The 144,179-nt window shown below is 43.5% G+C and overlaps 1 protein-coding gene and 1 pseudogene across 1 annotated transcript; both read right to left on the bottom strand.

Annotated features, from left to right (window-relative positions):
• Nucleotides 1–31,200: 31,200 nt before the first annotated feature.
• Nucleotides 31,201–96,294, bottom strand: Barx2 (BARX homeobox 2). The gene is made up of 4 exons (XM_075967956.1): nucleotides 95,686–96,294; nucleotides 44,491–44,794; nucleotides 39,526–39,610; nucleotides 31,201–32,221 (listed from the first exon to the last, which is right to left on the bottom strand). The coding sequence occupies exons 1-4, from the start codon at nucleotides 95,870–95,872 to the stop codon at nucleotides 31,952–31,954; spliced, it is 846 nt and encodes a 281-aa protein (XP_075824071.1). The 5' UTR covers nucleotides 95,873–96,294; the 3' UTR covers nucleotides 31,201–31,951.
• Nucleotides 96,295–128,742: 32,448 nt separating this feature from the next.
• Nucleotides 128,743–143,913, bottom strand: LOC142846806 (interferon-induced transmembrane protein 2-like; annotated as a pseudogene).
• Nucleotides 143,914–144,179: the final 266 nt, after the last annotated feature.

Below are 144,179 nucleotides of genomic sequence, written 5' to 3'. Positions count from 1 at the left end.
TTTCCTATTTCTCTTTGTCTCATCTCCTCTTCTTTTTCTTTCTTAACTATAATTTTCCATAAATTTTATAAGCCTTAAAATTAATGGAACCAAATGAACCTAAATGAATTCCAAAAGGATTCAAATAGATGAGCAAAATAATAAAATAAATACAATTTGTGAAATAAAAATTAAATAAAAATAGAAATACTGAAAACAAATCAAATTTTAGAAATGGGGCTGGTAAGAGAGATGGCTCAGGGAGGAAGAATGCTTATGTGGAACCCTGACAGCCCGAGTTTGATCCTTAGACTCTAAATAGTAGAAAGAGCAAACTCCTGACAGCCACACAAACAGTATGGCACATACACATGCACATACATACAGGCACACACACACACATGCATGTGCACACACATACACACAAATGCTTGTGCACACACATATGCATACACATATGTGCATATACACACATATACAAAGGATTTTTCATCCTAAAGTCATCAACAATGTAATCAATAGGATCATAAAAAGCCTTGCAAATCTAGAAAGAGAGAGGACCACTCTCTCAGCAGATGTTTAGAACACCAAATGCACAGACAACAACCACCCACATTACACTGTAATTAGAGAACAAAGAAAAGTACTGAAAGCTAAAAGTGATAAGCGCCAAGTCACATTTAAAGGAAACCCATCAGAATTACAGCATATTTCCCAAATCCTAAATGCCAGGACAGCATGAAATGTCATGATTCAAGTACTAAGAGACAGTAATTGACTGACTTGTGCTACTCACCCGGCAAAGCTATTAATATAACTGAGGAGAAAGAAGGACTCTTCTAACAGAAATCAATTGAAAGAACCTGTGACCACTGGACTACTGAATATAGCTGAAGGAAGGCTTCAGACAGGAGAGAAAGATAAAGACACACATGATGCCAAACCAAATGAAGATACAAAAATAATAATAATAAAAATTATAGGCCAAGCTCCCAAATAAACACAGACACAAAAATTCTCAAACACTTGGAAACCAAATTTAAGAACATAGAAAAAAGGACTACTTACCATAATAAAATTGGCTTTGTCTTTATTCCATAGATGCAGGGGTGGTTCAATGGGCGAATTACATGATGTACCACACCACATGAATGGACTCAGTTAAGAAATCCCATTTTTGTCTCAATAAACAGAAAAGGGTTTGGAAAAAAATCTAACATCATGATAAAAAGTCCTCAAGAAACATAACATAAGGACTATATATCAATATGACAAAGGACACATATAACAAAAGAATAACCAATATTATACTAAGTGGATGAAAACTCAAAGTATTTCCACTAAAGTTGAAAGTAAGACAAAGGTGTTCATTTTCTCCATTCATACTGCATTGCCTTGTCCCAGCCTTAACATGTGGGGAGCTGTTTAGTCTAACTGCAGATTGATATGCCATGTTCTGTTGATACTCATGGGAGACCTGCCCTCTCCTGGATAGAAATGGAAGAGGAGGGGACTGGGAGTGGGGGAGTGAGAGAAGAGGGTGGTGGGGAGGTTGAGGCTGAGGTATAAAATAAAGACGAAAAAAAAACCACAGGAAAAAATAAAAGGGATACATGTAGGAAAGAAAGACATCAAAGTATGTTTATTTGCCAATGTGATCCTACACATAAGGGACCCTGAGGACTCCACTAAACAATTCTTAGAGCTGAGGAGTATTTTCTAAGAGGTGAGATGAAAAATGAGTATAAAAACTCAGATGCCTTCCTGTACACTAGGGAACAATCCCATTCACAATTGCGACAAGAAAACCAGGAATAAAGCTAGGCAAAGATGTGAAAGACCTCTACAGTGAAAACTTCAAAGCACTGATGAAAGAAACCAAAAGCAAACAAACGAAAACACTAGAAGACAGAGTTTTCATTCTTGTGGATTAGAAAGATTAATAGCATGAAAATGGCCTCACTACCAAAGTAATCTGTAGATTTAATGCATTCTCCAGCAAAATTCCAATGTCTTCACAGAAATAGAAAAAAAAATCTTAAAATCTATATGAGCGCACAAAAGACCTGTTCTAGTCACTTTTTGTTGTGGTGGTAAACACCAGGACCAAAGGTAGCTTGAGGAGGAAAGGGTTAATTAGGATTACACCTCTGGGTCATAGTCCATCATTGAGGAAAGTCAGAGCAAGAGCTTAGGCAGCAACCTTGGAAGAATGCTGCTTACTGGCTTGCTCTCTGCTTCTCTGTTCAGCTTGCCCCTAATACAGCCCAGGACCGCCTACCCAGGGATGTTGCCACCCACAATGGCCTTGGCCCTCCCACATCAATCATTAGTCAAGACAATTTCCTCACAGCAGATGCTGGTCACAGGCCAATCTGATCTGGGCAATCCCCCAAGTGAGACTTCCTCAAATGACTGTGATCTTTGTCAAACTGGCAGTTGTGGCTATCTAGGACAAGACCCAAGATAACCAAAGTAATCCTGTGCAAAAGAACAGTGCTGGAGCCGTCACCTACCTGTTTGCAAGTTCTACTGCCGATCCATGGCGCTGTCCTCTGAGCAGAGCGGCCATTATCATCTCCATCAGAGCAGCTGTGACGAGTCCAGGAGCCCATCAAGCTGGGGTCTTTTAGATTCCCTTCACAGATGTGTGTCCTGAGGTCATCAGAACCTCACTTGAGATTCCAGCCGCTGTTTCCTATACCTCCCTCTGCATGAAATTCAGCATATGTTACAAGTGGTCTAGTAATCTCGGGAAGTGATTGTGCTTGCTGAGTGCGGAAAGTTAACGGAAGAGGGGACTCCACTGTGCTGCTATGGAGAAGCTGTCCCCAAGGCTGGGTGAGACTTTTCTGTGGTGCAATTATTTTGGAGTCAGTTTCCTCTAAGTAGCCCTTCACACGTGCTCTGTATGCAAGTCAATAAACTAATTGGCCCGTGAGCTTGGGCTTTGGTGGACTTGTACTGCGGTGCCCAATCTGGGCTGAGTAGAAGTTTGTTCCTGTCTCCCCAGAGAAAGTTCACATAGAAACAATTTACACAATACCAGCACAAGAACAAGGATGTAGATCAGTGGACAGAACAGTGGACCCACACGGATGTAGTCACATGATTTTTGACAGAGATCCTAAAAGTATCCATGGGAGAAAAGTCAATCTCTTCTACAGGCGATGGCAGCAAAAACTGGTATCTATGATGTGAGATTCCTCTCTGTATGCTATGAACATGTTTTATTACCATTGGTTAGTAAAAAAAAAAAAAAAGAAAGAAAGAAAAAAACAGTTGCCCTGGCCTATGGCATGACAAAATAGAGCTAGGTGGGAAAACTAAACTGACTGTAGGGAGAAAGAAGATGAAGTCGGAGAGAAGCCATGTAGTTGCTGAAGGAGAAAGACTCCAGAACCTGACCTGTAAGCCACAGCCTTGTGGTGATACATAGACTAATAGAAATGGGTTAATTTAAGATGTAAGAGTTAGCTAGGAATACACCTAAGCTATTGGCCAAACAGTACTGTAATTAATATAGTTTCTGTGTGATTATTCGAGTCTGGGTGGCTAGGAAACTAAAGCTCAGTCTCCATTTATATATCTACCTGTAGGAGAATGAAATGAAATACTTACCTTTCACCCTCTATAAAATTGTCTCTAAATGGGTCAATGTCCATTAACGAAAGACTAGAAACTCTAAACTACTCACAAATGAGACTTCACTAAATTTAAAGTCCTCTGCACAGCAAAGCAAACAACCCAGGTGAATAGACAGCCTATATAATGGGAGAGATTCTTTGCTTGCTATACACATGACAGCATTAATACAAATAATTCTATGCAGATATACTATATTTGTATATATAACATACAAATAACTCAAAACTACTGAAAAAAAACAAACAACCCAAACAATAAATGAATTAATGAAATGAGCATATAGTTCTCAAAAGAGAACGCACCATCAGGGAAATGCAAAAACTACATTGAGAGTGTCTTTCCCCAACCAGAATATACATACACACACACACATATATATACATACATACATACACACATGACATATATAGTAAATTTCTTCATTATTACCTCTCAAGGCCTCAAAACACATGAAGGAAATTAAAACGCACATTACTAAAGGATCCAATACGAAAGGACTTGTGCCATATGATTCCAGCTGTGTGATGTGCTAGAAAAGGCAAAGCTATGGAGACAGTGGACCATGGTTGCCAGGGGTTGCAGAAAAGGAAAGCAGGGAAGCAACGAGAATTTCAAGGCCAAGAAATCACTCTACAAGGCTTTTCTGGTGGATAAGTTCCACGCTTGTATTGTGTTGATTTGGGGAAAGCCCATGGATTCTAGTGAACTGCCTTCCATCCCCCTACCAGTCATAACCAGCTTCAGAAACTAGCCATGGGGATTAGACAATCAAAAATAGAACTAACTTTAAACAGAAGGGACAGAGGTGCAAAGGCCTCAGAGCTTTGCCATGGGACACACAGTGGGCAGGTGGGTGGGTCTGCCCTTCCTGATGTTACTGAAGGGTGGGTGGGAGGGCTGAGGACAGTCAGAGACAACTGTGAACTGTGGGTATATCTAGGGCGATGGAGGCCTAACATTTTGAACTTTGTGGCAATATAAGATTTGCCCTGGTCATGGTGAACTGGATGCTGGAGTGCAGCTATAACTGTAATTACCACCTGACTCTAGTTATTAAAGACAGGCCCTGAACTCTTATTCATTTACTTATTCAAGAGAATACCAAGGATCTATCATTAGTCAGGGAGCTTTTGAGACTTTGAAGCTCTAGTGGCAAACAAAAGCAGACATTATGTCTACCACCTGAGTACTTACAATCCAGACAGTGGGAGGCAGAAATTAAGAAAATACACATAGATATATCATTGTAAACCATGCCTGGTACTTTAAAGACAAGATAAAGAGCATATAAAAAGAACTTTTGAGCTGGTCTAGAAAGTCTGTGGTGATTGATTTTCCTAAACTAGCAATGTGTGAGGCGAAAAACAAAACACGGAGCAGAGCTTAACAGGGAAGGGAAAGGACGGCAGCAGTACTGGGGAGGAGAGAAGAGCACAGCAGACCAATGAGAGAAGAGAAGGTGACCCCAGAGAAGGCCACCGTAGTTGGAGTCCCATAGCAGCCAGAGGAAGAGTGTGGGGATAGGGGCTGTCAAGGCAGGCCAAGCAAGGCAGCTCTAGACAATAGAGGTACTGTAAAAGATAGGAAGGGATGGAACTGCTTCCTGGGTCTCCAATTCAGTTCCTGGGTATATAATAATGCCACTCACAGGAGCACAGCAAAATCTCTTTTTGTTATTTTATTTTCTGAGAATGAACCTGGGGGAATATTGTGGATTAAATTTGGGATATGCTGAGCTTATGATGTATTTTTCCAGCCACTTAGTACACATGTCTAGCCGGCAGCTGAGTTATCTTTGAAGCTTTGGGTGTACAAGAGATATCTCATAGAATAAATACACATACTAGAAAAAACAGAGGACTTGTGGAGAATCTAGAGACATACAAGAACTTAATAACTTTCATAGATTAAGATTAACCTTCAAAGGAAGCCAAGGAAACAATGCTGAAATGGGAGAAAAGATGAATAAATGTCATCCAACAGACAGAAGAGTGAGAAATGGCTCAGATGTGCAGGAAAGTTAAGTAAGACCACGTCCAAAAATTATCCCCAGTTCAGTGTTTACAAACTCTTTCAGTGATGTGATGAACCAGGATTGGAGTTGAGAAGAGTGGGAGGTAAAGAAATCTAGATTTTGAATCCAGGCAGCTTTTCCCAGAAGGCATCGCTGGAAAATGGCATGATCCATTGCTAGAGATAAAAGTACGCTCAAGAGAATATTTTATTCCTGATATGTAAAAACAAATTTCTGTTTCCACCCAAGATGGAGTAACAGAGACCAGATCTACCTTCCTGCTTGACATGACAGCATCAACAGTTAGGCAAATACCTATTAAGTAGTTCTTATTTAAAATGTTCAAGAACAAAAGTGCTTCACAATTCAAAGATCTTTGGATTTGGGAATTTTCATATATACATAAGAATGGAGCATAAGTCTAAATGTGAACACCATTTATGCTCATATTAATCTGAATTCATAAATAGAAGATATTGTACTTTTGATGACCAATTTTTTGAGTTCTTTGTATATTTTGGAGATCAGACCTCTGTCTGAGGTGGTGAAGATCTTTTCCCATTCTGTAGGCTGTCATTTTGTCTTGTAGACCGTGTCCTTTGCTTTACAGAAGCTTTTCAGTTTCAGGAGGTCCCATTTATTGTTTCTCTCAGTGTCTGTACTGCTGGGTTATATTTAGGAAGTGGTCTCCTATGCCAGTGTATTCAAGAACTTCTACTCTTAACAGTCTCAATACTGTTCAAGAGTTCAAAGATTTTTCTGACATTCAAGGCAAGTTCTTAGTTGTGAGTGTCTTTTTATTTTTTTTTAATTTATTTATTTATTAAAGATTTCTGTCTCTTCCCCGCCACCGCCTCCCATTTCCCTCCCCCTCCCCCAATTAAGTCTCCCCCCAGCCCGAAAAGCAATCAGGGTTCCCTGTCCTGTGGGAAGTCCAGGGAACCTTCACCTCCATCCAGGTCTAGTAAGTTGAGCATCCAACCTGCCTAGGCTCCCACAAAGCCAGTGCGTGCAATAGGATCAGAAACCCATTGCCATTGTTCTTGAGTTCTCAGTAGTCCTCATTGTCCGCTATGTTCAGAGAGTCCGGTTTTATCCCATGCTTTTCCAGACCCAGGCCAGCTGGCCTTGGTGAGTTCCCAATAGAACATCCCCATTGTTTCAGTGTGTGGGTGCACCCCTCGCGGTCCTGAGTTCCATGCTCGTGCTCTCTCTCCTTCTGCTCCTGCTTTGGACCTTGAGATTTCAGTCCTGTGCTCCAATTTGGGTCTCTGTCTCTGTCTCCTTTCATCGCTTGCTGAAGGTTAATATTCAGGAGGATGCCTATATGTTTTTCTTTGGGTTCTCCTTATTTAGCTTCTCTAGGATCACTAATTATAAGCTCAATGTCCTTGGTTTATGGCTAGAAACCAAATATGAGTGAGTACATCCCATGTTCCTCTTTTTGGGTCTGGCTTACCTCACTCAGGATAGTGTTTTCTATTTCCATCCATTTGTATGCAAAATTCATGAAGTCCTTGTTTTTTATTGCTGAGTAGTACTCTAGTATGTATAAATTCCATACTTTCTTCATCCATTCTTCCATTGAAGGGCATCTAGGTTGTTTCCAGGTTCTGGCTATCACAAACAATGCTGCTATGAACATTGTAGAGCATATACTTTTGTTGTATGATAAGGCCTCTCTTGGGTATATTCCCAAGAGTGGTATTGCTGGGTCCAAGGGTAAGTTGATCCCGAATTTCCTGAGAAACCGCCATACTGCCTTCCAAAGTGGTTGCACAAGTTTGCATTCCCACCAGCAATGGATGAGTGTACCCCTTTCTCCACAACCTCTCCAACAAAGGCTATCATTGGTATTTTTGATTTTAGCCATTCTGACAGGTGTAAGATGGTATCTTAAAGTTGTCTTGATTTGCATTTCCCTGATCGCTAAGGAAGTTGAGCATGACCTTGTGTCTTTTGGCCATTTGAAGTTCTTCTGTTGAGAATTCTCTGTTCAGCTCATTGCCCCATTTTATAATTGGGTTGATTAGCCTTTTACGGTCTAGTTTCTTGAGTTCTTTATATATTTTGGAGATCAGACCTTTGTCAGTTGCGGGGTTGGTGAAGATCTTCTCCCAGTTGGTGGGTTGCCTTTGTGTCTTAGCAACAGTGTCCTTTGCTTTACAGAAGCTTCTCAGTCTCAGGAGGTCCCATTTATTCAATGAGGTCCTTAATGTCTGTGCTGCTGGGGTTATACGTAAGAAGTGGTCTCCTGTGCCCATGTGTTGTAGAGTACTTCCCACTTTCTCTTCTATCAGGTTCACTGTGTTCAGACTGATATTGAGGTCTTTAATCCATTTGGACTTGAGTTTTGTGCATGGTCCCATTTATTGTTTCTCTCAGTGTCTGTACTGCTGGGTTATATTTAGGAAGTGGTCTCCTATGCCAGTGTATTCAAGAACTTCTACTCTTAACAGTCTCAATACTGTTCAAGAGTTCAAAGATTTTTCTGACATTCAAGGCAAGTTCTTAGTTGTGAGTGTCTTTTTAAAGTAAAAAAAAAATACATACTCCCAATATACAATATGTCACATAGCAAACATTTTCACTCCAAACGGGAAGAATAGAAAAATAAGGAAAGACTGGACCAAAGCAAGATTAAAATGCAACAGGGTAGACATAAAACCCAGAATCTCACGTCCAGTGTCAGAGACTCATCTGGGATATGATGGACTTAGGTAACTCCATTTCTGTTCCCTACATCACATTTGGCCTCTCTCTTGGGCCTGCTCCACGTGGTGCCTGCAACTTTCATTGGCATCTTTAGCACATTCCTGATATTTCCAACTCTCTGGAGTCTCTATTAAATCTTGACATTCAGTCTCACAACGTTATACATCTGCACTGTAGAACCTTTCTTCAGAGGGTCTGATCCTATCACATATTGCCTGTCTTCATTGCCTTTTGTCTGGAACCCTGGTGCAGCCCTCAATACCTTATAACTGTTGTATTCTGGTGCCTGGAAAACCATCACTGCATGGGCGATGTCTAGGTGCACTGGTAGGTTGAGAAGTAGCCATAGCTACAAGAGCCCACAAGTGTCCATGTGGATTAAGCAGGACAAGCATTTCCATTGGTAGCCCTGTTCAGAGCGGTGCCCTGGAGGCTCTCTTTGTTCAGACACTCTCCTTTCTAATTAGTTCACGTTTTGACACCTTGGAGACTTCGCTGGGTGGGGTCTTGCTCTAAAGTTACCTTTGCTGTTATCCTAGCAAAGTCTGAGGCTACTCTTCTCAATACTAATCTCTTTAACTACTACAACCACTTTGTCTGCACCTGCTTTGTCTGCTCTTAAATGTCTTCGTGCCGATTTCTTGCTAAACTCTACTTCTTTTATATTCTTATCTTCCACCTTTTGCTTTGAATTTTCACCATAAATCTAACTGGAAACACAGCTAAATTTGTGCTGACTTAAAATTTCCTCTTTCAAATAAATCAGTTCACTCTTTTTTAAATTAATTTCAAATTTTCAGGTCCTGGACAGAATGTACAAAGATTCCTCACCAGAATGGACCATAATGGGCCTCCACTCAATTTCCTTTTAAACTCCCTGTTTCTGCCTGATAACTCACTAGCACCATCTTTACTGTCCTCACTTCTGCAGATAACATGTTCTTCCAAACTTCGACCAGAACGGCCCAGTAAGCTCTGGTCACATCTCCAAGCTCTTCCACATCCCTCATATAAAACCGTTCTAGAGACCAAGGAATCACATTTGTTGTGTATTGCAGCCAATAACCCCACTTCTCAGCACCAATTTTCTCTTTCAGTAAGTTTCATGCCACTTTAGCAAAAATGCCTGAAATAGCAATTTAATAAAAATAAGTTTATTGTTGTGGGAATTACGGAAATTTGGTCTGTTTTGGCCAGTGACATTTGGGGTGACTAACCCTATGGGCATGGTTTTCTATGGATATGTGACCTGATAAAACCAAGAAGAGCGTGTGTACTCTTTCTTGGGTGGTCAGAGCAGGGGCAAGCCTTGAGGCTGGTCCTTATCGCCCTTGGGCAGAATTGTCAGGACAAGGGCAGCTTGGTCAGCAGCAGCATTGTTCAGTATGAGTCTGTTTTTCCATTGCACCCCTTAACAAATTATTGACCAGACCTTGCAGGTTCCCACTTCAGTTTATTTTGGATCATAGTTTTAGGACATATTAGTCCATTTATTATGATAGAGGAGGTGTGTGAGCTCAGGTGGCTCTGTCCATGGTGGCAGGAACTTGCAGTATGGATTGCAGTATCTGGGCATATGAGAAATCAAAGAGCTTCAGAAGAACTAGAGACAAGTAAGCCTTCAAAATCTGTCCCCAGCAACATAATTTTTCTAGATAAGCCATAATCCCAAAAGTTGCATGACCTACCAACACAATACCACCACCCACAAACCAAATACTCAAACATGAGTCTATGGGGGAATATTTTGCAATCAAACCATAAGGCTACTTAAATTTATTTGTATATTAAGTTGAAGTTAAACTCTTATCAAGGTTGTCTTTATACATTATTAAAGGAATCCCAGCACACATGGATTCTAATGCATGTACATGTCATCCTTGGATTTTTTCTGGAATCTAGATGCAGCCCTCAATAACCCTCTAACTATTGTGTTCAGATGCCTGCAAGACCAGTACTATATGGGCAATGCCCAGTTCTGCTCAGAGATGGAGAAGTAGCCTAGCATCTCTGAGACATGGTGGCAACAGCCTCTGAGCTTTGGCTATAGGTTCCCCCTATAGCCAAAAAGCTATTTGTAACTAATACCTGCTGGCAAAGGGAAAAATCATTTTTATCTAACGGGGTATCACTGGGCACTGGGTATATCAACCACACTCCAGAGCAAAGTCCATGCCCGCGAGTAGTTGGCCAACACATAAGTAATTTCCTGTATTTTGTGGAACTTCTTGTTGTGTTGTGGGATATTTCTTGTCTCTTTTTTGCTTATTTTTTTGATTTTCTTTTTTGTGGGTATATGTGATTTTATTTTTATTTCTTTGAAAGAGAAAGATATAAAGCTCAATGGGTAGGGAAGTGAAAAGGATCTGGAAGGAGTTGGAGGAAGAAAAAATGATCAAGATGTGTTGTAAGAAAAACAGCTAAAAACCATCAAATAAAAATATTTATAAAAACATGCACACCTTAAGTGGGTCAGGTATGGTGTCATACATCTTTAATCTAGCACTCCAGAAGAAGAATAGGCAGATCACTGCAACTTCAGAGCCTACTTGGTGTACATAGCCAGCTCCAAGCAGGTCATGCTACACAGTTATCCCTGTCTCAAATAATAAAAGTAAAATAAAATCATAGTTTTAAAAAAAACAGTACAGACTTCTACATTCCAGGTAGAAAGAGTGAGTATCCTGTGTTGGTGAGGATACAGAGGGCAGAAACTGTCTCACGCTGTTGGTAGGAATCAAAACTAATGCAATCACTTTGGAAAACAGCTTGGTAGCTTTGCAAGAAGTTAAACACTAAGTTGCACAATTACCAGCCAGTTTTTAGGAACTTACCTATGGGAAAAGAATGCAAGTAGTACATTAATATCCACATAAGCCTCATTTATAATGACATGAAAATGGAAACACCCTCCAGTGTCCATCAACTGGTAAATGGATAAATTACGTTTGTTTTTATATGCCTTAGAATGTTACTTAGCAATAAAAAATGATTTATACATACAACATGAATCTCAAAATAATTACACTGACTAAAAGAAGCCAGACAAAGAGTACGTAGAGTATGATTCATTTCTATAAATCTTTAGAAAACAAACTAATCTATAATGACAGAAGGCAGATGCTTGATTATTTGTGGATGACAGGCAGGGAGGAGTAGAGGAAGGGATTAGAAAAGGGCAAGGAAGAAACCTTCTGGGGTGCTGGATGTATTCACTATCTTACTGTGGTGTTGGCTTTTACATGTATACACATATGTCAAAGCCTGTCAAATTATACACCTGCGATATTTAAAGTCTATTATATGTCAATTATCTGTCAGTAACACTGTTTAAAAATAATACTTCTGAAGTAGGCACAGAGATGAAAGAGGAGGGATAGATGATAAATTTTCAGAAATTGAGAAAGGGGCATCCAACACACAGGTGGAAGGAGTAGTTTCACAGAGAGGAAGAACAGCTTTTAGTAACAGGAGGGAAGGAAATAGGAGACAGGCAGAGAGAAAGGCCTGTAGGTTTTGTAACAGGAAATTGAAGCAGTCCCCTCTATGTCTTTTTTTAATGAAGAGTTAGAAGTAAAATCGTCTGCTGAACATGAGGTGGAGGCATGAACTAGTCGCTGCAGACACAATGCAAAGTTTTCTTAAGCACAAAAACAGTCTCCAGGAAGTGTCAGGGCGTGGCAGAGAAGGCTCATCTTGAAGAGGTAACAGTGTCTGTTGCTCTTCATGGGATTTCCTCCAAAGCAACCAGACTCCCTCTGCAGACAGTGATGGCAAAAATATAAAAAGGGAAGACAGATCTGACACCAGCAGGTTGTAGAATCTAAGATGAATTCGGAGCAAAAAGGACAAAGCTAATATTGTCTGAGAAAATGCACCTATAGAATGGAGGTTCTGGGGGTATTTGATAATGGTTACAGAGTAAGTTAAATTTAAAATGGCAAGAATTAGAAGTTGTTGTGAGACTGTTCATTGCTGCTCTATTAAATAAAAACCAGGAAATGGAAACAACTTAGTCATCCCTCAACAGATGAATGGATTTAAAAAAAATGTGGCACAATTACACGTGGAGTATCACTCAGCCATTAAAAAATGGCATCATAAAATTTGCAGGTAAATTATAGAACTAGAAAAAATCACTCCGAGTGAGGTATCGCAGACCCAGAAAGACAAATATGGTATGTATATGCTTATATGTGACATTAGCTGTTATCTTAAGACAATGATAATCAAACTACAATCTGTAGAACCACAGAGGGTCGGTATAGAGTAAGGGACTAGAGAGTACAGAGAGGCCTTGCTAGGTAAGAGAAATAGAATATATGGTTATAGATGGATGGGAGATTAAAATGGAGGATCAAATGGGGAGTCAGAGAAAAGAGGGGAATGAGGGAGGGAATGTGGGAGAGACAGGTAAAATAAAGGGCCATTTGTGGATAGCATATAAACCTGATACAGTAGAAGCTTCCTAACACACACACACACACACACACACACACACACACACACACACACGAAGGTGATCCTAATGAAATAGCCAGATAATGGGGGAGACCGAGACCCAGATAGCCATCTCTTGTTAGGTTTGGCTTACACCTAATTGAGTTTTTGCCAAAGATGCCTCATGGGAATTCCCAAACAACGCAGGCTGTTGCCCAGACAATAGGCTGCACTCCACAAATTACAGCAAGGCTCCATTTTGCTGAAGTCAGCAGCTACACAACTCCTTGAATATGGTGAAGTCGAGCTTGTGCCTACAAAGAGCCTTCACCCCTGCATGCTAGCATCTTTGGTACAGGAAGGTACTCGGCACACTACTAAAGGAGACATGGAAACACCAGCCCAGCCACAAATCCTTTGAGCTACAATGGTGTCCTGCCTGCAAGTTACGCTTGGGCAGTGGGGGCACCAAGCTTGTGGGAGTAAATGATCAATATCTGATTTGACTTAAGACCCACGCCACTAGATGGAACTCGTTATACCCAACACCGTTTGGGTGACCTGATACTAGATAGCCTGGGAACCTAGGGTAAAGCCAATTACTACTGTTTGTTCTAAAAAAAGAAAATGTAGTGACAGAATAGCTCATAATGACATTTCTATACTCATAGATTAGTGCCTTGCTCAGCCATCTTCAGAGAAATTTCCTCCTTCAGCAGATGGGAGCAGATACGGAAACACACAGCCAGACATTATGCAGAGAGTGAGAGACCTTGGAACACTCAACCCTACAGAAGTTGTCTCCATCAAATCCCTCCCCTGAGAGTTCAGGGAATCCCGTGGAAGAGAAGGCAGAAAGGATGCCAGAGGCAGAAGAGATGGAGAATACCAAGAAAACACAGCCCTCTAAATCAGCATAATCAAAGCTCATGGGAGCTCACAGAGATGGAGTAGCAGACACAGGACCTGCACGGGTCTGCACAAGGTCCTCTGAATATAGATCATGGCTTACAGTTGGAAGTTCAGCCTCCATTTTGGTGGTATGGAAGAGATTAAAAAAAAAAAAGGTACAGCTCATTGTTAGGCCATAATAATAACTGATCTTAAGCTCATGGATTTGGGCCTCTAACCACTCTCTGGCTTCTTGTCTGGTTTATCTTTCATTCCCTACCATCCTCCAGGAGGTGGCACAGCCAGGAGAGGCCCACAAATGAGCCTAGTATTTGAACTTCAGCTCCCACAGCTGTAAACCTCATTTCATTTCTTCATAAAAAGAGCATGCGTATTTTGTTACACTAACAGAAACCAGGGCTGACGTCAACAGTGATTTGCTCTGAGAGAGTGAAACTATGGAAGTCTACATAAAGTACATCATTAGAGTGTGTGGATTCTGCGGGCTGTGACTCTGGGGCAAGTTTTAACACATTCCTCAGTCTTTTGTTATATATATTGACAGTCTTATATATATTGACATTTTGGTCTAGAAGTTCGATCAGAGTCTAGTTTGATTCCTGTTTTGCAGAAGTCTGTCCTAAATTATGTTGTGGACTTTTCCTGGGACAGAGTTAATGTCTCCTTATTTCCCTGTGGCTCTAATATCCATTGGCAATGATCGCTCACATCATTTCTTAGCTCCCAGGGAACAGCTTTCTGTCACTAGTTATTTAGACACTAGAAGCATCTTTTGTAGAAGATAAATGTCTCATGTCATCTCCTTATTAGTTTTCAAAAGCATGAGTTGGTTTCTTATTAGCCTTCTTTGGGGATTAATTAATTTTATATTAAATTCTGAATACATGGATTTGTGCATATCCAATGTACTTCAGTCATGCTTATAATTCTTACTGGTTTCAACTCACATCATCCACTTCAGTCAATGAAAGCATCTTGGATCCAGCTCCTCTGGCCCCCATTCCTTTGGCATGACTTAGTAGTGTTCTACAGCCCCACTGCTTCATGGTCTAACAAGACATTTCAGGCCAAACTTGCAGAAGTCCCACCCTAGATCTGGGATGAGTCACCTCTCTAAGACTCCTAGCTATTATTTGGAGGGAGGACATTTTGAAGAGGATCATCTAAGTACTACTGGGTTAGCCATTATTGCTTGCCTTTTTTTCAAAAGGCAGAGCTAAGAAGCAATTGTTTTTGGAGACAAATGAATTCACACCGATATTAGCAGTCAATGGCTAAAGTTCATACATTCATGAAAACAGTGAATCTGATTGACAAATAAATTACAAAAGGGCCAAGGAGACAGACAATATGGAGAAGTTCATAGATGAAAGAAACATGGGAGGCATACTTGCTCCTAAGCTCAAACCGGGCCTTTATCCCAGGCCAATACCAGCTACATTTTCCTAATTCATCTTTCAAAAATTGAGTTGGTTCTTTCTGAAAGCTGACAATGCCAGCAAAATGATAAAGAATACCTGTGTCAGATTTACTAACTTTTACTCATTACTGTTATCAGTACAAATATGATTCAAATGTGAAAAGTGAGGCAGAGGGAAATAGACAACAGCCAGAAACTCCTCTGGAGGCGGGAGGGGAGAACCAAAGGCACAGCCACAGAGTAAGCCAGTCTGCCCAGCAGCACACTGGCATTCCTGGCCAACAGGAGAAACCTTGAATCAAGTGGGACCAGTTGGTGTGATCACGACTTCTCTAGTCTGGTAGGCTAATATCAGACACAAATGTCATTGTGCTGCTCCCTGTATTTCAGAGTGTGTAATGGCTGTCTTCTTGAGAAGGGGCTCATTGTTTGAGACTGAGCTACTATGGGGACTTAAAAGTAGGGGACAATTGGAAGTCAGCGAGCTTGGGAACACCTTGCGACAGGAGATGGGTGAGAAATGCTAAGAGATGGAGCGGAGGAAGAGTTGAACCTAAAACTGCTGAGAAGGGCAGGTAGCAGAGAGCTACCCAATGAGTCCATCGCCTGTAGACCTGAGAGGTTGAGGGCTAGGAGCTCTTGGCCGATGGGCTGCCTCCAGAGCTCATCTCTTGTCCTTTGTGGTTTGCTCCTGGGCAGGACTCTGAGCTCTAAGTCTGGGCCCAAGGGATCATTAGATTGTGCCAGTCTGGCTGGAGAACTTACAGAGACTGGAAGTTGAAGGAAAATGCAACAAAGAGACAGGAATTCTAGAGGAAAAAGCAAAATAAAATTCTGGAAATAAAAAGCTCAATAATGGGACTGTAGAGGTGACTCAGCAGTCAAGAACACTGGATGCTTTCCCAGAGGACCTGGGTTCAATTCCCAGCACCCACATGGCAGCTCACACCTGTTTGTAACTCCACTTCGACAGGATCTGACACCCTCACACAGACAAGCACGCAGGCAAAGAACATAATAATAATAATAATCATAAATAATGATGGTGATTAAATTTAAAAAATTGTGTTTAAAAAAACTCAGTGAATCAAATTTCAAAAACTAAATGGTTAAATCAATCCAGATAGAAGAAAGAATGCCAGAGACACAAAAAAAAGTTGAGGAGTTCTTGATTTCAGATGGCAGAGAGAAAGGTTGTCATCAACACAACATTCAAGATGCTAGGATACGATTAAGAGATCAAACTTACAGTCTTTAGTATACGAGAGGGAGCCAGAACACAGAATAAAGGCATAGAAAAGTCTATTCAATGATATTGTAGCAAAAAGGTTTGCAAACCTTGGTAATGATTTCGACTTTTAAGTATAGGAAGCACTTAGGATCCCAAACAGAAATGATGTTTTACTACAGTTAAAATGACCACCCAGACATGAGCTGAACAAAGATGGCACTAGGGAACATGCCCAACTGGACAGGGAAAAGCCCACGAAGCTGCAACATAGCACAAAGAACTGTAGGCAGCTGAGTGAAGTTGCCAACAGGAGAGATGGTCCTCCCCAGGGAAGAACACACCAATTGGCTGTCCAGTGCTAAAAGGTCAACTCTGAAACACATACACATAAGTAAAGTTATATGGACTCAGCAAATCATATTTGGCAGTGTGTGTGTGCACGTGCGCATGCACACACAAGTTTTGTGTCAACTTGACACAAACTAAAGTCATTCGAGAGGAGAGGACCTTGATCAAGAAAATGTCTACATAAGGTCTGGCTGTAGGCAAGCTTTTAGGAAATTTTCTTAATTAGTAATTGATGGAGAAGATCCTACCCTGTTGTGGGTGGGGCCATCCCTGGGCTGGTGGTCCTTTCTTTAAGAAAGCTGGCTGAGCAAACCATGGGGAACAAACCAGTAAGCAGCTCCCCTTCATGGCCTCTGCATCAGCTACTGCCTCCAGGTTCCACTCCTGTTTGAGTTCCTGTTCTGACTTCCTTTCATGATGAGCAGCAATGTGGAAGTGTAAGAAAAATAGACTCCTCCCCAACTTACTTTTGGCCATGGTGTTTCACCATAGCAGTAATAACCCTAAATAAGACAATATATAAAAGCATATGTGTATGTAATAACAATAACAAAAATGAGGTCATGGGTCTGAAGGAGAGTGGGGAGAAAGAGTACATGGGAAGGCTTAGACTCTGAACTTCCAAGAGAAGAAGAAGAAGGGAGAAATGTTGGAATTCAATTTCAATTTCAAAAATGAAGAAAAGTTAATAAAATAAATACAGCGTAAAAATTAAATGCCATGGGGACACAACAAATAGAAACTTCAAGAGAGAAGGCCCAAGTTACTTATAAAATAAACATATGAATAACAGTAGACTTCTTGGCAGAAGTCCCAAAGGCAAGGAGACCATGAAATGATGTAGTTTAAGCTATAAAACTGATCTATTTCAAGTCCTTGACAACACAGATTACCGTATCTAGAAAAGTTATCCTTCAATGTCAAAGGAGAAATAATTTCTATAATAACCACAAACTAAAGCATCTTAGGAACAGTGACTGTTACAGGTGAAACTTAAAGGCATACACATGGAGAAGAGGAAGAAAGATATATACAAATAAGAAAGCTCAGAAAATAAAAACACTTACTAGTAGTGTAGAAAAGCAAATGAGAACCAGCAAATAGTCAAAATCTCTTAAGTAATCTAGAAATATCTAAGATGAAGAGAGGAGAAATTCTATATGCTTTTTGCAATAATAAGTCAATGCAAATGGTCTTAACTACCCAATTAAAATATGCAGACTGAACGGATGGATGGAAAAGCAAGCCCCAAATGTTTGTTGTCTTCAAGAAACTCATCCTACTGACAAAGAAGAAAAGGATAGGAACTGAAAGGATAGATGATATTCCAAACAAATAGGATTCAGGGGCAAACAAAGAAGTTATTGTCATAGCTGAACAAGCAGAAAGCAAACCAAGAGTAGTCAAGGGATAAAGGTCATCACATATGAATATGGAAGGTCTAAATGCATATATATTATATATATTGTACATTATATAAGGAAGATATATATATATATATATATATATGATCTAAATACATTGAATGTAGAATGTAGAGCAGGGCATGGTAGCTCACACCTTCAATCTCAGCAGAAGACAGAGAAAATCAGATCTCTGAGTTCCAGAACATGCAAGGCTACACAGAGAAACCCTGTCTCAAAAATTCAAATAAATAAATTGGTTGAATCAATTAATATTGAATAATAAAATAAATACGCCAAAGAATATTGGTACACTGACTTCAGAAAGCAAACATAACTGAGCATAATGGACAGAGAGGTCCAGATTAAAAAAAAAACAAAGCAAAACTTTAACAATAATAGATCATTCAGATGAAAAAAGTTCAACAAGAAACTTCAAAGTTACACCTATTCCACAGATTAGATAGACTTAACAGATTATTTAACCCAACAATGATGATACATGCTCTTTTCAGTAACTCATGATACTTTGTCCAAAATAAATCACATTTTATATGATACTGAAATTCACTTAAAAATCAAATAATCTCTTAACAAATCATAACAGAATAGATCTAGCAAAAGAAACCTCATAAGCACATGAAAACTGAACAGGATACCTTTCGATGAGTACCACTGAAGAAGGCAGAAGAATCTGAAATTTTATAGAATCAGGCTGGAGAAATGACTCAGTAAGTAAATGCACTTGTCATACAAGCCTGACAATCCAAATTCAGATCCCTAGAATCCATATGAAAACCATATGTAGCAAACATGTTTTTGTAATATGTTTATATTACATATTATATATTAAGTCCCCTAATATGAGTAGGGAGGTGGAGACAGGGTAACCACCCATCCCCCACACCAAATCTCATGAGCCAGCTATTCTGGAATACACAGAGCAGTAGCAAACCACAGAGAGATATCCCCTCAATCGATGCAAAGATGACCTAATACCCAAGGTTATTCCTGTCCTCTATGCACATACCTTATGGCATGCACGCACTCTCATGCACAAAAAGTATATATACACATGCATAATCACATACACAAAAATAAAACAAATATCCTTAACACTTAGAATGAACTATAAATGGAAACACAACTTAGCAGACCCTTTGGAATTCAGAGATGGTGTTGTAAGAGGCAAGTTTTAGCTATGAATATTAGCATTAAAATGTCAGATCTCAAGTAAATGCCTTAATGATGCACCTCAAATCATTAGGAAAATAAAAGCAAGTCAGATTCAAAATTAGTAGACAGGAAGAAAGAGTAAGGATCATATCAGAAATTAAAGAATAGAAAGAATCAGTGAAACAAGGAATAAGTTCTTTGAAAACATAAATAAGATCAATAAAATCAATTGACCCAAATTAATAATTAGAGAAAAAAGGGGGGTTGTTATAAAATGTCAATGAAATCCAGAAGATTTTTAGAGAATATTTTGAGAACATATGTTGGAATAAATTGGAATATCTGGAATAAATTGAGATGTTTCTAGACATATGTGACCACACTGAACCAAGAGGCACTAACAACATAATCAGAACAGTAACAAGCAATAAGGTTGAAGCATTAATAAAATGTCTCCCAGCAAAGGCCTGGCCAGTGCTGAATGGAGTCACTATCAAATTCTATAAGAGCTTTAAATGAGAATTACCTACCACCAGTCTCCTCAGAATATAGAACTGAATAAGAATGAAAGGCACACTTCCAAATTCGCCCTGTGGGGCCAGGATTACTGTGATACCAAAACCGGATAAAGATTCAGGAAGACATGGGGAGAAAAGAAGGGGTGGAGAGATTTTAGATGACTTTTCTTATGTACACAAACACAAAAATACTCACTAAAATGTCAGCAAAGCTGATTCAACAACACATTTAAAATATGTGTTCAAACTGTTTTCATTGTAGATACAAGGGAAGTTCAGTCTTCGCAGGCTGATAAATGTAACAGAGCACACAAATAGAATCAAGGACAAAAGTCACATGATCATATCAATAGCTGCAGCAAAAGCCTTTGACAAAATTAAATATCCAAAGAAGCTAGGGGTAGCAGGATCTTGCCTCAACATGATAGAGAATGCATACAACAAACTACAGCCAACATTATGCCAAATGGTAGCTCTCACTCCTTATCAAAGCGGCTTCTTTGTCAGCAGACAGAGGCAACTACAGAGACTTAGAACTGGTCAAAATGCAGAGACTAAGTGGCCATCGGGGAGCCTATACCCAACTGGCACACCTACAGCTCAGAGTACAACGTAAACAAGGGCAGAGAGAACGTAAGAGCCAGAGGACCAGAATGATTGCTGCCAAATTGTGTTTTCTAGACACAGCAGCAACATCATTGCCTAACCAAGACCTGCACAGTGGAACACTAGGTGACAAGTAGGGCACGTGCCTCGATGGAGGCCTACAGGCCATCACAGCTGCTGAGATAGGAAGAAACATCTTCTGTAGGGATGAGGACCCTGAGACATTATCCAGTCCCAAAGGGTCAACCCTAAACATACATACGTAAGAGTAATGATGAATGGGGTCAGTAGTGTGTGTGTGTGTGTGTAAAAATAGTACTTATAGAGGAGGTCACGAACTTAACAGGGAGTTGCTCACAGGGCACCCAAGGAGAGGTAGAGGTAGAGGGAGGGGTGGAAATTATGGAAATGCAGTACTCATGTATAAAATTCTAAAATAATAAAAAAAAACTCAATTTTAAAAAAAAAAAAGTAAATGAAAAAGAGGCTAAGAATGCAGCTCATTGGTAGAGCGTTTGCCTAGGATGCACAGAGAGCTGAGCTCAATTCTCAGCATCATGTAAACTAGAATGTTGGTCCATATCTGTAATTTCAGAATTTGGGAAGTGGAAACAAAAGAATCAGAAGTCCAATCTATATTCAGCCACATAATAAATTCTAGGCCAGCTTGGAAACATAAGACAGGCATAAAAGAAGATGCTAGAGCAATGGTTCATCTGTTACGAACATTCGTTCTCGCAACCGACCAGGCTTCGATTTCCAGCACCCATGTGGTGGCTCACACCATCCATAACTCTAGTTTCAAAAGATCTTTTCTGAGGTCTTCAGGCACTGGGCATACACACGGTGTGCAGACATACATGCAATCAAAACATTCATACGCATAAAATAAATATCTATAAAAAATTTAAAGAAGATGAAACAGCAAATCAAAGATGCTGTGGAGGAAGGACCCCTTATACATTGCTGATAAACATGAACCGGTCCAGCCAGTACGGAAACCAGTGTGGCATTTCCTCAAAAGGAGGAAAATAGGAGCTGGAGAGATGGCTCCATGGTTAGAATGTTTATTGCCCATCCCAGTTTGCTTTCTGTTGCTACAGTAAACACCAAGACCAAAGTGACTTAAACAGGAAAGGGTTTATTTGGCTTATACATCCTGACCACAATCCATCAGTGAGGGAGTCAAGGTGCGACCTCAAGCAGGAGCAGAGGCAGAAAACACAGAGGAAGGCTACTTACTGACTTCCTAAGCTTGCCTTCTTACAGGAAGCAGTACCCAGGGGTAACACTGCCCACAGTGGACCAGAGTCTCCCACATCAATCATTAACTAGGAAAATGTCCCCACAGGTCAGTATGACAGAGGCAATTCCCCAACTGGGATTCCCTCTTCCCGACTGACTCTAGTTTGTCAAACTGACCAATATCTAACCAACATACTGCTCTTACAGAGGACGAGGCTTGGTTCCTAGCTCACAGTCACCTGTAACTCCAGTTCCAAGGAAGCCGATGCGCTCCGGCACCAAAGAACACCTGCACAAACAAGGTGCACACAAACTAAAGCAGATATGCATACATATATGTGTACTTATGCATACATTTTAAAAATGAATCTTTAAAGCTAAAAGTACTGCTGTATATTCTCCAGCTGTGATGCTCCATGGAATGCCCACAAATGAATCCGTCAGCACACAGGAGCAGTACCCCCCCAATACTATACCTGCGGCTGGAGCAGTATTGACCACACCAGAACTGTAGAAGTATCCTAGATGGCCACATCGAGTGAATGGGTAGATAAAATGTGATATATATACACAACTAATTAAATATTATCCAGCCGTAAAGAATAAAAGTCTGCCCTCTATAGAAAAATATAAAGAACCAGAAATCCTCAGGGTAAATCAAATTAACCAAACTCCGAAAGACAATGTGTTTCCTCTCATATACAGAATCTAGATTTTTTTAAGGTAAAAACATTAAAATAAGAAGAGGAATGTTTGGGAAGAAATAGGGGAACATGAGGGAGGGAAGATGGGGAATGAATACTCTCTAGGGGCATCATATACAGATATGAAACTGTCATAATAAAATCTCCATATTGTGCCATTAATGTTCACTAATAAAAATGGCTAAAAATGTTTTTTCAAACTCACCTGAGTTTAGCTCACAGATCCTTAATTACACTATGAACATTTTTTAGTTCTCCTGACAGGAAAAGCAGGCTGGCTTTGGATCACTGGGCCTTAGCTGGTGTTTTACCACCCTGTCTTACCTGGTATTTTACCACCATGTCTTACCTGGTGTTTTACCACAGTGTCTCAGCTGGTGTTTTAACACCCAGTCTCAGCTGGTGTTTTACCACTAGGCCTTAGCTGGTTTTACCACAGTGTCTCAGCTGGTGTTTTACCACCATGTCTTAGCTGGTGTTTTACCACCATGTCTCAGCTGGTGTTTTACCACAGTGTCTCAGCCGGTGTTTTACCACCATGTCTTAGCTGGTATTTTACCACCGTGTCTCAGCTGGTGTTTTACCACAGTGTCTCAGCTGGTGTTTAACCACCGTGGTCTGGTGTTTTACCACCATGTCTCAGCTGGTGTTTTACCACAGTGTCTCAGCTGGTATTTTACCACTAGGCCTTAGCTGGTGTTTTACCACCATGGTCTGGTGTTTTACATGGAGCTCGATGCTAAGTCTAAAACTGACCTGATTCTGGAAAGTCCCTTCACCTTTGTAAGGAAACTTCTGTCTTTGGCTCCTGCGACCCACACAGCCGTGTTCCAGGATCCGGACACACACAGCTGCCTTGATGACAAGAGCCAGCATTTGCCATCCCAGAAAGCGGTCAGAGCAGCCATGGCAGGCTGGTGTGCCCCCGAGGATTCTTCGTATTTGCATTGGGAGTGGCTGTTTTCATGGGATCATATAGAGTGGGGAGTTCCTATCTTCTACCATGTTTGCCTTGAAGACCAACTGAAAACAAAGTGCCAGAGAAAAGAAAGCAGTGGCTGGAATAAAAACCAAAACGATGAAGAAGTGGACAGCCGGGGGAAGGAAGAGGTGGCCTGGGGTGATTGGGGGCTGACCCTGGAAACGGGAACGGTACGTGAAGACTGCTGGGATCTCAGAGGTCACTCCAAGGACACCTGGAGAAGAGTGGCCTCTGGATCTGTAGCTGTGAGAAGGAGCTCTACATTTGAGTGGTCCTCCTGTTCCAGATTTTCCTCCCTCCCTGATATAAACAGCCACAACCTTGAACACTGCAAGTCAGAAGTCCTGTTTCATTGCTTCAGATGAGACTTCTCCCTCCAAGTTCGTCCGGACGTTAGTACCTGCTCCCAAGGTTACTGCAAACGGCAGCCCACTTCAGCACCCCTTGAGTCTCTTGAGCCTCTGGACACATAACCAAAGAGGTGAAAAAGAACCCCGACTTGTCATGTTTATGGTGGGGGGGCGAGTTCACCCCAACCTATGAGGAATGGGGTCCTTATTTCCGCTGTGTGGGAGCAGAGGCAAAGACGCTTGCGGGGAGCTTGAGGGCACGCAAGGCCTGCCGGGAGTGTGAAGGCGCACAAGGCCTGCCAGGGCCATGCTCCTCTGTCCTGGAATCAACCTTCTTAGGTTGGGTCCTGGTGTGGGGAAACAGCAGAACTCTAGCTGTGTCAAGCAGCTGCACAAACTCCCTAGCCATATTAGGTCTCAGTTTCTCCATCTCTAAAACGGACACGGCGATGAGGCCTACGTCCTTGGTCTGCTAAGGGAATTGGCCTGGCACTGGAAAGTCCCCACTGTAGAACCTAGTGTGTTGTCGGAATATGTTGGAAAAGACAGCCGATCTGAACCTTGCTGCTTTCAGCCAAGCGACTTACTCGAGTGAGGATCCAAGTGAGAAAGAAAGGCCGCCTGAAGGAGAGAGACGCTGAAGGAACCCAGGGAATTTGGATGAAGGGAGCTGCTGTCTGATCCCAAAGGATGAGGATTCGGCCTGGCATGTCTTGAGGTTCTTGGCAGGCGTTTTTGAACAGGTGCACAGCCGCCACTCAGCCTGCCTCAAATTGTGTGTTGTCTAGCAGGCAAAACAAAGGAATGAACTCTAGACCCCAGCATCGTGAAGCAGCGATGACACACGTCTTGATGAACAGGGTAAATCCAGGCACCTCTGAGGGCCTTTGGTACATTCTTGAGCTGTAGGAGGGGCCTCTGCTTGGGTTTCGGGTGCTTTTGGCCTCCTCACTGACCTGGGGCACTATTTCCTCCTCTTCTCCCCCGTGCCTCCCCCACCTTCTTAAAAAAATGTTTAAAGGGTTTTGTCCGTGAATGAACTTATTCATGAAGCAGGCATGATGACAGTTCACAGAGTTAAATGGGCACTTTAACGGTGTGTCTAATAAATCCGCAACAAAAATAAACAGAATGGAAGAGGGTTTGGGAAAGAAAGGAGTCAGGCAGGCTGCCGGGCACGAAAGGAGCCCGTCACACAGATTTACACAGACCCTTAGAAAGCAAGGCGTCCTGCCCCTCCCAGGCGCAGCTGACCTGCAGACCAGTCCAAAGCAGCCAGGTAGAGACCAACTCCAGGGCACACCTGGATGGGTTGTGAATGGTGGACAAGAAAGGATGCGTCCACTGCCCATCGGAGAGATGAGGGCAAAATGCAAGGAGGCAAAACCAGACTGGTGCTGAAGCACCTTGGGCTCCACACCCAGATTACACATGGCATTACCAGGCTCTGTCTGCCTACCCGATCACCCTCCTCCCAGGATCTGGGAGACAAACTGGGATTAGAGACATTCAGATGAACTTAGCAAACACCTGTTGCTCCCGTATTAATCACCACTCCAGGAGTACAAGGGGCCTGCAGAAGACCTTAACCCTTTCTTAGCAAGCCTAGCACAGTAAGGTAAGCTGTCATGAACACCATCACAACACAGGGAAAGGGAGCATGTCTACGCAGTGGAGACATAGCCCCATCCTCAAGCCCACAGATTATAAACTTCCCTAGGATCTGAACTCACTTGAGGGCAAAGCCACCCTTTCTCTTCCTCTTTGTCCGCCTCTTAACCCCCACTCAGTGCTGTTTTAGACGTAGGCACAAAAACACATGCTAAAATGCTTGTCGGCTTGTGGCTGTGGCCACTAACGGCTCTCTGGAGCCCTGGGTTCTGCACGCTCAGGGATCTCTTTCAAATCCCTGCCATCCCCACCAGCTTCCACTCTGCAGAACAGAAAGCATGTCTCTGACTGTGGTCCAGCCCATGCTTTGGAGCTTGCCTCCATCCTAAAGCCAAGCCTAGAGGCATGGCTCAGACATTCTTGCCTTCACCTTCCAGCTACTCTACCCAACTCCAGGGCTCTTCTTCCCACTCCGCCTCTTGCTATCCCAGGCCAAACAGCCCCATGACTCCCCACCAGCTATTCAATATCATTTTGTTCTAGACAGATTTTAAATTTTGTTTTAGATACTCAGCAAGTATTGCCTTTCCCCCAGGCCCCACACGGCTCACACTGCCCAGGACTCTTGATGGAAAGTACTTGAGGATCTCTTCAAAGCCCTGTCCAGACTCTTTCCAAAGGAGAGGGCCTTCAATATGGATTCCCTGTCACCCTTCTTTCTGCATAGCTTCCCCAGGGGAAAGTGCCCAGCATTCTTTCCCTAGGTACTGGGAGGATTTCAGTAGGGTAGTGAAGCTCTTTTCTTTGACTGAAAACTGCAGACAATCTGAACCCCATGGACAGATCTGCTGTCTGAGGATGGTCAGGGACCAGAAGTACTTGATGATAAGGGGCTTTAGGCTGCATGGCAGTAAGCAATGCAAATTTCTGTAGAGCCAATAACAACAACAACAACAAAGATAACAATAACAACTTAGCAGGAATCCAGGAGAGCACAGGCCCTCTACCTGCACCGTCGCAGGCCTTTGGAGACCTCAGCAGAGAAAGAGGAAGTGTCAGCAGTAAACTGAGAAACAGCCTCAAGGGATTTATGCTCTAAATAGGGGAACAAAAAAGAATCGAGTCCTTCTTGGGAAAATGGCAGAACGCAGCAGCACTTACAAAAGGCGCATTAAGAGGCGAGGGAGGAGGGAACAGGTTGGACTGGCGAGAAGGTGGGGTTAGTTACAGAACACTCTTAGGAGGTGACTTCACACTGTCCTGCTGAGGTGTGAGAAAAAGGAGTGGAGACAGGACACTGCCTCTTGGGCACAGGGCACACTGGGGTCCAGTGTCTCACAGAGTCACCTGAGCCAAGGAAGAGGGATGCCTCTGTGCCTGGAGAGAGCATAGCAGGCAGCAAAGGCAACCGTGGAGAGAGCAGTGAGGCTCATGGGAGCGGGTCGAAAAGCACCAGCTATGTCAGACTTTAGGCAGTGCAGGCAACGAAGCACTTGTGCATTTCAGCTCTGCCCCAACACTCATCTCTGGCTCCTGTCAAGCCGGGGAAATGTCTACAGACAATTGTGAGAGGAGTAGGTCTTCACCTAGCCACAGACTTAGGCAGGAGCAAAAACTCCAAACTGATGTACTTAAAACTTGCTTCTGATGAATCTGTTCAGATGAGTTTGGGGGTTATGGCTCATACTATGAGACCCAATGCGTTACTGAATTCTGCGTGGTTTGGGTATATCTTAGCAAATCTTTAAAGATAGCATGGGTGCCATCTGGCACACAGTGACCCAGCGCCCAGTCACGTGGGTAGATGAGTTCACTGATGGCCTACAGTGGGCTTCAAAGCAGAAGTCTGTTTTCTCCCAGAAAGAATCCACGCAGTGGAAGCAGAGCCAGAGAAATCCCCTCAGAAACCCTCAATGGGACCAATGGCATGCCCATCGCAGGCCCTTGTTTGGGAGAGAGAAGCCAAGCTTATGAGGAAGAGTCTACAGGGACTGGGACCCGGGCTTGGTCCTGAGCATGGCTCTTGCACTACTGCAAGACAAATGGCATTGGTCTCTCTCTTACCAATGGGCTTGCATAAAACTGAAAGGATCAGCCCACTTCCCAGCCTGATTGGACAGCTGTTGTGGGGTGTGGGGAGTATGTTGTGGGGTACACTGTGTGAAGATGTATTGCTGTGACCGGTGTAATAAAAAGCCGAATGGTCAATAGCTAGGCAGGAGAGGATAGGTAGGATTCCAGGGAGAGAGAGGAAGAGCAGGAGGCGTGTAGGCAAGCAGATTTCAACAGCAGACTTGGAAGTTGGAGGTGCTCTACTGAGGAGAAATGACTGAGTCACGTGGCAGAATGCAGATTAAAAATATGGGTTAATTAAGTTATAAGAGCTGGCTGGAAACAAGCCTGAGCAAAAGGCCAAGCTTTCATAATTAATAATAAATCTCCATGTTGTTGTTTGAGGACTGGTGATCCAAACAGGCAGCAGTAGGTCAGAAACATGGGGGAAAGGCTCTGTCCAAGCCTCCCAGAGCAGGGTCTCTCCTTTCTCTCTCTCTCTCTCTCTCTCTCTCTCTCTCTCTCTCTCTCTCTCTCTCTCTCACACACACACACACACACACACACATGCAAGCACGCACGCATGCACACACACACTTTTTTGTTTGCTTGTTTTTCAAGACAAGGTTTCTCTGTGTATCCCTGGCTATCCTTGTTCTTCAGACCAGGCTAATCTCGAACTCATGGAGATCCTCCTGCCTCTGCCTTCTGAGTGCTGGGATTAAAGGCATACACCATCACTGCCCAGCTCAAACATCAAAATCTCTTGGGTCAGTTGATCCAGGCAGATTCTGAAAGACTTGCCTAAGTACTTTCTCTTCCTCTAGAAAACTTCGGACATTGACCAGAGGCCACCTATAACATTAAACTCTGAGCCCTTGGTGAGCATCGTCCTGCATTCGCTTAGCAAGACCTGCAAATGGAGAAAGGAGGTTAAGAGGCACTAAGAAATGCTGAGGATGAGGTGATGTTGGGGAAACCACTCAGTAATTTGTTCCAGAATTCATTAGAACAAGCTACCTACTGTGACGTCCCAGAGGAAACTTGTGAAGCTGGCACCTGGATGCCTAGCACTGGTCCTGGGAAGTATGTGCAAAGAGAAAGCAGAGTTGGAGGAAGAGCAGAGCTCAGCTTACAAACACAGCATAAGCCCTTTCCTCTCCACTGCTGGAGAAAGACATCGGCCTACCTGTATTCACGTCAGCACTCCTCACATGGCAGAGACGCCGTCAACCCTAAGATCCAACTAACAGGTGGCTAAAGAGACGCGTACATAGCTATGATGAAATACTGTTTGGCACAAAAGTGAAGAAAATCATATCATTTGGGACAAAAGAAATGGGCCTGGAGGTCATCATACTAAGCGGAAAAGGGGCACAGCAATCGAAGGCAACCATGGCATGTCCTTACTTGGTACGTGGATGCTAAAGAAGTTGAGTGTATGATAGAAGTACAGTGTTACCATGGTAATTACCATGTTAGAGATGGGGCACTAGGTCAGGAGAGACGTTGGGTAAAGGATTCAAGATTTCATAGGCCTGGAGAGATGACTCAGTGGTTAAGAACACTGGCTGCTCTTCCAGAAGACCTGGGTTCAATTCCCAACACCCTATGGCAGCTCACAACAGTGTGCAATTCCAGTTCTAGAGGATCCAATACACTGACACAGACATACATGCAGGTCAAACACTAATCCACATGAAATAAAAAATAAATAAAAATTTTAAAAAGGTTTCAGTTAAGATGAGTAGGTTCAAGAATATTGTACACATGGCGATTACAGGTTTTAGAGTATTAAGTAATTAAGTTACTGAGAATAGATTTTCTTAGTCTAGCCACAGAATAATGGTATATGAGTTAATGCAAATGCCAATTTGCCTAATGTAACCATTCTACATTGTGTGAAGACTGAAACATCAGGTATGCCTTAAGTATGTATAATCTGTATCTGTCAATTAAAAAATAATAATAAAGGTCCCGCCTGTCTCATCTTTGATTCATCAGAAAAAGAAAAAAGAAGCTTTGCACATCTGAGAGTAAGCCAAGAGCTTGTAAATGAAGGTACCCTTGGGCTGGGCCATCCCAAACATAAGGAACGATAATCCCAGGTCTTAAATTCACCAGCGAAATGTCTTCAACCCCTCCAGGCAAGAAACAAACCAAAGAGGACGGGCCAAGGAGTAAGCTGGAGACAGAAGCACCTGGAACCCAGCACGTGGGAAAAGTGGCATGTATGCGCTCAAACAGGTCCATAAGGTTGCAGTCATAGTCAGAGCACGGAAGGGAAGAAGGTTACACCCGGGGCAAAAGACCGAGAGCCCTCCTAGGAAACCGGCATCTCGCTGAGAGGCGTCTCTTGGAGTGAGGTCAATAGAACGGTCCTCAGAGTCTAACCCGGCTGCCCTCCGCAGCTTACTCTGGCCATTGTGCATACTCCCTGTCTTGTTGTGACACCACCTAGTTGGCGGATTGTACAACTGTACTGCAGGGAGGGTAGAGGTGAGCGAGACAGCTTTCTGTACACTTGTTACAAACCACCGCACACAGGCAGCTGGGTGTGGTCTGCACAAACTGGTTCTCAGAGGCCAAGTCCTTAACTCCTTTGTCTATTCACAGGAGTGGAAAGAAAAGAAAGAGGGCTTTCTCTACTCTGCTCGGTAGCAGAGGGGTAAGGTCTGCCACGGCAACACCAAAACTGCAGTTGCCCTAACAGAGGGAAGCAGGCGGCCAGATGTGTGCACACAGGCAGCGTTTTTCCTGGTGGGCTCTGAAGTGTGTTATAGGACTATTTCAGAAATAGTAATCAGTTCTGCCTCCTAGTCGAGGCCCTCTTAGCAGCTGACTGGTATCCGCCAAGCCTTCGACTTGGCAGAGTTGACAGCAATCGGTGGCTGGCTAGCCACTGGGTATTGAGTCCTGAAGGGCACCACAGGGAAACAACCCTAACGATGGCCCTGTAAGATTCTCCCAGCCAGAGTGTGTGAGAGTCAGACGAACCCTCCTTGGGACACTCGGTTCCTGGCCCTTCCCTGGTCTTATTTAAAGTGGGGCATCCTTACTGCATCTCATTTGCCTTCCTCTGATGCTGGGAGTGGTGCCCAGGCCCCTGTGCATGTAAGAAAGCCTGTACCCACCAGCCACCAGCCCCAGTCTAGGGCATCGCTTTTAGATTTGATATGACTTAGCACAGCTAGGCGGTCTGTTAAGTTTTCTTCTCTTAAAAACTGGACACTCCATGAAGAAAAGGTGGGAGGATAAGGGAGAAACCAATACAAATGAGTTTTGACCTTTTATAGCATATAACTTAGTTAGCTACTCGAAAGGTAAAACAGGCCCAGCCTGCAAGACAGTGAGCAGGTAAAGCCGCTCACCTCCAAGCCTAGTGACTTGAGTTCAGTCACCAGAATCCACATGGTAGAAGGATAGAACCAACTCCCCTAGTTTTCCCTCTGACCTCCACACACATACTGTGGCATGAGCATGCAGCACACACAGAGAGAGAGACAGAGAGAGATATAAGCATGTATGTAGCCATTCGCACGTACATGCAAATAAAACAGATAGATATACTTTTAAAGGCCACAACAACTTTTGAAAGTTGAAGTCCCAGATCCACAGCTGCTGGCATGGGGTTGCTTCGTGGGGGCAGCCTAGCTGCTCATCTTCCTTGACTCGTGACCACAGCATCACTTCTGTGGCTCTTGTACTTTGGCGTTAGTGGTCTGGTCCAACCTTTTGCTTTGTAGATAGGGAAAGGAAGGTCCAGGGTACCTGGCTACCCTCTTTTCATAGGACACTTCTCAAAATAATAAAGAAAAGAAAACAAGACAATCCTCTTGTTTGAAAGATGTATTTTTAATTAAAAAATAAAAGTTATCTTAACGTATCTGCATTTGCAGCTTCAGGGATGTCAACTTAATGAGGCAGGAAAACCAAGGCTCGTAAGGGTTTTATCACCTGACCATCTTATAAAGGTACAAAGGCACACGTGTCTCCAAACAAGCAAGCAGGACTCAGAGATGTCCCTAGTAACTCGTAACTCCCTCCAACTCATTTTTTTTCTTTTTCTTTTCTTTCTTTGCCTGCCTTCCACAGTCTTCCCCATCCCACCCTCCAAAAAGAACCCCAAAACATTCCATTCTTTTAAAACTACAGAAATAAGCGCTGAGTCAGCAAGGAGCCTGGCCGGGCTTCCCGAGCGCTCCCACCCACCTCTCTCTGCACTGCTGACTGGCTACCCAGAGGGAAGCAGGGAGGGAGAAGAGCAGCCCTCTCTGCAGGCCAGCCCAGCTCGTCACACTGACAGGCTGCTGTACTCAACCCCACAGCCATCGCCCCAGCCTGGGCAAACAGCTCCAAGGCGCTAGCTCCCTTACTCGGGGGTATCTGTGGCTAACACAGCCTTGCAAGAAGGGCAAGACCCAAAGAAAACAAGTCTTCATCAAATGCTCAAGATGAAAATGCCGCTGGGAGGAGGTGGCCAGGTGGCGCTCCTTCACCCACGCGACTAGGCTTTAGCAGTCTTCTATCCTGAGTCTCCTTGCCTTCTCTCTCTTCCCTTTTCCCCAGTATCCCCCTTCCCCCAAACAACTTTAGCTTAGCTTAATGGTGGGGGTTCAGAAGAAGCTTCTGGCAACTCCTGGGGCTGGTGAGGTGGCGCTTCTGCCACCTCCAGGGGGATATGGCATGCTTTGGGCTCCTGGGTATCACAGGGCTCCTTGTGTCCCTGCAAGGACTCCAGGTGCTCTTGGCTCTGGGCCTGGCTGTTCATCTTCTCTTCAGCTTCAATCTCCTCTGATGTGGGAATAGAGTTCTTCTTGGGACGCCCCTTAGGTTTTGTGGGTGCTTCTTGTCCACCTTTAAGAACCTATGTGGGATAAAGGGAGAGAGAAATTACTGAATCCAAGAAATCCCTTCAGCCTGCAACTTCCTGGTCCTGGTTCGCCCTCACACAGCATTGTACTGTCTCTCCAGCCAATAGCAAAGCCATAGGGTTTGACCACATGTATTTTAAGACCATCCCCTGAAGTCGGCTTCTTCCATGTTCAGTGGACATTTAGACAGCATTATATACTTTGGCAAAAAAAAAGTCACCTTATTTGGTGAGGAAAGCAATTAAACTTCAAATGCTAATGTGATAACTATCGAAGTGATAAATCTGTAGCAAGCAAGAGAATAAACGCACTTTGTGTGAAGATGGAGCCTGGACAATCTGACGATTCAAGCTAAATGCTTTAAAACATGAACCCATTTAAAAAAGAAATTCCTCTGGATAAATTCTCAACACTCACCCATATCTACAAAAAGGTTGATCTGCAAAACATAGTCAACCCAACATTGATTATAACAGCAAAAGTTAGAGTGGATACCCTAAATTTGAGATAATTACAGTCAATTCCAAAGAGAGGTTTCTGATAACCAAAACAATTATTATAGAGGAGAGGAGAGGCTTGGGAAACATTATAAATATATTTTTATTAAAAACTAGCCATAATACAGCACAGTTCAGTTTTGAGGATAGAGAACTATATGTTGCCTTGTTTGTAGGATCGAGATCGTGGATAACGTTTCATTTCTTTATATTATGCTATTTTCTAAATTTTCACCAAGGATCATTCATTAGAATTTCTGTTATCAGAAGAAAAGGAGTTAAAAATATATCCTCCTGTCTTGTGGAAAGAGATAATTGGCCACCATAGAAAGAGATGCAACCGCTAAATTCCAGATACTTCCCAGCTTTGTTTTTGGGAAACTCTTTAAGGAACCTCAGTCTCGGTTTCCTCATCTGTAAAATGGGGCTCAGTGTACCTTCTACCACAGGTGACTGGGAAGAACCCATTGTGTACATGAGACACCAGGAAGGTGCTGAATGGCAGCCTCTCCCTGGATTACATCTTTTGGAAGCCTACCTGCTCTGCTCTCCTGAGTCAATCACATGCTCTCCCCATGTGCCCTATGAGAACTTTCATAAAAGCACCACCTCTGCATGCATATTTGCTGGCCCCTCCCACTGGCTCCCAGCACGCAGAAGGCCTTTGACAGCTATTATGGACAGAACCTTTCTCAATAAACACTTTAGAAAGTTGAAGAAAGATGATAAATAAAAAAAAATAGCTCAGCATAGTGACATACACCTGTGATCCCAGAATTTGGGAGGTAGGGGCAAGTGGATCATCTCTGATTATATAACAAGTTCAAGGCGAGCTGAGCTATGTAAGACCCTATCTTAAAATATAAATAGAACTTAGGGGATGGGAGGTAGATATGAACAAAACATATGAGATATATATATATTCTTAAAGATATATATATCTTCCATCATTCCGTCACCCCCAACAGCATTATAGGCTAGAGATGGAGCCTTCTATACATGGGCCTTTGGGGCCATTCTAGATCAAACTATAGAAGATCTCTAATTTATCACTGTCTTCTCCATTTGCACAGAAGCACCTTAGGGGCAAATCTCTCCTGACACTTCAGCTGCCAGGACCTTTCTGTATAGTCACTGGGTATTTATTGACCCTGTCTCTTTCTTCAAGGACAAAAGAGGACCTTCTAAATCTCTCCTGACACTTCAGCTGCCGGAATCTTTCTATGTACTCACTGGGTATTTAACAACACTGTCTCTTTCTTCAAGGACAGAAGAGGACCTTCTTAGGCTAAACCTCAAGAATGAGTACAGCAACTCGCCAAACTTTAAGTTCTTATTAAAACAGCTTTGAGGCATAATTTGCAAGCATGCTTTGTATATTTAAACTACCCAATTCAACAATGTTTAGTATAATTGCCAACTTGGGTATCTATCGTTGCAAGGCAATTTTAGAGCATTTCCCTCATTTTTAACCTTATACCCATTAGCACCAAATCTCCACTCCCCACAACATCTTTGCCTTGTGCCTTGGCAATCAGTAGTCTTCGTGTTTCCTTACAGATGAATCCATTCTGGACAGTTCATATAAACAGAATCATAACATGTTGTAGTGAAAATAATATCTACTTTATGTCTGTATCAAAGGTTGGTTACTCCTACCTTTGGGCTCTGTGAATAATGTTGTTATGAACATGGGTGAACAAATATCTCTGCAAGTCTCTGCTTTGATCTCTTTCAGGTCTATACCCAGACATGTAATTGCTGCATCATATGGCAATTCTATGATTAACATTCTAGGGACTTTTTCTAAAGTAGTTGCACCATTGTGCATTCCAACCAGCCATGTGAGTGGATTTTAAGTCTCCACTTCCTCACCAATGTCTGTCATTACGCCTTCCTGACTATAGCCATTCTCGCTAGTGTGAAGTGGGATCTCATTTGATTTGCATTTCCCTGATGTGAACAAGGTTGAGCAGCCTTTTGTGGGCTTATTGGCTATTTGTACATCTTTTCAAAATAAATTTTAAAATATAACTGCATCATTCCCCATTCCTTTCCTCCAATCCTTCTCATGTATCCCTCCCCACATTGGTCTCCCGCAAATTCATGGGCTTCTTTTCTTTTAATTGTTGATACACATTTTCTCTTAAGTATATAAGTACAGCTTTCTCAGTCAGTTTACTTCTTGTGTGTATACCATCTCAGGGTTGACCATGTGGAATGGGAAAACCATTTGTACATCTGCTTTGGAGGTAGGTCTGTTCAAATTGTCTCCTTAGAATACATCACAAGGGATGCTTTCTTTTAAAAAAAAATCTAGATACATGTCCCTTATCAGATAAAACATTTGAAAAATTTGTTCTCTTGCTAAGGGCTCTTTTTTCACTTCCTCTCTCTCTAGTGTTCGCACTTTGTGACAAACCCTTCACAGTACAAAAGTTTTCATTTTCATAAAATCCAGCTTAGTTTTTCTGTGTTGACTCTGATTTTGTGTCTTATATCAGAAAGCCTTGTTCAGTCCTAAGGCAAAAATATTTACTTAGGTTTTCTTCTAAGGCTTTTACTGTTTTAGCTCTTGTGTAGATCTGTGATCTGTTTTGAGTTAGTTTTCATGTACAAAGGCCAGGACAATATGTATTCTCAACAAACACCTCTTTCCAGCTGCAATTCTTCTTGGCTTATTTGAACCCAACTAGATAGCTCCCATGGAGATACGAAGTAACCTTCAGCAAGGTGTAGACATTAACAGAATTCACCTCTGGAGACACGACACCCTGTATTCCTTTTTGGGTAAGTCAGTATCTGATTTTGATGTCATCAGTACTTTTGAAAGTGCCTGGCTGTGCCAGGACGGAATCTACATGTTGAAAGCAGCTCCACCAGGTATGAAAGGGGTTATACAAAAAGCAGTTGCCCCATGCAGTAATCAAGTTAGAAAAGGGCAGGTCTAAGGAAGCCACCTAATTGGCAAAGGAAAGCCCGGCAATTAGAGGACACCACCCACACAGCTTGGATTTACCCCACCTGGCTGCTTTCCGACAGCATGGAAAAACAGTCAAAACAATCAAACCATTTTCTACATGGAATAGAACATTCCAGTGCAAGCAGTAATTAGAAGACAACTACCCTCCTGGCTGCTTTCCACATCGACCTCTGGCCCCTGCCTCCCAGCACACCTGAGACATGCAATTATCCCGCACCCACCCTGTGCCAGGACTGCGGACTGGCATGCACCCTGCAGCCCTCTCTGGAGGCTTCCTCACTGACTCCTAGAGACCGTCTGTTCCTTAGTCCAGATGGGCTAGGCAACCCATTGGACACAAGGTCACATGCTTCTCTGTCTCTCATGAAAACACCTAGAACAAGGTACTTCACTAACTGTGCCTATCGGCAGTCCTCCTCTGAACTCTAAATTGGAGCATGTGACTGTCCGGTAGCTGAGACTGTCAAGATTGGTCTATTGCTTTCTTTGTGAGGTACCTAGATGGTGTTCAGGCAGTCACCTCAGACAACAGAACAGGATGGCAGTATACAAGTGTGAATCTGCCTTCCTCTTCCAATCAAGAAAGAATTGGCATAAAGGGCTTTCAGGGTCAAAGTGAGCCACGGACAGAGCTGGCCTTGAACCTAAGATTCCTAATCACTCAAATCTAACAGGCTGACCAGCAATTGATTCTACTTAATGTGCAATGAACATAAAGCACATACCACTATGTTTTCTGTTCATCTGCATTTACCCAACAGATGCCAGGCTTATGAACTCAGAGTCTTGCTTCTCTCCCCCTTCCTCCCTCCAGCACAGTGGAGACCACAGAATTGATGACAGTTTCAGTGATACCAGGAGAAAATGTCTGGGTTCTCCTGCGCCAGTCTCTCCCAGGGCGTTACTGCTCACATTACTCTTGCCCCAGCCTGAAGACCCAAGGCCTCAAACTGTGTCCCAGTGCCAAACTCTGACCGCGGACCAACAACCCAGGACTCTCTCAACCAAAAGAGCAACTCGAGGGGCCCTGGAAGCCTTTGACTTTACTGATAGTGGTCTCCAAAAATTCAGGTTATCTGGAAACATGGATTTTGCAGATAACAAGCAATAATAACGGCAGCTAATATCCCTTGTCTGTATCTTGTTTGGCAAGCACTGTCCTATGTATTTTATAGATGTCACCTCAGTCTTAGCACCACTCTGAAGTAGAAGTGAGGTTTTTACCAAGGAGACACACAAGAACGTGTCCAGGGTCATACAGGTAACAGCTGGTAACAGTCTCACTGAACTGTTGACTCTCTTGAGACAATGCAAAAGTTAGACCAAAAATAAATTTTTTTAAATTAAAAATAAAATTTAAAAAGCATGACAGTACAGTCCACCCACATTCTGGTGTGGGATTGGATCCCCTTTCGGAAGAAAGACCACTGAATAATAAGATGTTTCCAGGCAGATACGAATTATGTGGCGCCACAGAAATAGAATACAGGATAAGCACCCCATCTCATGTGCAAGACTGAATTTACCCAACCCGCTATAGGTTACAGATGCTGACCAGTCAAAACTCGTCAGAGATCCTATCTTGCTCTTGGCAGCTTTGTCCTTGGCAGCCTCAGGAGTGAGTCTGAGAATCAAATACTAATCTTTTTCCAGTTCCAATTAGGTTACTAGCCTTGAGACATCTTTATTACCCAATTATCTTTCTCTTCCCTCCTCAGTACCTGAAGAGATAGCCTTGAAAGAGTTTTTAGGCGGAAAATCTGTGAAGCAATCTAGAGCTCAACAATGCCTCGCTGTTCGGAGGGAGTCAAAACTCAACACTCACAATGGAACGCCAAGCCTTTGTGGCTCCCGCCATTTTGAAGGTCCTAAGTGCCCCAAGCTTAGGTCTTCTGCCTGCAGTCCATCGCCAACCATCACTGGACACACGTCCATGCAGCCACTGAAAACAGCTTGATGGCGTCTCTTCCACAAAGCCCTACCTTCTCTCCTGCTTCTGAAACCTGTCATCCCTTCCTCTCTGGTGCCCTGGTTACTTTGTGTAACTTAGTTTTCAGGTCTGTGGCCCTGACTTGACTTTTCAATATTTTTTTTATATTTTGTGTGTTTTGATTAATACTTTAACTAGCATTCAAAGCATTAGATTTCACAAAGTATTTCCAAATGTTATTTGTTTGTGATGGCCTTCCCCCCATTCTTCACATCCTCTGCTTCCCTTGTACTCTTCACCCCATCTTTCCTGCCCCTTCAACACCTTTTTCTCCTCTCACGGTCCATTGGAGCTTCCTGACTCACACTCACAGCCGCCATATGGAAACACAAAGGGTCACAGAACGATTTTAAGGTTTCATGAGACAGATTCAGCTTGTCACTTTGTCTCTATTATTGGTTATAAATTAACTGGTCCATGTTATTGCTAACATGAACTAGAAGCTTGGTTCTCTTCTCTCCTGAAGGGACCCGGAGTTTGGTTTGCCTAGAACCCTCTCTGGGGTTAAATCTGTAGAGTTACTTCCACTTTGATGTGTAGGGTTGAAAATCACCATCAACTACCCCAGCACTGTGCCAGCAGTACAGTGGCTGATGAAAAACAAGTGACGTCAGAGCCCAAGGCACACGCACTGTCCCACGGGGGACTGGGCGGTGCTGGCCCAGAGGATTGGTTGTCAGTTCGTTATTCAAATGACTCATGAGAAGATTGCTGATAACCAATTTAAACAATACTCTGCTACTCAGGAGACATTGATTTCCATGATGAAGATTGATGAGGAAAGAGGTAGGTGGTGGAGCTTAAAAGGGAAAGAACCAAAGGGACGTGCCCCAAATGGGCAGGGAGGGGCATGCACGGGAATGCAGCCTAGCGCCTCTCACTCCCAAACTTGGTTCCTTCAAAGAACGACAACTCCCCCCCACCCCAGTTTCCACCGTAAGTTTCATGCGTGTAGAGCCTTATGGAATTTTTAGAATGATTCTATTTATCTGAATTTCACGTTCCTGCACTTTCAACTTCCGTCTGCAGCTGGCTTCTTTGGAACTCTTTGGGGGGATCATCAACTCAAACAAAATAACCGGCCCTGGGTCATTCTGCTCTCCTTGCTGCTTCCTGGGCCTTCTTCCTCCAGCTTCATAACAAATTCCCTTGGGAGCAGGGCTTATAGTTTGTTTACTGTATTTCCCATGGTGTCTAGGCCAGCATGGCTAGCAGAGGAGCAGCAGTGTTTGGGTGTCACGTGTGTTTACGGCACGATGTCGAAGACAAAATGTTCAGAGGTGCGGACTTCAAGATAGTGAGCATAGTGTGGGGGCTCCGGCCTCATGGCGGGTTCATAAACTGATAGATCACTGGAAGGTGGGAATTGGTTGAGGGGAGCATGCTTTGCTATAACCTGACATGAGTCTCTGAAATCAGAATCTCCAGAGAGAGAAGGACTTATCTTGCTACCCAGGTAACTATGACCAGTTTTAAAGATTCCTACATTTAAGGGCCTAGGTACAAAACACATGTCTTTTTTATGACTGTCACTACTGCTGGGAGGGGGCAGAGTGCTTTGGAAGCGCCAGCAGGTGGGATTCAGAAGAGCAGCTGAGAAGCTTGTAGGCTTTCTTCTTTGATTTCTAGGAAAACCAAAAAAAAAAAGAATCTCTCTCTGGTTAGGGAATGAGGTCAAGCTCAGTCTCCCTCCCAGCCAGCACGGTGGAAGACCTTCCTGTCTTAACAACCAAACTGCCACCGGTCCTCCCTGCCCCCCACAGAGCAGGCTGGGGTTCTTCCCTTAAGGATGGCTCGGGACTCGACTCCCTGCCTGCCCTCTCTTACCATCTTCTTCCATTTCATCCTGCGGTTCTGATACCAAGTCTTCACTTGCAGCTGAGTGAGTCCCAGAGACTGGGCCAAGTCCAACCTAGAAGGCGTGAGACACAAAGGAAGCGTGAGGGATAGAAGAGGGAACAAGAGAGGAGGGGTCATACTGGCTAACCCCAGACACTGGCTTCTGAATCTCAAACTGTCACCTGGACATCTGAGCCTTCAGTCTTCACCCTGATCCTCTGTAAACCGTGGATTATGAGCCCCAAACACGGGAAATAAAAAGTAAAGCTATACTTCTGTGGGAATTCCATGCATCAGTCCAGATCCACCTCCAGCAAGCCCCCCAGCTCCCATGACCCCTCATATTCAGCGGTCCCCCAATGGACCATGTTGTTAGCTCTCTTCAGAGAACACGTTACTTCAGCCTCCCCAACTCAAGACCAAGTCTTTCATTTTACGTTCACAGAAGTACCTACTACAACACTGCTAAATCCAGAAGCAGGGTTCAGAGATATTTTTGCATCGCCATGAGTATATGGTTACGTGTGCGCATGTTTGGGTGTGATGTGTGGACATCCGAAGTCGATGTCAGGTTTCCTCTTCTATCACACTCCTTGCTTTATTGAGACAGGGTACCTTGCTGAACCCAGAGTTCTCCCATTGCCCTGGGCAACCCCTGTTTCTTCCTACTAAATGCTGGGAATTATAGGGAGCAGTTGCACTTGTCTGACTTTGATGTGGGTTCTGGAACTCTGAACTCGTCCTCATACCTGTGAAGCAAGTGGCTCGTCCTCTGAGCCATCTCTTTGGCCCAGGAACTTACTGGAGCTGCCCTAAATCGTTACAATGATTGGTACAGAACACCATAAAGAGTCCAAGCATCAAACCCAGAGTCCCTCCTGCCTTCTACGCTCATCATGACCCTGCTTCTCTCTGGGGCCTTTGGAAAGGCCCCAACAGCAAAGCCAATGCCATAGAGTGTGCAGTGGGAGGTAATCCCAAGAGCACAGCAACCGTTCCTAGAGCACGACAGCATCCCAGACACACACTAAGCCCCTGCCCAGTGCTATCAATTCTGAAGTGGGTGTGGTTATTCCCATTTTACAAGTAAAAGATTTAAAGTTTAGAGAGAGATTAGGATTTCTCAACAATAGAACCAAACTCTTCTTGACACTTGACTTTCTTTTAAATAAAGTTTATTGGAACACAGATAAGTTTGTTTGCTTTCATATTGCTTATGGCTACCTCTGTGCTCCATCTGTGACAGACCATGTGTCCCCAAAAGCCTGAAATAAACAGTCTTCTAGCTCTGTTTTTAATGACTCCTGAATCCTGGAGAGAGAATAAAATCCACCCCTGGCTGACTTGTATGCCACCTTCTGTGCGGGCCACCTTCTGTGAGGACCACCTTCTGTGTGAGGGCCACCTTCTCTGTGAGGGCCATCTTCTGTATGAGGACCACCTTCTGTGTGAGGGCCACCCTCTCTGTGAGGGCCACCTTCTGTGTGAAGGCCACCTTCTATGTGAAGGCCACCTTTTGTGTGAGGGCCATTTTCTGTGAGGACCACCTTCTGTGTGAGGGCCACCTTCTGTGTGAGGGCCACCTTCTGTGAGGACCGCCTTCTGTGAGGGCCACCTTCTGTGAGGACCACCTTCTGTGAGGGCCACCTTTTGTGAGGACCACCTTCTGTATGAAGACCACCTTCTGTGTGAGGGCCATTTTCTGTGAGGACCACCTTCTGTGTGAGAGCCACCTTCTGTGAGGACCACCTTCTGTATGAGGGTCACCTTCTGTGAGGACCACCTTCTGTATGAGGGCCACCTTCTGTGTGAGGGCCACCTTCTGTGTGAGGGCTCACCTTCTGTAAGGGCCACCTTCTGTGTGAGGGCTCACTTTCTGTAAGGGCCACCTTCTGTGTGAGGGCCACCTTCTTACCTCACAACACTTCTCTACAAAGCAGATCTGCCAAGGGGACACAGGGATGCCACCACCCGAGGGCGCAGCTAGCATTCCCAGGGAGCACATGGAGGAAGGGGCAATTAGTCAGGTTCCTACCCTTAGTCCTCAAGGCTGCAGCCAGGGACCTATGTGGTTACCCGGCACCATGCGAAGAGATGTGAGATCTGAGAGAACTGAGCAGCCAGCCTGAAAGCTCCCTGGAGCACCAACCCTGCTCAGCAAAGCAGTTCAGACTTGGACATCAGCCTGAGCAGTGACCACCACTGCTCAAAGGCTCCCAGGTTTCTGAGAATTGCCACTTGCAGACCTAGGGCCGCTATTTCTTGCAAGCCTGCACAGGCTCAAAAACCTAAGCCACAGGCAGTCCAGGTGTGCTGCCTCAGCTGCAGCTTTCTCTACCTGAGGAGATCTAGCATTGGCAGGAACTCTGACCCTGGTATCAGCCAACTCTTGGTGTTCACAGGCATGACTCCCAGGACCTCTGAATAGGGTATATTAATTAAGCCTCTAATAATAATTTTAAAAATTGAATCTGCCCTCAAAGGAATGCTGAGCCTGTCTTAAAACTACATCCACACACACCTACCTGGTCATCCCTGCAGAGGGGCTACCGGCAACTGAGCGTTCTACAACTGACAAAAGCAAGAAGTTCCCAGTGCCAACAGCACTTAGCTCTTCTCATTAGTAAAGCGCTATGCCCTAAGCGGTCATTCCTATGAACCAGCAACCCAGGGGGATGCCACACTTCTGGTCCTCTCGGGCTGCTGCGGAGTTCTCCTGAGCCTGGTTCACCTGAGGCCATCAGGTGCACTAGTCAGTGGAAGGTTCATAGTTCTGCCCCGGCATTAGCAAATGCTGTTAGCTCACTTGGGAAAAATGCATCCCTGACTCACACTGGCTGCGGAAACATCTCGCTGTCATCAGCTTTCTCTCGTTACCTGCCACCACTACAAATTCTCACTTCCCTGCATATTCACTCAAATGGGTCACCTAGGAAACTGCAGAAACAAACACGGAAGAGGAGGGCAGGAGCTGTGGGAGGAGGGAGTGCTCATGGCTCCGGTCACGTAGGGAGGCAGGGAACATGTGAGAGGGAGGGAGGGCGGGTTGAGGCGTCAGCCTCAATGCCAGCCAGATGGTATCCTCCTCCCTAGGCAAGTGAGTCACTTCTGTGTGGGTCACCTGAGAGATGCCGGGGGGCAAGTACCAGGAAGCCCCAACAGATTTATTAAGAACTAACATTTCTAAATGTTTCAAAGTTCTCTAGCTTCTGAGAAATAAGCCTAACTTTTCTTCCATCCTTTCTGAAGGCTCTTAGATACTCAACCCTACATCTAATAATGATGGCCGCTCTACCTGTTTACACATGAAGTTAGTTACCTGCTACCTGGGGAGCACATGGATTAATTCTCCAATCCACAGACTTGAGTGACCAACTGCGACTCACAGTGTGAATGTTCAAGGCAAAGGTCACTTTCCCCAGCAATCCCAGCCTGCCCTGGCCTTTCAGCTTCCGTGAATAGCAGCCTTGTTTCTTAGTGGCCCACCTCATTCAGGAACACAGGGTGCTCAACTTCCACCCTTCTCCCTCATCCAGGGTCAGTGCTTCCCATTCCATTTTCAAGCATCCCCCATCCTCTCTTTTTCCAGTATGACATCCAGCAGCTATCCCTAGATTCTTTCAGAGCTGGCTTCTCTGTCCCACCAATTACCAGTGTGGTGCTACCAAAGCTATGATCCTAAATTGTAAATCTGGCTCTTATGGATCAGTGACTGCCTCAACTGCGAAACCTTGCTCTTCAGCCAGGCACCTGAGGTCTTTCTTACCCTATTCACACCCATGCTTATAGTTCCTACAACGTGCCCAGTGAGACTAGAGTCTAAGCCTTTTAAGGGCATCCCTTCCTCTGTAGGATGCTTTGTCTCTCCTGGAACCAATGCTCTTCTTAAAGGTTTCCCTGTCACACTTAGCAATATCTTTAGGTTTCTATGGCAGCATCTGCCACTGGTACCGGCTCGCTATGCTAGAGCAATTGCAGTTATTCTTCCCCTGTGGAGTTCTTCAAAGCAGGGCTCCATGTACCGCTTTCTGGACCCCTGCCAGCCCACTTTGCCAGCACCCAAGAGATCCTCAGCAAGCAGCTGGCTTGTGGAACCAGTAGACATATTCTCCCGGAAGTGGGGATGTGCACTTCCATTTTGTTTCCTAAACAAGTCCTAAATAACTTCAGGCATTCATTTACATTTACCCCTGTTCTCTCACAGGACTGGGGTCAACTGAATAGACACAAAGCAATTAGCAAAGGAAAAAAAATATTTTTGAAAAGGCTTGGAAAAGTCCCCCAAGAAATAGTCTCATCCCTGAGCTTAACCATCTCAGGATGAGATAAGGCAGCAAGGTGAGAGATGCCTCTCAGCGTATTTTGTACTTGAGATACTAAAGACAGAGGGTGAGGCACTAGGCCTCTCCAGAAAGCAAGGGTTACAATCACCCCCACATGAACTGCAAAGGGGTCTCAAGAGGAGACTTCGCTCCCGCTCCACAGCGATCTCTGCTTTCAGTCCTGCTAGGACACACTACGGAGTCAGAAACCTCCTCACCTGGACCAATCCTGGCCTTTCCCAGCCAAAGCCAGGCCAGCAAGCTGAGTCCCGTAGGTGTTAAGATGGCAAGGAAGGACTGAAGTCACAGCCTGGTGGCCAGGTCTAGACCCCCTGCTCAAGATGCTAGAGCCTGGGCAACTATTTGCAGAGCTTTCCCTAGCTTGTTACACTGAAGAGGTTTGCCTAATGCGTAGAAGATACAGAGAAGAGATTGCATTCAGGGTCTGAGCACTAGATTTAGATGGCTGCCTCTTCTAACCAGAAGTTGACATGACTTGAGCAAAGGAATAGATTCTGGACCAAGAGTGGAAGCCAGAATGGAAAGTGCCCTTCATGAATCCACACCCCACAAAGGGCAAACCGCTTCTCCAGGCTGGTACCTACAGAGAGTGCCTTCCTTATGCCCTCACCTGTCTGGAGTAGACAGGTATTTCTGTTTCTGAAATTTCTTCTCCAGGCCCATGAGCTGCAGCTCCGTGAAGATGGTGCGACTCCTGCGTGGTTTCTTCTGCCGCTGTGTGGGTTGTTCTGTCTCAGACTCGCTGCTGGCTAGTGCCTCACCACCAGGGGGCTCGGTGGCGGCAGCCTCGGTGGCGACTGCATGGCGCGATAACACTGGGGTGATTCCTGGGCCGGTGGGAACCAGATGGGAGATGACTGTGGGTTGTCGGGTGATCACAGAGAGGAGGGGATACGCCCTTAAGGAAGGAGAGCCTGGAAAACAAAGAATCATGTCACCACGGAGCAGAGTGCAGGAGAGACCCGAGACGAGGAATCCCGAGAGAACTCCTCGCTAAGACCTGCATGAATGCAGGGCCTCTCGATCATCAGAAGGTTCCAGCGGAGCAAGCAAAATGAAGAGAAAAGCAACTCAAGGTCCTGAACTGCAGGGTGGGCCAACTATATAGAGCCTTGCTCCAGCTTGGTGTGGGAGGCCATTTGTGCCCCACTTAGCCAAAGAACTGTTCTTCTAAGTCCTCTCATTTAAATAACTCCCTTTCCCACTGTGAACGCCTAAATTCTAGTTTCAGGGATAAAGATCAATGGAACCATGCAAATAAAAAGCAGTGGCCAAGAGGCTAGAAACATGTACTTCTAAATTCCGGTAACAGACCTGTAATATGCAAATTTCCCAAACAAACAAAAAACTTCTATGGTCATGGTCAGCTTATAAAATCACCAGTCTAAACCTCTGTGCCTTGACTCATAACGACATCAGAGCAGGGGGATGTTTAGTGATTACCCCACTCAACTCCCTCATGTCAGGGCAAACTGGTCTAGAACAGTTAAGTGACTTGCCTAAGACAACATAACCAGGAAAAGCAGATCGAGAAGTCAAACCACAGTCTTCTGGCTTCAGGTCCGGGGCTCTTAGCATCTGGTCATGAATCACGCGTTTACAAGGGGGAACCAACAGATGCTCAACTCACATAAAAACTTGGCTCCATTTCGACTAGTTACCAGCAGCACTGTAGAAGGAGGGGTCTTAGACTATAACTTTCTGGGGTTGATTAACAATGTCTGCCACGGGCAGGTGGTGGGTGCAAGGGTTCAGGGACATGTGTACTGGTTTGACACTGCTTCTTAGGGATTTCAAAGCAAAAGTGCTTTTTTGCAGCTAACAATCTAAGTCTATAAAGCACACATGAAAGTGCCCGCTTTACTCTCCCCGTTTAAAAGGAAGAGTTCTAAAGCGTCTGGACTATCGCCTATGAATCTCAGTTTGTCTCTCTGACCTGTTTCATCATCTAGAGAATCGGAGTAGCTAACTTCAGAGAGCTCTTCAGTTCTGACATACTGATGCCACCCAAGAATCTCTCGTCCCACATTCGACAGCTGATGGAAACAGAGAAGACTGGGGTTTGCCCTTTGAACCTCAGTGCATCCCTGCCGGCAGCCGCAGGGGCAGAGCAAGCGAGAGTCAACCAACATTCACACTAGTCCTGGGCTGAAACCAACTACATCACAGAAGCCCCCGGGTGCTGCTGTGAACCGGCTCTCCTCTGACTTGGCATTGCTCTTTGTATTCATTCCTGTGCCTGTGTTCTGGACGCCAGGCCGAGTCATTAAAACAGATAACTGTTCTTGTTCTTTGAGTATGCTCTAGCGAAGCCCGGCAGAAACCGCAAGGCTGTTAAGTAACAATAAATCACCCAGTGCAACAACTTCCACGAACCCTAAAGCCAACTCCAACACTTGAGGTTTTGTGTTGTGGATTCGTTTTAAGAAAGAAAATAAAAATCAGGGCTGGAACAGTGGCTCAGTGGGTAAGAACACTTTTGTTCTTCCCGAGGGCCTGAGTTTGGTTCCCAGCACCTTTGACAGGCAGAACGCACCTGTCTGTCTCTCTAGTTCCAGGGGATCCTAGGCCTCTGGCCTCACTTGCACATACTCACACACTAATATATGAAAATAAAAAATGTTAATTTAAGAAAAAATCATCTAGAAATAGTACTTTATGGAAAGAAAACCAAGATCCTGGAAGCAGATATTTGATGTCTCAGCACACACCAGAAACAACTCTACATAAGAAAGTCTCTGGAAGCTTCTGCAAAGACAAATGTTTCTCATCTCAAATCACTTTCTATACTTTCTTCCATACTTTATTCCTTCTTTGTGAAGCAAGTTTAAGATCTAGGAATTCAAGAGTTTACCAGCTAGGAAATGGTTTTTATTACTGATCTCATTTGTAAAGGAGTTGACCTTTTTTTTTTCCGATAAAGTGGCATAATATGTTGTGTTGACAAAGATGTGGAATAGCAGGTACCAATATACAGTTGCTGGGAATACAAAAGAAGAAAAAGCATTTTAGAGTCCCATCATCAACATCTACCAAGTCACTAACAGAAAACTCCATATGAGTTCTCCTGTCCAAGCTGTGTGTCCCAGCACATCCACTAGTAGTGGAAAGGGGACACAATCCACAGACCTATTGACAGACAATGAACTTGGTTCTATTTGTAGTGTGGGCTATCTGTATAATCTGATCAATACATAGAGGGATGGATAAACTCATTCTCCAAATGCATTATTAAGTGAGCAAGATATAGTGTAAGATTTGTGCCTTCAGAAAAGCTGTGTGACCACTGTTACAAATGCGGGTTTTTTTTGAAAACTAAAAAGCAATTTCCCTCATGAATAATAATAGCAACCTCCATGGGAACGGAGGAAGTAAAATAGAATAGGAAGAAATCGACTGGTATTGATCTCACAGAGTATGAGATCCTCCCAGAATACTCTTTGAGCATGGACTATGGGCCACACCTGTCCAAAAGCCGGAGTTACAGCTATGAATCAATCAAAGTTCCTCCTTCATGGTGTTTACATCTTGGTAGAGGAGGTAAGCAGAAGGCAAGCAATAGACCCACAGGCAGTGGTGAACTCTACAAAGAAAGATACAGCAAAGCGAGAAGACAGGCAGCCAGGTAGGGAAGGAGGGTCCTTGGAAAAGGAGTCAGGGAAGGCCTCTGAGGAGAGCAGTGGCCTCTTGGAGGATAAGGGCATCTCAGTATGCTGGAGTCTGGAGAAGACACGGGGTTGAGCACCACAGCACAGAGCCAGCATGCGCAAACCTGTTCAGAAACAAGCTTGATTCAAAGACTACTAAACGGGCAGAAATGAGACCTGCGGGGATCAGGCCACATGGAGATGTAACTGAGAATGATGGCAAGCCGTCCACGAGACTCTGACTGGGAAAGGACATGATCTGCCCTCGTCATTAATGCTTTATGGCTATTGCAGAGAGCACGCTCCAGCAGTCAGTAAGGAAGCTACACTGAGGAGTAGAGGCTAAATCCCAAGGCAGCAGTTCTCACCCTATGGGTCATGACCCCCTTTGGGGGGTCGACCCCTTCACAGGAGTCACATATCAGATATCCTGCATATAAGATATTTATTTACATTACGATTCATAACAGTAGCAGATTTACAGTTATGAAGTGACAATGAAAATAATCATATGGTTGGGAGCCACCACAATGTAAGGAGCCGTATTAAAGGGTCACAGCATTAGGAAGGTTGAGAACCACCGCCCTAGAGGCAACATTTGTGACCATGGTACAATCCAATACTGGGAATATTTCACTGATAGTGTGAAAAGGTCTGGTGGACAGTTTCAGGTGACATCCAGGCTCCTTTGTCTTAGCAAATGGAAGGATGACACTGAACTTCACCTCAACGGGAAAGCCTAGGCAAAGGGGTGGGTGGGGAAGCCAAGACTCCTGTGGTAGGCAAGTAGCTACTGGCCATCTCTGATGTGTTAAGGAGGCAGTTGTCTAAAGCAGTCTGGAATTCGGGGAAGCAGAAGGCAGTAGGAGCTTTGACTCATGAAGTGTATGTGGCATTTTCAGCCACGACCTGAGTGAGATCACCCAGAGAGTGAGTAGAAGAAGAAAATAAGAGAGCCAAGGACTGAGCCCAACGTCTGAGGTCATGAGGAGGGAGAGATGCCAGACCCAGACAGCTAGGAAATGGGGAAGAAATAGAAAGCCAGCTCCGGTGGTGTTCCAGTACCCAGATGACACTTCTGCTGTGTGTACACTCTGCCACATACTTGTGTTATTTTTGTAAGTTTAAAAAAGGCAGAATTCAGTTAAATGAGCCTTCATTTCCATTCTCATTCTAAAGTGTGATATATTTTCAGTCTTTCTTGAGCTTCTAAGAAGCTGGGCAAAGAGAACTGAAGTATAAACTATGTTTGGTTTTGGAAAGCCAACTGGGTGTCCTCTTAGGCAAAAGGGACTCTTCATCACATCAAGCATCTACAGAACTTTTTTTCATGCTGGAAGATGCTTGAGTTATAGGCTGGATTATTTTCTTTTCTTTAGAATAAAATTTCACTAAGTGTGAAAAAATAAAGGATTTTTCTACAGTGAAAAAGACCACAGTTTTGGGGCAGGGGAAAACCCATGCTTCCTGAATTATACAAAAGTTTACTCAAAATAGACCATAGATCCCAAACACACAGAAAAGTCTCATGGCTTTGAAGTAGGCTGAGAATTCTTAGTAGTGGCACCAAAAATACAATGCATTTTAAAACGGAAAAAAAAGTTGATCTAAGTCAAAATTAAATCTTTCATATACAGCATGTTTTTTATATGTGAAATCTAGATTTAAATTCTGTGTGTGTGTGTGTGTGTGTACACATGTGCACGTGCATGTGTGTGTGGTGCGAGGTGGGAGAGGAAGAAGAACAGAAAGAGGCAAAAGAGGTCTCAAGGGATTTCGAGACGAGTAGCAGAATACATTGACACGGAAGTGGAGACTGTGGAGAGAGAAAGAGGCCAGGAAGTGGGGAGGCCAGGGGGATGGGAGAGTGTGATGGAGGAAGGGGATGCCTGAGAACACAGTATAGTGACGCACCCGTGTGAACATTTCACAGTGGCATGCGCTGCTTTGTGTTCTAACTTTTGCCATGCAAAAGATACTATTAAGGAAAGGAAAAGGCATGCCACGGATTGATGGGGGGGAGGGGGTATGTATCACAACTGATAAATGATTTGTATATAGAGTATATTAAAGATTTCATTTTAAAAAATGATTTTAAAAAATGATGAAAATTAGGCAAAGTATGGTGTAATCCCTCGTAATCTCTGTAATCCCAACACCAGGGAGGCTGAGTCAAGAAGTTTGCAAATTTGAGGCCAGCCGGGGCTAGACAGTGACAACTCGCCATACATATTTTAAGTATACTTTTTATAGACACAGATTTGAAATTTTATGTAAAAGCATACCATCAAAGGTGATTAGGATGATTAGTCACTATGAAAATGCAAACTATAGCCTGAAATTTTACCATACAGGGCTAGAAATGTCCACAACCTTTTATGAGCTGCTAGACTCGAGGGCTGACAAGGAGGGGAGCAACTGGACTCTGATGCACTGCTGAATCTTTGGTTTCTTCCGAAGTCAAACACACAGACTCTGTATGAGCCAACAAAGTAAGCTCCGAGGTGTTGATCCAAGTGAGAAGAGCACCCAAAACCTACAAGCCAATGCTTACAACAGCTTATTAGCAATTGCCCAACACTGGACACATGCCAAGTGCCCCTTAGCTAGAGCGGGGTAAATAAACCAGAATTCACAATGACTATTCTATACTGCTCAGAAATAAAAAGAGAACACTTCAGGTGCACAGAGCACAGGGTTCTAAGTAAAGCGCTAAATGCGGCCTGCTTCCATCCCTGTTGCTCTGGACACTGCATGACTGTGACCGTAGAGGACACCGCCAGAAGTAGGAACAGGGTGGTGCTGACTACAGAGGGAACACAGTGCAAAGGAGCTGACGGTGATGAAATGGCTTTGCGTTTGAAAACACCAGTAATCATGACAGTTTCTTTTCATCAGAACTCATATCCATACAGTAATGAAATTTTACAGAATACAAACTTAAAAAAAAGAAATGGAAAACAGCTCAGGGTTTTTTTGTTTTGTTTTGTTGTTTTTGTTTGTTTTTTTTAGGCAACTTTCACTTCCGTACATTTGTATTAAGATGCCATGAATCTGTATATAGGGTCTGCCCCCTGCCCACGGGTTCTGGGGATTGAGGCTGGAGCCTCACATGAGCTAGGCAAGCATTGTGTCACTAACTAACATGCCTATCTTTTAAGAAGTTTTGTTTGGGCCGCAGAAATATCTTGGCTACTAAAGGCTAAGCTCAAATTTGGTTGTTGTTGCTATTGCTCTTGTCTTTCGAGAGAGAGTCTCATATAGCCCATGAAATCAATCCTTAAAGTCTCTATGTAGCTGGAGATAACCATCATCCTCTGCCTCTATCTTCCAAGTGATGGAATTATGTGTGGACACCACTGTACCCGGCTGGTAGGAGTATCTTAACCATTTTGTTTTTATCACAAATGAACACACACGATTTTTAAAAGAAATTCAAATCAATTCAGGAGCCCCTAAGGTAGAAGACACCCCCTCACTGTCTGTGACACCAAGTCTCTGAGATAAATGCAGACGCGCTGCTGTGTGCATGCAAACACGTGTGTACCAAATCTAGTGATGTGCGCCAACTCAGAAACGCAGAGCGGTGAGGGGTCAGTTCCTTTGGAACAATTCTAACACCATAATACCGGGCTTTTCAACAGCTTAAAATGCCAGGTTTAAGGTTTAGCAAATGACCCCCCAAAAAAGAAGCTGGGAATTTTTGTTCATCAGAATTCTGGGAGCCTGCAAGGGAATCCCCATAACCAGAATCCTGGGACTCTTGCATCCTAGAAAAGCTGCCAGACTGGGGAAGGAACTGCCCTTCCCAAGGTGTCCTCTACACAGGAGTCACACAGAGAATACAAGAAAGGGAGGAGAGAAGGGAAGGCTAAGGAGGGGACAAGAGCGGGGAATACATTTTAGAGGGTGTTGGGAATGTGCAACTTAGATGAAAGTGGAAGCTACAAGAGATAATTCTAGAAAGGGCATTAGCTAAGAGGTGTACTATAAAACATCCATGAATGTTTATAGGATCTTCCTACCCAAGGTTTTCTTTTCAACAAAAGGTCTCTTGCTATGTAGCCCAGGCTAGCTATGAACCCAAGGGCCTCCTGCTTTGTATGTATCACTATGTCTGGCTCCATGCCAAGCACAAAACAGACTTCTACCGTCTTTGGATGTAATTCTACACATACAGTGTGCCACTTAAGGCCCTAGAGATGGTTGGTTAATATTTTGTATATGCCAGTCTGATTCTTAAGTCTGTTCTACTGAGGAATTTCACTTTGACTATTACTAGACATGGTGCATACTCCTGGCACTCTGACAACAGAAGTAGGTGGATCTCTATGAGTTCAAGGCCATCCCGGCATACTTAACAAGTCCGAAGGCAGAGAGAGCCTGTCTCAAACAACAACAAATTCACTTTAACTTTAAAATGTGTCTTAGCATATTTTGTTACCAGATAGAACAAGTTCTCCTTTATTTCTGTTCATAAATCTCTTGACTATTGTCATTCACTACTTGTCTAATAAACTTTACCATCAACTTGTTGTCTCTTTTAAGAAACAACACACACACACACACACAAGCGAAGAAGCAAATACTATTAATACTCTTGTAAAATTATGTTAACCTCATGGATTAATTTAGGGAAACCTTTAAAATCTCTCTCTCTCTCTCTCTCTCTCTCTCTCTCTCTCTCTCTCTCTCTCTCTCTCTCTCTCTCTCTCCTGGTGGGGCACAGCACTTTAAGGAACATCAGAATCACCCAAATCTGTAGTATCAAGAATCTTAACTGAATATTCTAATGCAAATGACAAAAATTACATCCAGCTACCCCCAGAGAGCACTTCTGAGGTTGGGGACACACACAGATGGAGGACCACTACCGTGACAAATAGAGCTGCAGTGAACTCAGGGTCATGGGTACTTGGTGTGTATCTCTAAGGTTTAGAAGGGACTAGCATGACTGGGATAAGAGCTGGTGGGTAGTGTGTGTGCATCAAAGCCTTGAGTCTCTTGAAGGGTAAATCCACACACAGAAAAGGGAGGCAAAATATGAGTGAGTCAGCTGCTCCTGTCTTTTCTTGTACGACCCGATTTTCATCAAAATAACTCTGCTCAGAGCTTCAGTTTCATAAACCAGTTGCATCAACATTTCATAGTCCCATCAAAGTGCTGAGATGGTTTAGTCAATGTGCCTACCTAAAAGTGGGGGGAATTTACAAATTAATGCATAATTCCTAGAAATTATCACGAGGAATGTTGACTGAAGACAGCTGTCAGGCTACCCTGGATTGCTCACAAGCACTTGTGAAACTCAGGCAGCTATCTGCGTGAGAGGGAGTGATGACTGTCACAGCCCGGACACCCCATTTCAACAAATTCACTTTCAGGTGACAAAAGGAGTGTAAATGGGACCACACTCGATGCATTTTCTAATAGTTTTTTTTTCTCCAACTTAAACAGTGTTTTCCTGTGTGTGTGCCGTGTCTAGAAACACTTCCCTTGCCGAATGTTTGGCCTTTCTAAGACTCTGCCTTAGATTTTAAAACCTGAGTATATTAGTGGTTGACCAACTAGTTTGAGGAGATGAGCTAAACAGAGTAGTCATAATCTGGACTCATGAATTCTACATCCATGAGTTTACCCAAACACAGGTTGAAAATATTTCTTAAAAAATCAAGTCTGTACTGAACATGTACTTTTTTTTTCCCCATTATTCCCTAAACAATTAAGTGTAACAACCACTTCACAGTGTTTCCACTATGTCAGGTATTAAAATCATCTGGAAAGGCTTACATTATCAAAGAGAAAATATGCCTTTTTATACAAGGAATATGCCCATCCCTGTGCTTTCATATCCACAGAGGCAGGGTGACCTAGAACCAGTGTCCGTGATTACTGAAGGATAACAGAGCTTCCAGATTCCACATACTGTACGTGAGCTCACATGCGAATACACACCAAAGTCAGGCATGGGCATCATCCAGGGTTGCCAATTCCTAGCATATCTTACCTTCAGCCATGGCTGTACTTGAACTATAGCCCAGACAATAGTACCTTCCACAAATCTCCTTTGGGCTTCTCTTTTATTTTTTCAACATACAGTTCCCAAACTGCCTCTCCACACCCACATCTATGGCTGACACAGAAAGGGTCAAAAGTCAGAATGAATAAGAATCTCTAAGCTGCTGATTGACTCACTTATGTCCCAGGAATGTGTGACCTATATATGTGTAGAACGCTTCAGAGCAACCCAAGCAGCACACACAAAGACAAAGAGGGAGGTGTGCTCGGTTAGCCTGAGACCGGATGGGACAATCAGGAAGCGACAGCCAAGTTCCCTGGGGGTGGGGGTGGGGACTCACATACTCACTCACATCAGATAATTCCAATAGGATCTCATTTCTCCCGACTGGCTGGCAAATTGTGGGGGAGTGTACTGGGGAGACAGGGCCTCTACTTCCAACTCTCAGAGTGATATGGAGCAGATAAAGGTCAAATATTCCTTAGTTTTAATGTCATCATCTATAAAGTCAAACAAATACCAGCTCTTCCCTTATCTGACTGTGAGAATTAAATGAATTAAGATATGAGAAGCTAGCCGGGCGGTGGTGGCGCACGCCTTTAATCCCAGCACTCGGGAGGCAGAGGCAGGTGGATCTCTGTGAGTTCGAGACCAGCCTGGTCTACAAGAGCTAGTTCCAGGACAGGCTCCAAAGCCACAGAGAAACCCTGTCTCGAAAAACCAAAAAAAAAAAAAAAAATATGAGAAGCCCCCGTGGGCAACAGGTTGATCTTTCTTTCTTTTTTTCCCATTAATAACGCTTTTTTTTTTAAAGCAGACTCATTTCACTTTATTTTTCTTGTATAAAACCCCCATGTGATGGCCACAGCTAAAGCCTGGGTCCACTGAACAGAGATTCTGGTGTGGTTGATTTTTCTTATGAAACAAGCAGGCTTAAATTTGGCTTGGTGGTATAGGCCTGTAATCCCAGTTAGTCAGGAGATTGAGATAAGGGGATTTCAGGTTCAAGGCCCTGCTAGCCTGGGAAGTGTAGTCAGCTAGCTGGTAACTGCTTCCGAGTTAGGCAGATCGCTTAGTGGTTGAGCACTTGCACTTGTCTGGTACACCGGGGTTCAAACCTCAGTATCAAAAGTAAGAAAAGAAAAAGCAAACCTATTAAGGAACCATGGGCATATCTCCTTGCCCTCTGTGTATTCAAATGCAATGCAAAAAAACCAGCAACCCAGAGTCAAGTAGCTTCTCTCTACCCAGTGAAAGGCTTCAAAAGCCCTGGAAGCCACGTGCTGGGACTGACCACAACCAGAGAGCAAAGACATCAGTGTAAGCTGGCCAGAAAGTCTTCTAAAACCACCAGAGTCCAGAAGCAGTTGACTTTGCTAATCTATAGGGAAAAAATAACAGAGGTAGAAAAGTAGCTCAAAGGCAAATCACCTGCTTAGCAAGCAAGAAGCCCTGGATTTCATCCCCAGCGTCATACACACACACACACACACACACACACACACACACACTCACATCCACAAACACACATACATACACACACATACACACATGCGCACATACAAACACACATACACACACAAACACACATACACACACAAACACACATACACACACTCATATCTACAAACACACACACATACATACACTCACTCACACACATACAAACACACACAAAAAAACCAATTCATTGACCAGCCTGAGCATTCAAAGACACAGGCCTTGTCAAGGTAATGGGGAAGGAAAGGTGAATTTCAGGATCCAGCAGACAAAACCAAAGTCAGTGTCCATGAAGCGCAGGAAAACAAGTACACGGTAGTTCAAATGAATTTGTGGCGAGTGAGCTGAGGGTAAACGAACTGGACACGAAGTTCAGTGGCTGTAAGTGTTGCATGGGGGGATATACAAGGAGGTGCTGGATGGCCCTTTAACTCTAAGACACACTAGGTTTCCAGGCCAGTACAGTAAACAAAATAGGCTGGACTCCGGTCACAGCTTTGCGTGGCTGAAGAAAAGAGAAGCTTTTTCGAGAAGCCGACTCAAAAGCCAACAAAATTTCTTAGCTGTTAACTCCCTCATTAAAAGGAGGTGTTGGCTTTTAATGAGGTAAGTGTAGATGAATTTGAAGCACAGAAGAAATTTATTTAAAAACCCACATGAAATGGCCACGGTGTGGAGTATGGAATAGCCATCTACGTGGCTATAAAGCAAGCAAGCAAAAAAACCCTGAAGAAGATTCATAAAGGTTCAAAACAAAAGGCAGGAGGTGCACTGGAGGAGTCAAGGAGATGTGGAAAAACCACATCTGGGAAGGAAGCAGAGACTCAGAGAAACCCTGGGAGGCTGCTTGCATCACCCTCTCTGTTCCTTATGCATGCAAGCTCAGTCTTGTCACATTCGACCTGTGATGTTATCAGCTCTGCAGATATCCACGAAATATCAGGCTATGCTGGAAGCTGAGATCAATGAAGACAGCCAAGAGGATGGATTTCTGGACCTTTCTGCGCTGTAAATACGCAGGGTGCCCCACCGCACCCCGCCACTGTGGGTCCTCAGCCGTCCCCAGGGACACAGGAGAAAAGGCCTGGTCTCCCCCCCCCCCCCCCCCCCCGCAGCCGTCCTATAGCCACACCTGCTGTCACTCACCCCTCCCAGGGCAGCGCTGACTGGCTGACTGGGACTGCGCTGCCCAGAACAGCTGTTGTTTATTACCAAAGACAGAATTAATCACTCCTACCTTCGTGTACCCACACCTTTCGTTTGTGTCCTTGTTCACCCTTACTTAATTCAGACCTTAAGTTACAAAATAATTTATTACCCATCTGCTTCTCATCAACTTGCAAATTTCTGTATCAGAAGACAAAATCAAAAGGCTTATCTTTGTGGAACTTGGACTCCCATTGAACCGATTTTACAAGAGTCAAGAGATTAAGCCCAGGGAAAGTAGCTCTGACCCACGGGGCTCTGGGACTTTGGTCAAATCATCTTCCCGGCTTCTACTTTCTCTTTTTAAAACGGCAGTAACACTTTACTCCAAGCATGTCATAGGGCAACACTGGGTAGTAAGTATGAGAATCAATGAAGAATTGTTCCCCAAACCCTTAATTCTGTCAGCATGGGAGTGTGCAGCAGGAGGGCCCAAGCAAACAACAGGCGGGCGGGGTGTGTGTGCCTGTGTGTGTGTGTGTGTGTGTGTGTGTGTGTGTGTGTGTGCGCGCGCGCGCGCACATGCAGATTTTCCTGAAAGAACAGACCTAATTGAGGTCAGAAAGGTGCATTTGACTGAGATTCCAACACAAATAACAAACAGCTAAGAAGGAACAAGTAGAAACGTAAGATATGTTCGCTCAAAAGCATACAAATTTGCCAAACGCCATTAAAAACTACAAAGAAAAAAGCACACAGGCACAGCAGTCAAGAAAATAGAAGAAAAGGGACTTGCCCCTTACGCTCCGAAGAAGCTCCTATGCTGAAATGGGTCCCACAGAGTAAAGAAGAGTGAGAAGCCCTCTGGAACAAGCCACTAAGGCGGATACTCTCCACCAAACCCTGGTCTCATAAGGGTTCAAAAAGATCGCTAGGGATCAGAAGAGTTCCCACAGTGTGATGAGCAGTACTGGGATGTTTCCATCGGAATATTTTGACGTCATACACCCAGTCCTATGATCTCTGTGGGTAGTTTTCCTCTCAAGCATCTTATTAAAAGGCAGCTTGTGGTCAAAAGACAAAACAGTTGCAAAAATATCTCAAGTGTGAGGTAAGGAAGAAAGGGAAAGTCCTGTGTAATGGTGGGATCTTTTAAAAATTTATTTTACTTTTATTTGCATGTAGGCACACACATGTGGGTGACCATAGCAGCCAGAAAGAGGGTGCAGGATCCCCTGCAGCTGGAGTTACAAGAAGATGTGAGTTTCTCGTACGGCTGGGGACTGAACGTGGGTCCTCTGTGAGAGTCGCAAACGTTCTTGGTCACTGTGCCATCTCTGCAGAGCCCACTGACAGGATGTCAGCAGAAAGAATGAAAGCATTCTTCTGCCTTTCTCTATTACTCAAGCCAGGGTGTCCCAGCCGTGAAACCTGCATGTCGCATAAGTACTCCCTCATGTCCGAGGCCTACTCCTGGAGGTGTGCATCCCACTGAGCTAACAGTAACAAGACGTCACAACACCATCAACAGCAATAGTGCACATCATGGTACCCAAACAGGACCAAGGCCAGTTTCTCCCCTCAGCAAAATGGCTCTAGGCTTACCCTACACAGAACCAAATCTTATACATTAAGATTCATCCCTTGCAGAAATTCTGTGCAGCTTACTCAGTCTCCGAAACTTCCTCATCTGTAAATAGGAAGGCGGATGATTTTTATGGCTCTTTTGGTACCAAAATGCAGTGGTTTTATTGGTACGTCACACTGAGAAACAAGAGTCTTTCTATATGTCTGAGTCTGATTTGAACTCTTTGCTTTATATTGCTACCTGCCCTTCTATTATATTTCTCATAGGATATCAACTAAACAAACACTAGCTGAATTAAACAAGAATCCAAAGAGCATGAATAGTAATACATGCAGGTAAACTTTTCCAGCTCTGCTTGGCCCACAGGAAGTTTACTTATCTGATATCCCCATAGGTGATCCTGATTAACTACTGGAGGCAAATGACTCTATCTGCATAATTCTTGACTTGCACAATTGAGACTTTGAGGTCCTGTGCCTTATACTTAATGACACACTGGAAACAAAACATAAAGCTATTGTTTTCTAAGGCGGCAATAAGCACTGAACAGAGCCATACAGATAGTCCGCGTCCGAACTCAGGCACCAGTGCTCAGACCTCTGGAGGAGAGGACTGCTCATCTCACTAGACTGCCTTCGTGGACAAGGGCCACCGAATGCTGAGTACCACCGCCCCTTATAAATAGATTACCGCTTCACGTAATCTATTTATCAGAAGCTTGTGGGTTAGAATGTCATCGCTAATTATCTCAGATATTACCAGTAAGTGTATGACATTCTGCTTAGAATGTTTTCCTTAAGATCAATACATATGTAGGAAGAGGCGCAGGGAGAAAGGGTAAGCTTCTGATTGGTTGACAACACAGAAGTACTGATGCTGGCATTGTTTGATCACTAAAAAATAATAGTGATAATAACAGACTCTTGAAGGGTCGATCTCACTGAAAGAACGGAAGTCCAACAAGCCATTCAACCAACTTCACATTGTTCAAATAATACCTCTAATCTAAGGGCAATGATCATAGAAGAAAAAGGAGGAAGGAAAGTTCACGAGTCTCGCCATGTGTATTTCATCCCCTCCTCCTCATAAACACCATCCAGTGACTAGGGCACGTGTCTGGGATTTGAATGTAGACTTTTTGGTTAGTAGCCATCTTCTTCTAATTATATAATACCACTTCACAAAATTCCAGAACACAGCTCACCAGGAGCTCACCTCTCCGACACTTACACTCCCTAAACACTAAGTGTGCCTTCAGACACGGATAAGACTCCAAAGTGGGTTCAACAGCTATGACAAGTGTTATCTTACATTGCTTAAGACGGGTCATACCTTGTCTCAAGGCCTTCAGGGTTTTTCTGACACGGTACCCAATTCCCAAAAGGAAGACACAGTCAAAGAATGTATTTAATTTCTTCTAGATGACAATTGCTCCACAAAAGACAATAATAAATTGCAGAGTAGAGAAACACAGAAATATGTGTCCCCCAAAACAGACATGTATATTCCTACATACAGAAAAGCTACCAAAAGCCCACGGGTTTCTAAAAGATAAAGAGGCCCAATGTGGAGAGGTTCTTCACTGTTGAGGGGGAACCATGGCACTCAGGTTCCAGTTCAGGTAAGAATGAGACAAAGAATTGTCTTTACCAGAGAACAATTTAGGTTTAAACAATGACATTCTAAAATCCATCTAACATAGAAATAACGACTCCGTTACCAAATCCAGAAAACTGAGCCAGCACACACACATAGGTGATGAACTCAGATTTGTAGCCAGATGCTCAGGAATTTTCTCTTTTTCCATGAGCTGTCTGCCCACTGATTATGTGAGAATGTATATTGCTTAAGATTTCCTTTAATAAGTCAAATTTACTTTTTAAACTGGTGATGATATAATAAGTGCTTCAGGAACACATATACACACACACACACAAAACAATCAAAGCTAAAAGGAGTGTAACCACCTCCAAAGATTGGCTTTGGATTATAGGCTCAAGAATTGTTCTCACAACAGAAGAGATAAGATTAAAATGCAGCAGAGCTGGAGGGATGACTCAGCAGTTAAGAGCACTGCTTTCCCAAAGGACCAGGGTTGGAAACCAAGCATCCACATAGCCACAGTCATCTGTAACTCCAGTTCTAGGGGATCCGATGCCCTCTTCTGGCCTCTGTGGGCACCAGGCACACACATGGTACACAAACATACATACAGGCAAAGCACCATGCACACACACACACAATAAAAAGAAAAGAAATCTTTAAAAGGAAATAAATAAATCAACCACAGTGAAATTTTTTACCATGACAACTTCAAAGTATGCATTTTAGCTAGGCATACATAGTCTACACCTGTAGTTCCAATACCCAGGCATCAAAGACAGAAATATCACAAATTTAAGCCAAGCCTGTCTATACAAGAGCCTGTCTTCATATAAATTTTGGATCTCTTTTGTCTTCCTAGGAACATGGATGTTAGAATCATTCTGAAATTCTGTCATAAAAGAGAAAATTATTAAAATGATAATTTAGTAAATTTACTCTAGAGGCATTATTGTACCTGCGTTAAGGGTGTAAATTTGATTAAGAAAAATCCAAAAAGGAAAAAGCAGCACAAATGTAAATCATGACTATGATCTGTCAGGAACCTGTTCATGAGCCCAGTCCTCCCTAGTACATCACTCTTTTGACCTTAGCATCAGAGAACCTATTTCTCACCAAAAATGAAGATATATATTATGAAATATATCCACAGGTCTTTAAAAATTACAGTATCTATTCATTTCTTCAATTTCATTCGGCATAGAAAGGAGGATTTTTGAAGTGTCAGGCCAGCTATGAGAAAGCAAGAGGCCCCCTTCCCATGATTCCCTGCAGGTTACACCAGGGAGGCAAGAGGAAGCTCTTTCTGATGCTTTTGACTGGGAGTAAATCGCCAAGAAGTGAGCAGCTGGCCAGCAGAGCCCACACAACCAAGCCAGAGAAGACATCAAAGAAGCAGGCCTATTAGGCAACAGGCATCCACTTAAAACTCATCATTATCATCAATAGCACCATCAAACTGCCTATTAAGAACCTAATTATGGGGCCTATCACAGGGAGGGAACCAAGGAAGTTCCACAGTAGGAAAGCCACAGGTACTGCAGAGCTTAGGCTAGGGAGGGGGACTTGGGAGTCATCCTTTGCTTAAGAACAGACAACTAAATCAAAACAAACAAAAGTTAAAGAGATCAAAATGAAAAGGGCAGTAGGAAGCAAAGGTGTAAGTGAACACCAGTTATCATGAGATGCCTGGTGCCTGGAGCCAGAAAGGACAATGAGCTCACTCAGTCGATAATTGCTATCTCATTATTTGGGAGTGTTGTTGACAGGGCTATTGTTCGCTTTAATTATTTTTGGCCTAAACTCTTTAGCCCTTATGAAAATCATTAGTAAGAATGCATTTGAATTTCTCACACCTAGCTTGGGTAGCATCTCCACATACCTTTGATGGGAGTAAGCAAGGCCCAGGGTCTTTCTCAAGCTGCCACAAGACTACAATCACAACAGAGGTACAAACACACCCTGATTCACCGCCTGCTTCTCCCCACTGAGGTCATTTGCATGCCGGGCTAACACGATTTAGAGGCACAGGTGAGATTCAGAAATACAACCCCGTGGAAGCTTGGGAAAGGACAGGCAGCCGTTTCTAGCCCTAGGCTCAGAGAAGACGGCATTTGGTAGAAGGTGGTCTGAAGTTCTTCAAGAAAGAGGTATATTAAACTGGGTAGCTATAATGAACAGGAAAGAAAAGAATACAAGGAAATAAGAAAAACAACTTGCTGGCCTGTTGAGAAATATTGTCAGAGTCCGGCATCAGAATCTGATTGTATTTAATTAATGTAATCCCTTTATCTCAGAACTTCTTAGATAAGGCATATAAAACAGCTTAGTCACAGAGGCCAAAATTCAATTATACACAACAGTGAGCTGAATCAAAGGTCATGTCGTCCTGATAAGCCTAGAATGAAGACAGAACTTACACCAGCTAAGAAAAGCCATTTGCCTTTTCCTTAAAAGTCTGTGAAGAATATGGAGACTCAACTGTAAGACACAGGGAAGCTCACAGGGGTGCCAGCCTGAGACCTGCTGTCTAAGAACTTTTCCTGTTCTTCCCTGCCCTCCCATCCCCCACTGCTCAGGCCTCTCAGCTTTGTCTGCAGAGATATCTTTTTAACTGGCCTTCTATGTCTCCTGGATTTACTTTTTTGTCTCTCAAAACAATACTTTCCATCTTCGTGCCCTGCCCCTCTCTCTCGAAAGCCTTCACATACTCTACAGTATATAAAACATAAAACTGAACTCTGGGAAATGGTGGTGGACAAACTGTCAGCTTGGGAAACGGCTCCATGGACGGAGGGCTCGCCGTACAAGCGTGAGGATCTGAGTTCAGATTCCCAGCACCCAGGTAAAACGCCTGGCGTGGTGCACGCATATCTGGAACTCCCGCACCAGGGAGGCAGTCAGCCCAGCCACTGCCAGGCTCGGTGAGAGACCTGTCTCAAATGCTAAGGTGGAGGTCTCCTCTGACACTAACCAGACACTGAGTCATGGTTCAGAAAGCACGTGGTCCAGACAGGGCTCGCCTCTTCTTACTCTGGTTCTACAGATGGTGCTGATGGGCCCAGCAAAGAGCCACTCAGCCCCATTTTAGAGAAAAACTCCAACTGAGAAGAATTGGCTTTTCCACCTGCAAAGCAGAGATAAAAACAACACATGCCTCCTAAGGACAGCAGGGAGAGTAAGAGGTTCTTCATGGAAAAGTTTAGAGCAATGGCCACTGGGAAACCACAATGCTCGCTGCTCCCTGTTTACGTCACTAAGCTGTTGTCTGGAGTTCTTCATGGCAAAACTCAAATTAGATGTGCAACTAGGAACCTTTTCCAAACATAGCCAAGCTCTCTTCAAATCTATATTGCACTCAAATTCCCAAACATAATTTAGCATCAAATAACGCCATTTCTTCAAGCTTGTTCTTCTTACTGTCCTCAATCTAAAATAGAAATTTCTTCAGAATACAGACTGTTGTCTCTACTTCAGAACATATTTTAGACCAGGCACATAACTAGCCCTCAGTTAGGTGGCGCACTCCAGAAATCCCAGCTATAAAGATGTCTCCCTCTTCTAAGCTCATTTGCACGAATATTTTTTTTCACTTTTAAAAGAATTTCATTCCATTCCTTTCCTTTTGCAAATGAAGAAGTGTGTGCCACAGAGTGTGTATGGAAGTCAGAGGAAAGCTAGCTGGAGTGGGCTCTCTCCTTCCACCATGTGGGTCCCAGGAATCGAACTCAGGTCCTCAGGCTGGATGAATAAGAATCTTTACCAGCCGAACCATCTTGTCAACTCCTGTATCACAGTTCACAAGCTGCCTATTTGGAGTTTATAGACATCTAATACTATAATTTAAATTCTGAGTGTTACGTTATGGGCTCCAACAGATCACCTTAAAAGCAGAGTCTCTCACATCTGCTTCTTTTCTACAAGACTCCCCCACTCTTAAGGGTTTCATATTTGTTCCAAATCAAAATGGCCTGAAGAACTTTTAACCACCCAAGGACTTCTGATTAACTGACCTGGGGTGGGTCCTGGCGTTTGTACTGTGCAGCCAGACCTGAGAAGTGACTTACCATCAGACTCAAACCATTGTTCTTGTCGAGGGACTGATAAATAAGCTTGTGGTCCGCAGTGAAGCTCTTGGTCCCTGTCTTTGTGTGAGTGAGCTTACTCTCTCCAGACCTGGTACCCTTATGTGGACCCCATCCAGTTATTTCTGTTCTCTCCAATCCCATTGAATATGTGAACCCACAACTCAATTATAGACTTGCTATCTAAGCAAGCTCCCCAAAGACTTTGGTGCCAGATGCTGCCCCTGACTCCTCATCCATACAATCCTCAGTTTGATCCCCTCTGCTTGTCTCAGATGCCCACACTCCATACAGCATGCTACCGCTGCACTGAGAGCCTGGATCTGTCAAGCTCAGATCGTATTCAAGCCTGTCCAAGAATTTACTTGTAAAGAATCTTGTGATGATTCAGACATGTCTATAATGTGGTGACGCAGCTTATATCATGAAGAAAGCATGGTTTCAACAGTCCAGGATCCATAAGGACTCTGGATTCCACAAATCGATGTAGACCACAGAGCAGGCAGGTTTGTTGGGCGTCTTGTGCAGAGACTTATTATGAACCCTGCTGGGATTCAGCTCTCCTGACCCCTTAGACGCATCTCAGGTCACATTCCAACAGAAATTGAGGGATCCTTCTCCAGAGGGGGGGAGAACAGCCTTGGCGAAAAAACTCCTAGCACTCATAATGCTGTGTCCACCAGCTGGACTGCCTTCCCCCTGCCTGGACACAGGGAAGCACACCTGTTGAGAGGGCGTGCACACAGCCATTCTTAAACACACACCCGTCCCACTCAGTGGCTTAGAGTTCCATTCTGGTATAAAACGACACAGCCCAAAGTCATTAAACATTGAAGCAAGCCTTAAACATGAAAGTCAAAAATGAAATAGGGAGAAAAAGGGAATTGGTGCAATTAAAGACAATTCAGGGAAGTAGAAGAAAAACTTAAAAGAAAACTCATTAACATCCTCAAAGAGATGAGAAAATTTTCATATTCATGAAATAGGATGCTATTTTATTTATAGAAGAAACTATCAGAGGATAAGAACAAACTTTTAGAACACAAAAATATGATAGCTGGGGGCCATTGAGATGGCTCAGCAGGGGGAAAAAAAACTTGCTGCCAAGCCCTAAATACACTCTCCAAACCCATACAGTAGAAGGAGAAAACCAATGCTCATAAATTAACCTCTGATCTTTTCTCATGTGCCATGACATATGCATGTGTCCACATACATAGATGTGAAGATGATAGATAGATAGATAGGTAGATAGATAGATAGATACATACATACATACATACATACATACACAAACATACATACATACATACACATACGTACATACATACATACATATATACATATGTACATAGATAGATACATAAGTAGATTCATAGGTAGATAGATGACAGATAGTTTTAATATTATGTCCAACAACAACAAAAAAACAATGATTCAGAAGGCAGAGTTGCGAAAATAACATATGCAGTAAACTGGGTATCTTCGTGCACACTTCTAACCCAAGAACTCAAGGGAAGGAAGCAGGAGGATCACAACTTCAGGACCAGCCTGGACTAGACAGCAAAATCCTATCTTAAAAGTAAATGAATAGACAAATAAGAAATAAATTAAAAACACACAGCTATCAAATACATTAAGAAGAGTAGAGCAAAAATCGCATACTAGAATATCTCAACAGCAGAGCTGGGCACCATCTAAACATTTTATAGTCGTTTGTAAACTTGCTGCAGGTCCATGTCGTGGGGCTTGGTCACTAACTGTGGCACTACCGAGACATGATGGAATCTTGAGAAAATGGGGTACTGGTGGAAGCTTTTACGTTCCAAGTTCAAACCAAGGTACCAGACCCAGAAATGTTTCTCTGGTCCTCTTCCACTGCAAGTGAGAAAGCACAGCTTTCCTTTGTAGTCAGGGAGCATGTGGCATGCATGCATTTTCATCATAAGATTCATCATAACATTATGTTATGGTAATTTCTATTTGCTTTTCCTATTGGTCTCAACTTGAATCTAAAAACATACCCTAGTCCAGGGTGGTATCTTAAAATAAAGGTACATAGGAGAAATCTTAGAAGTCCATAGATACCCGTGGCTTATCAGATAAATGTATCTAATAAATAAATACAACATGGGAAACACCTTAGCAGCTGCCTGTGAAGTAAGGCCGAGTGAAAGGTAAGCTTTGGAATGATTATAATTCAAGAAAGCCACAAAACAGATGAGGCTTAGCCTTATCAAATGTGTCCTGTGACGGTGCCCGGGGACTAACCAGGCAAATAAGCTAGAGTCCTCCACACCAGTTGCACCCAAGCAGAGGTTGTCACCAGTATGGTGGCCTGAGGTTAAAGGCCCTACAGTATACAGAATACTGAACCAAGTGACTTCTTAGGGCCCATGCTACAGGCTCTAGGACTCAGGGAGTCTACAACAGAGAACATGTGGAAAAACACGTGTGTGCAGAGCAAATGCAAGGACATGCTTCCTGTAGACACTGTCAGATTTCTCACTAGATGCCCTTCAGTGCTTCCCTGGTTCTTCTCCACAGTGCATTATAATAAACAAACCCGGAAAACACCATAGTAGCTGCCTGTGGAGTACAGAAGAGTGGAGGGTGGCATTTGACTATAGTTCAAGACAACCAAAGCGAGCTGAAGCTCCATTAACGGGGGTCGGGGAAGGATTCACGGTAACATTTTCAACCCAACTTTAATTAGAATATATTCTGTTTATTCTTTAGCAATTTCAAACTTAACCCTTTTTTAATGTCTGTGAGTGTTTTGCCTGAAGGTACCACATGTGTGCCTAGTGCCCAGAGAGTCCATAAATGGATGCCAGGTCCCCTGGAACTGAAGTTACAGACAGTTGTGAGCTTCCTTATGGGAGATGAGAACCAAACCCATGTCCTCTGCAAGAGCAGCAAATGCTCTTAACGACCGAGCCATCTTTCCAGCTCCTTAACCTAATTGTTTTATTTACAAAATATATAGACATATTTTTTAGGCTTTCATATGGCCTCTCTGCCTACCATCGTTTTCACCTCCATTCCCACCACCACTGCCTTTATTTTACATGAATGCTAAAACCAAGGTCGGGGTCACAGTTGACTGTGAAACAGATGTCCCTCTGCTGAGCCCATGAAAAGGGATGGTGACGGGTGGATCAACGTTGCGGATGGACGGCACACCACGGTCCCTTCTCCTCTCACTGGTGAAATGCCTTGCAGTGTCCTTGCTCCTCTACTTCCCTGGGTACATTTACAGCAGGTGCCCCTGTTACAGAGCCTGTCACCACTATGGAACTTGTGGATCCATCTCCCCCACTAGCCTGAAGGCGTCTCAGCATCTCCTGCTGGGGCTGGGCTTTACCTCCTGAACCTCCTGATGGCTCCAGAGGGCTCAGCAGAGGAAAGCACAGTTCACTGGTCCAAGCACGGCTTTGGAGTCAGACAGACCCCAGTTTGAGCTCAGACTCAGGCACCAACAAGTTGGAAAGCTATGAAGGAATTGATGTCTTTGGGGCCTGTTTTTCTAAAATGCAATGAGGAAAAAAGTTTTTAAAAAAAACTATGCCATGGGATTATCATGAGGATTAAATGATATTTATATTAGTCTTATTAATGAGGATCTCTTTACATCTTTACTTAAGATTTATGGACACAGGCGATACTAGGTGAATACAAGGTTATCATGGGTTAATGCCATCCATTTATTTATTTATTTATTTATGGGTTTTTTGAGACAATGAGTCACTCTGTAGCTCAGGATTGACTGGAACAACTATGGAGCACAGGCTGGCCTTGAACTCATGACAATTCCCCTGCTTCAGGCTCTTGCATTCTGGGATTAAGTGAAGCAAGCAGAATTAGGAATGTTAAGTGTTCTAAATATTCAGTAGAAAGAGTGAAACCATCTGACTGAAGTGTCCTGGTGGAAGATGGCAGATAAGCTGGACTCTGAAAAGATCTGACCAGCAGACAAGTCATGGCGGCATTCCAGGCAGCAGGGGCATCACGGTGGAGGCTAAAATACAAAACTGTTCATGACAGGTTTGAGAGGAAAGGTCATGAAAGATAAGTGGAGACTATGGTGACACACAAAATCTAATTTCTAAGTTTTCAAAGTATGTGATCTTTTAGAACTCACAGCTTCTTCTATGATCTCCCGAGGTCCTAAATGGCATGCCTAAACCATAGGTTACCCTAGAGCATGTGTTATCTCAAAATTCAATTCTGTCTGTCCTCATTCAGTGTGAGGGTAGATCATCCATTTGGATACCAGACCTGGTAATAGTGGCCTGGAGTAAACGTATTTGTGAAGAAGCAGATCTTAGAACAGAAAGAAAGTCTACATAGCCTCTGGAGGCTGGTGAGAGAGAAGAGAGAGGCTTCCCCAGAACTCAGTGTCTATGTAAGAAAGCAAATAGCAATCTCACAAGTCAAAAGAAAGAGCCCCTTGAGAGGGAGGGAGGGCGGGCATGATGGAAGGAAGAAGGAAGGGGAAAGGAAAGTTTGGGTTCAGCCTTGCAAACTCCAACATCCAAGTTTAGACTCACCACACATGAAAAAGCACCTCATGCTTCTGTCCAAACTATGGGCAGCCTTATGACATTAAAGGGGCTCTCACTGAAGGGGTTCCTCAACTTAGGGGTTCTGGTCCAATGAAACCATTGGGAGTTGTGATGATGCAGGTCAAACACGCATTTAAGGCACATAACCTGCCTCTACTGTGCTCAGAGTGCACACACATTGAAGACACATAACCTGTCTCCACTGTGCTCAGAGTGCACACGCATTGAAGACACATAACCTGTCTCCACTGTGCTCAGAGTGCACACGCATTGAAGACACATAACCTGTCTCCACTGTGCTCAGAGTGCACACGCATTGAAGACACATAACCTGTCTCCACTGTGCTCAGAGTGCACACGCATTGAAGACACATAACCGGCCTCTACTGTGCTCAGAGTGCACACGCGTTTAAGGCACATAACCTGTCTCCACTGTGCTCAGAGTGCACACGCGTTTAAGGCACATAACCTGTCTCCACTGTGCTCAGAGTGCACACGCGTTTAAGGCACATAACCTGTCTCCACTGTGCTCAGAGTGCACACACATTGAAGACACATAACCTGTCTCCACTGTGCTCAGAGTGCACACGCATTGAAGACACATAACCTGTCTCCACTGTGCTCAGAGTGCACACGCATTGAAGACACATAACCTGTCTCCACTGTGCTCAGAGTGCACACGCATTGAAGACACATAACCTGTCTCCACTGTGCTCAGAGTGCACACGCATTGAAGACACATAACCGGCCTCTACTGTGCTCAGAGTGCACACGCATTGAAGACACATAACCGGCCTCTACTGTGCTCAGAGTGCACACGCGTTTAAGGCACATAACCTGTCTCCACTGTGCTCAGAGTGCACACGCGTTTAAGGCACATAACCTGTCTCCACTGTGCTCAGAGTGCACACGCGTTTAAGGCACATAACCTGTCTCCACTGTGCTCAGAGTGCACACGCGTTTAAGGCACATAACCTGCCTCTACTGTGCTCAGAGTGCACACGCATTGAAGACACATAACCTGTCTCCACTGTGCTCAGAGTGCATCAGTTCGCTTACAATTGTGCAAAAACATCTAAGGCCTTTTTGTAATAAAAGGTCGATTAAAGAAATCCTAAGCAGAGCCACTGGCAATCATGGGCCTTATGGAACTGTAATGTCTCAGAAATGATACACGTCCGTGTGAAATGCTGTTGCCCCAGTGTCCTGAGACCTTGATCCCTCGGATCATAAGAGAGCCTGGATTTCCCTGCATTAGATAGAAATCGCCCTCAGATCAAGCTCTGATCCCAAGGATGCAGAATGCAGATCGAGAGCATCCATGCGCAAATGCATATACAGCCCACATACTCTCCGCATACTTCCAAGCTGCTCTGTTTATGCAGCTGTCCACAAACCCAACTTGTCTGTTTATTTTCGTCGTTAGAGGAAACGGAGAAGAGAGTTCTGCCTATTAGGCACAGGCAGATCAAAGAGTCCCTAACCAGCTTGGGAGAGTGCTGCACTCCAGCCCTCCATCTAAGCAAAGATCAAAAAACAAAAAACCAAGGCTGCAGCGCTGGCTGGCTGCTGGCCGGCTCCCCAGCAGCAGGCTGGTGGCGGCACCTGTTGGGACCCTCCTTTCACTGCTCACACCAGATGGGCATGCCTCTGCTCTCCTGGGAGTGAGCCATGGAATAACACTGAAACTCTCAAAAGAAACAGCATTTCACACCAGGTTTACTGAGGCCATATAGCTATCTCAGAGCACACAGCGCCACAGTGCTTTATGAACCAAAAGGGGTGGGGTTTAGAAAAGGAAAAAAGCAAGCCGGCAAAGGTCAACTGGCAAACTAAAGGTTATCCAGCCATTTATAGTGGACTCAGGAAGGTGGCAAACACTTGCTCTCTCTCCTGGGCCAAAAAGGAAAGGACTGGCACCTTCTGTGTTGTCGCTCATCCTTTCTACTGTGTCATCCTTTTAATTGGTTCTAATCACCGAAAGCAAGACTGTAGGGTGACATTCATATCCACCACCATTTTGGTTGGCTGCAGAGACAGGCGTGCCCTTGTGAGCTGTGAATAGTGCATTGTTTGTCTCATCGGCCTGTGGCACAGCTACTGCCCTCTCCAAGCCGCCCCGGGTTTGCCTGGAGTTATGGTAATGACCATAGCAGTCAACACCATAACAAAAAAGGCTGCGCGGCAGCCGATGTGACTCTGGGTCTCAGTAGTTCTTTTCCTTTGGGAAACTTCAGGATGGGCTGGGTAAGAACTGCGTCACGGAATCTCCTAGCCAATCACTGTAGGGGACAGGTTTCCAGGCCAGGATCCTGATCCTGGTTTCAATTTTGCCCTTACACCTGCTGACCTTTCTATGTTGGAAAGGACAATCTGCATGTTGACACCCAACGCCATAACCATGGAAAAGACCAAGGGCTATATCAGAAAGAAGCAGGGTGACCAATAGGTCACTGCTTTCTCAACGAGGTTCTGGCAACTCCGCCTATGATCTACAACAGGAAATACAAGTTGGCAGCACAGTAACCATAAAAAATGGCCATGCAGTATGCAAGCAAGGCATGGCACAACAGACTAGCAGGGAGGTTCTTTCAGAGTGCCGAGTGGGGACCATGGCCAAAGGTGGTAGGACATACAGAAATGGTCCAGGAGCATAGGCTGAGAAACCAGCGCTTCCCGTTGAGCAAGGCTGGAGTGGCCTCCAAGGCAGATCCACATTTACACAAACCTTTCGCTGTGATCCAACACAGGAACCCCCAATTTCCACAATCAAAAGCGAGCTTGCCTCACTGCCCTCCTGCACCCACCGAGGAAGTAGAAGACACTTCTAAGTGGATGAATGGTGACAACCCCACTGAGGAAACCTACAGGCTAAGCAAAGCAGGTCTGTGTGACGGCAGAATGGCGGGAACCGCACACCGCACCTCCTTCCAAGGTTTCTCTCTCCGAAGATGCATTTGCTCAGAACTGCTCTGTGGCAGGGCTCCCCTCCTCTGAGCAGCTCCTTTGCAGGAACTATTTGGCTCTCACTTAGCCTGATCCTTCTTCCTAGCATCTCTCCCCTTTGGTAGACCTTCTGCCCTTTGCTGTTTATTCTGGTTCTTCCTGGTGAATTGTGGTGGCTTATATAGGCTAGGGATTTCATTAGCAAGCTGTTGACTGGCAGGCCCATTTCTCATACAGAGAACCTACTAGGAATCTGAGAAAGAAAAAGAGTTAAACATCCAGTTGGTCATCTCACCACCAACATTTACTCAGTACTTACAAACTTAGTGAATTTATTCCTTCAGCTTCCAAAGCCTTTCCTTTCATAAGAGTGCAGTGGTGGCGCACGCCTTTAATCTCAGTATCTCAGAGGCAGAGGCAGGTAGATCTCTGTGAGTTCGAGGCCAGCCTGGTCTACAAGAATTAGTTCCAGGACAGGCTCCAAAGCTACAGAGAAACCCTGTCTCAATAATAATAATAATAATAATAATAATAATAATAATGCTTTTCATAAACGGTGCATTTTTATCATAAAATTTTATAAATAAAAGAATGCTCCCATGAACCCCTTTCTTGGAGTTCGGGAGGCTGTGACATTCCAATGTAAGTGGCCGCCTGGTCGTGCAGTGGCTTTTGCATTCACTCACATGTCATCCGAACAGCTGTTGGGCATCGTGTTGTGGGCACTAATGTGGCACACCTGACGGTCTGCATACACACTTGCTCATTTAATCACCATGGCAATCCTGGAGAGTGGGTATCAGCACGCCTTTTTTTAGAAACGAAAAAACAAATGCTCAAAGCGTCTAAGTCATTTGACCACTTTATCACATTGAGAGCCACATGAGGGCTGTCCTCTAGAAACGAGCTGTTATGAATGTACACCGATGTCTCTCGATGCAACACAAGGCAGAGCCGGGCCTCAGAGCCAAGCCTCATCGCTGCATAGCGACATTTACTTCATGTCAGCCCACACCGTGGTGACTCATACTTGATCACACACTTCTGTGTAAAGACCCCGGTCTTCTGCGTGTTTGGTACGTTTCAATCAATAAACAAAACCTCTGTCTGCCTGTGTGCTAGAAATTGGTCATTTATTTCATTAAATGTTGCTAATACTCATCACAAACCTTTACATACGAAGTGTCGTGGGTAATTTGGGTCAAAAACACCAAGCTTGTATTACCTACTATACATAAACTTCTGGCTAGAGTTAGTTGCTATTTCTTGTTTTGTCTCTACCTCCTGTATGCCAGTCTATAATCAATGCAACCCCTTCTTAACTACAAAAAGTTCAGGATCAAACTACTGAAGGCTGAAATAGTTTTATATAAATAAAGATATCTTTATTATTGTCTTGATCTAGAGCCCTTGTATGTCCATCTTACGAGTTCTTCGTAAGCTTCAAACTCTCCGTTTTCCTATCAACTAAAGGTGATTGCTCTACTGACAGAATAAAAATGTGTTTCTCAACTTATATCCATCTCTAACAACTGTCTCTTCCTACTGCAGTTGAGTTTCTTAAGACTGTATCTTCTCTACTTTCTCAGTCCTAGTAAATTTTCAGTAGTGCTGCCTTTGCCCCAACCATTGCAATGAAACAGTATGTCAAGGTCATCAGCAACCACTTGCAGACTCAAGTAACACCTCCAAGTATGCAGCGTGAGTCTGCAGTCCTTAGAAGCTCAAGTGCTGCTCAAGCCAGAGCCGCGGTTTGGTACCGTCAGTCTTTATCCAGTAGGGCCCTGACTCTACTGATTTCCTTTAATCCTCTTGCTGAGTTTGCTCAGGTTCCTGACCTCTCTTTCCTGTTAAATGCCAGGGTTCTATCACCACCACCGTGGCTCCTCGTCTCCTGCCTGTATGTTGGCAGAAGCCTCCAAATGCCCCCAAAAGGGTTCTCCCATTCTGACTCTTGTCCTTACCAAGATCATCTTCCAAAAACCCCTCGAATATAACTCCAGGCATATTTTTCCCTTAAGTCCATTTGATGAATCTCCAGAGCCTATACAACATGGCCTGGCCTCTGCTCTCCAATCTCACCCCTCTACATTTTCTTTCTATTCAAATTCCATAGGCTTGTCCGGAGTCTCAAATGTATGTGCTTCAAGCCACTTCACCTTTGGTGACATTTTCTCTTTTCTCAGAACGTCTCCTGCTTCACCTCATGATCTCATTTGCTTAGCTAATTCTTTCTTTTTCTTTTCTTTTTTTCTTTCTGTTTGTTTGTTTGAGACAGGGTTTCTCTCTATAGCTTGTAGCCTGTCCTGGTACTCGCTCTGTAGACCAGGCTAGCCTCAGACTCACAGAGATCCACCTGCTTCTGCCTCCCAAGTGCTGGGATTGAAGGTGTGCGCCACTACAGCCTGACCTTAGCTAATTCTTATTCATCCTTTGTTATTGAGCTCTGGTTTGCTCATCCAGAAAGCATTCTAAAGCCTTTTCTCATCCCTACAGTGCACTCTGGGCCATCTACTTTCTCTGCACTTTCATGTCCTTCCAAGCCTCCATGCTTACTGTCTCTCGGTTAGAGAGTTCCTGGGTATTTGAACTGACTTTTTACTTACTTGTATCCCTTTATGAGTCAGAAAACTCTGTGAGGGAGTAATTCATCCTTCTAGATCCTTCTCCAACCCTGCAAAGAGTAGGTTCTTGATGAATGTTTTGGGAATGAACCTCAGCTTCTATCTCTCCTCCACCAAATCAAAATGTTTCTGAGAGGAATCCTAAGTGACTTTCTGCTGTAAACTCTGCAGTTCTAACCAAAGAGTCAGCTCTCTGTCTTTAAAGGAAAAGGAGCTAGCTGAGTCAAGGTCGCCTTGTTGGCTCTCCTGGCTATTTCCCAGTTTGACCTCTGATCAACCTGAATGTCTTCCTATGCAGAAAGTTCTCCAAATAACAAGAAGTCAGGAAGCACACTTCCAAAAGCCTACAGAGCTGGGGAAAGCTACAGAAGCAACGCTGGTGGGCTGATGTGGACAGGCATGAGCTGAGGGACAAGGTCTCTCATGCTGCTCTTTATTCACGCTTCTCTCTTTAACAATATCTCTATAGACTTACAATCCCACGCTGGTCGTTAGGGAGATGAAGTAGCACACAATGTTTTTTTCTGAGTCACGGTGTTAGAGAAGAAGAAGTTCACAGCTAAACAGAGCCCTGCTCTCACCTCCTCACAGCCAGGTAGTTTCCTGTGTAAACAGTATAGTGGGCTTACACAAAGACAGCTATAGTGTCTCTAGGAAATACAATCGTACGGCATCATACCTGTGCATGGAGTCAGTCGTTAGTGTAAGTGTCATTGCACAGCCCTTGACTGTAGGGAACGGGACTCACTCACACTCAGCTCTTAGCACCGACTCTAAACTGTACTCTTTACACATGAACACGTTCAAATGATGTGTGTGATTCAAATCAAAAATACTCAAACGTGAAACTCGCCAGTTCCAATGGGAACAGAATTCCTACAGAATTTTTTATTCATCAGCTGCAACAAGGATTCTGTTTTGTTGTCTTTTCTTTTGTTGTTGTTGTTGTTGTTGAAGAAACAGGGTTTCCCTGTGTAGTCCTGGCTGTCCTGTCCTGAAATGCACTTTGTAGCCTTGGGTCATCTCAAGCTCAGAGATCTGCCTGCCTCAGTCTCCTAAATACTGGCCCTCAAGGCATGTACTTCTCCAACTAGCTCACGACTAGGATTCTAACGCTCTGTTGTAAGCTCTGAGTGTTTAAACTCCGAAGTTTAAATCGGAAAACAGTTGCTGGGACTCTGTTTGGAACAGCTAAAAACCTGCAGACTCTTACTTTGGATTTTCTGTTCTTAGCTGATGTGTAAGAATCAAGGGGCTTCTACAATGAGGTTGGTCCCTCTGTACAAGAAGAGGAAAAAGCTCAAAAGAGAAACCACCTATCCATGTCACACTCATTACAAAGCTATGAGAAAATGCCACAGGTCAAGGAGCCTCTGTTCCTGGTAAAGCCCAAAGCCACAGTTCCATCAAAAAGATGTAGATACTTCTGTGACCCTCCAAGGCATCTATGTCAAAGAGGGGGGAAAAAGTATGAAATTCATGAAGTAGCATTAAGTAAGGATTCATACACACTCATGACTGTGCCCATAGGCATTAATACAAGCTTACAAACATACCATGGAAATACACATTTGCAACTAAATTATCACTCAGACTCAAATTGTTTATTTGGGACATTTATGACATTGTGTGAAGACTAGTGATAAAAAACTAAAAGTTAATAGCCTAAAAGTTTTGAGATCCTCAGCCACCACAAGTGTTCATGTGTATTAGTTATCCCACTCAGAATAAGAATGGGAGCAATCATTTAGAAAGTTTCTGCCTCTCCTGGACTACTCCTTTTAACCAGCCGGTTGCTCTGCAGGCTCAGCTTCAAGGCTGTCTTCCCTAAATGTTCCAATCACAGTGGGATTTCAGGGCCTCTTCAGCACCTCCATCTCCCAACACAGAATCTGTCAGATGACGCTGACACAGCCTCGTCAGATCCACTGATGAGAGAATAGCAGGACTTAGAGGCTGATACTCCATCTCCACGTCTTGCACAGCGGGGGGCGGGAGCAAGTACATTTTTTTAAGTTTTAGTTGAAATAATGAAGGCCATTAGCTTTTCCCTGTTTTAATCAAGAAGTATGATCGCTACATCATTTTGGAGCTGGATTCAAATTCAATAAGGGTGGGGTTTTTTTGTAGATATGGGTTGAGTGTCCCTTATCCAAAATGTTGGTATTTCAGATTTAATATTTTCATAGAATTTATGAGTTATGCAACTCTAACTCAAAATCCAAATTCTAAAATATTTATGACTCATTATTTATTATTATTATTATTAATGTGTGTATTTGTGGTCTATATGAGTATAGGTGCCCTGGAGGCCAGAAGAGGCCTTTGAAGCTGCTGCAGCTGATGCTTCCCTGAGCTGAAGCCACCTTATGTCAGCGCTAGGAACTGAACCCAGGTCCTCCAGAAGAACCAGTGCTCTTAATCTCAAAGCTACTTCTCCAGCCCCCTTACTACTCTACAATCTTAAGCTCTTGGTGTTTTGTCACTTCCTAAAACTTTGAGTTCTGTGCCGTTTGGTCAAAGGTTTCCGAGTAGGGAAGCCGGCCTGTACTGTAACTTCTTTATTAACTTGTTAGAACTTTGATTTTGAATAAATGTTTTTTAAAACCCTGCAGTGCTTCGACAATTTCCTGAGAGTTAAAAGAGGCTAATGATCTCACTAATAATTTCATTTCCAAGTGGGTTAGCACTCTTAAATGCTATGAGTTTCCCAGGGAATTTTCCACTATCTGCCAGCAAAGACCAGAGTCTCTCATAAAAACGTGTTTAATTGCAGTTACGCACATTAAGTGATGAGGGTTTTATTTTTCTTGTTTCTTGGTAAATCTTATCTCTAAAGCCTTTGAAGGTTCTGTGGTTCTTCTTTATAGAACACTAAGGTGACACCAATTACGCTGTCCTTCTCATAGAAGCTTAATTTAAGAAGAAAGGAGTAGACTAGGAACAGAGGCAGCCCGCACAGCCCTATGAGTAAATGTTTCTGCTGATAACTCCACCAGTCCTAGGACATCCTGGGGCAAAGGTTCAAGAATTCCAGTCCGAGAAATAGTTATTGTCTACAACCCTAAGTTCAAATCCCGCATCCCACAGCTCTCAGTGTCCTCATCAGATTCCAGCATATTCTATTACTCCGACTTCTTTTTCATGTTTAAGCTGTTGTGAAGAGTTGCTATGCACACTTAACAGCTGCCATTTCGCTCCCATTCCCCCACATCCACCCAAAGAGGCTACACTTTAGTCTTGTAGATTAACTTGAAATGAACTATTATCCCCCAGGATGAAATACAATCAAAATGAACTTAGAGAATTTAAATACACACACACACACACACAGCCAGCAGACACTTTAATGTCTATAAATAAGGCCTTAAATATTAAGGATTTTAAAGTTGAAGCAGAACATTCCAGACAACAACTCCAGCTGCATATTTTAAGTACTTAGTCCAAAAGGGAAAAAAAAGCTGGGAGGAACTGCACGTGTAGAATCAGAGGACCCCAAGACTGGAAAAGGTTCATGCGGGCAGAAGGAGCAGGAAAAATTATGAGTTGTTCACAGTAAAAAAGCAAAGGCCAAGAACCATCAGGCAAAGATAATTCTCAGCAGTTTACTAAGGCTCAAGTCCACACTGTTAGGACTGGGGACCGAGCCCTGAGAGGGTACTTGCCTAGCCAAAGCCAGCTCTTCCCTTGGTCCCCAGCACAGCAAGGAAAACAGAGGTTTTAGCATCCAGGTGCCAAAATGCATCCTGAATGCTAGAGACAAAAGATTAAGAAAGTAGACCTTTGCCCAAAGAAATCTTAGCTTTCCTAGCAGAGAGGATGCAATGAAAGTCACTAACACAATGGACCAAAAAAGGCGGTGACACTGAGTTCAAGCTGCAGGAGTAGAGGTCTCACAGTTGGTAGGGCCCTTGGGCTCTTGGCCATTCTGTTCTCTGGCTTTCTCATGCAAAATCTAAAGAAGTACATGTTGATTTTTTTTATTTGAAGTTATTTCAGAGGTGCAATGCTTTGTCCACAGCTGAGCCCGAGGTAGCGAGCTCCAAGCCTAATTGCATTCCTCTAATGTCTCATTAAATAGATTTTGAGCATGTGGAGATTTCTCCTCAAGGAGCAGAAAGGCAAAGCCCACCCCTGGCAAATGTAGAATGCACCAGCTCCTGAGGGATTAAGGGACCACATTTCTTCCATGCTAAACCATGGCTATTTCAGGATGGGGACACAGTGGAAGGTGGCCCCAGGGGTGTGACAGGGAGGGCTAGGGGATGTGAAGAAGATGAAAAGCTTCGCACCCAGCCCTAAACGGAGGCCCTCACTTCCCACCAACTCAGGCTAATCCAAATGGACTCCCGAGGATCTTCCTTAAGAAGGAAAGCCTTACCCACCCCACTTCACCCACCCCACAGGGCACAGCACAGCACAGCAGGTGGACAAACTGTCTGGAGAGCCCTGTGCCTCTGTTGACACAACAGGCGCCTTCATGCTCAGGGCTCGCCTGGAACCATTGGTAGAGAGCAAGTTGTAAGAAATATTGGAAATATTGTCACCAGCAGGAAGCAGGGACAAGGTGAGACCCCTGCAGGCTCAGCATGGAGAAAACTTGGTGTAATCGTCACACCTCCAAGTGTCAAGACTGTATTAGAGACTTAGTATTTTAAAATAATATTAGATATTCGGATGAATTCGCGTTGAGGCAAATACTTAGGTATAAAGAAGCCTGTCGCTTTCAACAGGAGAAGAAATGACGAAGTCACAGAGCTGTTTTAGAGGAGCCACATTTAAAAGACACAGCAGGACTCCATTCACTAAATGACATCATTACTGGGGGCCCTGCTCTTCTCCAGTCAGAGCAGAACGGTGGATCAATCTGGGTCTGCTCCAACTCAGGGCATCTGCATAACTCTGGAGATTATTCCAGAATGGTTTTAGTGTTTACTGTTTTAACTGAAAAAAAATGTGAAAAAATAAAAATTTCTTTTCCAGTCTGTTAATTACCAAGTGGTGCAGAGACCATCTGATGGACATACGGTAATGCGGTCTGTTGACCGGTACGGAAAAGCTCACTGAATGTTTAGTTTTCAGAAGAAAGTGTTTCACATTCAACCATGATTTAATATGTTAAATTTATTCATTTTATGAAATGTAAACATATTAACTATTAAATACACATCTCTTGGTGTTTTTTTAAATCATAAATGTTTTGATTTACTTGAGAAAATTAAACAAAAACCAGGAGGTGATGGCACACACCTTTAATCCCAGCACTCAGGAGGCAGAAATAGGCGAATCTCTGTGAGTTCAATACCAGCCTAGTCTACAGAACAAGTTCCAAGGCAGGCTCCAAAGCTACAGAGAAACCCTGTCTTGAAATATACAAAGAAAAAAAAAGAAAGAAAAGAAAATTAAACAAATCATTATTCAATTCTGGACAATATTAACCTATAAACCAACTAAAAAAAACTTATTTAACTGTTAAATCTGTGCCCCAAATTAAAACTACATCTTTGTGTATACAGGACAGATATAATTGCCATTGGCAACTACAAACTGTAGAAGAAATATTTTATTTAAATGACTCTTGAAGTTAATGAGCTGGGGGAAAGTTTGACAAGAAGTTTCAAGCAACAGTATGTACAACACTAAGGACAGGAAATATTCCCAAAGTCCATCAGTTAGGTGAGGACACAGCATGTTTATATGCTCGGTCCACTTTAATGAAAATGCGTGAACTATTGCCATAGCAACAGCAAGGAGGAACCTTGGAAATAGTATGTGAAAAGGGGAGTCACATAAGATACGCTCAGTTACACTGGTGTGACACCCCAAAGTGAACAAGGCATAGTAGTACATGACAGGGACACAAACATGTCAAAGCTACAGAGTACAGAGGAAAGCAGCCGTAGCAGAGAGCTGAGGCACTGCGACCTCTAAAGGGTCAGGCATCAGGCAAAGATGCTCTTTTCCAAACAGGTTGATGGGCATAGTATTGCTCATTTTATTGTCATTCTTGATTTTCTATTTGTATTTTATTGATAATTTTACGTGTGTGTGTGTGTGTGTGTGTGTGTGTGTGTGTGTGTGTGTGTGTGTGTGTTCAGACTTGGGATTGAACCCAAGACCTTGTGCATGCTAAGCACACACTCAACCACTGAACCACACCCTCAACCCAACTTTAAAGCAAAGCAACAGTGATAGGAAATGTATTTAATCACCTGCATCCTTAACCAGTACCTAACTGGCAAAGCATGGTGGGTCAGGGTGGAGCAACATCCCCGACACAAAATTGTTTTGGAAATTTGGTATAAAACGCATTCCTAGGACTTCAGCCATATGAGATTTGAATGTCTCTAAAAGAAGAAGAAAAATTAAAAGATTCCTTAATCCTTTTTAGGGATAGTTTAGATCCTAAATTTTACAAATCAAACCAGTAACAATCAAATTAAGAGCAGAAGAGTCTCCAGGACAGCTCAGCTGGGAAATGTGCCCGACGACCCGAGCTCAGTCCCCAGTATCCACACAGAGGAGAGAACAAGCTATCCTCTGGCCCTCACGTCTCCACTATAGCTCTCTAAAGAGCATGCATGCGTGCACGCGCTCTCACACACACACACAAATAAATAAATAAATAAAATGTTCCACTCAAAAACAGGAAAATTCCAAAATAGATGTACGTCTGAGGATCTACTATTCTCTACGCAGCACCATACTTTTTCAAATATATTTTTATTTTGGATAACAAAGCTCTGAATTGGGCAGCAGTACCCTCAGTGTGTTAAGGTTTGGATTTGTCTTCTGTCCCTTTACCCATACTGTTTGGGAGTGTTGCTTGGCTTTCCTTATTAGCGTGGCAGAAACCCAGGATTGTCCTCAATGTGAGTAACCCTGCCCAACGTGGAGAGTTACTTCATCTTCTCCTCCATCCTATTCCTTCAGGGTGAGGGAGGTCTCGTGTGATCCCTTCTCTATCAAATGAGGTGAGTTACCCTGAGTCCACCATAGTTATGGTAGGAATTACATAAAGGAGCTGATGTAGAACATCCAGGTGTCAAAAGGTAGGCATATGCAAGTGTTTGCTACGATGTGTGTTTGTCACCATTGTCATTTTATGAACTCCACCTAAGACTGAAAAAGAAAATCCGTACTTAGTGGAATTCTATCCACCAAAATCAATAATGTATTCCTCTGAGAATAACTGACCTTATGGCTCTCCAACTCCTGTTTAGTGGTAAGGGCTAAATCAGCCTAGAGTCTGGGTTAACCCTACAAGGCAGAGGCAGCTATAGAGTCTGGGTTAACCCTACAAGGCAGAGGCAGCTATAGAGTCTGGGTTAACCCTACAAGGCAGAGGCAGCTATGGAGTCTGGGTTAACCCTATACTGTAGAGGCAGCTATAGAGTCTGGGTTAACCCTATAAGGTAGAGGCAGCCATGGAAAACCAGCATACTGTCACAAACCCTGTTCCCTGAAGAGTTCGGCTCAAAGGCTGTCTCCCATGAGTCAGCCTTCTAAAGGGAAGCAAGGGAGCCATGGAAGAGCTAGAGCAAGCATCACACTTTGCCCTTCCTGGAAGGATTTGAGAGCTCCTGACCCAGACATTTGGGAACTCACAGGCACAGAAAGACAGAGAGACATCCACTCCACAGCAGGACAGACAAGCACAGTCAACTGCCTCACCCCGTTGTGAATTCTCTCTCCAGCCAGGGCTGTGGCAAATGACTACATGACTTTTGTTTGCATTTAATATTATGTCTAGGGATGGGTGACAAGTTCAAGCCAATTAAGAAGCACACGAGCCGTCACCGGTTCTCAAGCTGAAACCATCAGTCATGTTGATTCTTCAGTCTGTCCTCATTTGTCACCCTCAGATTCCCTCCGGGAGAAACACTGTGGGTTGAGACAGCCAAGAGGGAATCCTAAAATTATTTTATTCAATTCCAACCACTTTATTGTGGTTGAAACTCACCCACTTCATTGGGAGCATTTTTTTGACTGCTCTCTCGGCACAGAATCATTTCGAGAAAAATTTGGGAGCTCATCCTAAGAGCTCGTGCCCGATGTCAATCTCTGAGAGTCTTTGCAAAGATCCCCACTACGCTCTCACCTTCAGCCCTTCACACACCCGAGCATGACAGCAGCACCAGGGACCTCGATGGATGAAGAGAGTTATTTGTGTGGCTTGAGATGACATCAGATGCTGCGGATCAGTAACCGCCCTGTTTCGCAACTAGGAACTCCTCTTCTAATAGCCTCTGTCAAGGGTTGGCAGTTTTTCTGGAAAATAAATACTTGAAGCTTTTGTGAGCCACGCTGTCACATCTGTCACAGCTCCCTGCTTCTGCTGCTCACCGCGAGAGATGCCCAATACGCAAACAAACCAGAGGGCACGCGTAAGCTCTAGAGAAGATTCTACGTATGGGCACCAGCCGAATTTCAGAAAACTTTCACAGATCGTGAAATGTTCTATTGACGTCTCTGTGACTATTTATAAATGGAAAAACTATTCTTAGGTCATAATATCAAAAAATAGATGGTGGGCCAGATTTGGCCAGCCGACAGCACACAGTAATATATATAATTACAAAGACCATTTAGCTTCCTGTATGCTTATCATGTTTCTATCTTTTCTGAGCTAAGTTAATTTTCCTTAGTCATTCCTCCCTAACACAATGGGGAGGCGGGGCTTGTTTTATCAATAATAGAACGTAAAGCATTCAGACATTATCGTGAGGAAAGGGCCACAGTAACCAGGTATGGGGATGGGCGGTACTGGTTTGTTTTGGTTTGGTTTGTGTGCAGTGCTACAGGCCCAACCCAGGGCTTCACAAATGCTAGGCAAGCCCTCTGCCACGGCGCTACATCCCCACCCCAGGAAGAAAGGTGGTTTTGGCAGAGTTTCCACCTTGATCTCTGCTTACGCACTGTCTGTGCGCACCAAGCACCCGGTTTCCTGTGTGGCACTGTCTGACTCCCGTGGCTGGGTTAGAATCCAGACCTGAGGATCTCTGGTGAGCCAGGATGATGACCCTTTTTAACACATCATTAATGTGTGCAGTAATTAGGCTACATGTGTGACCGAGCAGGCTGTTGCCCCATCAGAAATCCCGGCTGCCGTGAGCGGGCAGGAACGCCTCTGAGAGGAGCACGTATGCACAGGGCTGTCTCCAAAGACAGTGTTCCAGGCTTGTCGTTAGCATTTGTTTGTCTCCTGAGGACAGCAGGTGCTGAGCAAGCACCTCGAGAACCGGAACCAGCTGCAGTCCACTGGCCAGCTTCCTCACGCCTAACTTCTGATTCCCCATTTGCCGGCATTCCTCGTTCACCCCCTCCCCATTCCTGCCTACTGTCCTCCCATGAGAACACACACACACACACACCACTTTGTCTGGATCCACAGTCTCACAGAATATTTTCAACAAGCTGCTGAAGATCCATAAGCTCAGTTGCATCCTGTCCCACCTAGTCAAAAAGTCCACCAGAGATGTGACCGCCCTCCTCGCAAACACCACCCGATGGTGGCACACCCATGTTATCTTATCCTCCACCTAGCCCCCAGCGCCGTGAACGTGGAAGAGGACACTAGGTCTTGTTTATAGGACATAGCATTTGAGCGGTTGGACAGTTGCACTGCCCTGTGTTTCCTTTGTGCCACAGGAGTCAGAACTGCTTGTCAGGAGACTTTTCTCACACCACAGGGAATCACCAAATGAAGTATCGCCAGCAGATTCTAGACTTTTTAAGATACCAGTGATCTTCTGAGACACGATTCCAGAAAGAGTCATGCAGGACTCTTAATCTAGTTAGTCCTTCCACACAAAGGCCATCCACTATGACCACTTAGAAGATCACCAAAGCATTCACCAACAATTCAAAATTATAAAATAGGGGCTTCGTGTAGAATGCACCCCAAATTGCAGACCCAGAAATAAACCAGGAATGCGCAAGTCACCCTCAAACTGCTACTTCCTTCCATCCTGTCCAGTTAGCAAATGTTTCCGTCAAGAGATTTCCGCCTCGGGATTCTGATATAAAAGAACATGAACTTCTGCTCTCCTCCAAAAGACAACCCCTGAACTCTACTCTTGGGAAGAAAAGAAGTCAAACTCCTTGAGGGGTTCCTCTCCTTTCCTAGTACAGTCCTGGAGTCTCTAACACCCCGTGATGAAACATTTCCTACGGGTAATTAATCTGAAGCCGCTCCTATGGAAAGAAAGTCACAGAGCTCATTCTGTGAGGCGGCAGCGTTGACCTGTGTGTGCCGCTCATTTAACTTTACGAAACTCTGAGCTCCCACTGTAACACAGAAAGCTGAAGGGAATGAAGCAAACCTATCCAGGAAGACCTGAACTCAAACACTTCACACAGACCACCCACGAGGCCCTAAAAGGCATGATGTCACCCAGGAGGGTTCACAGAGTAAAGTGGAGATTTTGAGAGAGAGTTAATTTTGCTTGAGTTTAATTCATAAATAATGGTAATCTTTCCCTAAAGGGCTGTGCCTCAATCAACTGAGAAGACATTCTTTTTATAAGATAATTATTTTTAATACAAGCTATCAATTACCGAGTGCTTTGTTTCCAGGAACTATGCTTAATAGCTTTATAAACACATATCTTATTTAACTTGAACAACTAACCCTATTGTGTAGTCATTATTATCTCTATTTTACAGATGAGGAAATAGAGTGTCAGAGAGGTTACGTGGTTTGCAGACAGGTCACACAGACAATAAAATATAAACCCAGGGCTGTCTAACTAAAAACCTGTACATGGCATGCCTCCACTGCAGGTTTTGCTCACGATAGACTGCATGATGTACTGAATTATCCCAGTACACCCCACCTGCTTGTGGAACTACGTGGAGACTGGGTCTGAGCGGTTAAGCATTTTCTACCCACTCATGACAATGAAGGAATACAGATTCCACCCTGGTTCTTCTGTGAGCAGCCTTACTCAGTGAATCACACAGCTCAGTGATGCCCGATAGAGACGCAGCGAATGTCACCCAACAACAAGTGAGTCACAGAAGCAGATGGCAGCAGATCGGAAACCTCCTGATGACCAGATCACTTCATTTCCCACCCAAAATCTCATTGCCTCATGGGATTTTTCTGGAATCACTGAAAACCTCGATCACAGGGAAAACTTTGGACTTTGCTGTGTATATTATAAATACACACATACACAAATATATATTATGAAGCCTGCCTAACGGCGGACAGATTTGAATTCTAATTTACAAGCCTGATAATCACATGAAGTATGCAACTCTCCCTTGAAAGAGACGCATAATCTAATCTCAACTCTGCCATATTCTCGTCACTTCTATAAGCAGTGATGGAAACCATTTCATACAGGGTCTCCACTTAGGCTAACTTCCCTTACATCTACAAGTTCTTAGCGCAGAGCCTGCCACACAGCTGCCTTTGTATCCTCAACACCTTAAACAGCAAAACACATTCTGTTTCGGCTAATTGCTACAAGCATCAAAGACAGAATATTCCAGTAGGAAAACACAAGGCTAACTGTCTGGCAAGGTGATCTGTCATGCTGTGAGCTGAACAGGCAACCTGGGAAATAAACTTTCAGTAGTCACAGCCCTCAAATGTGCTAAGAGCACTCACGAGCTCCATGATGATATCCAGGAAAAGCAATTTTTTTTCAATAAAAAGAGTTGGTTTTTCTTTTCTTTTCTTGGTTTTTTGAGACAGGGTTTCTCAGTGTAGCTTTGGAGCCTGTCCTGAAACTTGCTTTGTAGACCAGGCCTCAAACTCACAGAGATCCGCCTGCCTCTGTCTCCCTAGTGTTGGGATTAAAGTTGTGTGTCACCACTGCCATGCTCAATAAAAAAGTTTTAATCATGAAAAAAGAAGTAACATAGATAAAATTCCTTTTCTCCCCCCAGTTTGCCCATGCATTCGCCATTCCCTGAATATCCTGTTTCTTAACTCTTGTTGTCTCAAGTAGTTTTCTTTTTTATTTGATAATTTGTTTTTTCACACAGAGTAGCCTTGAGAAGGCGGGATCTTGCTGTGTAGACCTGGCTAGTCTAAAACTCAGAGATCCACCTGCCTATGCTTCCTGAGTGCTATGATTAAGGGCATTCACCACCACACCTAGCTTAAGCAGTACCTTCTTTGATTTATTTTATTTTCCTTTATATGCATTTTGTGGGGGTGAAGGTGTCTAAGGAGGCCAGAAGAGGGCATTGGATCCCCTGGAGCTTGAAGTACAGGAAGTTGTGAGCAGCTAGATGTGGGCACTGAACAGAACTATGGTTCTTTCAAAGAGCAACAAGTACTCCCAATCACTGAACCACCTCTCCAGGCCCTGTCCCACGTAGTTTCAACATGAAGGTTTAGAAGTAGAACTATCAGATGTGATGCCAATGTGCAGACTTGCATAGTTTGCAGAATGATGGCCCCTGCGATTTTCTCATAGACATTCACATGGCTGCATGGAAGTTCTTTGGATTCAGCAATCCTTATCCTTACCCCAAAGATCCAAAGATGACGTGTTTCAGTACCCTCCATGGATGTATGAAAGCGAAACTACTACCAATTCTGCTGGCATATATATACATATATATATATACATATATATATATATATTAGTAGGTGACTGATAGTAATAAAATAGAACAATTGTAGCAACATACTATATTTATGTAAGAGCGATGCCCCTGTCAACATCTTATTGATCTGTTCACACCCTTCTTCCCATGTTGGGAGATGTTAGCTGTATCTTTGCTCATACATTTATTTGGGCATAAAGGCATCATCTGGGGAGTGGGGGATGCTTTGGCAAATTCAACTGTACTAATGGCTTCACATAAAGGAGGGCAAAGCTCACAGAAGGCTAAGGGTTTTTTTTGTTTTTTTTTTTAACCAAAAGGCCTAAAAGCAGTATTTCTAAATTAGACGTACCATGCAATGATAATTAAAACGTCTAGACTGCTAGGAGAGCTGAATAAAGCATCTGCCACTATGGCTGCCATTACAGAATAATGTGGTTGAGATTAGCACCTCTAACAACAAGATGACCACTTATTACTGGTAACAGACATCTCTCTGGAGATTGCCATGGTAACATTCATCCCTTCCAACAATCCCTGACACCACACACTGAACAGTTTTTAAATTAAATCATGGTTACAAAATATAAAGAAGTTTTAAGATGACATACAAATAGACTTATCCTCCATTGCCAAAGAAACTATAATTTAACATTATATTCTTTGAAATTTAATCTCAACTATCATAGACAATTTTTGCAAATCAAAATATCAGTACCAGTGAAAACCTGACCAAAAGTCAAGGGTAGTATGTCACCATATCAGCAAATATTTATAAAAGTAGGCTGCAAAGCAGAGGCGGTTTGTTGTGACTTTAAGCATTGCTAACAATAAGAAATCCCAATAACTCAGACTTACATAATTATCAACACATATTAGCAGAGAACAACAATTAAGAGTTAAGAGTTCTAATAATTCCTTCAGAAGTTCAGAGTTTCTTTGCTCGCATGCCAAAGCACTGATGGGGTACAGCAGTTACCCTGGAGAGAAACAACATTGTCAACCAGGCTAGGAAGGTGGGCAAGACCTCAAATCCAGCTTCAAAAGTCACAGTGGCTGTGTAGTATGAGCTGTTCATGTATCTAATTATAAATTGACCTTGTGTCCCCACTGTGAAACTGTCGACAAGCTCTGTATTTAAAAGCTTTTATCTTGGGATGGAAAAGCTATTGAGAAAGCCATCAAAAGTTCCACAAGATTAAGAGTTTCACGGATATGTGTGGTCCCATCCCCTATCGCTTTTCAATGTTTACGTTATGAAAAGTTTCAACTATACCCAGAAGTGCAAAGAGTAATATCATGAACATCTGTGTACCCACAACCAAGTGACAGATTTGTAATGCTTAGACTGAGTCACAGAAGGCCTTTTAAATGGCAAACAATTACATAGGAAAATAAAAACTTGTGGGTAGCTCTCCCCACTGCCATCCTCCCGCCCACTAATATTCTGTACTGCCCCGAATGTTTTCAGTCACTCTAAAACTGTAGCAGACTCTACACACCAATCCACAGCTTGTTCCTCCCCAGGATTTTTATTTCTAAAAATGATCCATTTTAATTACTACATAAAGTTTATTGCATGATGACAGCACATGTTTTTTTATATATGCCAGTTAGGTTGTTGTTTGTTTGTTTGTTTTAGTTTTCCCTAATCTAAAAAGCATGGAAATGAACACTGTTATGCGTGCCCTGGTACACATCTACCATGACTCCTAGAGGCGCTGCATTGCAGGGTGCTCACATCTGTGCCATTACCAGGAGTTGCCAACTGCTTTTTGTAGTAATCCAACTCAGACTGGCATTCTGACTCGGCCCTAACAAAGTCCCAAATTTGATACCACCACCAAAAAAAAAAAGGTAATTATACTAAGTAACACCCTAATCACCAGTCTCTGTCTGGGATTTGAGAAGGTCTACTTCTTTACATCTCCATCCTTGACTAAGACAGCCAGACCCTGTGCTTTGCCTACCTGGTGGCTGTAAAACATCCCATTTTCCTGACACAGTTAGGCTGAGCATCTCTGCATTTTACTGGTCATCTAGACCATTAACGTGACTTAACTTCCTGAGTTCCTCACTAGCAAATGAAGGTAACGGTGCCCCCTCTCAGGGATGCTTTAGAACTGACTTAAAAAGCAGTTATTCCAGTGCTATAATATATCAGTTGGTTTTTAAAAAATTACTGGGCCAGCTAGATGGCTTAGTAAGTAAAGGTGCTTGCCGCCAAACCTGACAACGTTGAGTTTGATTGCTTGGGCTAACGTGGTGGAAGGAGAGGATGGACACATCCCCATATGATTATGGTTATGCAAGTGAATAAAGAGGCTCGAAGCATAAAGTCTTTCTGCCACTTCTCCCAAGTTTACAGTCTGGTCTGGATGATTACTGCCAGACTCAGAGAGCAGATTCTTTGCAATCCCTCTTGCTCAGTCAACAAGATAAGAGGCTATACTGTCTGTTTCTAGTGTCCATTCAGGAAAAGTACAGTCAGCAAGACAAGGTATTATGTAAACTAAACCTCAATCAATACACATGTGACTGCCACCTTGTTTGTGATAGGATCATTATCTTGAATCTCAGCAATTATTTTGTCACAGAGTAAAGGGAACTCTTGAAAAACAGAGTGGTGGAAGCTGACAGGGACTTGCCATGCCCAAGAATTTCCTAGAGTGGACACACAGCCAGGCCTTCATAAGTGTCACTATTCCCAAGGTCACTCCACTCCCCCACAGGGCCACCACAGTGATCTTGCGTATGCGAAGGGAAAGAACAATCATAGCATTTACTGAAAAACTAAGTCATGTGTAATAAAAGGAATAATCAAAAGTATATTGAATCCGGGCATGGTAGCACACACCTTGAATCCTAGCACTTTGGAGGCAGAGGCAGGCAGATCTCTGTGAGTGTAAGGTCAGCCTGGTCTACAAATGGAGTTCCAGCCAGGGCCAGGGCTACACAGCGAGACCCTGACTCAAACAAAGTATACTGAGCGGGCATAGTGGCACATATCTGCCTTCCGTCACTCAGGAGGCTGAGATCGTAGCATTGCAAATGAGATATGGCCTTGAACTACACAGTGAATTCCAATCTAACACAGAATACGTAGTGAGACCTAATTTTTTAAAAAAAGATGTGTGCTCTGCCTGGACTCTGCCATACTCAGTGTCCTGTGATCAATCGCCTCTGGACTTGCGTCACTTGCAGCTGACCTTTCCTTTGGGAACAGCTGCGCTCGTCCTTGCAGCCTTAACTGGTAGAGTCAGGAAATACATAGAGCTGCATGCTACACCTATGGCACAGTCCTGACATCAGCACCCCTGGTGATTGATTGGCAGGGCCTCCTCAGATGTGCTTTCATAGCCTCTGAAGTTCATGATTCCTAACCCCTGCAATCAATTTGAGCTGGCACTCAGAGACCAGAAACTCCTCAGTAACTACACTCCGAGGTTCTCTCTCCTCTCCAGAGTTGACTGGGGGCTCAGCTGCGGCCCAAATATAATTAGGCGGCCTTCTGGAACTATCTAGGTGCAAGGCTTTCTTCCTCACATGAGTGCCAAGTTTCCACTTTCAAGAACTTAAACTGCCATATAAAATGCTCTAGCAAGGATGAGTAATTAGACACTGTAATGGAAAATTAACTGTGTTTTTATTTAGAGCACTTATTTTAACAAGACTTTTTTTCTAACTATTATTAAATTGCAATAAAAATAAATTAAATCCTGAGAATTTACAAAGACATTCTGTTTAAAAAAAAAAAAAAAACAAGTGAACACTCTCCTGGAGAGTGTTTATTTTGTTAATGCCATGAAGTGTGTGTAAGGTCCAGATCAGAACCTCATTAGTAATGATTCCTAATGCTGATTCTATATCTGCCATACTTGCTGTGAGAGACACTGTTTGCAGCTCTCTGGCGGCTAAAACAGCAGGCACTGGCGTGTAGGCCCCCTGAGAATTCCCTTAACCCTCAGTCCTCTCTTTCCTGCCCTGCAGCTTGCAGTAGACATGTGTCTTGCTGCAGAATGCTTTGTGAACACTCAGTGAGCACCTGTGGCTTTAGCAAGTTCCGGGGTGGGAAGAAAAATGCTGGCTAATCCAAATATGAACCCATCTCAAGAGACACGCTGGAGATCGCTCTTCCACCCAACAGAAGTGCCACGCAAGTGCTTCCTAAAAGATGTGCATATCCACTATCACCCAAATTCTCGCATCCAAACCCTTCAATCATATTCCAGTTAAGAGCTGGCAAACTAGCTCAGCCATGAAGCCACAAAATTTACTCCAGGACGGGACAATGGCAAAATGGGAGAGCTGGCTCCATGGCTCCCACACAAGCCAACAGGCAGGGTACAGCGAGTGAAGCTCGGGATATCTGACCTGCTTTGCTTTTCGTTTGTTCCTTTGCCTGCAGCCTGCCAAGCTTGCAACGCTAAGCCCTCCTCTTCCGAAGGAGAAACAGACCCTCAAGATGTTTGGAGTATGACATTTCTCCAGCCGCTTACCCTCTGCCATGAATGTTCGATGATGGGCAGTACCACATTCCAGGGGACTCCACTTAAGGTGCCAAGCATGAATCTAAGTAATCAATGTTATCTCTTTATTGTCTGTGGACAGTGATCTCAGAAGTCACCTTGATTTGGTCTATAGAACAGAATGCTCCAAGCTATCCTGTGGCATAAGGTTGAACCTGAGCAGCCTTGAGACTTCACAGAAATCCACTCTTTCTCTTTTATCTTCCTTTTTTTTCTTTCTAATCTCTCTTTACAATTTAAACAACCATTTCAGTTCTTACTGCTTCTCATACAGACCAATGGAAAACCTACAATGTGCTAAAATTAGTTTTATACTGTCTGTCTCTATTTGCATTATAAATTCAGTCTCCATCTCAAAGAATAAATAGCCTGAATGATATATGCAACAGGCCTTATAAGTGAGCCTGTCTGTCTAAGTATTCTAAGCAAATATAAATATTTGCTTAATTAAATTATCAAATTCAATGTTATAAAGGACATTGGAAGAGGCACTTTAAGTCTGCACAAAATTTCTAATCCTTTTTCCATCTGCAATTAGAAAAATCAGCAGCAACAGAAACTGCTAGAAAATAATTCATAAGTTCTTAGAGCCAATTCCTAAGGAATCCCTCAGCATCTCAATATAATTTCTTTAAAGAGAAATCAGAAAACTTAAGAGGTGGTGGGTGAGTCAACAGCTGCTCTGCAAATGTATTCTGACCCTGATGCCCCCGACGCTGTCCCTCAATGTGTTCTCCCTTCAAATGGGAATAGAGAAACTGGCGTGAGTAATTGCTAATAAAAGTCTGCTTGCCTTTGGCAGAACTGATAATGATCATTTTCCCAGACCCTGGTTTACATTTCCCCATCAACATTCCAGGGCCCAGTTCTCAAGTTCCCAAAACGCTACTGGATTTGGTCTCCAGCTGAAAGACCTGAGGTTCGGGGAATCAGTGGAAGGAAACTCATGAAGCCCTTGCTGGCTCTCTAACAGAGTCGTGCAAGTCTGGGCCTCGGAGAACTCTTCACCGTCGTGACAACCCGGTCTTTGTGGTAAGTGTGCACAAGGACACCACCCCAAAGAACTTGTTTCTCACAGACCCACCAGAGGATAAAATGTTCTCAATGCCACCTCCTAAGATAATCACCCTGTCCCAAATGTCCTTTTTGATTGGTTGACTGGCCTCTGGGTGCGACTGCACGAGTTTATCCAGGGTGTGTGACCAAGATACAACAGTCTTCCTGATTTCTGAGAATCCTGACAAGGACAACTGTGTAAAAGGTGGATTGAACTATGTCAAAACACCACTGTGATGCTGTGACTCTGAAAAAAAAAATCAATGAATCTATCTTCTTCCACTTGGATAGATTGACCTCTCGACCCCTGCCAGCTCCAAAGTCATGGCCAGACCTAAAGGATCAACTCTGAAGGTCATGAATAGATTCAGCAGAACCATCCTGCCCAAGAAGGGGGAAGGAGCTAAACTACAGATTGTACCAGAATAATTGAAAGTCACAGGTCTCAAAGTGTCCAAATATTGGTAAGCTCCTCCCCAAGATGAGCAAGTGGAAATGTAAGCTCATTCTAAATAGCAACAATAAATTATAAGTGATTAATCCCGTAGGTGTGTTTATCAATCACCTCACAGGAAAACCCTCAGGGTGAGCTGTTGCATGTTTGTGTTTGTGGAAGAAGTTACCTGTTTTCTCTGAACGTTCCTCAGACTTAGAAACTCTGACTGTCTCTAAAGATTTAAACACAGAGGCAAAGCTTTCAAAAGTTCCAGTGCCAACGACTTCACAATCTAGTCCACTGTGAGGAGCCAATCTTATCCAAATGACTTTCGACCAATGAGAGTTCATCCTGATCCAAAACAGACAACAACAACATACCCCAAAAGGTATACTGTATTTATGAAATCATAAAGTGTACCTTGTTTGGGTAAACTTTCGATCACTGCCTCCATGCTAATATTTGAGAGATGATTACTGACTTCCAGCTGGCAATATATTTGATTCTGTGTGAGGATTGCAGCCAGCAGATTTAAACATAAAACCTACGGGTCACATACACATTAAGTCAAAAATATTCTATACCTCGCTGACAGTGTGAACAGCAAACTTTGTTTAAATGGAGATTTTCTTTAGATTTTGTTTTCTTTTGTAATTTAATGATAAACTTTTCTTTAGTTTGGCTTAAAGAGAAGGACTCTTCTCGGGATCTAGTAAGGTGATTTAGGGGGAACTACTGGAAAACAACATTTAGAGACTACTCTCAAAGAGGATAATTATTGTGTTTTCAATAAAGGGCCTGTTAAACAATACTTCTTAATAATGAGTACTCCATCAAGAGTAAAATGTTTAGTAATCAATTACTTCCAGGCGATTATCTGCCTAATGAAAAAGCCTTCCATTCTTCTGTTCGCGTAAATGCATACTCATCTGCCGGAGGAGATCTGATATCATGCGCCGCAACTTGGATTACCAAATTTAACAACACAGACTGCTTAATTAGGCAGAAGTTTTTTAAACGCGGCTTTTGTTCTGCCCCTGTCCTGTGTGGTTATTAGACATGCTAGTAAGTCAATTGTGAAGGATTTTCTTAGTCTTAGTTTTCAGTAGTTTGCCTGACAAAGTTCACTTCTGTTGCAGTGACTTAAGCTAGTGGACATGGGCAAACTAAGATGGGAAAATTTGGTAACTTTAATTTCAGTATAAATTTTCACTTACTTTGAATTTCTTGTACATTGCTCCTGCCACATATGCTAAATATCTGTCTCTAATCAGAAAAATGAGTTACCATTTCATTATAGATACCAGCAGCTTATGACTTCTATTTTTAATTCATTTTTAAAAGGTTGTACTTATCCCAGCTAAGATTTAGACATTTGACAGTTAAAAAGTATAAAAATGCTTTGGAAGCATGAGACCCCAGAGAAGTCACTAATGGGCTTCCCATGATCTTACACATAAGGCTTCCGCTGAAATCGTAAACCCGCTGAAGGCATACGATCTGAAAGCATGAATTGTTGTAGCTAGATTTTATGAGTTTAATTCCACTAGCAAATCCTACTTTCTATATTTTAAGTCTCAACTAGAGCAAAATCGAGGCACATTTTGAAAGAAACAATCCAGAGGAAGAAAGTCAATGCCAATAACCCCTTCTGCCGCAAACCATTAAAAAACTTCTAGGAGCATAGGACTAGATTGCCATGCCTGTCAACCCACTTTTAACACTCACGAAACTGCCTTTGAATCATTACATTTTGTCTGTTTTATTTCCCACACAAGGTTCAATAAATCACGCAGCCTAGATGACTGCATGACAATTTTCTGGGCCTTTTTCTCCCTCTGTTTTTCCAGCATTTTTTTTTCATGACCCAGTTCTGTGACTCCTACAAGCCATGAAAAGTTGCCTTAAAATTATGGCAGAGTCCGTGAAAGTCGGCAGGTACTAAAGGACCCCTAGGTCCTCAGGAATTGTATTTTCCTCCCGGAGTCTCTCTCCTGGGCAATGACTGAACAGGGTGCATTAGGATTTACCACAGAAACAAATCCTTGATGGCAGTTGCATTACTGTAGCAAATAGATGTTCTCTAAAGAAGACTGAGGCCCCTTCTCCCTACCCAGTATATCCACAGATGACTTTCATGGGAGGCACCACATACAGCAGACACAGGAAAGTAAAGATGTTACATGACGGGGTCTCTCCTGTGTTTCTAAACTCTCTTTTGTGTATCTTACTTATTTCCTTGTTTGTAACATCCAGTTTTATAAGGCTTGTTGGGGACATAAGATCTAACTCTGCCTTGCTGACAAAATGTGTAATATTCATTTCTTGGCCAAAAAATGTAGGAATATCTTGCTTTTGGAAAATCTTTGCTGTATTTATTCTAGGTTTGGTGACAGGTTTAGCAGGACTGTCAGAGAAGCAAAGGAGAAATGGGATCCCAAGCACTATGTTTAGCAGATTTTTATCCCAACAGCTCCCGTAAGGAAGTCTTTGAGAACACTGCTAGCACACACTTTTATTTTTCAAAGTATAGTTTCTTGAACTTACTTTACGGCGGTCATACAAGAAGCATAACGCCAAGGCCCCTCTGGTTTAGAAGCACTAAATGTTTGTTTTTAATGGGAAGCATCGTCAAGAACTTCTTTTTAAAAGAATTTTTTTCTTTAACTTTTTTTTTAAGCTACTCCCACGGGTTTTGTATCTACACCACAAATCCCTGAATCCCCACCATGCCAAGTGAGTCTGAAACCTGTGAATTTCTCTCACTACACTCAAAATGTTATAAACGTCTTTGGATTGGTCTCCTACAGACCTACTTTTTCAATATTATTGCTAAATTCTGTCTCTTTCCTATTGGTCTAGTTTTTGTGGCGAGAGGAAATCAGGTTGGAGGGATGCTTTTACTGTTACTAGTTTTGGTTTTAGTCCCTTAAAACCAAACTAGCGTTTGGTCCCCTGCCTATGTCAAAACTCAGCATAGTCCAAAACTGCTTCCCCAGAGGGAGATCATTTTAAGTAAAGGTCGGTGAATTCAGTTTTGAAGCCCAGGAAACCGATTTACTTGTAAAATTACAAAGACGACATAAGAAGTAGGGCATTAAGTGTACGACCACCAAACTCAAGTTGAAACCGCCAAACACACTGCGCGAAACCACCTAGGCACTGAATCTGGTCAAGTGCTTTGAAGTTTCTCATTGGAACTCCATAGTGCCAGGAAGAAGGGTGTTTTCTCCACGAAACAGGAAAGGGCGCTACAGAGGCGTCCCACTGCCAGGGCTGCTTGGTCTTAACTTATCTCCCATCCAGGGAGCAGTACCTGCCCTGGCCGGGTTGCAAACGCTCCGCTTTTGAATGTCCACCGCTGGCGGGTCTGTTCTCCTTGCAAGGACGCAGGAAAGAAATCTCTTGGTCCTCTCGCTCTCGGGTTGGAAAGCAGAGGCGACCGCAAAAGGGAGAAAGTACCACAGCCCACTATCTCCCAGCGATTCTTACCGGTACAAGAATGCAGAGGCTTGGGTCGCACCACCAGCGACGGGCACACAGAGTAGAGGGAAAGTTTCTCAAAGTAGTCGCAGGTCTCCTTGGAGAGGATCTCATCGATCATGAAAGTCTTGTAGCGCCGCCTGGCTGCTTTGAGCTGGCCGGGTGAGCTCAGCCTCAGTTCCGCGTGGCAATGCATGGTGAGCCGGGACTAGAGCCTGGCGACCTGAGTGCTGCGAGCGCCGGCTCTTCTCGGACCGCGGGGGCTGGCACGCGGGCTGGGGCTTGAGCCCCGCTCTTCCGCAGCCTGAGGGGCGCCGGGGGCAGGTGAGGCGCGCGGACCGGAGCGGGCACGGGCGCGCCTGCTGCGTCTACACCCACCCGCGGAGCAGCATCTTTGACTACAGCCTTTTTGGGACACCGCAGCTGTCAATCAGCGCGCACTTCCTGCAGGGCCAGGTGCGGAGCGCGAGCCGAGGGGCGTCGGCCGCCACCCCGCCCCTGCGCGTCCGTGCGGCCCGGGTGCTGAACTGCGCACCCAGGGTCCGGCAGCTCCAGCTCACCTCCTCCCGCCAGTCCGAGTCCAGCGCTCCCCACGCTAGCTCTCTATTTTAAGACACTCGCGTCGGCTCTTCTCTCCCCACCCCACCCCCAAGCTCCAGGTGTGTGTACGGGAGTGCGCGCGTGTATGTGCACGCGCAGCACGGCCGGCGCGCGCCACCTCCTCCTGCGGCCCAGGAGCCCGCGGCCGCTTTTCCCTCTGTCCTCGCTTAAAGCCAGTGCTGCGAAAGGGGCCACGGCTCCCTGCCCCACAACCCTGCGGATAGTTACGTCCGCTTCTTTTACCACAAAATAGTGGAGTCCTCGTTCAGACTCCAGAGGCTCCGGGCCCCAGAGCACGCGCTTCCCTTCGACCTCTATGTCTCACTTGTCCTCGCGTGGGCTGTTTCCCAGGACCACGGCGTCCCCTTTTCAGCCCGCAGCTCCTAAACCCGCGCTGCACCCGCGCGCTCCCGGCATGGGGGCATTTACGCCGACGTTGAAAATAAACTTGTCTTACGATCCCAAACTACAAATGACTTTAGCACAGTCCGTTACCCCAATAATAAACTGGAGGAATAATGTGTATTTTTGTGTGTTTAAATTCTGGTCATAAAACTGTTTGCTTTGCTGGAAAGCGCCAAAACAGCAGGATCGTGGCGTGTCCGCGGCTCTTCCCAGTCAGCTTAAATTTTGCCTTTTTCTAGTGCCCAGTCCCGGTTTTCATTCCCAGGCATGACAGACTTCAGGTGTTTGTCTTTTTTTAATTTTTACTTACCTATTTATCTATCTATCTGTTTATTTTAACGTCCTGATCTCAGAGTCTGTCCCAATCACTGTCAGGACGAACTTTTGTTTTCAATCACAGAGTCCTTGAGTGAGAGGGACCAGCGGGTACCTAAGCGCCTGGGATAGCTCCCGCTGTCCTAGATGCGCGCCGCCCTGGAAAGCGACCTCCCAAGTCGCTCGGTCCCAAGATTGTGTCCTTGGAGCGGCACCTGGGAAGGAAACCGACACGGAGGCACAGAATTTTGGACCCGGACAGCCGGTGATGCTTCCTCGGTGCTCTCACCCTGGGGGTGACCATGAGTCTCAAGGAGTGTTCTTGTCGGGCTAAGAAAGCAAGTCCGGACGCGCACCCAGGCGGGTGGGCAAACTTGTTGAACTAATGATTAAGCACTTAGGGAAAATGGGTTTTAATAGACGGAATCATAACCGAGCGTTTGCTATGACCCGCAGCCCTTATCGACGATCTTTATTTCCCACGTGTCTGCGTCCTCCCGATTCCGCTTTCCCCCTCTCCATTTGGAATTGCTTTTATTTCTTCTCCAGACGGAGGCAACCGCCAGGACTGCAGCTAGGTACCCCAGTGGTGACGCCTTCCTTGCTTTCATCCCCGGACCCTATGGCCTATCTGATGTGGGGGAATCAAGGGCCTAGCACTTGTCCCTGATCAGTCTGAGCGCTGCCTCCCAACGCCACGGCCCGCTGCGCTGCGCAGAAAACCGGGCCAGGGACTGGAGCGCAACGCTCGCTGCTAGGGCGATCCTGGAGAGCTCTCTTGGTCCCCAGGACAGTGCCGCACTATTGGCCACCGCAGGGAAGCTGAATGTTGTGTGGGATCCGCGTCTAACCGAGGTGACAAAGAGGCGGGCTTACAGCGCTAGGGAGCCTGGTACCAGAGTGGCAGCTGTCGCGCTTAAGCAAGCAGGCTCCACCGTGGGCGCAGGGAAGGTGGACGCTCTGGGTCACCCTGCAGAACCCTGCCCACTGCACTCCTTTCCTCCAACCTTTTTCTTGACTCTTTCCACTCTTTCTCCCACTAACTCTTTCTCCCCCGCCCACCTCATTTCTCCTTTTACCTCATTTGTTCTCGCATTTGGGGCTTCTAGGTTTAGCCCCCCCCCCCTTCACTTTCCTGTTTTGTTCTCCCCATAGCATGTCTTTCCTTTTCTTTCTTCCTTTCTCATCTTCTTCTTCACCTTCTCTCTTTCCAAACTCGGGTCGGGAGTGGCATTTGTGTACCCCTTTCCTGCGGAAGCTCATCTGCAGACACAGGGCTTCGAACCCCCTACCCAGCGGGCAGGACTCAGCCCTTGGATTGGCTTCTGCCCTGACACATCTCCCCCAAGGCAACCGTCTTTCAACCCTCTAACTCCCTACTTCCACAGAGCCACGGATATAAAATTCACTTAGGCCCTGAATCCAGTGAATTTCGATAGCCAAAGAAGTAGAGCAGCCCCCATCAGTGCCTTAGTTAGTTTCTTTGTTTTTCTGTTTTCCCACTTTCCACTAGGAAGACCCGAAATCGCCGAGAGGTCTGTGGGAACAAATTTCCTCTGGAGAGAGAAGTGCGTGGTTCTGGATCTTGGAATCTGGAGTCTTTGGCACTCTGGTGTTCCTTTCCTAAACTGACCTTGTCTTTTCATTTCCAAATGCTAATCCTAGTTTCTACTTCACAAGGCTGGCCTTGCAAAATCCACGCCTTTTACAAGCCTTGCCTTTAACTGGAATGTCCTGCCACCTCTCCCCTCCCTCCTTCTCTGCCTGAAAAACTAGAGACCCCTCTCAAATACAACCTCCTCCCAAAGACCTCCTTTCTCAGCTGGAGGCCTGCCCCTAGCTGTTCTGCCCCTACCCCAGTGTTGCCTTCACTGTGTTGCTTCTGCATGTTTATTTCACCCTCTGGACAATGAATTCCTCACGGCCAATGCTTTCTTCAACATTATTCATCTTTTACCATCATTATTCACATAGCACCTGGCACATGGTCCTTTCTCGGTAAGTGTGTCCTGAATAAATGATTGTATGCAAGCTCTGGAAACGGAATTATATAATGTGTTTGATGGGACATCACATCTTAATTAGTTGTACTAAATTTGTCTTTCTCTTTAAACGAGTCTCTCCCCTTTCCTTGTTAATTTTGGGCTTTGAGCAATGGCATGCAGCCCAATTTCTCCAAGCTCCTTCTTTCCAACCCCTCTCTGCCATTCTTGGACTGTACAGCATTTCCAAGGGAGGAAGCACACCCCAGCTGTCAATCACAAAGTGGAACTCTGTTCAGAATAGTCAGGGGTTTTGTTTCCAAAGTTAATGAAGTGGCTGAAACAACAAACATCTGCCAAAGGGGCTCAAACCTTTTCCAGCTGCTGGGGACTGGCAGACACCCTTCAGCATCCCGGTCACCATGCCCAGGCAGTGTCTGCCCTTGCAGTCACAAAGGAACACACACAGAGAGGGACAGACTGTTTACCCTGCGCGGTGAGCATACAAGGTGAGAAAACTTCACACCCTGGAGGACAGGTCTCAGAGGATCACACTCCCTCCCCCTGTTGGCCCCTGATTCCTGACACAGCCCAGCAGGAGAGAAGAGCAGGAGGGTAAAAGTTGGACCGGGTGATCTGAAAACCAGCGACTTCTTTCCCCCTTAGATCTTACACTGGACGTCTCTGCTCAACAAGAACTCTTGAAGTTTAATGAAAGAATTCCTCTAATTTCAAACGTGACCCTTAAATTACATGTAGGACCCACCTTAGGTGCTATCACCTTAACCTGTTAGCCACCCCTTTATAATCTTGATTATAATGCAATCGGGTATAATTATGACTAATACACAGTTCGTTCCCCAGCTGTCACTTCTTCAAAGGGGACAGAGGGAGCAGAAAGCATTTCCTATAGTCTGGTCACGTGTATTTAATAACTTGTATTTCAGCCACTAAGTTTCGAAATAGTTTCAGACATGTAAAAGCAAAATAGAGAAAATCTTGTAAGTTAATATTCCCCTGGGCCCCAGGTTCATGCCAAAACCGCTTGCTGTCTGTGCAGCCCGACCAGGCAGCCTCAAATAACAAGTTAAAGGAGGTGTACGGGGAGGCCAGCTTATTTTTAATGATGATATTAATTACAAAACTGCTCTCATCCACTGTAAGGCACCTTTTTAAGAGAGGTCGCAGATGCAATCCACTTGACCAAAGAGCTTAGAAAGGATGGAGTACAGCCCTCAGGCCTTGCCCCAAAGCCACATTTAAACTGGAAAAAAGTAAGACAATAGCTGTATCTATAAAGCACTGAGCATTAATACAAAGATGAAAAGGTTCAGTAAATGACACAGGTAGTTCCAAATTTGAGAAGCTTAGTGTACAGATTAAGATTCATAGATTTTCACAATACAGACACGCATATGTGTGTGTGCGCGCGAGCACGTGTGCATGTGAGCCGGCTTGAATGCTTTGTTTTTTGAGATAATGTTTCATGTATCCAGACTCCCCTTGTACTTACTATGTAGCTAAGGCTGACCTAGAACTCCAGATCCTGCCACGTCCATCTCCCAAGTGCTAAGATTATATAACTACCTGGCTGTGTTTCTCCTTTTCACCTGTACTATGCTGATATCATCTGGACATCTTTCTGCAAATGATCTATGTGCCTCAGTCATCCCAACTGCTGTAGTCAGAGTACTAAAATTAGGCATTGTGAAGTTTACCGTAATATTGTGCGGAAACCCACGGGAAGCCTGGATCGTCACTGCCCGTGCTTTTCCCCACCTGTTATCCCTTCGCTAAGGAGAAAGCTGCAGCAGAAAGTGGCAGAGTGTGAGACAAGGTGGAATTGCTTCTGGGGTGAGAAACATAAACCTTCCAGCCAGGCCAATCCGGGTTCCTTTCCTAGCTTAGACACCGAGCTATTCTCTGACCACTGGCCTTCAACCACCTACCTGTGTATAAGAAGAGCAGATGCAAGTTTTGAGGAAGATACTGTGGGACTCCATGTTCCCAATGCTCAAGAATTGCTACTGTCCCTGACACTTGCACTGTTTCAATAACATAAGTGATTTTAACAAAACAAAACTGTTCCTTAATAGGTATAAGGACCTGCCTTTCCTGCTTCATAGTCTTAGATTTTCTCAGTGTTCTAAGACCAGAATCAACCAAGGTATTAGGAGTGGGAAGACAGGACATGGAACTTAGCAGTTTGTGAAATGCCTGCCTGGGTTCAGTGCTCAGGACCACATTAAACCAGATATGAGAGCATGTGCCTGCGCTGTCGTCACAGAGAGCAGCAGAATCATGGGTTCAAGCACATCCTGGTTACAAGGCAAGTTTAAGGTCAGCCTGGAATACATGAAACCCTTGCTCAAAAAATATTTTTTTTCTTATTATTTATTTATTTATTTTTTAAATGAAATCAAGGGTACGAATAGAGGGCAGGACTAAAGTAAAGAAACAGCCTTGGCTACCTGGGGCACCTAAAAGCTTCTGGCCCTCCAGCACATCGTCAGGTTTACCCAGCACTTTACACTTTACTGACGAGTTTACGGAGCACTTATGATCCTTATGATTGATCCACTAGGAGACATCTCTTCAAAACCAGTTCATAAAATATGTTTGTCTCTTCTTGTTCTCAAGTAGTTTTGGATGGGATTTTGTGTGTATTCTTTGTAGGCAAGAGAGCTGGGTTTCAAAGACAGTCAGCAGTCCCTGAGTCATTAGTATGGCTGTTTTGCTGATGAGGACAGAAGGGTCCCTGTCAGCCAGCACAGGAAGAGACTGGTGGAGCCAGTCGGCCTTCGGCCTTCGGAGCACACGAAGAAAAACAAGACTCATGAGAGCATTGGATGATTAAGAGAATCTGCTGGCAGGATCATTACTCTGCTAATTCAGAACAATATTTACCAAGAACACTGGGGGCAATATGCCAATCAAAGTGTAATGGTCTCTGCACTCCAGGCCCTTAAGAAAGAGGAAGTTTGTGCAGAGTCCTGGACACAGGTGCTGCTAATCACCTTCTTTGGTCTAAGTGCAGAGGGTGTGTGTCAGTGAGTGTGTGAGGCTGTGTGCTTCTTTCTCTATGACCATAAATGGTCTTGCTCCTTGAACTTTTTGTCTGACTATTCTCTCTCTCTCTCTCTCTCTCTCTCTCTCTCTCTCTCTCTCTCTCTCTCTCTCTCTCTCTGTTGTCATTGTGGCTTTGTTTTTGTTTTTCTTCCAATGGTGAGCGGAGAAATGGAAAGAAAAGACATTTTAAAATAGTATTTATTAATCAAATTCAAAAGAACTTGCCCATACTACAGGAGGAAACAATAACAACAAAAAACCTGAGCATTCTCAGCAACCCACAGCTTCACATCCAAAGCATGGTTCTTCCTACTCTCAGCCATCCTTTGCTGCATGTACAAAGATGTAAATTGTTTCTGCTTCTAAGATCTACTTATAAGGAATATTCTTTATCATCTGTAAAGATGATAATATAGGGGAAAGCAGAGAAACAGAAAGGATGAAGCATTCTGGAACAAAACAATACCATATGAAATAATCCAAAACTTAAAATGCTAAAGTGTCTTTCCTTAGAAAATAAGTCAAAGGAATCTCTGTTTTTGTCTTTTCTTTTTTAATCAATTTTTCCCCCTGTGGAGAAACTTAACTTCCAACAGACAACCCCGGGACAATTTTTCCATTTCTGTGATGCTACGGGTTTTCTTTCATGTCTTTCAACAGTTATAGGAATGCACAGACCTAAGCAGGCTGTAAATTAGCGAAGTAAATGAATGAGATGGTGCCAATCTCTATTCATTTCAATTCTGTGAGCAGACTGCCTTTTTTTTTTAAATTCTAAGTCATCACGGAACAGAGACTCCCTGATTCCACTGCCAGTGCACATTCTGATACGTTTACTTAGATCAATTATTGAGTTACTTAGATTATGTCTCCAGGAGCTGCCAGAACATCTGGTGGTTTCAATCAGGTCAATAAGAGATTGTGCCAAGTCAGGGGGAAAAAAATTAGTCCGATTACTCATTTGTATAGGCAGAACAAGGGCTTGTTTTCTTCGCATAGACACTGAGTGGATATAGCTCCAACCGGTTTTGGTTTTCTCTTCGGAAACCATAATACAGTCCATAATTCCTGAAAGAGGCTGTGATTTTTATCAGTTAATGCTTGCAAAGTATTCTGACAGATCTGCCGTCTACGAGGTAATGAGTGTGAAGCTGACTGATTCATGTCTGTGAGACAATTCCGTGTTATTTAAATTCTAGAAGTTGGGACCAAGCCAACAGACCAAAGCGGGTTGGTATTCACTGAATGCTGAAAAAGAAAAGTAACCATGCTAGCAATCACAGACTGATGTCCTCGCTGTAACAAAACTCCACGCGTGCTTTCATTGCCTAAAGCAAGCCTAGCCCGCAGCTTTTGGCTGGAAGCTTCGTGCGTGGAATGCTTCTCCATACGATAGAGTATAGCCTGGGATCAACAGAGAACTTTGATTTCCTCAGCCTTTCATGTGACATCCTCAACTGATACCAGGAATTTCAAATCATTATCTTTATGAATCATATAGCCACAGCCCCAAGAGAACAAGGAGAGGGAAAGCCCCGAGAGCCTGGCATTCTGAGGACGTCGTCCTGATTTTCCTTTCCCATGTATTCCTTGGGGAGGAACTATCCTATGATTTGTAACGTTCTATTGAGTGATTTGGTTCAGAAATCTGCACCACGATACAGATTCTTTCTTGAAGAAACTCACTAGAAAAAGAAAACATTTTCATATTGATTTGTACATTAAAGACAGACGACTATGCCTAATTAATTACCTGTATCTAATTTTTATAGCTTTCTTATCTGCATATAGCTTTAAACTGAAAAAGAAAGCCAGAGACGATTAGAAACAATTATTGTCATGTATACAATATAAACTTTGTGTAAAGGTCGGGGGTGACTCACTTTCGTTCTGAATATTCCAGAGCGCGTAATCATTTATGCTGATGCCTGTGTGGAACTTGTTAGATGCCTACAGCTTAATGGCTCAGAGTTAATTGCTAATAAACTAGGGTTTTTTTTTTTTTGCTTTGTTTTGTTTAAAGAATTTCTTTCTCCTAAAGGTAAAAAGCTTTCAAGGGCAAAGGAATTTAAAGGAACCCATTTTCTCAGTAGGAGGAAGTGGGGTTTTTGTTGTTTTGGGGGGGAGAAATACTTTATTTAGAAACTCAGCATGAGTAGACCCTTGTTTCTTTAAAAAAAAATAGGTAAGGGCTGGAGAGATGACTCAGGGATTAGTAGCTGTAGCTACTCTTCCCGAGGACCTGGGTTCAATTCTCAGCACCTCCATGGTGGCCCACAACCATCTATAACTCCCATTCAAGGGATCCACCCCTCTCTTCTTGCCTCTAAGGGCACTAGGCAAGCATGCGGTGCACATACATGCAGGTATATCACCTATATAAAGAAAATACATTCAAATAAATAAATAATTTTATTAATCACTCAGACTAATGATGCAACTCTGGAGCTCACGTGCCTTGAGCAGAGTGGGCGCTGGGATGGAGTCCAGTCCCATGTGTGCATCCTACACTGAGTTATACAACCAGCTCCTATGCTGTTTGTGCGCCAGCCTTCCTGTGTCTACTACAACCTTAGGAACGTGGGCCATGCGGAGAGTGGCCTGGGAGCAGAGCATGAAAGAACGCTGACGAGGTGGGAGTGTATTCTTGAATATGACTCCCAACTCCCAGCAACCTCAGAGTTACTGACAAGCAAGATGAACATGCCAGCCTGGCCGTTCCAACTTGAGAATGCCATACCTGCCCGTGGACACACGGAGGCTAGCAGCCTACAAATGAGCTGTTGTCCTAATGACAAACCGAAAAGCGACTTACAAGGAGCACGGTTAGACACACAGAAAAGAGGCCACTCCCATCCTGTCTGTGGGCATGTGCCCTGGTGTGACACTTCCGGAGGGTAGCTTGGCATCATGGCAAATTCAGAAGCGATCTAGCAAACCCATTCCAGCAACTGAAACCAAAGTTGTGGCTCTCCAGTGTGATATGGACATTAAGGTCCTACCTAGAGTCCTCAACTTCTCCTGGAGTTTAAGAGAACGTGTCTGAAAACTGTTGATGCCTGGCATGTGAGAATCGACCTCTCTTTGGGTTTTGAGGGTTTTTTGGTTTGCTGTTGTTTGGGTTGTTTTTGTTTTGTTTTTTGGTTTGGTTTGGTTTGGTTGTATCTTGAGACAGGCTCTCTCTATGTAGCTTTGGCTGTCCTAGAACTCACACAGAGATTCTACTGCTTGTCTCCAAAGTGAGATTATAGACAAGTGCCACCATGCCAGCAAGAATTGACATTTTCCAACAAGCTGTCTGCTCTTGGTTTTACAATAAAAGTGGGAAAGTTATGAGCAGAAAGATACATGTGAATTGTAAGATTCATTGAAATTGCAGAAATTAGAGATAGTTATTTTACATTTTTGAGCCTCGATTTTCTTGTGTTTGATACACACACACACACACAGATCTCTTGAAGCTTGTGGGATTTAAAAAGATACACATTTAAAAAATGTCCGACATAAAGATAAACAACTGTTAATTATGAATACCGAATGATAAAGTCCATTTTTAAAAAAAAAGTCCATTTAAATCATATGTAAAATACAATTTAATTTTTGAAATATTGTTCATGGGCTTGTGTATACATGCAGACATGGCTCAAAACATGTTTGAATATTAGCTGATAATATCTTGCTGGTGGATATTTACAGGATTTATCTGAAATTTTAAACAAATATTTCCACTATTTTACTTTGTATTATCTATGTAAAGCAATTTATATGGAGTTAAATCACACACCTTTAACCTCAGCACACGGAGGCAGGGGTGGGCAAATCAACGTGAATTTGAGGTCAGCCTGGTTTGCATAGTGAGCTCTAAGTCAGTCAGAACTACACAGTGAGACTTTGTCTAAAAAGTAAAGATGTGACAGTTGTGTGGTTAAGTTTAGCCACGTAAAGTGTACTTTAATAATATCTTATATTTGTAGAATACATTTACAGAAGTTTGTTTTTTTGTTGGTTTTTTTTTTTTTTTTGATTTTCGAGACAGGGTTTCTCTGTAGCTTTTGGTTCCTGTCCTGGAACTAGCTCTTGTAGACCAGGCTGGCCTGGAACTCAGAGATCCGCCTGCCTCTGCCTCCCGAGTGCTGGGATTAAAGGCGTGCGCCACCACCGCCCGGTTTACAGAAGTATTTTTGCGCACATCGCTTCCTGGACGCCTCAAGCAATCCTATGCATGGAAAACTAATATGTGCACTACTCCTGTTTTACATTGAAGGAAATGAAATCATTTGCTTCCCTCGGGCTTTCCAAAGACTGCTCAGTTTTTAGAGCTGAGTGCCAAATCCAGGTTGTTTGGGTTTTTGTTGTTTTGGTTTGGTTTTTTTCTTTTGGTCCAAGTTAAGAATGCCCTATGTTGGACAATGTTTTCTTATTGACCCCAGTTATGTTTTTAAAAAGAATTCTAATTTCTACTGTTCATTTGTCTGTCCTATGGTTTTGTTTTATATGCCAAGCCATTGATGACATTGAAATTTTTTGAGTATTAAGAAGACTGGCAGAACCCAGGTGGTGGTGGTGCACGCCTTTAATCCCAGCACTCGGGAGGCAGAGGCAGGCGAATCTCTGTGAGTTCGAGACCAGCCTGGTCTACAAGAGCTAGTTCCAGGACAGGAACCAAAAGCTACAGAGAAACCCTGTCTCGAAAATCCAAAAAGAAGAAGAAGAAGAGGAGGAGGAGGAGGAGGAGGAGGAGGAGGAGGAGGAGGAGGAGGAGGAGGAGGAGGAAGAAGAAGAAGAAGATGAAGAAGATGAAGAAGAGGAGGAGGAGGAGGAAGAGGAAGAGGAAGAAGAAGACTGTCAGGAAAACATATTTGTAGAAACCTTAATCATCTCATGGCCCATAAAGCTTCGGTTATGAAGCAATCTAGATATAAATAGTTCCAATTGCCTTTTTGAATTAACAGAAATTTCCTGAGCAAGGAAATCAGCTGAGTGTGTGAAGTCAACGCTGCCAATTGGACTGCTGTGAGCTCTCCTGAGCGTTCCCAGGCCAGCAATACAGCGAGGAGCCTGGCGGAGAGTTATCAGCAAGCAAATTTAGCTGTTGATTCTGCCTGGAACCCTCAGGAGCCCCTGGCAGAGGCCACATCTCAGAGCAGCAGTTCGGTGGTTACTGCCCTCTCGCAGAGATGTCGTCTGTGAGGTGGAGTTACGGCTCCCTCTATTGGCAGGACACGAGAATGTCCCTGAAGGCAGGGCTCCTGAGGTACCCAGTCAACTCTACTAACTTCTGTTCTCCAGGGATCCTCAAGGGGCTGATTTCAACACTGTGTCGGAAGCATCACTGCCCACTGTTCTTCCCAGAACCGGAACCAGCTTTAGCCGTGACAAGAAAGGCTCTCTGCTAGTCCTACCTTCATGTAGGTTCTAGTAATCCCCACCGTCAAGGACTCGAATATGCATCAAAAATAATTTAAGTGAGCCCAAGTCCAAGCTCCATTTGTGGACCTCAAGCAATACTAAAAGCCCACCGGCCTGAGAGAGTTAACCTCAGAGGCCTCATTGGTGTGCTCAGCAAATCTCCAATATGATCTACACTACGTACTTACAGTGTATTTTAGTCTATGTGTGCCGACTTCGGGCCGTATTTTAACACACCCAGCTTCTGCGGGTTGGCTGTGTTTAACATCATCCTGAACTTACAGATACACATGGTCTCCATTAACCAAGCCTGTAGACCTTCTGGGAAAAGAAGTAGAGAGTGTAGCTGAAATAGAAAGATGTAAGATACAAAATGTATAATAAAAAAAAACCACACACACAGGGTGCACATATGAAAACACCTTACCTTTCCTACCATGGAGAAAAAGCCCTGGTCTTAGAAATGCCTAGGCCACTGTTGACTTGGCAGCAGTGATACTGGTGTTTTCACATGAAATGCCTATTTCCTTATTCGCCCCTGTTCTGCAATAGGACATAGCAAGCTAACCAGTCTGGCTAGGCATGAATAGCAAGTTTGTACGTCTCTACAGCCATCCAGCCCTGCGGAACCTTTCAGAGCAATGCTCCAGGTCATGTGACTGGCTGAAACCAGCACAAACTACAGAGCACTGTGGATAATCATTAAGAAGCTGGCTTCGGTACCGCATTCCCAGTGACGATTTAGCCAATCAGATAAGTGAGCTTAGGACCAGGACATTGTTGTTTCCTGATATTTAATACCACACTGTTCAATAGCAGCATTTTTCCTTGCACTGCATTGCCTTCCCACAATCAAGGCTGTGTGCTGTAATTCTGTGTGGCAGAGAAAATGCACATTAGTTAAATATAGAGATAATGTATCTAATTATTTGTTGACCATCAGTTCTCTCCCAGAAGCCCTCGGGGGGGCTAGCAGAGAAACATGGGTTAAGAAGTGTACAGTCCCACCTCAGAATAGCAGAAAAATGAATCAACAAGTAGCTAACTGCCTATGTCCTAGAGAGTGTGCTTGGAGCTAGTGTAGTCAGAGCTCAGTCTTAAAGGAGATCATGGAAGAATTTCAGAAACAGAAAAGGGGAAAAAACTCACTTCCACTTAAGTTAAGGTCTGAAAGAAGATATAAGTTAGCAAGCAGTGAATGGAAAGTGAAAGTCATTCAAGGCGAGAGGCAAGTGAAAGAAAGTACCCGGTGGTCTGGAGGTGGCAAGTGTAGCGGGAGTGCAGTTATAGAGAGGGTAAGATCAGCTGACGGTCAGGTGAGAAGATGAGCAGGACCGTAAAGCATCTCCCAAACTGTCATCCACTTAACCTTATTCTGAAAGCCTAGAGAAGCCCTGTCACCTCCACGGCAGGAGTGATGTAAGCAGACACATGCAGATGTGACAAAGAGAGATGGGAAGCCAGTTAGGACGTTACGATACTAAGGTCTGTGGGTAGTAGCTATTTTCGGAAGTGATGGAGATGAAGTGAAGGAGAGATGGGAGCGGTTTTGAGAAATTTCAATCTTTGAGACTCGAGGATTACTTTGATGTGAGAAAAACAAAGAAGTCAGAGTCGGGCCAAGCATTGTAATCATTCCTATAATTCCAGTCTTTGGGAGGCTGTGGCAAAATGATTATGAATTTAAGCCTACCTTAGACTACATAGCAACATCAGGCAAGTCTAGTCCTCCAAAACAGAGTGAGGACAGGTCATGGTGGTATGTGACTTTAAGCCTAGCAGGTCCAGAGACAGGCATACCTCTCTGGGTTAGAAGCACTTCTAGGCAGGCCAGGGCTACACAGGGAGACTCTGTCTCAAAAAGAAAAGGAAAGGAAAGAAAGAATGTTTCGATTTAATATTCAGAATATTTAAATTCCCTAACAACTCCATTCCAAGGGGAGCCAGTGCACTGATTCATACCTATAATCCCAAAACTTGGGAGGCTAAAACAGAAGTGTGGCCAGGAATTTGAGCCCAGCCTGTGCTAGACAGTGAATTGAGTCCAACTGTCTCAAAAAAATGGCTTGAATATATTTCCTCCAATAAAGTTACAGAAATGTCAAACACAGACAAGAAAAGATGTCCGATATTATTTATCACTAGGAAAATTAAATGAATAAATCAAAATCATAATGATATAATCCTTCACACATATTACCACTAAAAAGAAACAATAAAAAAGTATTGGTGTAGATATAGAGAAATTGGAGCCCTTGCTTTGACGAGGCTGCTGGGAAAGTTAAATGGTGCAATTGCTCTAGAAAGCAGTTTGGCAGCGCCTCAGAAACCTAACATAAGATGACTAAACTGTCTTAGCTACTTTTCTATGGCTGTGCTAAGACACCATGACCAAGGCAACTTATAGAAGAAGGAGTTTATTGCTTATCTTAGTATTTCTATTGCAGTGAAGAGACACTATGATCGTGGCAACTCTTATGAAAACATCTAACTGGGGAGGCTTCCTTACGGTTTCAGAAGTTCAGTCCATTATCATCATGGTGGGGAGGATAGCAATGTGCAGGCAGACATGGTGCTGGAATGGTAGCCGAGAGTCCTACATCTTATAGGCAACAGGAAGTCAACTGACACACGGGGTGGTATCTCAAGTATAGGAAACCTCAAAGCCCACCACCGCATTAACACACTTCCTCAACAAGGCCATACCCACTCCAACAAAGTCTCACCTCCTAATAGTGCCACTCCCTATGAGATTATGGGGGACAAATACATTCAAACTCTCACATTCCACTCCTTGGTCCCACAAACTTGTAACATTATCATAATGCAAAATTCATTTAGCCCAACTTCAAAAGTCCCCATAGTCTATCACAGTCTCACCAATGTTTTAAAGTTCAAAGTCTCTTCTGAGATTCATGCAATCTCTTACCTGTATTCACCTATAAATATCCAACATATAATGAGAAAGGATATACGTTATCATTCCAAAACATAGGGAAGTATAGTGAGGAAATTTTGGACCAAAGCAAGATTGAAAACCAGTTGGGCAAACTCCAAACTCTGCATCTCCATATCTGATGTCAAAACACTGTAAAGATCTCCAACTCTTTGGTCTTTGATCATTTATAGAAGTCTGCCAGAAAATATGTTTCCTATGTCCTACTGGAGTTTTTGACTCATCCTCCACATCTATTCCATCATCCAGACCAGTATGGGTTTTTACAGTTGGCACTGGATTTTTTAATTTTCCTGGTGAGACATACTCTACACAGTACTGGAAATTATTGGACCATGCTTGTCATGGGGTCCTGCAAGAGGCCCCCCAAGGAGTTTCCCAATGATGTTGGGTTGCCTTGTCTGTCTTTTGTCGACCTACATTTATTGGTCCAAAGTTGGCCTTTGCCACACCTCCTATATATACCTGAAGGCTGAGTCCTTCTATTCTTGCCATTCCCAGAGGAGATATTATTCCTAGAATTCCATGTCTACAGTCCCTTCTCAGATGTCCTATTCTACCACAATTAAAGCATTTGGAATTTTGGTGTCTCTTCATGCCATTGGAAATTGCTTCTCCTACCCAAGCTTCAGTACTATAGTCAAATGTCTCAACATTCATTGTATGCAAGATCCATTCATCCATTGGTGCTGATCTGATCTTACAAGTCCAAAGATTTTTTTGCAATCTAAGTTGGTACTCTCAAAAGCCAAAGATCCAATTAGTACACATCTAGCTTCTGGGTCTGTTACTCCTATTTGTACAGCCTTAGTTAATCTTTGTAAAAAGTCACTAAAGGGTTCTCTCTGACCCTGTTTAACCCTAATATATGATTCAATTCTCTTTTCTGATTCCTGAATCCTGTCCCAAGCATTTAAAGCTACTGTGCTACATAGGGACAAGGTGTGTTCATGATAAAGAGCTTGATCCTGAGGATCAGAGTAAAGTCTCTCACCCAGAATTTGATCTTGGGAAATCTCAAGTCCGTTTGTTTTTCCCTGTTGTTCTAAAATTTTTGCTTCTTCCCTCCAATAACACTTCCAAAGAAGAAGCTGCAGTCCGTTTTCTAGGACCACTGAGATTCATTGAAGTTAATCTTGTGGGGTTGCCTTATTGCTTGAAGCCCATGTTGTGACCATTTCCCTAACAAAGGTAAATGTGTGTTGAAGTCTCCTACGACTAGTGTGTGTGGTTTGATGTCTGCCTTGAGTTCTAGTAATATTTCTTTTACATAAGTGGGTGCTTTTATATTAGGGGTGTAGATATACAGGATTGAGATGTCATCCTGATGAATTGTTCCTGTTATGAGTATAAAGTGTCCATCTCGATCTCTTCTGATTGATTTTAGTTTGACGTCAGTTTTCTTAGAAATTAGTATGGCCACACCTGCTTTTTTTCTTAGGACCATTTGCTTGAAACACCTTTTCCCAACCTTTTACTCTGAGTAGATGTCTGTCTTTGTGGTTGAGATGTATTTCTTGCAAACAGAGGAATGTTGGATCTTGTTTTCATATCCAGTCTCTTAGCCTGTGCCTTTTTATAGGTGAATTGAGACCATTAATATTAAGTGATATTAATGACCAGTGGTTGTTTACTCCAGTTATTCTTATTGTTTTTGGTAGTAGAGTTTGTGTGTCTCCCTTCTTTGAGTTGTGCTGGTGAAGGGTCGCTAGATGCCTGAGTTATTGTAGGCAGTGTTGGCAATGTTGGATTCCTTGGGTTGCAATTTTCCTTCTATTACTTTCTGTAGGGCTGGATTTGTGGCTACGTATTGTTTAAATTTGTTCTTATCCTGGAATGTCTTGTTTTCTCCATTGATAGTGAATGATAGCTTGTCTGGGTATAGTAGTTTGGGTTTGCATCCATGGTCTTAGTTTCTGAAGTACCTCTATCCAGGACTTTCTGGCTTTCATGGTTTCCATAGAGAAGTCAGGTGTAAGTCTGATTGGTTTACCTTTATAAGTTACTTGGCCTTTTTCCTTTGCAGCTCTTAATATTCTTTCTTTGACCTGTATATTTTGTGTTTTGATTATTACATGGCGAGGGGATGTTTTCTTTGATCCAGTCTGTTTGGTGTTCTGTATGCTTCTTGAATATTCAAAGGAATATCTTTCTTTATGTTGGGAAAGTTTTCTTCCATAATTTTGTTCAAAATATTTTCTGGGCCTTTGAGCTGTGACTCTTCTCCTTCTTCTATTCCTATTATTCTTAGGTTTGGTCTTTTTATTGTGTCCCATATTTCCTGAATGTTTTGTGATGAGAATTTGTTGGCTTTGCTGTTTTCTTTGATCTGTGTGTTTATTTTCTCTATGGTGTCCTCAGAATCTGAGATTCTTTCTTCTGTCTCTTGCATTCTATTGATCATGCTTGTTTCTGTAGACTCTACTCGTTGACCTAGATTCTCCATATCCAGCTGGTCCTCAGTTTGTATTTTCTTCCTTGCTTCCATTTCAGTTTTCAATTCTTGAACTGTTTCCATTACCTGTTTGATCGTTTTTTTCTTGGTTTCCCAGGGTATCATGTACGTATTTACTCATTTCTTCAAACTTTTTGTTATACTTCTCATCCATTTCTATAAGGGCATTTTTTACATGTTGTTTAAGGGACTCTGTTGATTTCATAAAGTCAATTTTTTCCACTTCTTCTGTGTTAGGGTGTTCAAATCCTTTTGTTGTAAGATCATTGGGTTCTGGTGTTTTCATGTTGTTTTTCAGATTATTGGGTGAATTCTTGCCTTGGCGCCTGCCCATTTCCTCCTATCAATGCTTTCTAATGGGTCTTTTAAAACTGGATCAGGTTTCCCTGCTGGCCAGGGGCTCCTCATACAAAATGCCCTTGCTCTGTTTCCTGGCTCCTGCCGCAGGCCAAGATCCCTCTCACCCCTCAGAAGGGTCTTCAGGAACAGGACCAGGCTCCCCATTTGCCAGGGACCTTGCCAACAAAAGGCCTACCTCTTTGATTTAATTGTAGTGGGGCGATCTGCTCTCAGTATTGTGCGCTGGTCCCTGCCGCTTGCTTCTGCGCCGCCACCTGCCGCCTGCATCTGCCACCGCTCCGGTCCCCACCACCTGCAGCCTGCTTCTGCCGACGCCTGCTTCTCGAAAAGAAAGCTTATTAAAGCCTCCGAAAGTAAGAGGTAAAAGGGGGAGGGATGAGAGAGACACGACAGAGAAAATGAGGTCGAATGAACGGGCTAGCACACGATGGTGTGTAGAAGGGAAGTAAATGACAGAACGGACATAGAAACATACAGAATAAGCATAAGCCTGAGCGAACAATATAAACTAATGATTTTTAAACAAAATAAAAGAGATTTTGACAGTTATTTATAGTTGGCAGGTAAGATGGCCAAGGAGGCAAAAGAGATTGCTGACCAAGCCTGGAACTGACATAAAGGTGGTCAGAGAGAACAGATTCCACAGTTGTGTGTGCGCTAGCGACAGAGTAATAAGTAAATACATTTTTAAGATTCTGTTTTTTAAATGGAAACATTGCTTCCTTTGTGGAAATGGTTATGAATTTGCAGAAGCAGGAGGTGCGGTTTACAGCTCCAGTTCAAACCTGTAAAACGCATTTGCGGGTCCTGTGAAGTTCAAACATCTGTTGAGTTGAGCTTCTGCGCAGTCACCAGTAGGTGTCAGCACACCCTTTGGTTTTTCTTATTCCTTTTTTCTGTCTCTCCAGAACTCTTCTGAGAAATCTCCACCAATTATTCTTGTTGCACCAGTACTGGGGTTCTCAGTTAGGGCCTGACATGACCACGCCCCTCTGCTGGCCTTATTTGGACCTGGAAAGGTTCTCCTCACCAGAGCTCCACTGTGTTTCTTGGCGTCCACTCTGGAGTTCTCCCAAGATGCAGATCAAGCCCATTCACCTATGGTGAACTCATGCCTCTGCCGCCACATGCTGAATTCCTCAGCACATTTTTTGGCTGGCCCAGGCAGTGGACTGTCCACAACAGGCTCACATGTCACACAAGCTACCTACCATCTCACGTCACTTTTTTGGATGTATCCAACCAGTTTCTTTATTTTTCTTTTTAAAAATTACTTTATTATTTCCCGTGTCTGGGTGTTTTGCCTGCAAGCATGTCTGTACACCACATTCATGTAGTGCCCTAGAGGTCAGAAGAGGGTGTTGGATCCTCTGGGCCTGGAGTTGTCATATTGGTGCTGGGGATGGAAACCCAGGTTCCCTGGAAGAGCAGCAAGAGCAATCCATTGGTCCAGGCTTAACCAGGGTTTCTCATCAGACATGCTTTTAAAAATATTCTCTTTCATTCTTTGGGTTTGTTTTTGTTTTCCACTTTTTAAAATTTTTTTGAAGCACAAGTATTTACAATTTGTTGGGGGCTTTTTATTTTTTTACTTTTCTTTTGTAGATTACGTCTTTAGTGTGGTATTTAGCAAGGCGTTGGTAAACACAACATCAAAAGGACTAAGTCCTAACATGTACTAGCAGGAGGATTATCATTTTAACTCTCCAGTTATTCCTCATGATATGAGGGCAAAGTAAACCTTCCCTCCGAAGGGATAAAAGGCAGTTTATTACGAGCCAAATTCGAGGGTAGATGACCTGGGACACTGACTCGGGCTGCATCAAATCACACACCGCTCCTGGAAATGATTGCTTGAACTTTCATAGTTACAGAACAAAAGACAGTCACAAATCCAGACTCTGACACAACACAGTGGGAGGGTGGTCAGGAAAGGCAGGATGACAGATCAGACGGTGCAATCAGCAGCCAGCGGATGGCTATTCAGAGACTTTAAATGTCCCAAATTGGGCTCTGGATTCCAGCACATTCTCTACACAGCTAACTCTACACAGTCATGAAATTCTACTCAATCCTCAGATTCTTTAGTGTAGGTGGGATTTTTTTTTTCAGGGAACCTCAGCTCATAAAACCCCTTGTGAAAACAAATCATCTGGCTTTCTGTGACAATCGCTCCCACGCACATGGTGAACATTGTGAAGACCCACCGGACATTACGCTAGAAAAGCGACAAGCACCAGTTCACGAAGTGACACAGTACAAAATGAGCAAGAATTTTTTGCATGCCCAGGGGGAGCGGCATTGGGGCAGGAAACAGACTGGCTTTGGTGGGCAGACTAAACCTATTTTCCACAAAAAGGCTAAAACTACAGAGAAGATTGTGTTGAGCTTGAGTGTGCTGAGCTTAACTACAGTCTAAGAGAATGCTGGTTATTCAGAGAATATTGGCTATTAGTACTGGGAGGGGGTAAGAGAAAAGGCGGCGGGGCAGAGAGAAGTCCTGGCACACACCTCTCGGAGGAACAGGTCTGTGGAGCAGAAATGAGCGAGAAGGAGGAGCGGAGCAGTTCCTGTACTGTGGAGAGAAGTGGAACTGAAAACACAAAGGAGGTGAAGAACAGGCCAATCTGGGTGGTCTGTGCTGCCACTAGAGGCCCTGGTGACAGTTGAGCCCCGCTGCAGCCCAGGGCCATGTCTGGGTCTGCTGTCCTACCATAGCCAGGGTCTGTGCTGACGTCCATGGGTCGTGTTACCACCAGCCGGCCATGGGAGGTGTGTGATGCTGTTAGAGGCTCAGACTCAGCAACAACCCAGGCCACATCCACGACTTTGAGTTGGTCCACACTAACATCTACCCCATCTGTGACCTGCTGGAACCACGGGAAGGGACCGGTCCTACAGAACCATAGCTGTGCCGCAGCAGGATGTCTGAGAGGTATTTCAGAGAGTATCTGGAGAGTATCCATTATTGATGGTGTACCAGAAGCCGGAGGCCTTGAACCAGACCGACAACTTATTGCAATGAACATTTGCAAGTAAAACTGTTTGGGCAAAAGGGTCTACTGCTCGACACACCACAGCTCCCAAGGCCACTACAGCAAATGCAAATGAGCTGGAGAGGCAGGAAAATGGAAGAGCTAAATGGGTTTTGGTTTGTTTGTTTGTTTGTTTGTTTGTTTGGTTTGGTTTTGGTTTGCTGGGGTCGGGGCTGGGGGAGACAACATTAGTGGAGGGTAAGCATGGAAGGACTGAGAAATGTGTGAAGTTGGGGTGAATGATGTGAAATTCCCAAAGAACCAAAAAATAAATAAATTATAAAAAAATAAGAGAAAATTCCAAGTGATCCAGTAAAACTAAAAGTTGCTTTGCCTGATTACTTTCACTTTGTGTCCACGTATCTCCAACAATATAACATAAGATGTATAAATAATAGATGAAACAGCAGTATTTGTGTTATGAGATATTAAGAAGAGTAAGCACTGAAGATTTTGATTTTCTTCTGGAGAACCTTTAGTGTATCTTTGGTTGTATGCTGGAGAAATGTATCACATTAAGTGGAAGTATGCATTTTTAAATGTTTGTTCTATTTCATTGGTTTAAAGATATGCAGGGGTGCCCAGCTAACTTCAGGCAACCTGTGATGGTTAGTTTTAAGAATCAACTTCGCTAGATTATTATGTTTGTTACTTCTGTTGCTATGATAAAATAGCACAATCAGAAAAGCAACTTATGAAAAAAAGTGTGTGTTTTGTCTTGAGGTTGATAAGTCCCTTATGCAGGGAGGCACAGCAGCAAGCAAGCAGCATGCAGCAGATATGCCTGCAAGGGCAGGAGTTGAGCAATCACATTCCCACCCACACAAGGGAAACAGAGAAGGAACTGAGTGCAGAATAAGTTGAGGAACTCTTCAAAACCACCCCAGCCAGGCTGTACCTCCTAAAGGTTCATAGCCTCCCCAAACAGAGCTCCAAACGGGGTACCAAGTATTTAAATATGTGAGTCTATGGGGAACACTTTCTTTCTTTCTTTCTTTCTTTCTTCCTTCCTTCCTTCTTTCTTTCTTTTTTTTCTTTCTTTTTCAAGTTAAGGTTGTTTTTATTAAAATCTCAGTTGTTCAATGTTACCAATAAGGGTTCAGGAACCAGATGTCTGAGCGGCAGAGAAAGCCCCAGCTGACCTTCCTCCTCAGCCGACACCCCAAGCCTCTCTTCTCTCAGCCTCCTCAAACAAGACCCTCAGACTCCATGTCCCTCCCTCCTACTTTCTGTGCATCTTTCTAGGCATCCTCCGGACTCCCTCTCTGTGTTTTTTCTTGTTTCCTTCCTGTCAAGTGACAGCTTGCTCTACCTCTTGACCTAGGGCTGACTTTATTCAATCCTATTTGCAGTATTCAAGCAGAAAGCTCTTGGATTAAAGGTGTGTGCTAGGGCTGAGCCATACTACAACTAGAAACAGGTTTTTCCAGTAAATAACACACCAATTTCGGGGTTCACAATGTGCTTAGATATCCTGCAACATAGGGTTTCTTTGTGTAGCCTTGGCTGTTCTACAGCTTGCCCTGTTGACCAGGCTGGGCTCTGCCTGCCTCTGCCTCCCAAGTGCTGAGATTAAAGGTCTGTGCCACCACTGCCCAGCTGGGGATCACTTCTTATTCAAACCGTCATAGCTATGGTTCTTTAAACTGGTTATGGAAAGCTGTTAGGTGGAGGTTGCTCCAATGCCCTGGATTCTTATATAAGTGAAATGAAAATTAGGTCTCACTTTCTGCAAGCAGCAAAGCAAAAGGCAATGAGAGGTGATCCAAATTAATAAGTCAGAGATGAAAAGGAGGGAGCATTTCAACAGATACTGAGAAATTCAGAAACTCGTGAGAACACACCTTAAATATCTGTGTTTGGGGAAGGCGCCCACAGGCCTACCTGGTAGGCATGATTATGATGAACAAATACATGGTGGGAAATGGGAGAGAAAGAGAAGCAGACCAGTCCATGTTCTGTGGAAAGAGGCAGATCTGAAGAAAGGTGGCGGTGACTGCTTGCCATCTGGGCCATGGTGGCATCCAGCCCCCGGCTTCTCCCAAGGGCCTTACAGCAGCCAGGGTTTGTGTTGATGTCCATGGCTTCAGTTATTGCTGTAGGCCTGGTGTCGGATTTCCTGGGATCTGGTCAGTCACCTGAGTCTATGCTGGTGTACGAGAGCCATGCTGCCAATGGACCCAGGCTGACCTGGGGGGCCTGGGATGCTATCTGGGACGATGGTGTCTGGGCCTGAACTGCAGCCAAGGTCATGTCTGGTCTGTGACCCTACAGCAGACAGGGCCTGTGTTTGTATCCATGACTCCTGTTACCACCAAAGGCTGTGTGCACACCCAGGGTCTGGGCTGAAACCTGGGTCCTTCTCGGTCTCTGAGGGCCACGCTGACTCTGCAACAATGCTGATCTGAGTGGCCTGGGCTGCCATCTGGGGCCATAGTAATGTCTGGAGCCATAGTGATGTCCGGGCCCCAGTTGCAGCCAAGGGCCGTATTGGGTCCACAGTCCTGCCACAGCCAGGGTCTGTGTTGATCTTCGTGGCCCATGTTACTGCAGGGGCCATAGGAACTATTCCTGTTGAAATCTGAGGGCTGGTAAAATCTTGGGAGGTAAAAGCAGAAAGATCTCTATGAGTTCAAAGCCAGCCTGGTCTACAAAATGAGTTCCAGGACATCTAAGACTACACAGAGAAACCTTGTCTTGAAAACTCAAATAATAAATAAATAAAAATAATTTTTTTTTTACTTCCCAACAACAACAACAAAAGCTTAGGGTCAGATACATTCACTGTAAAATTTTACCAGCACTTTGAAGAAGAATTGATGCCAATATTCTTCGAATTATTTCACGAAACAGAAACTGAAAGAACATTTCCTAATTGTTTTCATGAGGCTAATATTACCCTGATACCAAAACCACACAATGATCTCCCAAAAAAGAGAATTACAGACCAATATTCATTATGAACATAGATACTAAAGTTCTCAATAAAATATTCAAACCAATGTCCAATAACATGACGAAAAGATTATCTGTCTTTACTTATGGCAATTTACAGTAAGGTCATAGCCAATATCAACCTAAACAGAAACTCAAAATATTTCCACTAAAATCAGAAGCTAGACAAGGTTGTCCACTCTCATCATATCTATTCAATTTAGTACTTGAAGTTTTAAACAGAACAATAAGACAACTGAAGGACATCAAAGGGATGGAAAGAAAAAAGAAAAAAGTTGAAGTATCTTTACTTTATCCTTATTATACATAAGGGATCCTAAAAACTCCACCAGGAAACTTTTTATAGCTGATAAACGCTTTCAGCAAAGTAGGAAGATACAAAATTAACACACAGAAATCAGTAGTACAAAGTTAACAGAAAGAAATCGGGGAAACAGTACTTCCTTCCACAATAACCTTAAATACACATATATGTATTTAAATATGAATATATGAATATGTGTATATGAAACCTATATAATAGATATATCTTATGTATCTTACAATAGATACCTTTTAAATGCAATAGATAGAAGATATATATTAAGATTTATTATAAGATATATTAGGATGGCTCTAACCAAGCAAGTAAAAGACCTGTATGATTAAAAGAAACAAAACAACTTTAAAACATTTTAAAAAGGAAATTGAAAAAGACATCAGAAGATAGATGTTCCAACACTCATGAATTGGTAGGACTAATATTGTGAAAATGGCCATCCTAGCAAAAGCAATCTACAAATTTAATGTGATCCCTTATGAAAATTCCAAGACAATTCTTCACAGAAATTAAAAAAAGACAATCTTTTGTTTTGTTTTGACAGGGAGGCAGGGAGGGAGGGAGAGATTGGGCCTGACATAGGCTTTTAAAACTGCAAAACCCAGTGACACTGCTCCTCCAGCAAGGTCACACTTCCTAATCCTTGCAATTCTTTCAAACAGTTCCACTCCCTGATGACCAAGCATTCAAACATATGAGCCTATGAGGACCATTTTCATTCAAACCACCATATCTAACTATACAACTCTTGGGCATAAACCCAAAGGACTCTACATCCTGCTGCAGAGATCTTGCTTACCCATGCTCATTGCTCCTCTCTTCATAATAGTCATAAATAGTAAATGGCCTAGATGTCCAACAACTGATGAATAGATACTGAAAATACAGGGCATTTACACAGTGTAATATTATTCAGTTGCTAAGAAAAATGAAATTATGAAATTCATAGGTAGATGGATGGAGCTAGAAAAAAATCATCCTGAGTGAGGTAACCCAGACCTCAAATGACAAATATTTTATGTTTTCATTTATATGTGGATGTTAACTTTAAATTTTTAATATGTGTGCTATACTTCTGAATAGAAGTTAATTACCTAGGAAGGGACCAGGGAAGAGAACACTAAGGATTGGGAAATAGAAAACAGTATTAAGGAGAGATAAGGGGAAATGAGAGAGAGGGATGGAGGAGAAGGGGAGGGGAGGAAGTACATGGAGGAACAATTAACACTACAGGCCATTTGAAAAACCACATGGAAACTTAGTGCTGTGTAACATGCATAATTCCCTGAAATATATACATATATGAAAGAAATCTAAATGAAGTCACCAAATAATAGAAGTGACAATGCTCAACTAGACATCTTACACCACCAAGTGAAACCTCCAGTGCCATAGAATAGATTCATCTTCTTGTGTCATCGGCCAAAGGGATCCCAGGAAACCTGCAAACATCACAGACTATTGTCAAGGCTATTGGCTGTTCTCCGCAATTTGATGAAAGATGATACTTGTATGTGTCATCAAACTGGAAAAAGTCAAGGTGGTCCCCAACTAGAAGCTTCACCTGCATGGACTAGTGTTTGTGGTACTGGAAGATACTTTGCATGCTGCTGGAGGAGAAAGGTAAGCATCAATAGCACCCAGCTACAGACGTTGTCACCTACAACAGTGACCTGCCTGTAAGACATATGGATACAATAGTGGCACAAATGCTATGGGAGTAAACAACCACTTTTTGATTGAATTTTAGTCCCATTCCATGAGCTGGAACCCATACCTGACACTGTCAAAGTGGTCAAGAATCTGAGGCCAGGTAGGGCAAGGGCCTGGGGGAAAACATAGTGCTATTATTCTGCTAAGGAAACATTGCAATAAAATGACTCCTAATGGCATAGTGATATACCCATGGATCAGTGCCTTGCTTAGCCGTCAGCAGAGAAGCTTCTTGTAGTAGATGAAAATTAGCTCAGAGACCCACAACTTGATAATGTAAAGAGAGTAAGAGTCTTTGGATCACTCAGCTATAAATGGGGTGTTTTCATAAAACTCCTCTCAGGGGTCAGGGATCTATGTGGAAGAGGAGGCAGAAAGATTGTAAGAGCCAGATGTGGTGGATGACTCCAAAGGAAGGGTCCACCACACACAGGACCAATGAACATACGAACTCACAAATGCTATGGGAACATGCACAGTACCTGCGCAGGTTTGAGGTAGATGGGGAGGAAGAAGTAGACACAGGATTCCACTCCTAACCAAGAAGCTATCTGCAATTTATACACGCTGGTAAAGGGAACATCATCAGTTTTCCCCAGTGGGGTGTCACTGGGTATATCAATGACACCAAGACAGGTCTCTTGCCCAGAAGTAGCTAGTCAACAATACATAACAAGGTTAATGGAAGGGTATTTTTGTGACTTTTTGTCTGCTGTGTTTTTGACTTTATTATTATTTTTTTTGTCTTACTGATCTTTTGTCAGTTTCTTTGGATATTCATTTTTAGGGGGTATTTTTTTTCATTTTTGTTTCTCTTTTTTTGAAATGGAGAGGGGGAAAAATATAAAGTTGGGTGGGTAGAGAGGTGGAGAGGATCTAGGAAAAGCTGGGAGAGAGAGATAAACATGATCAAAATATTTTTTAGCTACCCAGCAGTGGTGGCGCTCGCCTTTAATCCCAGCACTCAGGAGACAGAGGCAGACAGATGCATTGCGAGTTTGAGGCCAACCTGGTCTGCAGAGCGAGTTCCAGGACAATCAGGCCTACACAGAAAAAAAAAAACCTGAATAAACAAACTAAAAAAAAATATATTGTATGGGGAAAACTTTCTTATTAAAAAAAAGGAAGTTTGAAATAAAATAAGATAAAACAAAATCTTTTGTAAAAACCACAAGATAAATATTATTTTAATAAGATTGACAAAGTCTTAGCTAAATTAACTAAATGACAGAGAGAGAAGATCCAAATTAATACCATTAGAGAGAAAAAGAGGGTTGTAACAACAGACACTGAGGAAATTTTAAACCCGTACTCTGCCAAATTGAAAAATTTTAAAGAAATGGATAATTTTCTTAAAACATATCACCTAACAAAGTTAAGTCAAGATCAGACAAGCAATTTAAACAGGCCTATAACCAACAGTAAAATAGGAGGAGCAATTAGAAATCTTCCAACCTAAAAAGCACAGGGCCAGATTATTTTATCTCAGAAGTTTATTAGATAATCAAAGAAGAGTTAACCCCAATACTCCACAAAGTATTCCACAAAACAGAAACAGAAAGAACATTGCCCAATTCTTTTTACAAGGCCATGTTACTCTACTGATACCTAAGCCACAGAATAACCCAACAGAAAAAGCAGATTACAGACCAATGTCCCTTATGAACATAGATGCAAAATTTCTCAATAAATTACTTGAAAATAAATTCCAAGAATATTTCAAAAAGATCATCCTCCATGATCAAGTAGGCTTCATCACAGAAATGCAGAAATTGTTCGATATCTGTAAAACAATAAATGTAATCCACTTTATAAACAAACTGAAAGACAAAAATTGTGTGATCATCTTATTAGATGCTCGATATCTGTAAAACAATAAATGTAATCCACTTTATAAACAAACTGAAAGACAAAAACTGTGTGATCATCTTATTAGATGCAGAAAAGGTCTTTGACAAAATCCAACACCCTTTATAGCAAAAGTCCTGGATAGATTTGGGATACAAGAGATGTGCCTCAATATAATAAAGGCGATTTACAGCAGGCTCATAGCCAACATAAACTTAAATAAAAAGAAACTCAAAGCATTTCCACTAAAATCAGGAACAAGAGAAGGTTGTCCACTTTCTCCATACATATCCAATACAGTACTTGAAATCTTAGCTAGAGCAATAAAACAACTGAACGAGATCAAGGGAATACAAATAGGAAAGAAGTCAAAGTATCTTTATTTGCAGATATGATAGCATATATAAGTAACCCTAAAAATTCCATCAAGAAACTCCTACAGTTAACAAACACTTTCAACAAAATAGCAGAATACAAAATTAACCCACAAAATCAGCATATATATATATAAATGACAATTATAATTTGTATTTAAAAACCTATATACAAATGAGAAACAGACTAAGGAAAAACATCAGGAAAGCAACATCTTTCACAATAGTCTCAAAAAATATAAAATAACTTGGGGTAGCTCTAAGTGAAAGTGAAAGACTTATCGAATAAAAGCTTTACGACATTGAAGAAAGAAATTGAAGATGGAAAGATCTCCTGTGCTTATGGATCAGTAGGATTAACAGTAAAAATGGCTGTCCTACTAAAAACAATCTACATATTTGGTGCAATCACCATAAAAATTCCAATATAATTCTTTACAGAACTTCAGAGTACAATTTAAGCTTTATCCGGAAAAACAAAAAACTCAGAATAGCTAAAACATTCCTAAATGATAAAAGAACTGCTGGAAGTATCTCCACCCCCAGTCTCAAGTTATACTACGGAGCTACAGTAACTAAAACAGCATGGCATTGCCACAAAACCAGGAATGTTGGTGAATAGAATAACATTGAAATCTCAGACATAAGTCCACATGCTTATGGAACCTGAATTTGGATAAAGAAATCAGAAATATATACTGGGAAAAAAGACAATCTCTTCAACAAATGCTGCTGGTCAATGTGGATGGCACGTGAAGATTGCAATAGGTCTATACTTATAACTCTGCCAAAACCAGACTCCAAACAGATCAAAGACATTACCATAAGGCCCAATACACTGAATCTGATCGAGGAGAAAATGGGAATAGCCTTGAGCTTATTGACACAGAAAAAGACTTTCCGAACAGAACACCTATAGCACAGGCATTAAGATCAATAATTAACAAATGGGACCTCATGAAACTAGGAAACTTCTGTAAGGCAAATGACACCGTCATTTGAACGAAGCAGCAGGCTTCAGAATGGGAAAAGATTTTTTTTTTCCAACTCCACATGTGATAGAGGACTAATACACAAAATAAATAAAACATTCAAAAACTGGACATCAAAACAGATAACCCAATTTAAAAGTGGAGTGCAGAAACAAACAGAAAATTCTCAAATGAGGAAAACACAACTAGCTAAGAAGCACTTTAAGAATGTGCAATATCCTTAGTTATCAGGGAAATGTAAAGCAAAACTCTTTTTGAGATTTCATCTTTGGCCAATCAGAATGGCCAAACTCAATAAAACAAGAGACAGCTCATGCTAGCTAGGATGCAGAGTAAGGAGAACACCCATCCGCTGTTGGAGGGAGTGCGTGCTGGAACAGCCTTTGTGGAAATCAGTGTGATGGTTCATCAGAAAGATGGGAATTGATTTACTTCAAGATCCAGCTATACCATTCTTGGGCATATACTCAAAGGATGCTTCATCCTACTACAGAGACAACTTCTCAGCCATATTTATTGCTGCTCGGTTCATAATATCCAAAAGTTGGAAACAACTTAGGTATCTGTCAACAGATGAATGGATAATGAAAATGTGGCACATTTATACAATGGGAAATTATTCATCCATCAAAACAAATGAAATCAGGAAATTTGCAGTAAGTGGATGGAACTAAAACAAATCATCCCCAGTAAGGTAACTCAGACCCAGAAAGGCAAATATGGTATGCATTTATTCCCTTATACATGGATGTTAGTTGTTAAGTCATTGGTAAGCAAACTACAGTCTCTTTAGGCCCAGAGTTTAAGTGGAAAGTAAAGGGATAGGGGAGAGGGATGGATCTTCCTAGGAAGGGGAAATGGAATAGGTAGTTATGGATAAACAGGGATGAGAACTCAAATGGAAGAATCAAACAGGAAAAGGAAAATGGGATGAAGGGGATAATTGAAGGAGAAACAGCTAAAACTAAGGGCCATACAGAAACCTAACACAGTAGCAGCTTCCTATAATACATACATATATGAAGTCAACCTGAATGAAATCACCAAATAACGAGAAAGACAGAGCTCCAACTGCATGTCTCAGCACCAAACGAAGCTTCCGGTACCAGTAATGGGTTACATCTAATCAAGTTGTTAGCCAAAGGTGTCCTGTGGGAACCCCCAAACAACCCAGGCTTTTGCCAAGGCTGGTGATAACTCTCCAGAAACTGATGCCAAAGTCCTATTGCTAAAGACTACACCTCCACAACTCATTGAACACAGAGAAGTTGAGCTGGTGCCTTCACCCCTACAGTATCTATTCATGGCACTGGGAGGTCGTCTGCACACTACCAAAGGAGAGAGGCAGACACCAAATGCTTCCATCTTCAGGAGTCACCAGTCTGCAAGACACACTGAGGCAAAAGTGTCACAAAACTTGTGGAAGGAACTAACCAATATCTGATTTGAGTTAAGGCCCACTTAAGGTAGAACCCACATCCAACGCTGCTTGGGTGGCCAAGAACTTGAGACTGGACAGCCCAAGGACCTAGGGGAAAACCAAATATTACTGTTCTGCTAAAGGAATGAAGCAATAAATTGACTCTTAATGACATCCTGCTATATTCATAGATTGTGCATTGCTTAGTCATTGTGAGAGACAATTCCTCTTGCAGCAAATGGGAACAAATACGGAGACCCAGAGCCAGAGGTTAGACAGAGAATGAGAGACTCTGGCACACTCAGCCCTAAATGGGATGTCTCCATCAACTCTCTCCCCTTGGGGCTCAGGGAATTCTGTGGAAGAGGAGCCAGAAAGAGGGTAAAAGTCAGAGGTTACAGAGGACACCAAGGAGACAGTGTCTTCCAGATACATCAGGACAGGCACACATACGAACTTAGAGACGGAGGCAGCATGCACAGATCCTGCATAGATCTTCACCAAATGAGGTCTTGGAGCTGAAAGGAGAAGTGGACACACACCCTATCCTTAGCCCAGAAGCTATCTCCAATTGATAACACTTGCACATGAATAATTAGTTTTCACCAAGGGAATTTCACTATCCCAGCAGTAGATAGTCAATACAAAACAAACTCATCAGCATTTTTTGGAGGATCTTTGTCTCATAATGTTAAGTCATAAGTCTCATAATGTTTGTTTTATTTTTTTCCCACTTTAAAGTCCTATTCTGTTATATTAAATCTTCCAGTTTGGAGTTTTAATGGGATTCCTGAGTGTGTGTATGTGCATGTATGTATATGTGTGTCTGCATCTATGTGTGTTTCTTGTGCTTTTTTCCTTTGGCTCATTTGTTAGATTGTTTTGTCATATTCTAATTGTCTTTGTTACTGATTTATCTTATTTCATTTTATTATGATTCCTTAGATTCTGTCTATCTATCTATCTATCCATCCATCCATCCATCCATCCATCCATCTATCTATATATCTTGGCTTTTTGAGACAGGGTTTCTCTATGTTGTTCTAGCTGTCCTGGAGCTCACTTTGTAGACCAGACCGACCTTGAACTCACAGAGATCCACCTGCTTCTGCCTCCTGAGTGCTGGGATTAAAGGTGTGCGCCATCACCTCCCAATGGCCTTTGTTTTCTAAGAGAGACAGAAAGGGGTGGATACAGATGGGAAGGGAGGTGTGAAACCAAATCAGGAGCAATAGACCTTGCAAGTTAGGGGTTCTGTTTGCGCTTAAGACAGCTAAAAATAAGTCTCTGTTTATCCTCTTTGTTCGACCTATCTGCACTGGATGTGCTGGATCCCATGTAGGTGGGAGGTACATAGGCTGGAACTATGTCAGGATGTGTGCTTTCCCCTGATTGGACTTGATGGGAAATGGGGTGAATTATGGGCTTTGCCTTTTAAAGAACCTGTAAAACTTGACTCGTGGCCATTGCCTGAGAACCTGGGTATGGATCTAACTAGAGTCCATCTACGCGGTTAGTATTTAATTAAAGCTTACTTCAAACTTGGTTAAGATTGTCACAGTGGTCTTACTCTCGACCAATGGGATTAACAGTGGGAGGGTGGAACTGGGACGAGGGGGATTGTAATTAGAATATATTGCATGAAGAAAGCTACTTTCAATATAAGAAAAGAAAACATTGTTGGGAAGGCCCAAAGTGAGAAGCATTTTCTTGTTTTGTTTTGTTGTTTTTTTTTTTGAGAAAGGGTTTCTCTGTAGCTTTGGAGCCAGTCCCGGAACTAGCTCTTGTAGACTAGGCTGGCCTCGAACTTGTGAGCAGCATTTTAAAGAAAGTATGAAGAAAAGAAAGCGTTAGCTCTGAGTTTGGGGTCCACAGATGTCTCTACATCACACACCTTGAAGCACAGCCCTGTGCAGCTCTCCAGTGAAACTCACGCAAACTGTTATTAGAGAAAGAATTCTTTTATGTTTCCTAGAAATAGTCCTGAGGGCAAATGGCAAATGAAGAAATAGCACACCAAGAGTGTCTAGTGCCAGGGGAAGAGTCTGTGGTCTAAACACAGCCAGTTCCTTGTAACCGCCCTGAGAGGAATGGGATCAGTCTAAAAAACCCCTCCTTTTGGTTACTGAAATATTGAAACAATGGATTGGAAGAAACTGGAATTTCCCCAGGAGTCTCTTGCTGCGAGAAGCAAAAGGCAGATACTGCCAGAGGAGGAATTTGTCTCCCTGAAAGAGAGTCAGCATGTCTGACTGCCTGCGGGAGATACTGGACCCAAGACAAGGATGAGTCAGCGGTGGGCAGAGCCAGGCCTTGACCAGCTCTTCTTAGCTGGGCATAACATATCTAGTGTCCTCAACTTAAACCTAAGCCTCATGTTAGGACTCCAAAGATGGACTTTGGGGTCACTGGACCCCTTTATCTCCTCTCAATGTGGCCACAGTGAATAAGTCTCCTCTCTCTGCTTCCCACCATTATCTGCTTCTTTAATTGGCCTATTGAGAATGGGATGACAAGCCCAGCTTGAGCGCTGCCAGGGCCTATGGTCTGACGCTAACAACCCTGGCAACATGCCCTCTCCCGTCACCCCGTACCCACTCCACTACAGCTACTGCAGCTGAGCGTACAAGATCCCCGCCCCCTCCATTTTCAGTCAGAAAATCTTCTCTGGAGGATCAGGCTACCAGAGTTTCCCATCCTGTCTCCATGACTTCTTTTTTCTCCTTGCCACCGCATGCACTTTATTGACTCCACTATGGACGGATGTGTGAAGGTAGCATTTGCATATCTGTAGGGTAAGGGGTCAAGGCTTCAGCCTAGGGGGAAAACCAGCTGTGGACCACGGAGCACCGGGCAGGACTAGAATCCAGACTGTGGCATTCTCTGTGAAAAGGCTTGAATGACGGCCACAGGGGTGGTGGAGACAATAATGATGCAGATTGTGACCACTGGATGCAGAAAATCAGGGAGCTGATATTCAGGCAGAGGCCTGGACTCCCATCCCATCACCCAGAGTCTTCCTGTCCCTGGACTTCACGGAGTAGGCACAGGCAGCAGATGTCCAAGAAAAGTGTGTTGAACAGGGACCAGACTGCACAGGCAGGCACAGAGGCCTCTCTGGTCAAGTTAATCACAGTGGTCTCACAACAGCTCAGTCACTGCATACTCCTTTTTGATTTTCTCATAGTTTGGGGAAGTCTGGCATTGGTGGCCAAGAAGGCTTGGGAATTATGACTCACGGTATTGACTCTGGAAGAATTGCTCCGTCTCTGTGACTTCTTGTTAGGGTCAAGTCCTGTGGGAACACACTAGAGAGATGGCTCCCTTCTGCTGCACAATCCACTTACGAAAGGGAGGGCCAACCTTGGGCTTTGCCTGCGGGAAAGACTGGAGCCCTGTCACTTTAGCAACGGCCAATGCAGTACTGGATCTGTGTCAGAAGAGGCAAGATGGGAGGACACTTGGAAACCGCCCTCATCCGCACCACTGAGCACTCTAGGGGCAGCAGTGTCCTTCACAGAGAAGCTTGCTGTCCCCAGTCCTCACCCAGAAGCACCAGACTGGCTCAGAGGAGTCACCTGGAGAAAAAAAAATGGGCCATGATAGAGGGAATTCCTAATTTCCTCCCCAGAAGAATTCACTCGTTTACAACTTGGGGAAGTAGGGGCTACATAAAAACTGTGGGTGACAGGAGCAGTTCAAGGTCCAAGACAGACAAGCCACAGACTGGCTGCTGTGTAGGACAAGAGCTCAGACCACAACAGCCAAGAGGAGCCCTCTTGGGAAGATACCAAGCACTGACCTCAAAAACCATTTCTATAAAACAGCCATGATTTTATTACATTTGTCAATAGAGTGGTTTATGCACTAGGAAATCCTTGCAAATAGAGAAGCAATCACCTGGTATTTGTGGTCAGAAGGAAAAAAGAAATCCCCGCGGAACCATTGACTTCCCAGAATGGCTGTCTGTTAGGCCACGAAAGCTGGATTCCCTGGGAAGGATTGTCACATTCTTACTACAGTGAGGTGAAGGGGGGAAGGTGGCGTCATTGGTCCAGAGTTCCCAAGCAGGAAAGTTGCTGAGGCAGGGGAATGGAAGGGGGAGAAGGAGGAAGGTAAAGGCTTTGAGACATTAGTTTTTAAAATATTTATATTTATTTATAATTATGTATATTGAGCTGGTATGTACACAAGGGCAAGTGCCCCCTGGAGTTGGAGTTATTGGTGGCCATATACTACCCCATGCGGGTGCTCAGAATTGAACTTGGGTCTTTGGCAAGGATAGTGCTGGAAAAGAATATTCTTGGTGTCTTGTAAAGAAGCACAGGAACAGAGTCAAAATAATGAGCTATGTAGGAAGACCTTGTCTCAAAATAATAATAATGAAAATAGTTTAATGTATCATTTTCTCTTGTGCTTAATTGTCATATCCCTTAAGTGTCCAATATCCACTATTAACACCGACAGTAAAAGGCTGCATTGAGCAAATGACCTGGAAACAAAATTTACAATGGTTAAGGACTCTGAAGATAGAAGGTCAGTCAATGACGGCTGTTGTTCTTCAATCAGGAATACCCACTCCACAACAGCTCTGGGCTTGAAGATCAAGAAGGAAGTGATGGCAGCTATTAAGAGGTTGGCTTTATTAAAGACATCAAGACTAACAAAACCTTGAGAGTATCCTATGTCTGGAATAGCGAATCTTGTAATGACAAGCGTAAATTTATGTCAATAATAGCCTTAAATATGAATGAATCAAACAATCCAATGAAGAGACAGAGATTCTCACTACTGAGATTCTAATATTATTCAAAGTGGCCTATGGTTCACTGTAATCCCCATTTGAGTGCCCACTGCTTTCTCTGTTAAAAAAAAAAAATTAACAAGCTTCTTTTAAAATTCTTATGAAGTTGCGAGACACCCAAAATTAAGAGTTTTTGAAAAGGAAGAACAAAATGAAATGGCTCAAGTTTCCCAACTTGAAAACTTACAGCAGGGGACTGAGGAGATGACTTTGAACAAGATGCCTGCCATCCGAGCGTGAAGACTTGAGTTCTAATCCCTCTTTTAAAAGACAGGTGTAGTCTCTTGTGTCTGAAACTTAAGCAATATGAGGGTGGAGACAGGCAAATCCCTGGCACTAGAAGGCCAACCAGTCTAGAAAATCAGTGAGTTCAGAGGGAGATGCTGTCTCAATAAACATAAGGTAGAAAAGGATAAAGATATATCTGACATGGACCTCTGATCTACACACAGGTGCATGCACAGGCATGTACACACACACGCACGCACACACACACGCACACACACACACACACTACAAATAGAAAACGTTTACTGCAAACCAAGAGTGAGCAAGAAAGTGTGGTACTAAAAGAATGAACAGGGCTGGAGAAATGGCTCAGTGGTTAAGAGCATTGCCTGCTCTTCCAAAGGTCCTGAGTTCAATTCCCGGCAACCACATGGTGGCTCACAACCATCTGTAATGAGGTCTGGTGCCCTCTTCTAGCTTGCAGAATATTGTATACATAACAAATAAAAAAAAGGATGAACATATAGGTCAGTATAGTAAGACTGAAAGTCTATATAACCTATGAGCAGCAAGGTCTCCAAGACCATTCCAGGCAGAAGAACAACCATTTGAAAACGATCCTGGAGGAAGCAATGATGCTGAGACAACTGGATGGCTACGTGCACATGAACGAAGCTGGGACCTTACCTCCCAACATATACAAGAAATAACGCAAATAAGTTGAAATCCTAAATACTAGAGCTTAACAATAAAGTTCTTAGCAGGAAACACAAAACTAACTGTTGATGACTTTATGTGTATAGTAACTGAAAAACATATTGTCAGACTAAAGTCGTAAAGATTTATCATCACATTTTCTCCTAAGGATCTTGTGGGTATTAGCACAAATAATTTTTATCTCTTTAGGCAAAGGAACTGAATATACATTTCTCAAAAAAATCAGTAAGAATGGCAAATGAGGACCTGAAAAGACATCAACATCACTAGTGATCAGTGATAAGCAAACTAAAGCCACAATGAAAGCTTAATATGGTAGCCTGTAATCCAAGCACTCAGAAGGCTAAAGTAGGATTACAAATTCAAGGACAGCATATACAACTCCATTTCACAAAATAAATCATTGGACAAGAACAATAAAACCTACTATTATTAGGTATCATTTCATACAATCAAGCTAGTGGCCCTGCCTACAAGGTCTTCCCTGATTAAAAAAAAAATAAACACAAGTGATATGATTCCCCTTTGTATTCTATGACTATGTTTTATTGCCATTGGTTAATAAAGAAGCTGCTATGGCCTATGGCAGGGCAGAATATAGCAAGGTGGGAAATCCAAGCAGAGAGAGAGAAGGAAAGAAGGCGGAGGCAGACAAATGTAGCTGCCCAAGAAGCAAAGGTAACAAACCACGAACCTCGAAGTAAAGTATAAAATAATAGAAATGGGTTAATTTAAGATGTAAGAGTTAGTTAATAAGCTTGAGCTAATAGGTCAAAGAATATGTAATTATTATTAAGCCTCAGAATGGTTATTGCAGTAGCTGGTGAGCAGAACCTGGTGGGTGGAGAGAGGAGAACCAGCGGAATGGAGAATATTTGTTGCAACAGTAATAGGCATCTTATAAGTCATTTTCCCCAATAGAAAGAATGGGGCTTTCTTACATAGTTCAGTGTATTACAGCTGTTTTCTTCCTTCTCAGAATGACTTCTTTCCCTCAATACTCTTTATTACTCCCATGCATGCTGATCATGGGGAAATGAATGATATGGTGTCTTCATAGAGCGTCATCAGATGCTCCCAGCCCTCAGGTCTGAGCCCCCAAGCAATTACTTTCAGCTTTCCTGATGTGATCAAATATCATTTCAATCCCATTTAGGAACAAAAGAAAATCCCCTTCCATCCATTGTCTTGTGTTGTTTCTCATACATAACTGATTTCTTTAAAGAATCTTTTGGTCCTGGGTCCAAGCACCCACATGGCAGCTCACAACAGCCTGTAATTCCAGTTCCAAGGGATTTATCACATTTGCATAGGCATATATGCAGGAAAATTAAATTAAAATAAAATTAAAATAAATGAACTATTTTAAAAAAGAATCTCTCTGAAAAATTTGCCGATAAAAAAAATTGCCCATCAATAAGGTTGAAATTATTTCTTAAAGTGATTTTTGGTTAAAGTTTTTCAGAAAACTTTTTAAATGTAATTAAACCAGTGTCACTATAGTCCTATAAAGTCTAATCGAGGTATCCTGATGGTTATGTGTGGCACTGTTTACACTGTTAATGCCAACATGGAAGGCCATTACACAAATAAATAATCAATGTTAAAATTCAAAAAAAAAGAATCTCTCTTTTACAGGGCTGTGTTATAGATAATTTTTAGGTCATAGATAATTTGGCCTTATGAGTTTCTCCATGAAAATTCTGGAGGTTGAATAGATAGTTCAGTAGTTAAGAGTGCTTGTTTCTCTCATGGAGGACTCAAGTTCAGTTCCCAGCACCCACACTGGATGGGTCTAGTCGACTCAGTATCCTCTCCTGGCTTCTCCAGACACCTGAACACACAGAGAGCACGCATACATGCACACACAGAGACACACGCACTCAAAATGTTGTGAGGTATCAATAAAGGTTTTATTAGTCAGCTGGTGATGAAACTCGTTGCTCTGGACCTGAGTTCAGTCCTGAGCCTCTCTCCGGGTGGACTTTTAAGGACAAAAAGAAACACATCTTGCATAGACACACCCAAGCAAGGACAGCCAGAGTGGAACCACAGAAGCCGCAAAGCACAGCCCCTATGTTTAAAACTTGGATGGATCAGGTCTTTCATTCCTTTTGACAGGTATTGCTGGGTTCCAGGGCGTGTTGCTTCTCCATGGCATCAATTGTGTTAAGGTCTGCGGCCTACTAAGGTCTTGGGACCGGTTACAAAATAAAAATAAATTTAAAACAAAACTAAGAATTATAATATCATTCAACATGTTTATTTATTCATTTTTGGCTTCTTGAGATAGAGACCCCTTAGGCTTACTTGGAATTTTTTTTGTAGCCCACGCCAGTCTTGAACTCATGATCCTCCTGCCTCAGACTCTGGAGTGCTAGGATTATAGGCCTGTAGCACTATGCTCAGCTCAGCTCAGTTTTTTTTTTAAGTATGAAAATGGGATTCAACATTGGCCTTAGTATAAAAGCTTTATTTTCTGTCTCCCAAAATTTGGGGGTAGCTTACTGAAATATAAGTGAAATCATTCTGTGAGTCCCTGAAAACATGGGGAGATCCAGGTGCTGGGCCTTTTGAGTCCTTATTAAGTTGCCCCTTTTGGTCCTGGGTCCAAAGTCTTTCTGTCTTTGTTTGCTTAGTTCCTAGTCTGTTCACAATTGACACTCAAGATGCTTATTTTTAATGAAATTAAAGTTCTAGACCCACCCACAAAAAATACACAAAAACAAAAAAAAATGTTTAAGAATCAAATGAGAAGCCAGGCAGTGGTGGCGCACACCTTTAATTCAGCACTTGGGAGGCAAAAGCAGGCAGACCTCTGAGTTTGGGCCAGCCTGATCTACAGAGTGAGTTCCGGGACAGTCAGGGCTACATAGAGGAACCCTGTCTTAAAAAAAAAAAGAATTAAATATCAAATGAAAGAGGAAGCGATTTATAATAGCTGGATGTGATACTATAGAGGCAAGTGGGTTGTTGTAAGTTCAAGGCCAGCCTGTTGCACACAGCAAGCTCCACGACATCCAGGATGACACAGAAAGAACTTGTCAGAGAAAGAACAGCAACAACAAAAGTACCTGAGAATCTAAACAAATAAAAGAAATCTGGGGGTGAGGAAAGAGATGTTCACTGGGGGCCTGGAACTAGCATTTCTTCCCTAGAAGGAAGAGCACCCTGCTGAGGACATCTCTACACTGGGAAGCAGAGAAAAACGTTTTCTTCGTCAGTATTTTACAGAGGCTTAAGCCTGTGTTGTGCTCTCCCTTAGACCTGGACAGCTGTCAGGAAAATCAGCAGGGGAGAGGAACAAACATTTGTGCAGACACGGGCGGCGTCAGCCTACAAAAGCTGCTGCACAGGCCCATGTCCAGCAGATGGCAGTGTGTCAACCGGGAGCCTGACTGGGGAGACTCTGGGAGCCCCGATTAAAGGCCCTGTATGGCCTCTGGAGCGGAGGAACTGTTTGTGTAGGTTGCTGCCGATAATCCTTCCTCTCATTGTCTAATGAGGACTTTTTTTCTCAGCAGCAAAGAATGCAAAAGTGAGTTCATTGCTATATTCTTGACACACAGTAAAAATCTATGCTTGGGACCAGGAGTTATGACATAGAAACAAACCTGTAACAGGGACAGGCGCTGTGTCCCAATTAGATCATCAGCATTGTTATTGTCAACTACAAACATCACTGGATTGACCTTCCAAATTGCCTGAGCAATGCTGTACATTGTACAGACGGCCTAGGGTAATAGTCATTCCAACGACTATTGTCTGTGTGGATGGGAGCCTTGCCATGTCAAAGGTCATACTCACCAGGCAGGTTGTTTCCATCCTCCCCCCAGCAGCCAAGGACATGCGGAGAGCTGCTGCATTGCCCCGTAATACTTGCCAGCGCAGGCTGCCAAACAGCTACAGGAGCATGAGCCTTGCTGTTAGGACACAGGTCTCCCTCTGCTAGGGCTGCCATAGCAACCTGCGACAGACTGAGAAGCTTACACAGCCCAGACTGATTCCTCACACTTGAGGAGGCTGCAAGTCCAAATTGGCGGGACTGGCTTCCCAGATCTCTCTTTGGCATACAGAGGCACCACTTCTCCCTTGGTTTTCACACAGCCTTCCTCCTGTGCTTATCAGTTCTGCTATCTCCTCTTGGTCTGTGGCCCTCAGGCTAGGCTAGAACCTATTCTGCTATCTCAGGCCTCCAAATCTGGTCAGATCCCAGGGTGCCAGGGCTTAGGGCCTCAGTACATAAACCTTGAAGGGTCACAGCTGAGCTTGTGATGGTCACACACTCTCAGTCTAACGCCGACTAAGTGGGCAATGTGCTGATGCCAACTGATTACACAAGTCACTTTGTAGGCCTCAGGATGCCTGGCTATAAAATTGAGGTGGCCATTTTATATACGCCTAAAGGCCTCAGTCTGTGATTACTTCAGTCTGAACTGTGAGTCTGAATTTTGCAAAACGAAGAGCAGCGTGATTCCCAAACCAGCTATAAAGGACAATTGTCGACTTGCAGGGAACGCAGTATGAGTCTGCTCACCCATGTCTTCATGGGCGCACATCTGTAAAAATGCTTTAATTGGTTCAGCAAGGCCACACTCAGAACAGAACGCAGTAAGGATGTATATTTGGTAATTTTGCAATATTTGAAGGAAACAAATACACTTAAGGATCCCAGAAGTAGTCAGTTTTCTAGTTGCCCCATCCTCTTGATTGTCTTAGATTTATTTAATTTATGTGTGTTTTGCCTACATGTATGTATGCATGCTACATGAGTGCTGGGTTGTGGAATATTCCTTTACACTGTGTGAATATATGTCACTGTGATTGGTTTAATAAAGAACTTGACTGGCAATAGCTGGGCAGGATAAAGTCAGGGGGAGGGCCAAACAGAGAACGCTGGGAAGAAGAAGGGCAGAGTCTCAGGAGTAGTGAGTGGATTCAGAGAGAAACAAAATGGACATGCTATACTGAGAAAAGGTACTAAACCACATGGAAAATCATAGATAAAAATATGGTTTAATTGAAAATGTAAGAGTTAGTTAGTAACAAGCTTGAACTATTGGCCGAGCACTTATAATTAATATTAAGCCTCCATGTTGGTTATTTGAAAACTGGTGGGCAGAAAAGAAAACTCCACCTGCACTTGGTGCCTGAAGAGGTCAGAAGGCATTCAGTCACCTGGACCTGGAGTTACCGAAGGCTGTGAGCCACCTCATGTGTGGTGAATCCTCTACAAGAGTGACAAGTACTCCTAGCCACTAAACCATTCTCTAGCCCCACCCCATCTTCTATCACGAGTCCTTGGCCCTGTATCAATGCATTCTGTAGTTCTGTAGGGTGCTCACAGGCATCAGTGCTCAACTCTGATGTTACCTCCTCCATAAAACTGCCTTCACATTTCCAGAGACTATGTCAGCCTCCCATTCTATCCATAAACATTCCTGTGGTAGCAAATGCAGATTGAGTGTCCCTCATCTGAACTGCTTGTGACCAGAACTGTTTCAGAGTTTTTCTGTATTTTAGAAAAGTTGCATCGATATAATGGGGTGTCTTAGGCATGAGATATACTTCTAAACCCCAAATTCACCCATGCTTCTTATACACTATTGTGGTGTGAACAAGGAATATCCTAAAGAGTTGTACATTAAAGGTTTACTCTCCAGTGCATCCATGTTCAGACGTGAGAAGTGAAGGATCATAAGGGTTCCAACTTTTTAAAAAATTGTGTTTATTTCTTCACCACTTTATATGTATTTAATATATTTTATCATAATTTCCCAGTTATTTCTTCATTCATTTTTCCTTCCTTCTTCCAATAGACCCCTTCTGCTTTCATGACTGTTTGTATACCTATATATTTATATCTATATATATAGCCCACTACATTTAGCAAAGACTGCCTGCTGGGCTTACCTGAGCAAGGGAAACTTACTGGTGGTTACACCACTGAGGAATAGGAATTTCTCTCTTTCAGCAACTGTTTTAGTTACTTTTGTACTGCTGTGAAGAGACACCATGTTCAAGGCAACTTATAAAAGAAACCATGTAATTTGGGGCCCATGGTTCCAGAGGATTAGTCCCTGACCCTCATGATGGGGAGTTGGCAGCAGACATGGCGCTGGAGGAGTAACTAAGAGCTTATATCTGATTCACAAGTGAGAGATAGAGGGAAGGAGAGATGGACAAATAGACAGACAGAGATAGAAGAGAAGGGGCTAACTGGGAATGACATGGACTTTTGAAACTTCAAAATCCACTCTCAATAAGATACCTCCTCCAACAAGGCCACACCTCCTAATCCTTGCCACACATTTCCACTACTTGCCAACCATGAGTTGAAACATATGAGCCCATATGACTATTCTCATTCAAACCACAACAACAACCTTTATGTACCTATAGTTTCTTAGCAAAGGTGGAACCTATGACCTCCTCTCCCATCCATGATGGAATGTCAATGAGCCCAGTCTTGTGCAAGTAGCCAATGTTGCTCTGGGTTCATAGGTGAAGCAGCTCTGTCATGTCCAGAAGACAGCATTTCACAGTACTCCATCCCAACCTACCTCTGGTTCTTACATTCATTTCACTCCACTTTCTACAACATTTCTTGAGCCTTTGAGGGAGTAATATAGATATCCTGTGTCTTAGTTGGGTTTTCTATTGCTGGGACAAAACACCATGACCAAAAAGCAAGTAGGGGAGGAAAGGATTTATTTGGCTTACACTTCTATGTTATAGTTCTTCATTGAAGGAATCCAGGACAGGAACTCAAACAGGGCAGGAACTTGGAGACAGGAGCTGATGCAGAGGCCATGGAGGGTGCTGCTTACTAGCTTGCTCATCATAGAGTGCTCAGTCTACTTCCTCATAGGACCTAGTATTAAAACTAAGAGTTTTGACACCATATACATATAATGCGGACATGATTATTTCAAGGTATAGTTGAAGGGAAGGTTTTTATTGTAGATATGAGGGAGAGTACAGCCAGAGATTCTGGAAGAGTCCTAAGCAGAGATTAAAAAGTAGTAAACTGAACATTGTCAGCAGAGTGGACTTGGCCATGAGAGGGGTGGCAGGGAGTAAGGGAGAAAGACAAAGGAAGACAGAGAGAGAGAGAGACAGAGAGAGAGAGACAGAGAGAGAGACAGAGAGAGACACAGAGAGAGACAGAGAGAGAGACACAGAGAGAGAGACACAGAGAGAGAGACAGAAAAAGAGACACAGAGAGAGACAGAGAGAGACACAGAGAGAGAGACACAGAGAGAGAGAGACACAGAGAGAGAGACAGAGAGAGAGACAGAGAGAGAGAGACAGAGAGAGAGAGGAGACAAACAAGAGAGGAAGCCAGTAGATGAACACACAAGAGCCCATAGACTAGAGAAATGTAGGGCAGGGGGTGGTACGAGAAGAGCTGAGAAGAGCCTCAGGTACTGAGTGAGCCTGGAGGCTAGCTTGGGCTTTGGTATGCTATTAGGCACTACAGATAGTCATTTGTCTGGAATCTATTTTGAACCTGACATCTAGGACCAGCCCAGGGAGGGCACCACTCACAGTGGGCTGGGTCCTCCCCCATCAATCACTAACTAAGAAAATGCTTACTGCTGTATCTTACAGAGGCCTTTTCTCAACTGAGATTTCCTCATTTCAGATGACCTCAGTTCGTGTCAAGTTGACCTAAAACTAGCCAGCACAGCCTGTTTAAAGCTGTACTCAACAGTTACTTATTCTTAGCAGTAGTCAACATTCGGTCCCAGTCAGTGGCATTGACTACCCTGGCCTATGTAGTTATTCTTCTAGATTGTCCTGTGTGTGTTCCTTACGACTCTGGTAACCACTATCCTCCAAGTTGAGGCCAGTTCGAAGTATTCAATCTAGACTTGGCTTCAGTAATGATGGACTATCGTTTTTCATGCGGGACCGAATGATTTCTTTCTATTGGAGCGCTAGCCTGCTGTTGTTTAGAATATGGAAAGAACACCAGGCATAGTGGCACAGGCCTTTAGTCCCAGAACTAAGGAGGCAGAGGCAGGTGGATCTAGTGAGTTCAAGACCAGCCTGGTTTATACAGAGAGTTCCAGGATACCCAAGCCTACATAGAGAGACCCTGTTTTTAAAAAACAAAACACAAACAAACAAACAAAAACTATACAAAGAGAATTACCATAAAGGTAGAGCAATACTCATAAATGTTCCTTCTCCGGAGACTGCTGGTAGATAGGTGGCATTAGTGCTATATTTATCAACACCCATGCAGTCTGTCTAATGGAAACCATGACAGCCCCCTTCTGTCCTCCGCCTGTCTTCCCCTGTCCCTGGCATCTATCAGATAGACGTATCTGGCTAAAGCTGTTTGACTACAAGAAAATCGGTAACTAGTTATCTCCTTAGTAATAAACAAGTGTTGAACTCTACCATCTCCAAGATGTCCCTTAGCTATAGAAACCCAATTCTCCCAATCCATTTCAGGCAAGTGTGAAACAAGAGAGAGAGAGAGAGAGAGAGAGAGAGAGAGAGAGAGAGAGAGAGAGAGAGAGAGAGAGAGAGAGAGTTTTCAGAGGAAAAGAGTATTAGGTAAAGAGTTACAGGCTTTTTCGAACTGGCTGAAAAGAAAGCAAATTCACAATACATCATCCCGCTGACTGACTGGGGGAAGAACGCATATGTGAAAACATGTGTATATTTCTGCATCAGCTTTTTTTGCTGGTGAAAATTTTCATCTATTTCAATTAAATAAAGTAATGAATGTGCTCCATAGGCTGCCAGAATAATGGCATAACTGGTAACTGTAATTTTGTTCCTCTTTAACCAGACATTTTGCAGAAGAGCAAGTATAGAACATTTTAATGCAAAACTCATAGAATAGAAGCACATTGATATGAAATTTAAATGGGATAAATTTTCTTTGATAGCTAAACTTAGTAACTTTAGTCTTATGGCTGAGGAGAGTCACATATGCAAAATAACTTTAGCCTGAGACCAGATTAGATGCTGTCAAATTTCAGACTGTTTAACCGTTGGGCTTTGGGTTAATTGAGGGAATGTTGTGAGCTGGGAAGTTCTGCACTTTTTCTGTTTCTCAACTTTGCTCATGCCTTTGTGCACAGCCCCTTCCTTAGTGACATCTCCGCGGATTTTATCCCTTGACTTCCCAAATTCCCATTTGTTTTTCCCATTTTCCCTGCTGTTATAATTCTCAAATTAGTTTCATTTCCCCCCAAACGTGTTATTTCCTAACTAAGATTTCTCTACACTGCTTTTAAGAAAGCTAGGTTACCACGACCTCCAGTTACTTAGATCCTGAGAATCAGCCTTCCATGACAATGTCCTTCTAAATAATCCAAGTTCTGCTCCAGTCCATGCACAGGAACAGAACACTTGCGGCAAAGGAGCTGACTGCATTGAAACTTGTAGGGCAGTCCCTAGAGCGCACCTCTAAAGGTTTGTTAATAGATAGGAGTGACTTCAGGGAAAACACTCCCCTAGTTATAAATAGCTGCTGAGAAGGCCGTTGCAGAACGCAGTGAGATATGCCTGCAATCCAGGCATACTTGGACTTGAGTCCAGGTCTGGGCAATCCCCAAAATGATAACAGCAGTAATACTGAGAAGGAGGAAGAGAAGGAGGAGGAGATGACTAAAGAGAGGTCAGGAGGGTAGTCAGCACCATGAAAATTTGGGGAGGCACTCGGGGATTTACTTGCCTAGCATGTGCAAGGTGCTGGGTTCTAGTCATAACACCATTAGAGAATAAAATAAAACTGTTGTTAAAAGAAAGAGAAAACAGGAAAGTTACAGGAGGTATAGAGGATAGGTAGAATGTAAACAAAGAAAACCAAGTTCTGAGAGATGGGGGAGTAGCTTTTGCAAGCTCTGTTGTGCAGCAAGGTGGCCAGAGTTCATCCAGATGCACTGTGTGTCTCAAATAGCTCCAGAGTAGATTTCAAGTGTCAAGTACAAACATCCCAATTTTTTTGATTCAGACATTCCACAATGTATATGTGTTATTGGACCATCTCATCTGTGCCTCATACACTAGACTATTATTATTTGTTAGTTTTAATTTTTTGATAAAAAAGGAAAATTCATTATCTTGGAAAAAGCTCAAACTATTTACTATGTTTAGCGTAGAAGAGAGAGAAAACCTAGTCTTGCATGATAATACATGGTGGTCCTACTGTTTTGCCCCAGGAGGTGAAGGAGAAGGAATCACTACAGGTTACAGAAAGGCAGATTTCAGTGACACGTCCCCCGCAAAAGCTCACATACAGAAGGGTTCATCTCCAGCTGGTGCATTATTGAGAAGTGGTTAGATCTTGAGACTCTGACCTAATCTGTGACTACTGAGCATTCTTAATTTAATGGCATTATTGGAGGCATTAAAACTTAAGAAGGGAGCGCCTACCTGGAGGAAGCAGATGGCTGGGTGCCTTTAGAAGTGTGTCCCCACCTCCTTCCTCTGTGTCATCTGCTTCTTGACAACACTGAAGTGAGCAGCTCTGCCTCACCATGCCCTCAGCACCACGATGTCTGGCCTCACTCCAGATCTAAAACAATAGAACCAGTCGACTAAATGAAGCCTTTGAAACCATGAAACAAACTGATCATTTTCTCCTGTAAAAATGGCTTGTGGCCTCCCCGCCTTGCAAGGCGGGTGATGGAAGCCGCCAACTGTGCCGCTAGGGTGAACAAATATGTTCTGGAGAGGTGAGAAAGACGGGAAATGGAGTGGTACATTCACTGAGAGAGAGACTAGAGAGGCAATGGCGGTAACAGGAGCCTGGAGTTTATGTAAACTCAGACTCAGCCTCGGAACCTGCCACCTGGCCTTGGAATTGCCCCAGCTCTGGGCAACAGTGGAGGTCAAGATGAGGAACAATTCACTTCATGGACTGAAGCTCCTCAAAGGACCACCATCGTCTGTGATGTCACCAGAGGCCATGCTGGTGTTTGTGGTCTGTGCTGCTGCCACGGGCCATGATGAAGCCTAAGATCTATGTGGACATCCCCAGTTTGTGCTTGAAGCCTTGGTGATGCCCTTGGGCTTTCCTGCCTTGGAGGGGGGGTCATGTTGATATGAGTGGCCTGTGTAGCCACCTGAGGTCAAATTGAGGCCCATGGTCCACGCTGCCGCTGAGGGCCATGAGTGAGTCTGTGGTGCTGATACAGCTGGGGGCCGTGTTGATGGCTTTAGCCAGTGCCGCTAATAAGTTTTCTGTAATGCAATAATAGGGTTCTCTGCTGATGCAATAAACCAAATCAAGCCAAATAGAAAAAGCAAAAGAACAGGTACATTTGAGCAAAGCAACACCTGGAAAAGAGAAAGCCACACACCCAAACTAAAACAAAGAGCTTATATACCCTGTAGGTTAGGGGTTATGACACATCCTCCCCAAGCTGGGTTTGTGCCCAATTATGGTCAAAAGCTGACCACTTTAAGTGGGGTCTTGGGCTGCTGGCAACTTCAGGGGAGGAGTTGCTGCAGCCACAAAAAAAATGTAGAATTACAGTTTTTGGCACTTTTTCTTTGTTGGAGATTCTCTGAGAGAGCAGGGTTTGGAGCCAGAGAAATGGGGCTTTCTGGATCAAGCAGAAGTGAACTGGGGGTTCCAACTGAACAGTTACCACCCAAGGCTATGCAGATATTCATGGTGGGTGGCACCACCTGAAGCCATGTTGATGCCTGAGGAACCTGCTGCAGGCCAGGGACCATGTTAAAGTGAGTGGCCCATGAACCTGCTGTAGGCCAGGGACCATGTTAAAGTGAGTGGCCCATGAACCTGCTGCAGGCCAGGGACCATGTTAAAGTGAGTGGCCCATGAACCTGCTGCAGGCCAGGGACCATGTTAAAGTGAGTGGCCCATGAACCTGCTGCAGGCCAGGGACCATGTTAAAGTGAGTGGCCCATGCAGCCACCGGGGCCATGCTGATGACCATGGTCTGTGCTGCTGATGAGCCATGTGTGAGTCAGTCGTCCTGATACTGCCAGTGGCTAGATTGATGTCCTTGGTCCACATTACCCCCTAATGCAGATGTCTGTGGTCTGTGCTGTGGCCTGAATCCATGTTGATGTCCATGAGCCATGCTGCTGCAGAGGGCCAGGCTGATGTGAGTGGCCAGTGCAGTCATCTGGGGCCATGTTGATGTCTGAAGTCTGAGGGTCGTGTCTGAGTCCACGATGCTACCAATGATGTCTTACCAAAGAGAGCCATGAGAATTTCCATGGTCTGTGCTGTAGCCTGAATCCATGTTGATGTCTGTGGGCCGTACTGCCTCTGGGGTCATACTGACGGGAGTGGCCGGCACCGCCACCTGAGGCTAAGACAACCTCCGTGGGTCTTGTCTGGGTCCGTGGTCTGCGCTGTGGGAGACTTTGATCCTTGCTCACACTGACTGTCAAGAGCAAGGAAGCAGTGGTCTCAATGACTGGAGACACAGTTGACAAGGAGGGATGTGGAAGGCTTCTGTGACAACCCCTACCCCACTCCCCCCAACCCAAAAAATAAAAAAAGTTAGAGCCTAAACAGGAAACCATTGGGGAGAACTCTTTA

The sequence above is a fragment of the Microtus pennsylvanicus genome, chromosome 3, assembly GCF_037038515.1.
Source record: "Microtus pennsylvanicus isolate mMicPen1 chromosome 3, mMicPen1.hap1, whole genome shotgun sequence".
NCBI lineage: Eukaryota > Metazoa > Chordata > Mammalia > Rodentia > Cricetidae > Microtus > Microtus pennsylvanicus.
This window is presented reverse-complemented; position numbering and strand designations above follow the sequence as displayed.

Coding starts and splice junctions, on each gene's coding strand:
- Barx2 (XM_075967956.1), bottom strand. CDS start 95,872: ATGCATTGCCACGCGGAACTGAGGCTGAGCTCACCCGGCCAGCTCAAA. Junction 44,795..95,685: donor GCCTCTGCATTCTTGTACCG/GTAAGAATCGCT, acceptor TTTGTTTTCCAG/GCTCTCCTTCCTTAAGGGCG. Junction 32,222..39,525: donor GGATGAAATGGAAGAAGATG/GTAAGAGAGGGC, acceptor TATCCCACATAG/GTTCTTAAAGGTGGACAAGA.